The 144,179-nt window shown below is 37.6% G+C and overlaps 1 protein-coding gene across 1 annotated transcript; it reads right to left on the bottom strand.

Annotated features, from left to right (window-relative positions):
- Positions 1-19,263: 19,263 nt before the first annotated feature.
- Positions 19,264-20,255, bottom strand: LOC113191636 (high mobility group protein B1). Its single transcript, XM_026401434.2, has one exon. The coding sequence runs from the start codon at positions 20,253-20,255 to the stop codon at positions 19,617-19,619; it is 639 nt and encodes a 212-aa protein (XP_026257219.2). The 3' UTR covers positions 19,264-19,616.
- Positions 20,256-144,179: the final 123,924 nt, after the last annotated feature.

Genomic DNA, 144,179 nt, shown 5'->3' with positions numbered 1-144,179 from the left:
CACTCTGTGTGTGTGTGTGTGTGTGTGTGTGTGTGTGTGTGCATGTGTGTGTCTTATAATAAATCACCTGGGAACCTCTGATAGTCCCAAATAAATCCACCTGCTGACTTAGGCACATCTATCTCCTCCATGGCCCTATTTCTCCTTTATCTCTGTGTTTACCACCGTATGTTTTAGTGGTTTGTCTCCATTTCATTTCCCCGTAATAAGAGAAGTTTCCTGAGGAAATAAATTATACCTTTTACTATATTTTCCAAGAACTAAAGTTATTTTTGGTTCCGAGTGGGTAAGACATGGTCCTAGGGACAGGAGATGGGAAGTTATGGTTTTACTTAGCAAGGTAGCCTTAGATACCTAACATTCTGCAGGGAACTCAGGAGAGAAAAATATAAATGGTGCAATGGTCTGCAATTCATACTCTAACTGAGAGGTGACTTGGGGACAATAAGGAGTCAAAAGAGATTTGGTTGTAAGAACAAAAGAATGAGAGAGAGGGTCAAAGAAGTTGCTTGCCTTATAATCACTGAGCACCAGACTTTTCCCATTGCCACTAGATACAGCATCACTAGGAGGAGAAATGCTGAATTAGAGGTCGGTTTCCTTCCTCCAAGGAGCTGATGATGACTCAGAAGTCCACACAGGTCCAACATGAAAAAAAATTTTTTAAATTGAACAACAGGAAATAAATAGCTCAACTTCCTCCAGCATGCACCCACGGGCCTCACACTCCAAGCAGAGAGAAGAAGAATGTTGAGTCTACCTCCAGCCTCGTCCACACCATCTCTCCTCTTGGTCTGTGAATGCTTCCCCACTCTGGTGATTTCCCACACATCTGTGATACATTAAAGATAGCCGCAAGCCTTTGCTACTACTCTTATTGAGAAATGGGCATCTGTGTCCCTTCACTTTGAAACAGGCTGAGCTTTGTGACTGCTCAAGCAGTAGAATATGACTTAGCCAGACAGACCTCAGACTTGTGACTTCCCCTTTCTGCCTCTTGGAATGCATGTGGAGGACGAAGCCAGCAGCCATGCAATAGGTCTGGCTACCCGGAGACTGCCTTGCTTGTGGGAAACCCAAGGCACATGGAGAAGCCATGGAGTAGGAGCTGCTGTGAGGGGCAGAGTCCAAGGAACACTGGTACTAGAGGAATGGGTGAGGGGTGCTCTTGGAAGTGGGTCCTTTAGCCTAGGCTGCCTCAGCGGACACCACATGGATCGGAGATGAATCATACATCTGAGCCTATTATGATCCTGAGCATTACAATCAGGAGCAAAATTAGATGGCTATTTTAAGGCAGTGGGTCTTAGTGAAGTCTGCTGCATAGAAATGCATACCTGAAGTGATAGTCTTCAAGAGCCAGTTGGTGTATAATTTCCCCCAGATAGTACATACCCTGCTTTGAGGAAGAGTTCACCTTTCCCTAGTCTTCTACAGAGTCCTGTGTCAAAAGCAGCAGAAGTAGTCACCTTTTAGTGAATATCTCCTACATGTCAGGCATAGTACTTGCTGTCACACATTCATTTTCTTCACTCATCTCTGAAAACACATAAAGAACATAGTATCCTTATTTTGTACAGGAAATTGGGGCTCAATTATTGAAGATTATCAATGGTCACACAGGGGTTCTGAATCTATTCCTGCCTGGCTCTTTCCATAGTGGAGCACTGTCATCCTATAGATTATGATTATTGCTTATGAATCTTTCTTCCACACCACACAGCAAGGCATAGTTTCTGTTCACTGTGATGCTCCCCAGTGTCTGGCAGAGTGTCTCATGCTCAATAAATGTTCACTGAATGAGTGAACAGCCTGCAGAATAGCTCCTAGAAAAATCAATTACAAGACCCCATTCATTTGAAAACAGAAAACTGCTTTCCAGTGAAAAGGTGTAAGTCTTAGCAGTTCATTGAAAACCAGCATTTGCTCTTCCTACCTACACTGAGAATGTTAGGAGCATGCTAGCCATGGTAACATCTGGGTGTTTGGCCAAGGGCCTGGACTATCTTGCCTGAATCTTGAATAGACAATACCTCAGCAGGTTTACAGGGAGCTAATGTTGTTATCTGCAGTTGCTATGAGGCAACACCTCTCTAATAAAAGAGCTGACTCGTAAACAATAGGGAGCTCAGTCACCTCTGTAGAGGGTATCCCTCCATCTCTTACTGTGAAAGCTATGGGAATCAAGAATGCAGGGCCAGTCCCTACTTCACAGGAGAGAGGCAATAAGCAGTGTCAGATAATGCAGCACAGGCTAGATAGAGATAAGATGTTCCAGAGGGCTGGACTTTCCAATTTGCTGGTGCTCTCATCCTTGTTGACTATGGGCAAGAATTTCCCCTGGATCCTCTCAATCTTTGCTATTGCTGACACTATGCTCCTTCTGACATTTTATTGGCCAGACTCCATCAAATTTGCCTACCAAGATTCAGTATAAAATAGTTCAGAAAAAAAATAGCACAGCCTGAGTCCTTTGTGAAGGCAGAGCTGCTGAGAGGGATTTCCAAGTAGAACAAGACAAGTAAAATGCCAGCTTATAGCTTCAATCCTGCCAGATGATCTAAGATAACTTACAAAGTGTGCCCTGTTCCCCAGAAGATGTGCATGGAGGAATAACTGCAGTATGGAAAGAGAAACTGTGTGGAGGAGAGATTAGACATTGGGGTGTTTATTGTCATATTGTGTGGATACCCCTCAGAGTGCAGTTAGAGACATGTGAATCATGGGATGGTGGAGATTTAGTTAATTGTATCCTGTACTGAAAGACAGAAACGAATTCTCATTACAGGACTTGTACGTTTTTAATGCATTTGATAAAAGAGGAGGATTTGTGATGGATTGATTTTTAATTACCTTTCTTTCTGTTTCATTCTCTGAGTATTCTGAGGTTTAATTAAGAAAAAAAATCCCTCTGTAGAGGATATCTGTCCATCTTTTACTGCTAAGGCTATGGGAATCTCGAATGCAGGGCTGGTCTTGGGGTCCATTGTATGGGTTTTCTTATGTGCAGACACCCTTTTTTGCTGGCCATCTGAGAGTCTGTTCTCTTGTCAGTAACATGTCAGTATTGTCTGCCGTCTGAGGAATGTGTTTGAAACTCAAGGGGAAAATATGGATCATCCACTGCTTGTATTATATTTCTTTCTTTGCATGTCTGTCATTTTCTTTGGAACATTTAGTAAAATTAGGTCAGTTATGGTTTTAGTTAGCAATGCAGCTCTTGTGGTGTACACAAATCCTATGATGTTTTTAATTATCTCTGCTTTTTAACATTGATCTGAAACCAAACCCTTAACTATGCATGGCTTAGAGGTGTTTCTCTCTCCCTTTCTCCTTTTTGTTTTGACTTCTTTCTGGGACTAAAATGAAACTTAATCTTGCGACAGCAAGATATAATATTTTTTTGGCTTCATATAGGCAGTTTGAAAGTCCAGGGTTAGGAGGAAAAGATATGGATAGTTACTGGATATACAGTTGTAAATGGAACTTTTCAGAGTAATTAATGGGGTGACCTATTATTTTCTTGTAGGAGTTAGAATGATGCCTATCAATGAATTTTATAGCTATACAGAAGAGCCTTTTGGAAAATCTCAGTGGTTTGCTGAAGGCCAAGATCTCCAGATTTTCTGATTCTTGAACTGTGTTCAGTTTCCAAGAGTAGGGAGGCAGTTGGACAGGATTTCCTAGTTCCTCAGAATTTGGGCCTCGGCATGGCTGGCAAAGGGCGGAGAGTCTGGGAAGGCAGGACTACATAAAAGGAAGAGATTGGGATTGTTTTTTAAATAATACTAATGGGAATGGTGTTATAAAAATGGGATTTCAGAAGCATGTCTCTCTTGGTCCTTATAGAGGATTGACTGACCTCAGTCTTGTTTATTAGGTCACCTGTCAAAAGCACCTCAAGGCAGGGGCTGGATGACTTCAAAAAGCTTTCAGGTCTGTGATCTGTGAAGAGACAGGAAAACCTTTGGCACCATTCCAGCCCCTGGGGAGTTGCCCTTGGTAGTGTTCTTGTTAAGAGTAGTAGGCATGGAAAATTCTAGGGAGACGGAGGATGGAGGGGAGCTTCATGGTAGGGAGGTAGCCAATTTTTCTTGTAACCTACCTGCTTTTCATTTTCTTCTTTACATATATACTTATCGTTGACTGACTAGGTGTTTGGAGCTGTCATAAACTGAAGAGATTAATTAAGAAAAAAAGTTGTAGATGGATCTTGCCCTCAAGGAGCCCACAGTCTGGTGAAGGAGACATACACGTGATCACATCTTATGACAGTCGGCTGGAGACACATGGCGGATTGAGTTGTGTCCCACAAAAAGATACATCGAAGTCCTAACTCCAGTGCCTGTGAATGTGAACTTCTTTGGAGATGGGATCTTAGCACATGTAATTAAGAATCTCAAGATGAGAGCACCCTGGATTTAGGGTGGGCCCTAAATCATAGATTGTGTCCTTATAAGAGAAAGAAGGGGAAGATTTGAGACACAAAGAAGCCCATGTGACTATGTGGGTAGAGACCGGAGTCCTTCAGCTCCATGCCAAAAGATGCTACAGGTGCCAGCAGTTTGGAATTGGCCAGGAATGATTTCTCCTCAGAACCTACCAAAGGAACCAGCCCTGCTTACCCCTTGATTTTGGATTTCTGACCTCCAGAATAGTGAGATCATAAATTTCTGTTTCTATAAGCCACCTGACGTAACACAGGAGTCCTAGGAAACTGTTATAGGTGTGTACAAAATGTTATACAGGAAGGAACAGGAGGAGACTGTGTCTAAGGATCAGGGAAGCCTTCCCAGAGGAGGCACTGTTCAACTAGAGTCTTAAAAGAAGGAGAAAGTTTGCCAGTTGCACAAGGATGTGAAGGACATTTGGGGCAGAAAGAACATAATGTCAAGTTCAAATTTACTGAACTTGGTGTCTTTGGGAAAACACTGAGTAGCTTTAGTGTCCTTGGAACACAGGGTATAATGTGCAGAATGAGTGACAATAAGAAAACTGCAGCCAAATCGTGAAGGCTTTATGTGATATGCTAAGGAGAATTGGGATTTTTCTCCAGGCTATTTGTTCTTAACTCTTATGCCAAGGTGCTGTGTACCTCTGGGGGTATTTGTAAGTAATTTGTTGTGAATAATAACATGTTGAAGTTTTCTAAAGTGATTAGTCTTATTTTCAGGTAGAGAAGACTTGTGGTTATCCTGGTAAGTAAGTTATCCTACTCACTTGCAGCTTGAAATCTTTCTTCATTGGGAAAGACAGGGGCAAGGCTGTGACAAACACTCAGAGAATTGTGTGGCGCTGTGACCCACTGGAGCATATGAACATCTGTTTTGTGTATGTCAGAAAGGTGGCTGAGAATCATTGCTTTGGGCCATAGGGACCCAGCAGAAACTTTGAAGTTGATCCGTGAAAAGATGATTTTGAATTTTTAGGTTGACAACGTTGAAGGAAACGCTGAGAATGAATAGAAATGGAAACGTCTGTCCCAGGAAGCTGGTTGCAGTAGTTGTGACCAGAATCAGTGGCAATTGTGATCTTAGGCAATGTCTTTGTGAATGAAAAAGTGAGGGTGTTAAGAAACCTGAGATAGAGCTTGCTGGCGTATGTGATAGGATGCTTTCTTCAAAGCATGGAAGAATGGATAGATGATGATGCTCTTGGTTGAGTTAGAGAAAGGGAACCAGGAGCAAGCTTGGGGGAAGATCATGACTGAGTTTGGACATATTTGTTTTGAATTGATTGTATGGCATCCAGGAAGAAGTGTCTGATTTCCTGCAGAAAATAGGGTACTGGATATAACCACCCATGATGGGGTCTGATACCATTGTGAGGAATAGTTCAATTGAGGAAAAGTGTCTTAAGTTGTATAGAAAGGGCTACACACAAAGCCTTGTATGAAGCTTTTTCTCTCATAGTTCTAGAGAATAGAAGTTCTAAATCTAGGTGCCAGCAGGGCCAAACCTCAAGGGAAGAATCTATTCTTGCCTCCTCTAGCCTCTGCTGGCTCTTGGTGTTCCTTGGCTTGTGGTAGCACAGCCCCAATCTCTGCCTCATGACCTTCTCTTTGTACCTCAAATCTTCTCATGACCTTCTCTTTGTATTTTTCCTTGCTCTTTTCCTTACACGGAAACCAGTCGTTGAATTTAGAACCTTCCCTAAATCCAGGTTGACTCAATGGCATCTGTGAAGAACCTATTTTCAAATAAGGTCACGTTCACTGGTACCAGGCATTAGGATTTGGACATATCATTTTATGGGACACACTCAAACCTCCACAGTAGGCCCTGAAAAATACCAGAGAAGTAACTAGGTATACAATTGGGTGTCTCAATCAACAAGGAGAATATGAATGTCTTCCATCAGAAAACTCTTAAGATAGCAGTGTACTGGAAGCCAAGCTAAGGGGCCAGGTGACAAATGGGGAAATCATTACTCTTTCAAGATATTTATTCAGCTCATTACTTGAGAGACCTGAAGGTATTAGTATGGTCTATTGCTCCTGGAAGGAGGCAGCATCAAGAGTGCAGCAAGTAAGATCAACCAGTTTACAAATGACTTGCCAGAGAAAGGTCAAGTAACTTGCTTAAGGTCATGTAGTTGCAGCTTGGCCTATTACAAAAAATTTCCATTTTCCAGAACTCTGTCCAAATTTACATATATATGTATGTATCTAATGAGAGCAATAAAAAAAATCATTCATAATCCCATAGTGCTAGAAATGGCCTGCAGAAGTCTAGAGAGGTTCGTGTTTTGCATTTTGCCTTGAGACTGAAGGAACAAGGGGAGTATAATGACCAATTGTTCCTGTTTGCCTGGGCCTCAGTGTTTTCTGGGACATGAGATTTTAGTGCTAAAACTAAGAAAGTGGTTACTATAATTAGAGGAGGGAGTTATTACTGGGACCCAACAAGTGCTGTGGCCTAGGGACAGTCATGTCAAGGTAGAAGCAGAACTGAGCCATGGATAAACTAGGGTCTGACAGAGAGGGAGCTGGGCGTGGGGGAGGGCAGGGAAGTGGGAGATGGATTTGGGGAATAAATACCCCATCCCCACTCTCCTCCCAACCTTCCATCTGCTGGCTTCACCAGAGGGCTAACGAGCCTGGGTTTGCAGTCCACTGAGCTCATTTTCCAAGGCAGGCAGCCGGGCAGAAAAGGCTGATAGTGGATCTGGAAGAACAAGTAGCAAAATGGCCAGAGGCATCTACTGTGTACTAGAAGTTGTGCTGGGTGCTTTACAGAAATTATCTCCTTTAATCCTCAAAAATCACTTTGCGAGATAGAGATCAGTTATACTATGACTTACAGTCAAGGAACTCTGGGTAAGAGAAGTAACTTCCTATGTTTCTCATTTTGAACTATCACATCTATATGTCTTCAGCTGCCGAGGATACAGAAGTAAAGACCTCAGTTTTTGCATTCAAGGAGCACGCAGTCTAGAAAGCATGCCATCTGCAGTCATTAATTTATCCAATACATTTAAAAGAGTATTTGTTTAGAAACTGTTGTGTGCTGGGAATTCTTCTAGGAACAGGGCATGAGTTAGTGAATAAAGCACAGGAATTCTTGCCTTTGTAGAGTATGTTTTAATGGGGCAAATGAGACATGTGTTAATGTTCTCTCAGGTGCTAAGAGTTTTGAGGAAAATTAGAGCAGGATATTGGGGGTAGGGATGGGGATGGGGATGGGGAGTCAAAAGTTTGGTTGAGCCTCCAGGGCTTCCTGGAAATGTCTCTCACATTCCCAGGTCATATCTCACCTTGGTTAGAATTGCTGAGCTAGAAAGCCTTGTGCCAGACATAATCCAATAGTTTAGAAAACGGCCTGCTTTCTCTGAGCATTATTTCATCTCATCCTCCTGTGAAGTAGATTGTGATTTTATTCTAAGCTGAGGCTTAGAAACACAATAATGTAATCCGAATCATGTAGCTACTTTGTGTGGAATCATCTAGTTTAAATTCTAGAAGCTGTCCTCTCTCTGTTTTTCTTTCTCTGTTTCCCATTTTCCACCACTGTGATTTCTGATCATGATTATTCTCCCTAACTTCCTACTACTGAGTGTCCTTTGTCATGGTTGTTTTTGGCCACACAGGAAGCTGCTATCTACACCACAGGGATAAACACAGAGGCCATCAGATGCTTCCAGCAAAAGTCTTTACCTTCCATCTTCCCAATTACAAATATTCCTTCCCGAGATCATGATGACTCTTTTTCACCTGTGCTACAGACCCCAACTCCTTCTAATTTGGGAGGGATGTCCCTCTAGAAGTTACCCCTCTGTGGGAAGTGAGTAGGGAGAGTTATAGGAAGAGAGGAATTCTCCCAGGAGAGGTGCTCAGCACCTCTATACAATGATGTTCTCAAATGGGGCATAGGTGGATGTTCTCTGGAGGTTCCCTGAGCTCTCCTCACTGAAATCCTCTAAGATCCCTGCAACACACTTTCTGGATGACCTCAGAGACTCTCATGGTACAATTGCTTGAGGAAGTCACCCTTAAATTAACATCCTCCCCCTTTACAGCCAAACATTAAAACAAAACAAACATACCAAAACCTCTACTCTTGAAGTCTTTTCTTTCACCACTGATCTCTCCTAAAATTTTTCGTACCTGACTCTTCTGTACCTTTACTGAAGCTACTCTGGCATATGTCATCAATAATTTTCCTGTTGAAAGAAACTTGGCTGAACCTAGGTTATATTTATTTTACAAAGTAAGAACCTAATAATTATAAGTATTTATGGAGTACAATATGACATTTCAATTTATGTATGCATTATATAACATCTTTGAAATTAAATGTTACATAAGAGGGTTTCGAATATATTCATATAAATAAATGATAAAAGTTGAGGTGATGGATAAGCTAATTGTCCTGATTTAATCATCACCAGATAAATCCTTAAATATTAGAAAGTCTATAATTCAAGGGTGTTTGGGACCAAGTAGTGTTATTAGGAGTGCATTTAGGGCTGTTAATAATTCAATATGCTCATGTCACTGAATAAGATTTTTAATCTTCAGTTTTGAATTCGGGGACCTTCTGCAGAAGTTGTCTTCAGTTGAATGCATTAACTCAAGTTGCTGCCATGTGGCATACATGTTCTTTTTTTTTTTTTAAGAGAGAGAGAGAGAGAATTTTAATATTTATTTTTTAGTTTTTGGCGGACACATCATCTTTGTTTGTATGTGGTGCTGAGGATCAAACCCAGGCTGCACACATGCCAGGGTTGAGCCACATCCCCAGCTCGGCATACATGTTCTTGAGCAAATTGTTTATCTCTGGCTCTATATGATGGGTTAGGGCAATATGCAGAAACTCTTCTCACCAAAGTACTATGAGGATAGTTGATTTAGTGGACACAGGCTACATTTTACTCCTTAAACCATCAAAGCCTGCTGTGATTTCAGCAACATCTGTGACCCTGATGGAGACGATGTTTACTGGTTGGGTGTGCTCACCAGCATTTACAACTTGAACCTGATGTTTTCTGTGATGATGGCAACTTAGTTCTAGTTCTTCTGCAGAGATTCCAGAACCACAACTAAAAGCATAGTTGGAAGGGAGATGGCGAAATAAAGCTAGTGGCATAGGACTGTAAATGACATCTCTTATACTGATTAGGGTACCTACTCATATCCCTAAAACCTTCCCAAATGTTTGGGAAAAGATGTTCGAAATTTTTGTCATCCCAAGCATCTATCCTTCCATTCCATCTAATTCCTTGGCATAGACCTTGTCTACACGGTAACTGCTTTGTATTCATGAAGCATGCCACCCAGTCCTTCCAGAGAATATACCACCTGTCCACTGAGGGAATGGTATCTAACACAGTAATTCTGAAGATTGATGGTTCCTATTTTTTAAAATAGTTCACTGAGGTGACCTTAATATAGGCACTGTATTTCAGGGTTTGTTCTCAGTTTGGCAATTTAAATTGCTCAGGATTTCCCTCCCCCCACCCCCAATTTTCAGTGTCAATCAGAGTTTTAGAAAATGCACTCATGGCAACCAAATTCCCAAGAGAGTGTTATGTAAAATGAGTGCCCCATGGGAAAAATTCATTTTAGTTTCTCTTTTCAAGGAAAACCATTCTTTTTTGATCTATAGCTGTTCTTGTATAATATAGTCATAATATAGTGCCTAGATTTCCTCTTTTACATTATACTCACTTTAGCAACTCGGATTGTCATGGTACTTCCAAATTTAAATATTTGTAGCTAAAATTTATTGATAATTTCTAGGGTTACTTTTACATATTCTTCTCTTTCTTCTTTTACAAAGAATTTAAATCATGTTACCAACGTATTTACAATTTAATAATAAAAGTCAAAATGGGAAAACAATGTAGATTTGAAAAAAGTGAGACTGAAGAAAAAACAAATAGAACATTGATATTTAGGTTATAAAGCATTATCAGTTACTATAGTTGGGCTGGAAATTTGACCTAAGTTTCCTGGTGGTCAAAATGAAAAGGAGAATGTGGACAGTAAGGTAGTTCTTCAATTATTCACAAATAATAAAAACCTATCATGATGAGATAGATACTGTTCTGGTTTTCATATACGTATCTCATATCCCCTTGCCAACTCCAATAATTTTCATTCTGTAGATAAGGAAAAAAAGGCACTGAGAGGTTAAGAAACTTTCCCAGGAACCCATGGCCCTAAGTAGCAGAGCTGAGGTTTGAACCAGGCAATCTGATTCCAGATTAGACCCTGCTTTTACCAGTATAGTCAGCTTTTCTAATTTTTTGTTCCTGAGAGAAAGAAAAGCTTTTCAAGTACCTACAGTACTACCCCCGAAAGCCTCCCGTCAGTGTGAAGTGGGCATGGGCTTCCAATGTGGAACATTATATTGTGAACCCTGAAAGAAGTAGCAGGTCAAGTTCTTCATGATCCTTCTTCACTTCAAGTTAAAGACCTAGCATAAAAATGTGACTCAGTGGACATCATCCTTTAGGAAACCAAGACCATAAGGTCTACATTGGGCTAATCACATCTATGTGTTAATCTTTGTTAGTTTCATGGTTTTTATGCTCATGAAATGCCTTTCTTTATTCTTATGTACAAAATGGAACCCATGTGTATAAGGATGAGCATATGTGTGTGCACATTGTAATACTAGTGAGGCAGAAGAAGGAAAAAGAAAGAAAAGACTGATAATTCATAGAAATGAATATTAATGCCAAGAAATTAAAAGATCGGGGTCTTGATGGGGAATTTGATAACACTGCGTCATAACCTATTTGATGTTATGTTGAAAAGTTTTTGAAGCATAAAAAAATGTTCTATCCTGGAGGAATTTTTGTCCTTAAAAATTTTCAGAATGATAACTAAAATTGCTGAATCCAGAGAAACATATTTTGACTAACATATTTTTCATGTCAGGTGCATAGGATTTAGAGAGGTTTAGAGCTGTTCACACTTGGTTAGTCCACAGGTGGCTTGAAAACATATAAAACAATTTACAGTGGAGTTCACATTATATAGCTTGAATGAGAAAAATCTGGCATGAGAGTTTTTTTTTCTCTGCCTATTTGGGGCCCACTGTACAATCTGTATGACTATACACACAACACGTAGTAGGCTTTCACTTTCAGACATGTTTTCATTCATTGATTTTTGTTGGATCCTTTTAGTTTTGGAGTTTAGTTGTTTTAGTTTTCCCATCTGAAATATACATCTATACCCTCACTCTTAGAAGGTGGAAGACCTAAGGCATGTGAAATCTTTGGCAGAGGGGTGCTGTCACAGACACAGGTTGTTGACTGCGGGGAACATTTAAGCTGAAAATATATGAGGCACAGTCAAGGACATTGCTGTGCTTCATGTTTTAATGCACTGTTTTTTTTGGCTTTGGTTTGTGACTAAATTTAAATGTGGGAGGATCTTGTGGTTGGGTGGATGTTCTCCATGAAAAAAAAATTTTTTTTGATGATGCTATGAAATTTTTATTTCTTCCTTCAGGTACACAGCAATTCACATGGTCTGAAGCCATAAACATTACCTCATAAATGGCACCATGGAAATGTATTCACAAAATTTGACCCACTCAGATCAGGTCTTAGAATAACAGCTGCTGGTGCTCTGGCTCAAGAAGCAGGTGTGAGACCACCTACAGTACCAGCTCAGAAAGCTTCCTGTCAGTGTGAAGTGGGCATAGACTTTCCCCCAAGGTGCCAAATAACGCAGGGGATAGGAAGCAGCATGAAGACAGAATGTTAATTTGGTTTACTTTTTGCAAGCACTTGGGGTAGTGCCACAGAAACAAACAAAAAAAAATTATAAGACAACTGCCCAAATGGAGGCATTCAGCCTGCAGGCAATTCACCAGAGCCTGTTTCTGAACACCATTTGTATTTTTCTGTTTGTGGATTGCAGGGTATGAATATCACTGTGAATGGAGGTGGGGAGGGGAAGGTTGGTTTCAGTCGTTGTAGGACAGCACTTTGCATTTGTTTTTATAAGAAAGAGTATGTAATATAAACTGAATGTGTGTGTGCTCCAGGGACCCACTGCTTAAGAGTGGAAAACTGAGGGGGCCATCAAACTTGGAAGGAGCGCCTCAGTCAGGGAGGTCTAAGTTTTATTGCCTGAGAACAGTGTAACCCATTGCCAAAGGGGAAATGGGCTCCACCCTACCTGCTCAAGTGAAAGCTACAAAAGCAAAGGACCAGTGAGGAAATAATTAGGAAATCTTTGCTCCAAATGTAAAACAGCATGAATGCTCTCAGCTATCTTTCATGGGAGGGCCTATATCCCTTTAAGTTCTGAGAGACAGGCAACATCAAGTCCATGCTGCTGGGAAAGACATTATGCACACCCTGGTAAAATCTTGCAAATTTGGCTTGCAGTTGCTTATACCCAGATCTATTTAGAAGATAATTTTTTTTTATCACTGCATGCAATGGCCATGTATTTTAAGTTCTGATTAATTTTATAGTTTATTAAAATAAGGATTTATGGTGCAAGTGAGCATGGGCCAGGAAAAAGTATTGGGGAAAGGAGCAAACTGGCTGACCGTGTGTTAGGAAACTGGTGGCAGAAGGCTGGAAAGAAACTTACGTGCCTTTATGAATTTTATCTTGATTTGAAGGGCGTCTGGTTTGAGAGGGGCACATATGCTCTAAGTAAGGCTGTGGCAGCTAATAGCTTAGTGTGTGGTGAACTAGGAGGATTTTTATGATGTGGTTCTAGGGCATTTTTCACCCACTGTAATTTATTTTCCGTGAAATTGATATCTGCAAATAAAAATGTAATAGTTCAGTACCAAGGCAACAACAATTATGCTGATTAAAATTGAATCCCATTACATTTATTCTCTTTGGAGATCCAGGTTCCTCTGATGCGGGGGAGGTAGTTAAGCAAGGTATGTGTCTGAACTATTTTGAGTTCAGCTTGTCTTGTATCTAGACTTCTTGGGGCCAGGCATGAAATCTATTATTACATTTAAAAAATAGAAATCTAAAGCTATATTCTAAGGTTCTTCCCCTATCTGGGAAAGCCTAGAATGGTCAATAAGACCAACAAGATATTCCTTTATATTATTACATTTAAAAAATAGAAATCTAAAGACATATTCTAAGGTTCTTCCCGTATCTGAGAAAGCCTAGAATGGGCAATAAGACAAACAAGATATTCCTCTATATGAGCAGCTGGAGAGGGCTCTTCATAAGATATTTGATTTCTTTTTAACTAATAAACTTTATTTTTAAAGCAGTTTCAGGTTCACAGCAAAACTGAGCACAAGGTCCAGAGATTTCACATATACCTCTAATCCCCACATGTGCAGTTATCCCCATTAATAAGATCCTCCACATCCTCCAGCAGAGTGATACATTCATTGCAACTGTTGAGTCTACGCTGACACATAATCAGCCACCTAAGTCCAGACTGTACATTAGGATTCACTCTTGATGTAGATTTCGTGGGTTTTGATAAATGTATGATGACTCGTATTCACAATGATATTATCACACTTCATATTTTCACAGCCCTAGAAATCCTCTGTGCTTCAAGTATTCATTCCTCTCTCTCTCTCCAGCTCTGGCACACACTGACCTTTTAATTGATTTTCTCTGTCTTGCCTGTTTTTCTATAGAGTGGTATGCATTCTTTTTCAGGTTGGTTTCTCTCCCATGCATGTAAATTTCCTTCATGTCTTTTCATGGCTTGATAGTGCATTTCTTTTTAGTGCTGAAGAATTCTCCATTGTCTGAATGCATGTATTTAATTTCGAGTCAAGAATTCTGCTGAAGTGGAAGAAATAAATGTGGCTTATGCAATATCAGACAGATAATAGACTAAATAAACATTTATCTGCACTAGTAAAAACTGAGTGAATCAAGCTGAACCATTTTTCTTGAAAGAGTAGAGTTGAATTTTCCAATACGGAGTATTCCCTCTATTCTGGAAGTTACCTCGTTGCCACAAGGGAATCTCATTTGACTGAATTCTTCAAATATAGGACTGTATTTGTTAGTGGAGACAGGTCTTTCTGTTCAACCACAGAACATGTATTCTTTATATGGTAGGACTGGATATTTTCAGTAGAGAGGAACTTTCCATTCAAAGAAAGTTTCAGCCCCCATGTGTGTGAGAAATTGGCTTGCCATTCATGTGGTAACATACTCAAGAGTGCTGGGTTCTGTCTGGCCAAAAAGATGGTTCCATACTGATGAATTTGAGCTTGTATGCTTTTCTCGGTAAGTTCAAGAAATCTTTATCTTTTTTTAGATTTAGTGGTGACAGAAGGAAAGAAGTTTCACATAAAAGATAAAGAAAGTGCAGAGGAGATGTTTAAAGATGGTATGAGGAAGTGTTAAGACCATTAAAAGAAACAATTAATTACATAACCATGGTGTGCAATAGAGGAGGTTAAGGAACTGATTGATTGCTGCTTTTCAATGCTGTTGGGTTTAGTAGAGTTGCCTTGAAACATTTTCCAGTTTAATACTGACTGTCACGAGGAGACACATGGGCTTTGCAGTTTGTTAATGATGTGTTGTTAGCATTTAGTTGAGTACTGACATGGAAGAGCTGCTGCTGCTGCTGACTCAACTCAATAAACATTTGACTCATCATGACAGAGCCTCTTTTCATGGTGAAGGGCACCACCTGCCAGAGAGAGAGAGAGAGAGAGAGAGAGAGAGAGAGAGAGAGAGAGAGAGAGAGAGTTAAAGACTGATTTATGGTCCCAGAAACATCAACATCAATGATTTCCAAATTCTCTCAAATTGCCAGCTACCTTTTCAATGCCAGAATGGCATGATCTTTTCCTATAGCATCAACTTCAGGACTAGTGAGCTTTCACCCTGATATTCGACTCCATGCCCCCTTTTCAAATCCTTTATCAGTGTGGCCTCTTTTGGTTCAAATTAAAGAAGACACTTTATTTCAAAGTTGATTTCTATTAGGCATTATAACCTAGGCATGCAAAAATTCCCAGAATAGATCCTGAAAAATTATTATCTGTATAAACATGAAGAGAATCAAGAGGCATGAAACAGTCACACCGGATTAAAAGATAGATTGAGCTCTCACCCTATGTTAAACACAGAGTTAGATAATAAGGCAATATTGATGCTTTGTCAATCCATAAACCTGAGAAATTGACAGTTGAGTGTGACAGACAATCACATAAATGGATACTTACAGGGCAGTCTAATATAGGCAATTGTATAAATATCAATACAACAGTAATTAGCCAGGGGGGCAGGGGGCCACGTGGGTGTGTGCCATGGAAGTTCATTGAGTTCCTAGGTGATTAAGAGGAGATGAGGAGATGCATTCCACCAGAAGGAACTGCATGACGAAGGCACAGAAATACAGTGTATTGTAGTAAGTATAAATTAATTATTGCTGAATCATAAAGAGGGTAAAGGCAGCTGAGTGGCTGTAGGTCTAAATAAAAGCCACCTCAGAAGGCAGTTTCTATGCCACTGTGAAAGAGCTTGTGTTTATCTTGTAGATCCTGGGGGAGGCATTAGAGGATTTAATCAGCAGAGCAACTTGGTTGCCCTTATAATTTAGAAAGATGTTCCTGAGCCCCATGGAAGGTGATTTGGAAAGAGACAAGGTGATGAGTTAGGAAGCTAACATCATATTTCAGGGGAGAGATTATTACTTCCAGAAGTAAGGAGATGGAGACATAGTGAAAACAGAACAGAGAAGACAGAGTAGGTGGCAAATGGATGGAATTTGGAGATCTGATGGGGAAGAGGTCCTAGCTCTCTGTTGTGAAGTAGTCACTGCCACAGTGAAGCCACAGTGGAGGTAGGGAAGACATGGAGATCTGTGAGTGTATGTGGTGGGGTAATGATTATAGCAGCATTAAAAAAAAAAAAAAAGAATCAAGGCTGGGCACTCTGTATTTGGAGTGTCCGTAGGTCAATAGGTGGAGGATTCCAGTGGATGATGGTGTTCAGGAGAGGGTGAGATAAGATCATCTGGACTTCAGGCTCAGGCATATTTCACAGGATTTCTCTGGCCTGGGCATTTTGTCCTTTTAAAAAATTTAATTGCCAGGCATGATGGCGCACACCTGTGATCCCAGTGGCCCGTGAGGATGAGGCAGGAGGTTTGCAAGTTCAAAGCCAGCCTCAGCAATGGTAAGGTGCTAAGTAACTCTGTGATATCCTGTCTCTAAATAAAATACAAAATAGGGCTGGGGATGTGGCTCAGTGGTTGATTGCCCTTGAGTTCAATCCCCAGTACTGCACACATCCCACCTCCCAAAATACTTTGAAATTTATATGTTTAACACTACTTGTCAGGATTTAAGCTTGGCAGAATTCTGCTTTCTAAGATACATGTTATTCCAAATAAGACTCAAAATTTCCATTTCAGTTTTAAGTGCTTATGGGTAAGACAACTATCTGTTAATAGTCTTGCTATTTATCGTTCCCTCTTGCAGCAGAGAATTATGAATAACACCTACCTTGAAACAAGAAGAGATATTTCTCCTAATATTCCAACTTCATCTTATGCCTCTCTCTCTTCTCTTTCTCTCTCTCATTGTCTTCTACTCATTGTGATAAATGCAACACCTGTCTTATTCTATTTAACCTTCATGGAAACCTGATGGGAAATGCTTCTCAGCTCCATTGTAAAGAAGAGCCATTAGGTAGAGACAAGCTAAGTGAATTATCTGTTAACATATGGCTGGAACAGGCAGAGCTGGAATTGAACCTGATGATTCCAAAGCATATGTTTTAGATGCTAACTATTATATTGACACTTGTATTTTTCATGATTTATATAATATGTTAAAACAATTTTTTTTCTGTATCCAATAACATTTATTTAACATTCCATGGAGTTAGAAACATGAACAGAAGAATGCAACTCAACATAATCCTATCACTTCTTTTTACTTCATTTACAGTATAAGAATCTACACATGGAAAAATTTCACTGTCTAGACTGGCACAAAATAATGCATCTATTTGTATGAAGAAGACAAATCTTTATTTTGTGGTTTTTCAACTAAACATATCTCCATTTTCCAAACTTACTGTGAGAATTACAGTAAGTTCTGTATGCCTTTAAACAAATAATTTAACCTTTCTGTTAAAAAAAATGGTATATTGAAAGCCACGCAATTGGATATCTTTGATAGCCAATGTCTTTAATATTTACAGATTGGACCTTAGACAAAGTGGTGGTGGTATTTTGTTTCCTAGTAGCTTTATGTATGATTGACATACACCATATTGTATATGTACAATTTTGTCATGTGTATACTCATAACATCTTCATTACAATCAAGATAATGAATGTATCAATACTTCCTTGTGACCCTCCCTGCCTTCTGTTGGATTGCCAGGCAGCCACTGGCCTGATTTTACCACCATAGATTAATTTGTATTTTATAGAGCTTCATATAAATGGAATAATATAGTATTTACTCGTTTTTTTGGAGGGGGTTTGGCACTTTTCACTCAGCATAATTATTTTGAATTTCATCCATGCTGTAGTGTTCATCAGTGTATTTGTTTTCCTTTTAATTGGCAAGTGGCACAACATTGTATGGATATACCACAGTTTTCTTGCTGGTGGACATTTTGGATGCTTCCAGTTTTAATCTAGTAAAGTATAGCTGCTAAAACCTCATATACAAGTCTTTTTATGGGCATATGCTTTCTTTTCTCTTGGGTAAATACATAGGAGTAGAATGTCTGCGTCATACTATTGGCATATATTTAACTTTCTACGAAATTGCCAAATTATTTCCCAAAGTGATTGCACAATTATACATTTCTGCAATTTGTGAGAATTACAGTTTTTATATATCCCTTCTATTACTTGCTATTATCAGATCTTGTTACCTTTCGTCATTCTGATGTGTGGTACTAGTAGGACCTTACATTTTTAAAATGATGAATGATATAGAGCACATTTTCATGAGCTTATTTACCATCCCTGCAATGTAGCTGTTCAAATAGTGACTATTTCTAAAAATTGATTGGCTCTCTTATTATCATTTTAAGAGTTATTTATTTTTGGTAAAAGTTATTTGTCAGATATATCATTAGTAAATATTTTCTCAGGGTCTGTGTCTTGCTTGTCTTTTCATTCTCTTAATAGTGTCTTTCCAAGAGCAGACGTTTTTAATTTTGATGATGTTGAATTTGCAGATATTTTCTTTTGTGGAGATGCTTTGATGTTATATAAAATGTGTGCATTTACTATTATAGATTTCCTTGTAAATATTGCTTCTGTGGCTTCCCACAAATATTAATGTCATACCACCATCTTCACTCTTCTTAATATACTCTTTGTTTTCATCTGTTACCAATGGATTATTTAGAAGTGTGTTACTTAATTCCCTAAAACATAGGTGAGTGTTTTCCACATAATTTTCTGCTACTAATTTTTCATTTACTTCCACTATGGTCAGAGAATATATTTCATATAAATTGAAACCTTTATTTAAAGTTATTGACACTTGTTTTATGGCTCAGAATGTGGTCTATTTTGAACAATGTTCCTGTGCAGTCAAAAGGAATGTGTATTCTGCTGGTGGTGGAATGTACATATCAACTAGGTCAAGCTTGCTGATGGCATTATTAAGTCTTCAATAAGATTAATGATTTTCTGTCTATTTTTTGTCCATTATCAAAAGACATGTATTGAAATATCTCCAATCATACATCTATTTTTTTCTAATAAAAAATTGTATTTACTTAGAAGCATTCAGAATGTCAACAAAACAGCTGCTTTTTTTTTTTGCAATTACAGAGTGATATTCAGTTAATAGAACAACAATTATTTCGTATAAGCTGCATCAGAGACAACTGAAGATGAAAAACTACCGTCCCCATATATAACTAATTTGTGCTGTGCACCAACAAGAACCTGCTTTAAATTTCCATGCCAATTTACAACCCCCATACTGTACCAGGCAAGGTTAGTGACTATTGAAAATACCACCAGGACAGGGCTATCTAAAGACACATTCGGTAGTGTGTTAACTATACAAAAAAAGACACTGTACAGTTTAAAAACAAATCTTACACAGCCTTACATTTCAATTTTTTTCTTTAAAAGGAGTGAGTTGTGTACAGGGGGGTTAAATGCTTTATAGACAATAAAAAAAAACTGCACTAGAACCAACTTATTCATCATCATCATCTTCTTCTTCATCTTCATCTTCTTCATCTTCCTCCTCTTCCTCATCTTCCTCATCTTCCTCCTCTTCCTTCTTTTTCTTGCTTTTTTCAGCCTTGACAACTCCCTTTTTTGCTGCATCAGGTTTTCCTTTATCTCGGTAGGCAGCAATATCCTTTTTGTATTTTTCCTTCAGCTTGGCAGCTTTCTTTTCATAAGGCTGCTTATCATCTGCAGCAGTGTTATTCCACATCTTTCCCAGTTTCTTTGCAACATCACCAATGGATAGGCCAGGATGTTCTCCCTTAATTTTGGGGCGATACTCAGAACAGAACAAGAAGAAGGCCGACGGAGGCCTCTTGGGTGCATTGGGATCCTTGAACTTCTTTTTTGTTTCCCCTTTAGGAGGGATATAGGTTTTCATTTCTCTTTCATAACGGGCCTTGTCTGCCTTTGCCATGTCTTCAAATTTTCCTTTCTCTTTAGCAGACATGGTCTTCCACCTCTCTGAGCACTTCTTAGAAAACTCTGAGAAGTTGACTGAAGCATCTGGGTGCTTCTTCTTGTGTTCCTCCCTGCAAGTTTGCACAAAGAATGCATATGATGACATTTTGCCTCTCGGCTTCTTAGGATCTCCTTTGCCCATGTTTAGTGATTTTTCCTCAGCGAGGCACAGAGTTGCCCAGTGCCGGTCCGGCTCTCACTTGCCCTGGCGCTGTCTCTATGGAGCTCAATGTACTGCAGTGGCTGTGAGAGCGGGAGCCAGACACAGCCTCCTCACTCTCTCTGCTCTGTAACATTGATACATCTATTTTTACTTGTAGTTCCATCAGTTTTTGTTTCATGCTGAAGCTCTGTTTTATTGGTATATAATGTTTATTCACCTCTTGGTGAATTTCCCCATTGATTATTATGAAACACCAGTTTATTTTTATCCTTACCACCATACTTTGCTCTGAAATCTGCTTTATCTGATATTAATACAGCCATGCCAACATTTTTTTGATTTGTGTTAGAATTTTCTACTTCTTTGTGCATAATCTGTATCTTTATATTTAACGTGAATTTATTGTTGGGTCATAAAATCAGGCTTCTTAAATCTAATCTGACAGCCTCTGATCTTTAATTGGGGTATTTATACCACTTACATTTAATGTAATTGTTGATATGATAGGTTTAAATCTGTCTTCTTTTAACATTTGTCTCATGTATTCTTTGCTCCCTATGTCTTCTTTCCTGCCTTCTATTGAATAAATTAAGTATTTTTAAAGATTTAACTTAATCTAATTTACTGGCTTATTAGCTCTAACCCTTAGTTTTATTATTTCAGTGATTTTTTTTGATTTATGACTGTCACCCTAAATAAAAAATGTGGAGTGATTCATCAAAGATAAATAAATTTATTTAGGAACAGCAGAGCATTGCAATGGGGCTGCACATGACACAGTAAACTATGAGCATATTCAAAGATGTTGAAGCAGGAACAAGTTTTTAAAGGCAAAACGAGGACTTTGTAAGTCATTTTGAATCAATCAATTATCTTTGGCTACAGGTGTCATTAACAAGGTGGCATCAGTCCACGCTTAAACAGGTAGTTGTCAGAGACAGCCTTACAGAAGTACTTTCTGTGTAAGGCTGCTTCTGGCTTTTTTCCCCCACCTTTTCTTTTTTAATTAATTAATTTATTTATTCTAACTAGGTATGTATGACAGAAGAATGGATTTTGATTCATTGTACACAATTGCAGCACAACTTTTCATTTCTCTGGTTGTACACGATGTAGAGTATTGTACCATATGTGCGGTCATACATGTACCTAGGGCAATGATGTCCATCTCATTCCACCATCTTTCCTGCCCCCACACCCTATTTCCTCCCTACCCTACCCTCTGCCCAATCACAGTTCCTCCATTTTTCCCATGCCCCACCCCCTGCATTATGGATTGGCATCCACTTATCAGAGAGAACATTTGGCCTTTGGTTTTGGGGGACCTGCTTACTTCACTTAGCGTGATATTCTCCAACTCTATCCATTTACTAGAAAATGTCATAATTTTATTCTTTTTTAATGCTGAGTAATATCCCATTGTATGTTTATACTACAGTTTCTTTATCCATTCATCTATTGAAGGGCATCTAGGTTGGTTCCACAGTTTAGCTATTGTTAATTGAGCTGTTGTAAACATTGATGTGGCTGCATTACTATAGTCTGCTGTTTTTAAGTCTTTTGGGTATAGATCAAGGAGTTGGATAGCTGGGTCAAGTTTTCTAAGAAATCTCCATACTGCTTTCCAGATTGGTTGCACAAATTTGCAGTCCCACCAGCAATGTAGGAGTTTGCCTTTTCCCCCACATTCTCGCCAACACTTATTGTTGCTTGTATTCTTGACAACTGCCATTCTGATTGGTGTGAGATGTCATCTTAGAGTAGTTTTGATTTGCATTTCTCAAATTACTAGAGATATTGAACATATTTTCATATATTTGTTGATCAATTGTATAACTTCTTCTGAGAAGTGTCTGTTCAGATCCTTAGCCCATTTATTGATTGGGTTGTTTGTTTGTTTGTTTTTGGTGTTAAGTTTTTTGAGTTCTTTATATATCCTGGAGATTAGTGCTCTATGGTGCATGTGGCAACCTGCCGACCCATGCCAGAACCCAGGCCCAGGCCTAGGACCTTTGTTTTTGGAAAGATATTTTCAGAGAATCTCAAGTTGATAGTTTTATAGTTTTATTTTTTTAGTATTTTGAAGATGTTGCCATATTCTTTTCTTACATGATTTCTGATGAGAATTGTGTTGTCATTCTTAAGTTTGTTCCTCCTTACAGAACTTGCCTTTTGTGCGCTTGTGCAGGTGTGTATGTATGTGTTTAATTATTTTGGCTTCTTTAAGATTTTCTCTTTATTACTTAGGCTCAGCTACCAAGCATGCTGAATCCATAATGTGCTTCCACTTCTGGTAAAGAAATCTTGGAATAGGCCTATATATTGGGGTGTAGGTGGTAGAATTCTGTCTTTACTGGAAAGTGGCTGGTTAGGATGGCCGAGGAGGACAGGGGCCTCAAGTCAGGAGTCTTGTGGTATAGGGTGGGTCACATGACCAAGTGTAGGGGAAACACTGAACAAAGACATCCTCATGTTTTTGGCCTGTTACTCATTCCAAAAACTGTGATACAGGGTAATAAGCTCTGGGACATAGGGTAGGAAGTGAGGATGCCCAAACCATGAAGAGTGGGTATTTCTTATAAGGAGGCATAAGAAAACTTTCTAGAAGGGGTAGTGGATGGCAGACTTTAAAATGACCTAAAGTAGGATTAGTGAAAAATGATGGATGTGAAAGAGAGGAATTGAACATCTAATTCTGAGCCTATGACTATTCAATGAAAACATTTAGATGCACCTCTCTTCTCTCTCTGCATGTGTGTATGTGGTTTTGCCTGGTAGAAATCTGATACATTTTCAAAGTAGCCTTTTCCGAACTGACAAAAAAGTAAGAATAATTTTGTACAAAATAGCTAACTTATAAAATGTATTTGGAAAATATTCTTTAATTTTGCAAACTATTAATAGTATTAAGAAGCAGTTTAGTTTTAGAGTTTTTGGAATAGTATCAGGAAAAAAAGTCTAAAAACACTTTTACTGTTCCCATGTGCTCAATTAAAAATTTTCAAAAATTTGCATTTGATGTACTTTTGTTTTTAAATTCCATTATTTGCCTCTTATTCTATAAGGACAAGTACCTATTGCCTTTTGCAATCTTTGCAAACAGGGCAGACCTCTAAAACTTTTTATTTATTCTGGTTAAATAAAAATATTAATTGTCTTTAAGCAGGGGCATGTCCAAAGTCACCACATGCAGGATAATTCATAATGATTTTTTAGGCAACAACTTTCTTTTTTTCTTGCCAAGCCAGTCAGCAGTCTGGCAGTTTGGTTTTTGCAATGAATCAGAATATATGTGCCAGGCCATTTGCACCATCTGTTACAGGAGTGTCGAGAGAGAGGACTGTGGACACCTGGTGGGTTGATGTTGAAATGTCAGCTCCAGGGTAAACACCAGCTTCAGGGATGAAAGATCAAAAGAGTAAGAGTCCTGGGAGGAGAAGATGCTGCTGGTAGAAGCAAAAGAGAGACACCTGTTTCTGAACTTGGAAGAATGTATATTTGTACATATGTCTCTTCAGCATCAGTGAATTTTCAGAATTTTAATGATAATGAGATTAAACTCCTAGGAAAGGTAAAGAACGATTAGGTAATCTTACACATGAAAGTTCTAAAGACAATTGAAGCTATTTGTAGAAAGATTTTTAAAACATGCCTGTATTTATATTGTCTTTAGGTGGCTTGATGTGAGATTCAAAGAATATCCTTTGGGGAATGAAGAGTTAACCATCAACTCAGAAAAAGCTGTTATTATATCCCATCATCTTATATATAGGACACCTACAAAATTGTTCAATGTAAATTTTTTATAAGTGTCCTACTGATGGGATGATGGGACACAATGAGTTAACTCTCCACATCATCCAACAGTTTTGTTTTTGCTTTGTTGTTGTTAGGTGCTATGAGTTAAGAAACTATGCAAGATCTCATACTTTTTAAGGCAATTGAAACATCTACTAGTTGGAACCAACCTGGAGTGCTTATGGATTGTTTTTTCAGTACTGGGAATCAAAACCAGGACCTTGTATTTAGGTCAGCCCTCTACCACTGAGTTAGCATTCTTGAATATTGGTTTTGGGCAACAAAACACCTGGGCATGATGGGCAAGGAGTTTTGAGACCTTTCTCAGTTATAGACTCCTATAGCTAGTTCACTATTATAATAATTCATTATAAAAATAAAAAAGAATTGTTTGTGGTATTGTCAGCTCATGTGTACACACACACACACATACACACACATACATGCTCATCACATACATCCTTTCCTTTTATCTGACGGTGCATAAGGAAGAAAGATCATCATCAGTATAATGTTTATTTCTGACTTTGTTTGAGTTCAAAGTCATATAGCAAATATTGGAGGCTTGTTCTCCATTCAAGATTTTCCCAGCCCTGGGGATCATGCCTATGTTACTCTACCAAGTTTGGTATTATAAGATCTTTATTCATTAATTCCAACCTGCCCATCATGGACAGCAGGGCCAAGGGAGATCCTATAGTAGGATGCAGTTGACTTCATTTTAATCAATTTCAAAAGTTCAGACCTGATCCCAGGCATTTCTAACTTCATATAAGTGTAAAGTTATTGTAGTCAGCATACATGCATCTAAGAGAGGTGCATCTAAATGTATACATATTTGGTATACATCTAAAATGTTCTTTTCTGATTTCTCCATTCCTTCTCTCTCTCAAGTCTGCATCCATTTTCTCTGTTCCTGTCTTGGGCTCTGACAGTTTTTCCCAGGGAATTCTGCAACTCCCCAACAGGATTTTCTCATTTTGCTCCTAACTGCGACACACAGGACAGTTTTTGATGAACTTTAAAACCTTGCTTTCTTCTGGGCATGGTGACCCATCTGCTATTCCCTGAATGTAAAGTGCACAAGACTGCGTTGTGCTCCTGGATGCTTCTCTCGTCTCTGCTCCACTTCTCTTCCTGCTGAGGGACCTATTCCTCAGACTCAGCCCAAAGGTCTCCACTTCTTCTTCCTTGAGGTCTTCCCTGATTGTTTGAGGCTTTCTCCTCATTGCTCTCTTGTTTATTGTAATTACATTGCTCTAATTACTTGCTAATTGCCTTTGGACCCTGTTGCACTGTGAGCACTTTGAAGGCAGGACCTGAGTCATGTTCATCTCTGCAGCCCAGAACCAAGCACAGCCCTTGGCAGATAAGAGGTGCTTAATGAGCATTTGTGCTCGTTCATTGTTCCTGAATGCCTTCTCAAGTCTTTCAGAGACACTGTTGGTGTATTGGAGAAGTATTTTACTGAATATCTGTGGTGTGTCTACAGGGGGATATCTGAACACAACTGGGAGCTACTGAAAGAAATTTGACAAATTGTCTACTTTGTAAACATATCTAAATGCCTTGGAATTGGCATAGTTCCTCACTTCTGATCCTCAGTAGGCCAGAGACTTATGCTGCCAAGTATATATGCAGATGGTTCTAGTCTTAAACTACTGCTCAGAAAGTTCTGCAAATGGAGCACTGCTCAGAATCCAGAGTGCCTTTTCAACATGCCAGCCTGCATTCCTCCCAGACCCCTAAATCCCTCCCTTCACTCCCTTGATAAAGATGAGTGGTACCCAGATGCCAACCAGCTGGGAATCATTCTGGAGTACCTGTCCTCCCTCCTTTTCCCCTACACAGCAGTCACCAAGGTCAGCCAATTCTCCCTCCTTAACCATGCTGCACTTCTGTTCTCTTTCCTCAAGTTTCATAGCTATCCCTTCTCCGAATGGGGCTCTCTGGGGAACTCAGAAAGGCTCTGGTTTGTGCCATCTTCCCTCATCATTTGTTCTTCACAAAGAAGTTAAGTGACTTTTCTGAAAGGCAAATCGGATCCTGCCGTGGTCCTGCACCAAGATGGCTGCGGCTCTCCACCAGCTCCAGTGTGGGTCGGATTTCCCAGGAGCTTCAGGTGTGGCATTTGCTTCCTTCTTGGTAGAGCTTTGACTCCCTGCCTTCCTCTCAATTACTTCTCTGAAGTCTTTTTTTTGTTTGTTTGTTTGTTTGTTTCCCCTTCAGGTTTTTGAACACAGTGTTCCCCTTTTCTAGAACTTCCTTCCCACCTCCACATTTCCCCCTCCACATTCCCACCTTCTTCCTCCTACTCATCTTTTTGTCCTTTACTTAAACATTCTCGCTTTTGGAAAAAAATTCTGAATTCTCTAAACTGGGTTAACTGCTCATCCTCAGTGCCCTATGAATACATCTTTTATGATTCTAATGACAAGCATTGTGGTGATGAATTCCATGTTTATCTCCCTCTCTAGACTGAATTCCACAGGGACAAGACTGGGTCATATTAATTATTATAGTCACAGTTTCTAACACAATGTCTGGAAACAGAAATTGCTCAAGAAGTATCTGTTGACTAAACAACAACAAAAAAAAATGGACACTACCTAGCCACGTAAATATATTGGGCAATTTGCTTTGGAGATCTGCTCAAGCAAAACTTGCTATAACCAATACAGTCTTGACATTTGTTTTGACCCAGGTACTTAGAGTATTTAAAATATACTCACTGCCCATTCAGATCTTTATCTATTTGTTTATGAAGCTGTGAGAGAGTCAGTCCAGTCTAATTAGGAGTGGAAAGGGTCTGGGGTGTGTAGCCCAGCCCTAAAATACTCATGAAGGGTGAGTATTGTTCTGGCCTCTGCCAATTAAAATAATAGTGATGGAGAAGTGAAACTAGGAAAGCATTCATTTGTCTTCTTAAGGCAGAGAAAAGTATAAGTTTAAGACAAGATATATTACTTAAGTAGAAAATATTTTGTCCTTGTATAATAAAAAGAGAGAAGTTTGTGTAAACAGAGAAATAATGCTCATTTTTTGCACTTGGTAAGTGTTGAGGGCAAAATTTACATATGATTCTAATCCATAATGGATGACCTCATTTAAAAGGTGTTGAAAGTCAGACATCATTATATATACTTGAGGTCCTTTGCCAGTTTCAGGTCTAGGAGTAATGGTATAATTCATGAAACTTTCCTGGGAATATCAGTAAGACAAGTTAAAAAAGGAACAACCTTCTCAATCCACACCCATAAAGACATACACTAATAGCAACTATTGGTCTGTTGTTGCATGTATAATTTTTTTACGCTTGAGGGGAAAAAAAACTATTTGAGATACACACACACAAAATCATATCCGCAGTAGATGCAGAGAGAAAAGTCAAACTCTAAAACTTAAGGAAAATATTTAGAATTCCAGAATTTGTTGAAATTTTGATAGCTGATAAAAGAGACAGTGAAGGTAGAAAAGATCACTATTCTGTGTGAGCTTGATGATTTGTTGATATTTCCTGCGTGTTTCTCTTTTTGCTTTATCTATGTTGTGACTTCCTGGTCTGTTCATTCAATACTCAGGACTCAAATTCCATTGTGTGCTACAGTTTCGGTGTGAAAATAGCCCATGGTGGGGATGTGACTGTGAGGAGGGGACACAAACACACATGCAGAATTACAATTCAACAGGAAGGATAAAGTGACTAGGATGGGGAGCAGAGGGATTGAGATGGGATTTGTTGAGAACATTCCAGCCAGAGGGAATGGAATGGGCAGAGCAGAGCAAAGTAAAGGTGCACTGGATTTTAGGGGAAAAGGCATTTTATAAGGGGCAGGTAGTAAGACGCATGGATGCATGGATAAGGAGTGACTATAGAGATGCTGCTACCAAGGTTGGCTGTTTTTGGATTGTGAAAAGCATGGCATAAACAGACTGGTAGACCAATGATACAGAATAGAGGACACAGAGACTAACCCACAAGAGTATAATTATCTTATATTAGAAAAAGGTGCCAAAAACATGCACTGGAGAAAAGATAGCATCTTCAACAAATGGTGCTGGGAAAACTGGAAATCTATATGCAACAAAATGAAATTAAACCCCTATCTCTCACCATGCACAAAACTTAACTCAAAATGGATCAAGGACTTAGGAATTAAACCAGAGACTCTGTGTCTAATAGAAGAAGGCCCTGATAGAAGTAGGCCCTAATCTTCATCATGGGGGATTTGGCCCTAACTTCCTTAATAAGACTCCTATAGCTTAAGAAGTAAAACCAAGAATCAATAAATGGGATGGACTCAAACTAAAAAGTTTCTTCTCGGCAAAAGAAACAATCTGTAAGGTGAATGGAGAGCCCCCATCCTGGGAACAAATTTTTACTCCTCACACAACAGATAGAGCACTAATCTCTAGAGTATCTAAAGAATTCAAAAAGCTAAGCACTGAAAAAACAAATAGCCCAGTCAATAAATGGGCCAAGGACCTGAACAGAGACTTCTCAGAAGAGGATATACAATCAATCATCAAATATATGAAAAAATGCTCATCATCTCTAGCAGTCAGAGAAATTCAAGTCAAAACTACTCTAAGATTTCATCTCACTCCAGTCAGAATGGCAGCTATCATGAAGACAAACAAAAATAAGTGTTGGAGAGGATGTGGGGAAAAAGGTACACTCATACATTGCTGGTGGGACTGCAAATTGGTATAGCCAATATGGAAAGCAGTATGGATATTCCTTGGAAATCTGGGAATGGAACCACCATTTGACCCAGGTATCTCACTCCTCGAACTATACCCAAAGGACTTAAAAACAGCATACTACAGGGACACAGCAACATCAATGTTTATAGCAGCACAATTCACAATAGGTAAACTGTGGAACCAACCTAGATGCCCTTCAGTGGATGAATGGATTAAAAAAACATGTGGCATATATACACAATGGAATTTTACTCAGCATTAAAAGAGAATAAAATCATGGCATTTTCAGGTAAATGGATGGCATTGGAGAAAATAATGCTAAGTGAAGTTAGCCAATCCCCCCAAACCAAATGCTGAATGTGTTCTTTGATATAAGGAGGCTGATTCATAGTGGGATAGGGAAGGGGAGCATGAGAGGAATAGATGAACTCTAGATAGGGCAGAGGGGTTGGAGGGGAAAGGATGGGGCATGGGGTTATTAATGATGGTGGAATGTGATGATTATTATTATTATCCAAAGTACAGGTATGAAGACACAAATTAGTGTGAATATACTTTGTATACAACCAGAGATATGAAAAATTGTGCTCTATATGTGTAATAAGAATTGTAATGCATTCTGCTGTCTTATATAAATAATAAAAAAAAAGAAGGCAAGGAAAAGATTAGAAAAGCCATTCTCAGCTGTGTTCCTAAAACTTTTTGAGGGAATGTTACTACTGTTATATGAAAGAGAAATTGTCCTCTTCCTATCCTTAGGTTTTCCAGCTTGGGTCATGACAAAAATAGGCAACCAGCCTTGAGCAAGGAGCCCATGAGATTCATGTTTGTAGAAGTCCTATTTGCAATAACTCCCCCCTTTGACCAGCTTATCCTCATCTTTTATAACAAGGAAAGAGAGCTAATCCAAGAAGATCCTCCTCTGAAGCTGCTGAGAAAGAAGACTAACCCGGAAATAAGTATATGAGAAGCAGATGAGTTTATAAGTGGTGCAAACTGACTGGCCAAGGGCTGTCTACTTTCTCCCCTGAGGAGTTTCAACATCACCTTCTTCATCACTGAGGCAAGTCTCAGGGGTGGCGTACACAGGGATAATTTGTCAAAAATACAGAGGCTTTACATGTCAGAGGTCATGGTCTGTGAAAACAGTTTCTTATTTCATTAATTAAGCTGTTTATTTATTTTTATTTTAAAAAATCCAGGCTCTAGAATCTATTGCGGGGGCACCTCTAGAAGGATAGAGATATGGGAGGTTAGGGGATGGAGGTGAAGGTGAGGGATAAATGGTCAAACTTTCCTAATTATAGTGGCTTGGGACTTTTACATGCTATCACCTCTTTGAGTTTATTATAAAATGTGCTACCACCAGAAAACAATATAAAAGAAGAAGAAAAAAAATTAAAATTAAAAGGAACAGCTGATTCAGTGGAAACTAAAGTCTAAAAAAGAGGGAATAAGGTAAGCTAAAAGGGAATGAAGTAGAAGCTAAAATAAGAGATTTTAAATGTCTATGAAGGTAAAAGGTTAAGAGTTTAAAAATACAAAACAGATGAGATTTAAAAATAAAAGATAAAATTCTATAAGCCCATGAGATGAAAGGTTAAAACATGAGTAAAAGCTATAATGGTTTAGGCTAAAAGGCTAAAGCTTATGAGATGAAAAGCTAAAAACAGACCATGCCTTGGTATTAAGGAGTTAATACTTAATTAATTAAGATAAAATTGTAAGAATAAAGTAGATTAGGAAAGATATTATTATTATTATTGTTGTTGTTGTTATTTAAAAATATGTAACAGAAAAGCAAAAAAAGAACTTAGAGGAGATAGTATGTGGCAGTTCTTAGGGCAGCGGGGCATCCCTGGGGACCAGTGGGGTGGAGGCCATGTTGATTGTGCCCCCTGCATATGGAGCCCATGGGCAGAGGTCAGGGACTGTCTTCCAGGAAGCTGCAGGAGCTGCCTTGCTCTGGAGTCATCAAAGGGAAACACTTCCTGCCTCTACTTAAAATATATATTAACAAGCAAACAAAAAAAAATCCAAACATTTCTTGCTGGCTCTCCCATTTTTCATCGCCACTCAGTCTTCAAGATCTCTCTGATCTCTGAGGTGGCTGCAGCTCCATGCCTGCCTCCTTCCAGTCTCTCCCCACACTGCAACCAGATGAATCTTCTGAAAACACTATTTTGGTTGTGCAATTATGTTGTGTAAAAATCTTCTGTGCTTATCATTCTCAAAACCAAACTCCTAAAAGGTCTAGCAAAATATGGCTTCAATATGCTTTTTCAGATAAGTTAGAGATTGTCTAGGTTCACTCCTAAACTGAGACTTCTCTGCTGCATTGCATACACTAACGCCAAGATACCTGGGGATTAAGTATTCCAAAACTGGAAATTTGATCATGAGATTTGGAATTATTTCAGAAAAAAAGGAATTCTTAATTCCATTTTGGAAAAGTCAAAGTAAATTGATATTGATTTTGTTTCAGTCTTTGGTTCTTAGAGAAAATTAGATAGTAAGAGGGCAAGCAAACCAGAATTCATGTTCATGTGCTTCTGGGAAAATCAGAATTTTTTGTTTATTTTTTTTAAGGAATTAATGCTAGAGCTCCTTTCTCAGCCATTCCTCAAAATAACTTTCTTTCCCAAGTTTAAGAATATACTGTCTTTTAAAAAAAATTATCCTTGAACATTTTTCTGTTCTCAAAAAATGAAAATTCAGCTTCTCTCAGTGTTTGAAGGTGGAAAAAATTGGGAAAGAAAGTAACCACGTATGAGATTATCTCAAAGAGGTCTTTTTTTTTTTTCCTCCAAAATACCAGATGCTACTGGAAAAAAAAATATATCTGCTGCCACAATTTTCTGCCTGGGAACTGTGCCTGACTCTTTAACAGGGATAAGGAAAGCACTGTAGAATGAGGTAAATGGCAAACCATTTACCATTAGTAAATAATAAATAGTGCTTTTATGTAAAAAATGTTCTAGTTAAGAGTATTATGATTATAGAATTACTTCACTCTAAAAGTTCTATTATTTATCAGAAAATGCAAGAGCAGTTTAGAGCAAATGCAGTGTGAATACCGTCACTTTCAGTCATCCCACTTTTTCAGATGTTTGTAACAAACTTTCTGGCAATATTGTCAGTTTCAGCCTGGGAGTTATCTCCAGTCAGAAGTAAGGTTTATATTTCTATTTTCCTCATGTTGGTTGTTTTCTTTTTAATTTTTACATGCATTTAGATATGTCCAAAGCCTTCTATAAGCTAAATCTATGTAGCATTTGCCGTATCCAGATTTAAGCCCTTTTCTTTCCCTCCTGGTGAATAAAAGTGGCTTTAGGAATAGAAATGAATTTTTAAGAAATGGAATACGCATGTAACTTAAAGGGAGGCAATTAAAGCAATCTAATCAGAAGGCAGTTCCAATGTAATATTATTTTTGAGCATAAAAATGCTCAGGTGACTTATATCCTTTCATTTTTATCTAATTCTGTGCTATCTGGGCCCAGCCTAGCAGGAGCAGAAGTTCCCATAAATTGTGTGAAAGGCAGACTTTGCTATAACAAAGTCTCAACACATTAGGGTACATAAGACACCCAGAAGGAAGATGTTGTCTAAATTTCCTGCCTTACGCTTTTCAAGTTACCCAAGTCTTATTCAGACAGGGCTTTAGATTATTCAATAGTTCATTAGCAGCAACAGCAACATTACATTATTTGTTTTGGACTGAATGTCCATATCTCCTCCAAATTCATACATTGAAGCACATCACTCCATGTGGCTATATTTAGACTAACAAAATAAATGAGGTTATAAGGCTAGGTCTCTGATTTGAGAAGATTGGTATTTTTGCAAGAAGAGACACTGGAGAGCTCACTCTTTGAGTGGACCCAAGGAAGGGCCATGTCAGAACTCAGTGAGAGGTTAGTGGTGAGAGGGTAGTAGTGAGAGGGTACTGGTGAGAGGGTTGTCTGGAAGCAAGGCTTCACCAAAAATTGAATTGGCTGAAACTTTGATTTTTGGAATTCCTCACTCCAGAACTGAGAAATAAATTTCTGGTTTATATCCACTCAGTCTAAGGCAATTTGTTATAGTAGTTGAAGTGGAGTAGGCAACAATGAAACTTTGCACATTCTGAGTGGACATAGAGATCTCTGTTTCACATCCCTAAATTCATTGAAGAAACCTTCTCTTTTTCCTTTATGCTATCAGATGTAAGATTATGTGAGTATCTTTGTGTGTGCTCTTATGCACAATGAATATTATCAGTACAGCCAAATCTTTTTGTCTAAAGAAACGTAGTAAAATGTGCTAGTTAAATTAATAAAAAAAAAAGTTCCTCTAAGTTTCTTGGTTCATTTCTGAGACCCACATAGAAACTCTTATGGCATAGAGTTCAACATAGCCTTCCCAGCATTAGCACATTAAGCACCTTATAAAATGTAATTTATTTAATGTCCCACCAGTCATACCACCCTCAGTGTGATGTCATCAACACGTTAATTGAGGACATTTGGGACCTTCAAGAAAACAAGAAGTGAGTTTTGGCAAGTAACCCAGAAGGTAGTACGGAAGTAGTAGTGTGGCCTTCTTCAGTTCTACCTGAACAATGTGCTCATGAGTGATGAGCTGTGTGCTTATGGGCAAAAATAAAGGGACTTGAAACTGAGTCAGAGCCCTTGATTATGACGAGATTGAGGTGTTTCTCTCTGCCTGACTTTCTGTGGGAATATTTTTATTGGAACTTATCCAAAGTTGAGTCAACTCAGGGTGAGTAAAGCAGCCTCTGGGGAAAAGAGTGTTCGTCCAGGAGAGGTGATTATCTTGGCCAGAGTGTTCACCTGAATGAACACTTTACTCCCAACAAGGTCTTCAACCGGCTCAGCCTTACTTGTGAGTTGGGCCCATTGTGCCTCCTTAAACTCTTGAAATTGTATTGGTTGTTCATATTTTACCTTCTGTCCTGGGATATAACTTAATGTAAGTCACAAACAAGAAATGCCTATGATTCAGAAAGAGAGAGATACCTCTGGATAGATAGTAAAGGAAAGTTCTGGACTGAAGATGAATGTTGACTCAAACTACGAACTCATATAGAGGATTTTTAGTGGTTTTTTTTTCCTAGTTCAGGATCCCTGTTTGAATACCTATTATACACAAATCAGTGTATTAGATCTAAAAGGGTGCAAAGAAAAATAAGCAATGGCCCTCCCTTCATATAATATATTGCTAGACAAAAATCAAATGCACTATTAATAAAATTCAGAATAGTAGATATACTAGAATGAAATACAGCAATAGAGGTTGTGATTCTATCTGCACTGTTAAGATACAAAGAGAAACGTAAATTGGATGAACATTTCACTTTGTTAAGAGCTGAAGGTGTGTCTGGGCAAAGTGCCTTGTATTTGATCACCTGTAAGTATTTTTTAATCTCACAGGTGAAACTTCATAACCCTTGCCCTTAGGGTTTTGTTATGGGGCTATTATCTCAACAAACTAGAAGTCAACTTAAGAGCTCTCATCTGTATACCTTGGCAGTCCCAAATACTGCACCCACATTCCTTGGCAGAAAGAGGCTCCCAAGAATTCTGAGTTCTTAGCCTCTAAGTTTTCTTGGTGGTATGTCATCTACCACACCCGTAGTCACCCTCTTCATTCCTTTAGCACTCTGCTAGGCTTATATGATCACTTAATCTACCTGACACATACTCTTAATTTTCAAAGTGTTAGGTGATGCAATAAATTGGAAGGCTTGCAAATAAAAATACATGTGAAATCATTCTAATGACTTTCATATTTATTAATTCCGACCTGATTTGAGTGATCTGAGGATTTTCTGAATAGGTCAGCTTTGGAAGGCACTGCCCAGCAATCATGATCCCACTTCTGTTTTGGGGAATGGAATTTTGTCCTGAGGTATTCAGGGCTTTCTTTGTTTCCTCACTTTTGAGTGTGGGAAAGTTTGGAGCTTGGAAATGTTCCTTATTATTGTGTATTCTCAGCAATGGGTTTAAAGTAATTTTTTAAGTTTATTCAGCATTTAGACTTCTAGGGTTGAAGAACTTTTTGAAATGTTTGATTCATTGTACTCCTCAAAGTGGAAGTTTTCTCTAGAAACTCAAAGGGGTAAATGAGCTTGATTTGATTTCTGTCTTTTTAGCTCTATCTCCTGCTCTATACATAAAACATTTGTTGCAAAGAATAAATGAGGTTCAGCAGCCAGGTACACTGATTACTAGAAAATACATAGACTTCTGTCAGGTTCTTTGAACAACTAAGATCTTTTAGTAATTTTTGTGGAAATGGGAGATGTGCCCTGGTCATCCTCTGAAAAAGCAGTAGAATGTCAGAGTTTTACTCTTTCTCCAGGCAAGTTTTTCTGGTAGACTTGGCCTTATGCAAGAATTTGAAAGAGTTTCATGGTGGAGCATGAGTTGGTATACCAGTACTAGGGCTCAAAATAAAATAGGGGTATCATCTGAATAGCTAAAAGGATCATTTAAGATTCAGTAGTACAGTGTCCCTCCATATCTGGGGTTTTCTCTCTATAGTATCAGTTACCTGCTGTCAACTGTTGTCTGAAAACATTAATAAATGGAAAGTTCCAGAAGTTGACATTCACAAGTTTAAATATATTTTGTTGCAGTATATTGGTGTAATTGTTCTATTTTACTATTAGTTACTGCTATTAATCTCTTACTATGCCTAATTTATAAATTAAAATTTATCATAGATACATATGTGTAGGAAAAACCCATATATACAGGGTTTGGCACTATCTGTTGTTTCAGACATCCACGAGGAATCTTGGGACATATTCCCTGCAGATAAGTGGGAGGGTGGACTACTACTACCAGCCAGGCATTAAACATGCTGTATATTTAAACTGTGTAATGCTCACAACATCCCCATGAAGTAGAAACTATGATCGTCTTCATTTTATATTGTACATATAATTTGATCAAGGTCATCCGGACAGCAAGTGGAAGATCCAGGCCCCAAGTCCATGTTCTCTGTCTCCATCTCACTGAGTCACAGGATGTGGCTAATGATACGATTGCACCTCCTTAGATATGTGGAAAGAGATACATTTCAGTTGTGCTTTATATTAGCAATAGGTAATTAATTACATCTAGGCATTTTTGCATATTTACTTAATAAATTTGTACTTTTTGCTTCTGAGGTAGATGCTAAGGTCTGATTAGGATGAGTTATTTTTTGTGTTTAGGACACAAGCCTGAACAATATACCAGACATAAGCTTAACTGAATTCAATTAAGCTGAATTCCTTAGGGTCCTTTCCATCATCTGTTTCCAACTGGTGTCTGTCACTTGGTAGATGAGCAAAAAAGAAAATTGAGTTTACTTCTCTGCTTTAATGGATAGCCATGTTCAACTACAATGTCCAACAAATATCTCTTTTTCAGTGTCCTCTACAGGCCAGTTGTTTCATTAGGATCTGGAATGACAATGCTGAAAGGGCAAGCCAGGTCACTGGGCCATGGAGGTTTAGAATCTGGTGAAGTTATTTATTTTTTTTTATAGTTATTTTTTTTTATTGTTGGTCGTTCAAAACATTACATAGTTCTTAATACATCATATTTCACAGTTTGATTCAAGTGGGTTATGAACTCCCAATTTTACCCCGTATACAGATTGCTGTATCACATCAGTTATCCTTCCATTGATTGACAAATTGCCTTTCTAGTGTCTGATGTATTCTGCTGTCTGTCCTATTCTCTACTATCCCCCCTCCCCTCTGGTGAAGTTATTGACAAGTAAGTACGAAATTAGAACCCATCTGGACAAAATGGAAGAGATAGCTCAGCCTCTTCTACCGCGGACACAGTTATTTAGAGATTTTGCTATTAAAGTCAGAATGTTAAACAAAAAATTCCACTAACATGGATGTAAGGAAAACACGATAGCGGCTGTTGGTTTATGAAATTCTGTATTGATGATTCCTCAGTATAGTGAAATTTTACACAATAAAAAGCATGACTGTTGGGGGGGGGGTCTGTAGTTTTAACCTGCACAAGTATATAATTTAAGTAGATGGAAACACAATGAAATTCAGAAAAAAAAATTAAGTGGATAAATCAAAAAAAGCAAAGCTAACTGGAGAACTCTTCCTCCCATCCCTCAGTTGAGGATGGCTGGACCCACTCTATGTCTGAATCTCGCTTAATTTCATTCCTCATGTTAATGATTGCCTTGCTAAGTCTCAATTATTTTTTCAGGTTTTATTTTCCTTCGCAAAGAACTCAGCAATTCTCCTCTTTGCTTTGCTTTGGGAACATCTGTTACAAATCTAGTGTTGAGTTTATTTGAAAGTAACAGCTGCCCAGTAGCCCATTTAGAGAAAAAGCCTAGGTAAAATAGTCCTGTAGATTCCTTTCTAAAAGGGCTAATTTCTAAAAACGATACCTTTAGTTACAGTTAAGTGATGTGATATGGGAGATAGAGGAAGGGCTACAATATTCCCTGTTTAGCATGCTAGATCAGTGTTTTGTGCTTATCATAATCCCAATGTATTTAAATCAACGTGAAGACATTTCAAGGCTACATAAGAGAACTGGAGGCCAACTGGCTGATTTGGCGCTTGGCTAATAATGCTTTCCAAGTGAAGTGCTGCTGCTCAGAATCTGTAAGTTTCTTTGACAAATCCCCAACTTATGTCTTCTTATAAATCCCATTAAAATAAAAGTGAGTGCTATAACAGTCTGAGTCTTTGAATGGAGTCAGTTACTTTTCAGAACTAAGCAAACAACAAGCTACTACTAAAACAACCATTAAAAAGAAAACCACAAGACTACTACCAGACTAGACTCTACAAATCTTGGAGCCTCTGACGCCCTGCTCAGAAGTTTAGCTAATTCACCAAGGGCATTTATGAAATGTTAGCAAAGACTCCTGCGACTGCATAAAATATGATAGCAATAATATACTCTTTTAACCTTCAATGTGTAAGAATTACTCAATACCCAAACAAGACTTATGCTTATATAGGTCACATTTTGTATAGCATCTACTGTGGGTCCCAAACTATCTTGAGCTTCTACACATACCATCTCTTAACCCAGACAACAGTCGTAGAGGTGAGAACTATTGCTAACCACAAGTGGCAAATGAGGAACTGAAGGTGAATAACTCATTTAAAGTCATGTAGCAAACAGATGGGTAAAGTCTAAGGTCACTGAGCTAGCAAATGTCAGGGCTGGATCTGAGACACGGTCCTTTCTGATTCAAAACTCCATCTACCTTACTGCACTTGAGGACCCATCTTTTGGCATCTGCCTTGGGGGATTGCAAAAGTAATAAAGGAGACTTTAGGAATATAACTGAAGACACAGAAACACTGAGTAATATTTGGAAAGATGCTGATTCTTTTTTTTTTTTTTTTACCCAATTTCCTGAAAGAAAAACCTTTTTTGCCTTCCCTTTCTCCTTTTCTTCTCTTGATTCTCTATGCCTTATTTTCTTTGGTCTCCATCCTGCTTATTTCTGAACTAATATGGACGATTACTTATAGATGTCCATTAGATATTCAAAGCTGTGTACATATCACAAGATAAAGAGAGGGTGTAGAGACCAAAATGTATCATTTGAACCTCAGAGTTGGGTGATATTTTTCTCAACTATTCCAGTAAACTGGCCATAGAGAATCATTAATTGATGACATTTTAGAGGTGGAAGAACTGTAGCTGTAATGAAGTCAGTCTCTTCACAGTTTAAGACAAGAGAAACATGTCCTAGGAGCTGAGAAGAGTTGTCTAAAGTAGCAAAGCAAGCAAGTGGCAGATCTGGGACTGCCACAGGTATGCTCACACTTAACTCATGCTTATTCCCCTGACTCTGTGTGACAAGAGTGTCTTCCTTGGCACACAGAGTTACTTCTTGGCTTCTCCTCACTGGATTCTGTGCCATGCTGGGTAAGGCAGTGGATCCTGCCTTGAGTTCTGGAATCAGGGAGCTGGATTCAAATCTCAACTCTGCTACTTATTAACAGCAAGATTCAAAGTATGTTACTTACCCTCTTTAAGATTGTTTCAAATGTAACATGAGAATGATACTCTATGCTTTCAGTGAAGATTGAGGAAATAAAAGAAAATAGCAGTAAATGCTTATAGACTGCTTGCTCTGTGTTGTATTCTGTGTTAAATGTTTTATATTTTTTTTCTAGAAATACTTATAATGAACGCGAAGTGCTTAGACCATATAATAATAAATACGTGTGTATGTAAACAGAAACATACTCATACACATATTGGTTAGTAATATCATACACATGTCAGGTATTTTGTTTAAGCCTTGACTACATTGGCTTAATAACTGGCTGTAGTCCTATGGTAGACAGTTTGGGGCCCTTGTGTTTGCCTCATGACATTATCAAGGCTCTGCCAAAACTTTAGAAGAAGACTTATACTCTCCAGGTCACAGGATGGCTACACAGTCATACCATCTGTGCTTCCTGTGAAGAAATAGCAGGAACAAGGCAGAGGAGCAAAGCCCGCTCTCCAGAAGGGCTGCCTGGTGATAAACACTCTTCTTGCCTTTGTATCACTAACACCTCTACTTATAGGAGAGGCTGTCACACATAGATAGTTTTTATTGGTGCGTATTCAACCCCCAAGAATAAGAAATGAGATAGCTGGTAGTTTCTGCCATATCCTTGTAGAGGTCAGGTGAAGATGTCCAACTCCAGTTTACTGAGGAAGTTACTGTGTGTGTGTGTGTGTGTGTGTGTGTGTGTGATTGTAAAGAAAACATGGCTACTTGTCACATGTAGAGCTCTAAAAAACAGATATGCTTTCCATATCATACTAGTGAATTGGTGGCTGGAATTTGGGACAGTGAGTCAGCAAAAGAACATTAGCAAACAAAAGGATCTGGGTGTTGTAGTTTCTAAAGCAAGATGTAGAGCAGAGGCAAATGGGCTAGAAAGGAGAGAGAACAAAGGAATGGGTATGGAAGGAAACCAGGTTGGGTAGAGAGCAACTGTCTAGGAAAGGCAGCTGTATCAACAGAGAGGAGAGCTGAAGGCTCTGAAAGCTGGGGAGCTGGGTTAGGGCCAGTGTGGCCTAACCTTGAGGTCAACTCAGGGGGAATCTGGCGACTAGTCTGTCCTCATTGACTGAAGAAGGGTGGGTGGAGGACGGGTGGCAGGGAGAGAGATGACAAACTATCTCCATTTCATTTTGGGGGACATGAGGGAGTTTGGAACAAAAGGAAAATATAATACTTTGTGATAAATTGCTCTAATTTTGCTTGATATACTGAATTTATAATTAATGACATGTAATAAATTTTTCTACCCTCACTGCCTCCTTAGGCTTGGGATTTTTTCAATACCCCTTACTGAACAGGGTCATAGGGGAGAACAAACAGGAAGGAGCCTCAGAGCCGAATTTGTACCCCTAGGACAGAATCTCCTAAGACACTGGCTGAGGACCAGAGAAAGCTAACTTGTGGCAGAATCTTTCTGGAACATTTTCCATCCCAGGATACTCTGAGTCCATTTATTTAATTGGTCATCATGCCTTGATAAATAAATGTCATGTTGACTGTCCCTGTAGCTTAATATAATTCTTTGCTCAAAGAAAGCATGAAATCTTATGGCTACATTAACCTCTTCTTAGCTGTGATTGAGGCTTAGTGCCTTGCACATAGTAAGCACTCAATAAAAAAGTAATTAATTAAATGAATGAATAACCATTTAGAGAGTGGTTAGTGTGGTTCCAAGAAAGACCAATTTGCTGATGATGTTTCATTATTCAGCTGTTGATAGTTTTGGCAAAAAGTAGCCTGTATAAAGCAGCTTTTGAGTTTTTCTTTTATAGCATTTGTTTGACACCATCATGGTTGGATTACTTCCAAGGGGTGAAAAATTACCTTGAAGGAATAATAGTCACAATTTCTTTAAAACATGTAGGTTTTCTATTAAAATGCCTTGAAATCATATCACTTTTCCCAAATCTACTATTTATGAGGATTAGAAAATCATTCCTTGTGCCCCTGCCCAAGCAAAGAACAGATTAAATTATATCTAATGTTTTATTGCTATTCATAACAGATTGGGAAAAATCCTAACTTTAGGCTGTCCTCTTCAGCTAAACATTCTTTTCTGAAAGATAAATTTTAGATACACAGACTTGACTTGCTCAAACTCTTTTCAACTTTGTACATCTGAATGTTCATTCCTTTAATAAGAGTATGGTCCTACCACATTCCAGTCAGTGAGTCAAATGAGATCTGATTCTTGCCCTCTCTTCTGATAGATTTCAGTGTGTTAGAAGATAGAGATGAATAAATAATAAATATTCAGTTATAAAATATATTTATAAAATATATTTATTTATGAAATATAAAATATAGTGCCGTCAAATGATATAAGTGCTCAAATACAGTGATGTTGGTGTCGTAATGGTGATCTATACAGGGCCTGCTGGCAGTACAGGATGCCGTTTAGTGTCATTTTTTTCAAAGAACTCAATTTGGGTTTTGCAGTCTGTTTTCTAATACTGCCTATGCTCCTCATCGGTTATGCGATGTGGGGCAAATGACTTTGCCTCTCAGAACCTCAGTTTGCTTATTCATAAAATGAAGATAATGGTAGTGCTCATCTCAAAAGGTGACTTGAGGATTTATCATGAAATCATGTAGAATAAAATAAAACCCCCTTGGCACTATGCTAGATTCTAGCCTCTACCTCGCCCATCAATCTCATCTTTCCCTTCTTGCTTTAAAAAAAAAAAAAAAAAAACACATCTCACTTCCTCCAAGTTCTGCAGTGCACCAAGCTTTCCCTGCTTCAGGGTCTTGGCCCATGCTGATTTAATGTCCTCATTCACCCCATTAATGACTCATTTCAGAAGTTCCACCCAAATATCTTTTAGCAGTCCCAGCTCAGATATCTTTTTTCTGACCCCAAAGTATAAACCAGTTCCCTTCACTTTGCTGTATTCCGTCCTACATTCCTATTGTTGTCTGACACAGGCTCATCACAATTCGTAATCTTATATCTTGCTGTGTTGAAAGGATATTTACCTTCCTCACTAGACAGCAGTTCAAGGAGGGTGAGGATTATATCTTTGGGGTTCATCACCATAAACTCATTTCAGCACAGAGCCTAGTGCCAGGATGCACTTTAAATATTTGATATTCAACAAGGAAACAAATGAATGGAAACATGGCTTTGCTTATAAAAAATTAACAGTGTGTCCATCTTATCACATGTGTTCTACAAATGCCACTTATCCTTCCAAAGAGCAGGTATCAAATTTAAATGGTTGTGGGTGTCAGAAAACTTTCCTAAATGAGTTGACCTTGGAATTGAACTTTGAAGTTTTTATATCACTCATGTTTTTCAGCCTTATAGAACAGAGGTTTTAAAACTGTATCAGTATAGTTTATAGCAATCTATAAGGCTTTTAGGGAAAAAAACTATTAAACACTTCACTTTTGAAATTATTTGTATGGTTTCTTCCAAAGTGCATAAAGCATTGTCTCACATTTTCTCTTCAAAGTAGGTCACAGGAAGGGTGCTTATTTTCTGTTTCAGGTAGAGAATGAATGAACAAAGAATAAAAAAAACTATATCAGGTTATGTAGTGGCACTTCTGCAACAGATGAAAAAAATAATAATAAAAGGCAAAGGGCAGCAAAGCAAACCTTATAGCTAACAGGTTAAGAAAAGAATTACTGGATTCTCAGCAATGTACATGTTCAGCAGCACCAGCTATATGCTAAAGTTCATCTGCCTAACAAGGGCATGCAGCCCAAGGGAGCATCCCACTTCCTAGCAGTCAGAACTTCTAAGTGCAGCTCAGTTTAGCCATCACCAGGCATCAGCACGGCTCAGTTGTAGTAGGCCGTGGCCACCAGTGCCTGGACTGAAATGACACCCTGTAGGCTAAAATTAGGTCTGACAAAGTCTGAGGAATTGCAAGGTGCTCAGAGTCTTGATTTAGGAACATTTTCTAGAAAATACCAAAGATTTCAGATTAGAATGCCTATTTATGGGTTTTATAGGAAACCATCATTCTACCACACACTCTATGATTTCAACTTTGCCAATCTAGGCTCACTTACAGAGCTTTAAAAAACCAAAGATGCTCCAGTATTTAACATCTGTTTTCCTTAAAATAAGAGGACGGCAGAAGGATTAGATCTTCCTTTTGGGCAATGCATCAGTCTGCAATAGGAAGAAAATAGTTCTGATTTTTGTGCAAGGACAACTTTTTTTCTCTTCTCCTTTGTTCTCTGGCCCTTGAAGTTCCAACTCTCAGAAAAGATGACAACAGAGACTATTTATCCAGTATAACTCCTCAGCTTCCTCTATTTTGGTGTAGGAAGATGTTTCCCAGACCATCTGAATCACTGAACTTTGTCATTCTTAAAATGAACATGGATAAACTTTCTTGTGCCTGACCAGCCAGTCTCATAGGTGGAAGCTCTGACTCTTTTGAATCAATGTTTAATTATTATTTTTTTTTAGTGTTTGTTTTAGACTAAGCTCTAAACTAAGGTCTAATAATGCAAAGAAACTAAAACACAATCACTACCTATAAGAAATGATCTACTGATTAAGGAGAAACCAAAAATATTTTTGTAGTGTGATAAGTGTACTCCCTGGTAGACTTTTTTTCTTTTTTTCTTCTTTCTTTCTTTTCTCTTTCTCTTTCTCTTTCTCCTCCTCCTCCTCCTCCTCTTCCTCCTCCTCCTCCTCCTCCTCCTCCTCCTCCTCCTTCTCCTCTTCTTCTTCTTCTTCTTCTTCTTCTTCTTCTTCTTCTTCTTCTTCTTCAATTCTTCCTCCTCCTCCTCCTCCTCCTCCTCCTCCTCCTCCTCCTCCTCCTCCTCCTCTTCTTCTTCTTCTTCTTCTTCTTCTTCTTCTTCTTCTTCTTCTTCTTCTTCTTCTTCTTCAATTCTTCCTCCTCCTCCTCCTCCTCCTCCTCCTCCTCCTCCTCCTCCTCTTCTTCTTCTTCTTCTTCTTCTTCTTCTTCTTCTTCTTCTTCTTCTTCTTCTTCTTCTTCAATTCTTCCTCTTCTTCTCCTCCTCCTCCTCCTCTTCCTCCTCCTCCTCCTCCTCCTCTTCTTCTCCTCCTCCTCCTCCTCCTCCTCCTCCTTCTTCTTCTTCTTCTTCTTCAATTCTTCCTCTTCTTCTCCTCCTCCTCCTCTTCCTCCTCCTCCTCCTCCTCTTCTTCTCCTTCTTCTTCTTCTTCTTCTTCTTCTTCTTCTTCTTCTTCTTCTTCTTCTTCTTCTTCTTCAATTCTTCCTCCTCCTCCTCCTCCTCCTCCTCCTCCTCCTCCTCCTCTTCTTCTTCTTCTTCTTCTTCTTCTTCTTCTTCTTCTTCTTCTTCTTCAATTCTTCCTCTTCTTCTCCTCCTCCTCCTCCTCTTCCTCCTCCTCCTCCTCCTCTTCTTCTCCTCCTCCTCCTCCTTCTTCTTCTTCTTCTTCTTCTTCAATTCTTCCTCCTCCTCCTCCTCCTCCTCCTCCTCCTCCTCCTCCTCCTCCTCCTCCTCTTCTTCTTCTTCTTCTTCTTCTTCTTCTTCTTCTTCTTCTTCTTCTTCCTATTCTTCTTCTTCTTCCTATTCTTCTTCTTCCTTTTCCTCTTCTTTTTTAGGAAGCCCAAGGGACAGAATAAAGCAATGAAATCATTGATTTCTAGAGTGCCCACTTAAGGTGAAACCTTGTTTTATAGCCAAGGGAGATTAACTCTAAAAAAGAAAGTTACCTTTCCTCTAGGAAGTCAACATGTTCTTATGAGAGGTAAGCACAGAGGCATAGAACATAAATAATATGCAATCAAATCTGTCATGGTCTCCTTAAAATAACTATGAAAATGTACATTTGCTGGGAGGACTACCATTTCAAAAGCATTATGGCAGACTAGAAATTCTAAAACCTTCCCATACAAAGAACAAATTCATAGAGATAAGCCAATGGACCAGCTGTTTCCCTAAAATTGTCTGCCAGTTCCCCATGACTTACAACGTTGGTTTAGTGGCTAAATTCAGGTTCAGAAGAAAACCTGAGATCACAATAAAAGGATAGTAGACTAGAGATTAAAAACTTCCAATATACTCCTGGCCAAATGGTGAACTAGAAATATTCTTGCCTTGACTATGACTCTGGGTAGAAGGGAAAAATCACGGAACTGCACATTGCAGGATTTTGTGGTCAAAATTCATACTGCTCTTGTATTTGAGATATACTTAAGCTGAGAATTTATTATAGAGGGACCCCAGTTTGGTAGTGTCTAAAGATGATTTGCAGAAACAAATATAATTCCTTCTGAAGGAATACACCTTTAACCTAGGCAGGCCTCAAAACTTCCTATAGATGAATGTGGTTATGATAACAAAATCATAAAATGCAAGGAAAGGAGAAACCTTGAGCATGCATCAGCAAAACAAAACTAAAGAAGCAGAAAATAGCTAAATAAATTTAAAAAAAGAATTTCAGCTTCATATTCAAAAAGTTATCAAATATTATAATTATTGAATTAACATATTACTGTATTTAAAGAAATAAAAAAGAATATTTTAAGGATGAATATAAAAGAAGAAGTCCTTGAGAAGCAAACATTTGTTTTTAAAAATTCAAATGGAAATTGTGGAAGCATACATAATAATTGAAATAATAAACAATGAATAGGTTGAACAGATTAGACAAAGCTAAAGGGAGAATTAGTGAATAGGAAGATATCCAAAGAAATCCAGAATGTAGCAAGAGAAACAAAGTGACAAAACATTATAAAAGAGGAATAAAGAAACATGAAAGCTAGAAAGAGACAATGTAACATATGCCAATTGGACCTCCAGATGAAAAGCAGAGATAAGTCAGAGAGCCAATATTTGAAGTGATGAAGTCTGAAAAACATTAAAAAGTTGTATAACAACACGAATCTCTTAGAATTCTAGAAATAAGATATTCATAAAATTTCCCAAGCAAGTTAAATTAAAAGCAATTTACATCAAGACATTTTGTAGTGAAACTTCTTAATATCAAATATTCCTCTTCCTTATCCCTTTCTTAAATAGTGAGAGAGAAAAAAAAAAACAACAACAGGTGTCTCTTTGTAGGAGAGGAATAATTAAGTTGACATATAACTTCTCAGAAAGAGCATTGTAAAACAATAACAACAAAAACTATCTTCAGCCTGAAGAAAATACCTGTTAATTTACTTTTGTGTACCCGGAATACTTATCTTTCAAGTTTGAGAATAACATAAATTTTTTTTCAGATAAGTAACATTGATGAGTTTGATCAATAACACACCTTAAGTAAGAAGATCAGATGAACAAGAACAATTTGTATAAACAATAACAACAATGTCTAATGTTGTGGTCACAATAGTGATATAACCAAAATATTGTGGTAAATGTGTTTCACTAGCTTTATTTAGACTTTGTTAAATTAAATACACATGTTAAAATTTCTAGGTTAATGATTAAAATAATAAAGAAGGAATTTATATTTCCAAACTATATATATGACCAGCTTTAGACTTTGTTAGATTAAATACATATGTTTGTTAGATTAAAGACACGTGTTGAATAGAAAAGGCAGAAATTTAGAAAAGCACAAAATAAGAAAGTAGAAATGAGTTGAAATATGTCAATTGTAATAACAAGTAAGTATGAGCTAAGTTTTTTTTTTAATCAAAAGACAAAACTACCAGATTGGTTAGGAAACAAAATTCAGCTGTATGTTGAATTCAAGTGGCATACCTAAAAATAAAAAGGATGGTATATGAGGCATAGAAAAAGGTACTCAAACTCTAATACAAATAGTGACAACACTAACATACATTCCAGTTACCAAAGATTTTAAATTTCATGGACGGGGAGGATGGGGACCAATAAGAATTTTTATCTTATGTTGGCAGTAATATAAGTTGGGACTATCATTTTGAAAAAGTGCTTTGACATTATCTAGTAGAGAAATACACACATGGGATGTGGGATGCATATATAAGAATATGTGTAGCAGCACTGTTTGGAATAACCCAGACTAGAAACCAAATGTCCATCATCAAAATAATGACTCCCTGTGGAATGTGGTGCTAAAGACTAGGAAAAGGAATGAAAACCAAGAATAAGCATGGAGGGCTGTTGATCCCTGACTGGGAACTGTTAACCTTGTGTAACTGTGAGGTAGAAATGCTGAGAGGGTATTGCTAATGCTGGACTCCAGCAAAATCAGGTGTGAGTGTCAACATCTGTGTTGGTAGTGGATGTTCAGCAGCTTCTGAAAGGAATTTTTTCAGTGTAGAAGATCCTACCCCACAAGGCAAAGTGAGAGGAGAGAAGGATGAGGAATTGTGGAGGCCTGGCGTCTGCTCCTCTTTAAGAGGTTGAGTAGGAAAGAGAAAAAGAGGAGCAAATGGTAGACTGAAGGAAAAGGGGGTCAAACCTGTAACAGTTGCTGGCATTTATTATTTATTTAGAGCCTTATATAGTTAAACTAAATCATTCAACTCACTACAATGGTACTTTTACAATTTGGGAAACTAAGGCCCAGAGAATTTAAGACTTCACAGAGAGTGATAAAAGCAGGATTTATACCTAGGCCATCTGACTGAAATACACTTTTTAAACATGATATTAAAGCAAAGCAGGTTCTCAGCAATAGGTGAGATTTCAGCATGCCTGTGGCATGAAAGGAGTGGAATTAGGAGAGGGCAACTAATAGCCAGGAACAGGGTAGGTGGGAAAGGAGATAATGTTTCCCTTTGGGACTAAAGAGAAGGAAGGAGTCATGAAATTAATTTAAGGTGTGTGTGGCAGGAAGTTTGGGGGTTCTGTGTCTCAATTTGGTCATGAGAGCTCATCTGTGGAGGAAAAGGGAGACCAGACTGACTTCATGGCATGGATGACAATTAGGGTTTGAAACAGCTGCAACTGAGGAAGCTGAATTAGAAGTCAGAACAGGAAATGGTGCTAAACCAGATTTGTGGGACCCCAGTAGACATCCAAGAGCCAAATTCGATGCAATCACAGAAGAGTCTTTATTGCAAACTTGAGCCTGGACCACAGCTGTTTCCAACACAGTGGTCCTGGCCCTTAGTTCAGTAAGGATTTATAGGTTTTGGGGGATATTTTTTTGTGTCACAACATCACACAGCAAATCATTTCACACCGAGGGGAAATCAAACAACAACTCTTAACATTGGTTAGCACATTCATTGGCGGGAACAAGTCGGGTAAGGGTGATTGGTTAGTCCAAGTGGTGGATACATTTGAACTGATTGGTTTAGGCCATGAGGGGTTGCAAGAGTGTATATGCTAAACTGCAGGATTTCCTAATCATGTTATCAATCACCGAGACTACTGGGAGGGCCCCCTGGCATTCCAGATGTCTTCCTTGTCTCACACTGATTGGTTGTTGCTGCGGGTCATTATGGTCAGAACTTAGGCCTCAAAGATTCTTTGTCTTTCCCGGAACTTGCATTGCTGAGTTAAGGACATCTGGTACCGCAGTCAGGGAGATCTGGCTTCTCAGGCCTTTCCTGTTAATTCAGGGACAAATGACTCAGCAGGGTAACTTTGTGCCTAGGAATACTCTGTGGGTTTTCCAAGAACAAGAGTCACCTCAGTTTCTCAATGGCACAGACTCGATGCAAATTGCTAGTAGAAAATAAGAAAATCTAAAACCAAACTGTATTTCCAGCTACTGTGGATAAATCCAAGAAGGATGAATCAGGGACCTGGCCTAGGTCAGGAAGCCTGAAGCAGTTATTCATTATTTGTCCAAGATGGTCACAATACAGAGCCTAAAGTAAGGAAGCATGGGTTTGAGTTTACCCAGAATTGAGGAGCCACATTGATACAGTGTACAGGCAGCGTAAAGTCAAAAGCAATTGCACAAGGGTTCCAGGGAGGACAAGTGTTGAAAATAATGGTATTAGGAGGTTACTCTGGGTGTCCACAGAGGTAGGAGGAGATAATATGCCAAGAGAAAAGGGAGAATGGAGGAACTCAGACTTTACACTGGGAGGGATGAACAAGATCACTTGGGATTAAAGAAAAAAGGAGGAAAAGCCAGGGAGGTAATGGTAGTGGGGAGGCAAGACTTTTCCTTCACCCTCTCAGGTTCCATGACTGGGACCAATAAATTAAGCTGACCAAAGATGGATTAACGGGAGAAAAAGGCATACAAGTTTTATTGGATATTTATATTTCTATGTGGTTGAATGGCTTTAAAGAGGAAGTGAAACCCTGAGGGAACAGTAAGACCCAGGATCTTAGATACCATTTTAATAAAGAATAAGAAATTAAGGAGACATGATAAGACAAAGAAAAAGGGGATTTGGTGAGGAAGCAGTAATTGTGGGAAGTGACTAGGAAATATGTGGGGTAACGAATGGGATATAAGGATTGTTTCAGTAAGGTTAATTTGCATAGATTCTTCGTGGCATCTACTCCCATCTCTGGTGATAAGAATGTTCTTGTCAGGTGTGATGGTGCACGCTTATAATCCCAGGGGTTTGGGAGGCTGAGGCAGAAGGATCATGAGTTCAAAGCCAGCCTCAGCATTTTAGCAAGGCTCTAAGCAACTTCATCGAGACCCTGTCTCTAAATAAAAATATAAAAAATGGCTGCGATGTGGCTCAGTGATTAAGGCTCCTCGATTCAATCCCTGATACCAAAAGAAGAAGGAGGAGGAGGAGGAGGAGGAGGAAGAGGAGGAGGAAGAGGAGGAGGAGGAGAAGATTCTTGTCTTTCTAAAATGAGGAGGCCCCCTTTCTCATGGGAAAGTAATGTCTTGATTTTAGATAGAAAGTCACAAATCCCTCTCTGCATCTGCTGTTTCTCAACTGCCTTTGGTTCAACATAATCAAGAGGCCAAAAGGGTGTATTGTGGGGTAGTATGTTCTGATCTCCTTGAGTGGGGTTCAGAGGAAGTCTGTAGAGATCATCCTTGGTGATTTTGGACCTCTTCCTTCCACAGTGAAGCTTCTCATGGACTCGGGATAATCAGACCCAAAACACTTCTAAGCTCAGATTTGAATAGTGTGTCACAGCATATTTCTTTAAGCAATTATTGGAACCTAGTTATTTTTAAGGATGACAGCACTATATGCTATTAGGATCATGGGGACCCTTGCTAAATTCCAGTGTTGGCTTTTCCTTTGGCTGGTGCATGACCTCAAGCTATGGGACTCACTTCTCTGTCTCTCAGTTTTTCTACATATAAAAACAGAGGAAATGTGATTGTCAAGAGGTTTAAATGAATAATTTACTTGGAACTGTAATGAACCCATAGGAAGTACATGACAGGAGAGCAGTTACTGATATGAAAACGGAAAAAAGAAACTCATTTGCCGATAGGTGCTTTGCTTTTTCTGAACTGGTTGTAATTTCATTGTCTAGTTTTCTTTTAATCAGTGGCGGGTACTCTGGAGTTTCCTGGTGGGATTAAAAGGGCTATCTGTCTTGGTCCTCTCAAGCAATGACAGAGCCACTTCCACATTGCCCTTCTTTAGCCACCACAGGGACAGATCTGTATCCTCACTTTTTTATCTAGGGATGTTTTCATCTTTAACAGGATGTCTGTCTAGCCCCAGCTCCTGGGCTACCCTTACAGGGAGTCTTGTACAATTACACTTATTGTTTTTTTTTTTTCAGCCATATTTTAAACTTTTTTTTTTGTCTGTGTAGTTTACAACCTAATGACTGTAACATCCATCACTCTGACAGAGATAATAACACCCAAGTAGAATCAGGAATGAATAATTTAACAGGAAAAATTAGATTCTCAGTATAATCTTCTTCAAAGAGATTTTCTGAATTAAAGGTGAGGTAATCTGTTTGGTATAAAATAAGTTAACCCTTCCTTTTATCCTCAAAGTTCCTGGGAAGATTGTTCATATCTTACAGGAATGAAGCTGAAACAATTAGATAATGATCTAGACCTCTGAACACATCTGTGTAAGATATTTTCCTCTTATTATATAAAAAGTCTTTTGAGTGGCTATTGCGACAACCTGTGTAGCCTACATGTCTAATGTAGGTCCCTGTTGTAGCCTTTAAAAACGTCTTTCACAGCACAGGACCTGATGCGGCAGGGCTCTCTGAAGCCATGTTGCCTGTGAGTCTTATTGATTGGAAAACCAAACTGCTTTGATTCCTTCCACAAGGCTTAGAAACTGACTCTGATGAGACCTCAGCACTGTATGCTCTTAACATTAGGATGGGACTGAAGCCAGTTTTGTGATGCATTTTTCTTATACACTGACAGTGTTTGCAATGCTTGCTAACAGAAAAGCACAGGAGAAGCCATTAAATGACACTGGTATTGCCAAGCACCATAGGGGTTAAGGAAGACATAGGGGCCTCAGTGAAATGCAAGTTTAAACAAAGAGGAAAGATGATTTATAGTTTAATAATCCATTATAATTTTTTTTACTTTAGAATTTCTTCTTGAACTAAAGACCTGGTGAGCAGTAGCCAGGTAATAGTAGGAAAGAATTTAAAGAAGAAAATATATTTGGAGCTTCACTAATGCTTTTAAATCATGCCTTGAAATGGGTAATGGATGTTTAAGTCTGCAGCTGGGAGGTCAAAAGGCCAAGGGAGAAGAGGTTCTCTTTTATTGTAAACATATGAATTAATCATGACCCAAAAATGGAATCAGGAGAATATCTTCAGCTGGAAGGAGGAGTGAAAGAAGGAAAGATGTTTTCATTTAATTATTTGTATATATACACATACATGGTACAACTTTGTCACTTTGCCATTCACTTATTTGTATGCACCCTCATGGTATAAATATGCACTCATATTCACCATCCAGGTCCTGAACATCATGGCCACCAGTGTGGAAGTGATACCAACCTACACTTGGGAAGAAAAGCAGCATATGTACTTTGATCTTGGGCTCCATGTTATCTAGAATTTGTGCTTAAGCAAGAATCTTTTTTCAAAACAAGACTTACAGGTACATTATAATTATATGTAATAGTGGCATTCATTGTGACATATTCATACATACATATAACAATTTGATCTGTTTCATTCTCCAGTACCTACCTTTCACTCCCCCACATCCCATTCCTCTATTCTACTAGCATCTCTTCTCTTTTCAGTTTTTGAGATCCTTTTTTTTCCTTTTTATTCTTTCTAGCTTCTACCTATGACAGAAAACATATGGACTCTCAGACTTTTCTGAGGCTGGCTTATTGCTTGACATGATACTCTCCAGTGCCATCCATTTTTCTTTAAAATCATATAATTTTGTTCTTTATGGCTGAATAAACTCTATTGTGTTTATACATCATATTTCTTGTATCCATTCATCTGCTGATAGACATCTAGACTGGCTCTGCAACTTCGGTATTGTTAATTGCACCGCTATGCAAATGGGTAAACTGTGTATTGCTATGATATACTGATTTTAGTTTTTTTTTGATCAATATCAAGGAATGGTATAGCTGGGCCACATTGTGGTTCCATGCCTAGTCTTTTGAGGACCCTCCTTACTGTTTTTATAGTGGTTGTACTAATTTATAATCCCAACAGTGAATAAGAGTTCCCTTTAGTCCCCACATCTTCACCAGCATTGATTATTATTGTTTGTATTCTTGATGTTTAAATAAAAATCTTAATAGTCTCATACAATAGGCTCTCCTTAGTTCTATTTGCACCCCAAATCTGAGATATTTTTAAAAAGCAGCAATTAAATGTCATGTGAGCTCTTATATGATAGAGCTTTAGAACTATAAAGTGACCAAGCAGTCACAGACAGACAGAGAAACCAGTGGGAGGTCAACCTTGCAGTAAACTAGGTTCTTCCTGACTCTTTTAAAGATTTTATTTTTCCTATTTAAAATTTTATTTACCTATCATCTATCTACCTACTTACTTATTTACCTACCCACCTACCTATGTATCTTTACCACAGTATAATGTACAAAGACCTGGGACCTTCATTTCTATATACTTTGCTCTTTTTCTTTCTTTTTTTCTTCCCAACTAGACTTTCAGAATTTATAGCCCAGAATCCTGACTCTAGTCAATGTGGTCTTGGGTTAGCTCTCCCTCACAATTACTGGCTACTCCAGAGGGCTGGGGTCAGAGGCTTGATTAAATAAATTACAGCTTCAGGTCCCCTCCAATAAACCATGTCAGGCTTTAGGCAATCCAAAACAATGCTCCCTGTTTTAACCCATAATGGGCAGTTGAGTTCAGTAAATGGCCTAATCACTGCAGCATAAATATTTATGGGAGAATTTTTCCAATTAAGGTAGAGGCTTGTTTAGATGCTATCAGTTTAGAGAGGGCTTTTCCAACAAGAAAATTACTGTTAAAAGACATCAGGAAATGGTTAAACTCCAGAAGGCTAAAAGGTCAGCGAGTCTGCAATGTGCAAAGCCTGCATTCATAGCCATGCTGTCTATATGCATTAAATCCTCCCCCTACCCTTTATAAAGGGGGGATTAAAAAATAGCCCTTTGTACCTAGGGGAAAAACGTTGGTTCATTCATATAAAAAATATTTATGTTGAGAAATAAAAATGTGGGGCAATGGCTCAACCAGATTTGGTGTTATCCAACTTTTACAACAGGCTGTACATAGGTCTTACTTGTTTGCTGGGCCCAGTGTAGGGAGGGTGGCGCCCATGATGGTACTGAATGATTTTCATCGTAGGTGGTGTCAGCAGGGCCCAAGAATTCCTGCTGCATACACCCTGCAAAGAGATGTAAATATGTGATTTGTAAGTCATGTTACCAAGAAGGAGCTGTATAAAATCCCAAATGTGACATACAGGCAGAAAAACTCCCAGAGGAGAAGACTATGTGATCTCAGTGGGAATTCATTAATCTCCCAAACAGTGTACATGTGCGTCTGCCATATGGCATTTTACTCTAAAGGCAAACATAAAAAAGAAAAAGAGAAGGTGGGAAAAAAACAATCCCCTCGAATGTGAACATGAGGCACCTTTGCCTAAAAAAATCAGCTTACTAAGTTTATAGCAGAAGAAGCACAGCCGGGTCTCCTAGACCATGCCATTGGAGCCGAGAAGGTTTTGGAAGCATTACCACGTGATTTTGATTCTCCTAGGAAAATAAAATAAAGTATTAAAGATTAAGGCTAGTTAGCAACCATTTCAGCAGTTAGCCGTGATGTAAAATACAGCTTAAACCACACAAGGGGGGAGGTTTGGTCTATGTCAGGATAGCTTTGGTTTGTTTAAGCCAAAAGTACTAACAACTCTTTCCAAGGCACAGCTGTGGCCAAACCAGAAGGCAGTGAGACACCTGAAAAAATAGGAGACTATGAAGAGAGGCATTTGCCATCTGATGTAATTAAACTGCAAGACAATCGACTTTGAGCTCCTATCCAATTTCACCTCCACCCCCCTCCTCAACACAAAATTCTTAAGGATCTAAAAAGAGGAAGGGAGTTGGGGGTGGGTGGGGGAGAAGTCTCAGAGCTCAACACCCCAACAATGACACTTGGCTTTGGCTTAGCACCCTTTTCCTCCCAGGACTATGGATTAACCAAACCAATTCCTGGATCCGCATGGGAGTGGAGCCTGAGGGGTCCCCAGAGCATCCCCTCCACCAGAAACCATGTTTACCTGCAGATGGAAAGTGTGTATTTGAGGGCAGGTCACTGCAACCATAGCAACAGTCAATGTGGACTGGGGTTCTGCACAGAGAGCCTCGGGTTTGGGAGAATGTAGGGCGAGTTATCTGGTTTGGAGGCCAGAGAATTGAAATTTTAAAAAAAATTTCCTAAGTTGTTTTTCTCACTCTTCTTATGCACTTCTTTTAAAATAGCATGAACCCTTTCATTTCCACTTTTATTGTACATCTTCTATTTCCTATTATTAGTTGCTTCAGAATTGAATGCTCCCAGCGAGGGAAGCTGAAGCACCTTTTGGTCTGAGGAACTCCTAGACCCAATTAGACCCTGTGGATGGGAAGGCAGTCAGTTTCACAAATGTAAACAGATTCTTCTTCTACTCATACTCCTATCCTATTACTAAAAGTATGTTTGTTGTTAGGGAACTTGAGTTTTCACTTAGAAGAGGCAATGTTGTACAGTATGGAAGATAGGAGTTGGCTCAGATCCCTGTCACTACCCTTTTCAGAGGCTGATGGGCCTAGGTTTAGGGGAGGACACACTTTTTTTTCAGCCTGTATCTGGCTCAGGATCCAGCAGCAGGGAAACAATGGTAATCAGAAGCATCCTTCTACATTACATTGCTAATACTCGTGGAGACTTGAGATTTAGGTAAATTTGATATGATTTGCTGATTTCCCATCTAGAAGTGCTTTAGAGATTAACAAAATGATGTTGATGACTGTTTTAGGGAAATGCTGTATAAGTATAATAGGTTGGAGATTCATTGCTAATTAAGAAAAGGAAGTTAATCTTCCTTCAACACTGTCCCAGTCTGTTTAAAGAAACCACTGCAGACAATTTTAAGAGGTTTGGCAGGAGTGCTGGATGATCGTGATTATCACACTGGGGCTTTGGTGGAGGGGCGATTTCCTCCTGCCTCTAGCTAATGCATATTGCAGCCTTGACCATCTGTAACTCGCTGTAATACTTCCTTTTCCTGACATAAAGTCTTCAGCATGAGTACTTATTCAGGAACTTTTCAAAATGGGTATTTTTCATTATTAAAACTCTAATCCGTTGTTTAAAACCAAGCCCTCGAATTAAAAAGACAGAATGTTCTTTAGGTTTAGCAGATAGCTCATAGCAACACTTCTCCATTCAGATAGCTGCTTTTCACCTACTGAAGAGAAGGAATGACAAAGGCGACATGCTGAATTTAACTCTGATTTGTCCTCTGACCCCAAACGCTGAAAAGAGAGTTATTCTTGGTAATACCACCATGATTTGAATTGGACGGTTTGTCTTGAGTTTCATAATGCAGTGGCTGTGTCTAGCCCAAACTCAATAACTAAACCCCCAAATCATAAACAAAATCACAAAACCGGAACATGCAGTAGTCATTACAGGAAGTCTGGTATTTATGTGTAAATAAGTGAGCCTGTCTGAGACTAACGGTGAGCCAAAGCATTGCATCCATTTCGACACAATAAGCTTTAGTATCTAGCTGGCAAAAATGGCTTTGAACAAACTGTTTATTCCCAGCATCCAAATTTATTATTATTATTATTATTATTATTATTATTATCATTATTGATGGTGCTGGGGATTGAAACCTTGCCCTTTGCATGTAAGGCAAGCACTCTACAAACTGAGCTATATCTCCAGCCCCAAATTCATTCTTTTCTAAAGCTTTGCAGCATCATTTAGTGCAGTTACAAAAAAAAAAACAAAAAAAAAACAAAAAAAAACAAAACAGAATTGTTGGGCCTGGTGGTGCATGCCTGTAATCCCAGCAGCTTGGGAGGTGGATGACAGGAGAATCACAAGTTTGAGGCCAGTCTGAGCAACTTAGTCAGACTCTTAGCAACTTAGACCTTACCTCAAAATAAAAAATAAAAAGGACTGGTGATGTCACTCAGTGGTTAAGCATACTTGGATTCAATCTCCAGTACCCCGCACCCCCCTCAAAATAAAAAAGTTTAAAAAGAAAGAAAAAAGCAGTGTTCTGCACACACAGAAAAATGACGACCAGGCTATAGAAACTTTTTGAGATAGTAATTTGATATATTCATTCTCATTTTGCCTTTTTCCTTTTGTTTTGTTCTCATGGAAACCACCATTTATGAGAAAAGTCTGAATTTGTTTGCTGTTAACATGAGTTTGTGCTATATTACTTACGTTATACAAAAGAAAGAATAGTTTCCATACAGTCAATTGTATTGAATGGAAAATTTTAATTTTGAACTGCTTGGTGAATAAGTTCAGCATCTTTCAAAACTTAACATCTTATTCTTCAGTAATTTCTTATTTTACTGCATGGGTGTAATTTTTTAATATTTATTTTTTAGTTGTAGTTGGACACAATACCTTTATTTTGTTTATTTTTATGTGGTGCTGAGGGTTGAACCCAGGGCTTTGTACATGCTAGATGAGTGCTCTACTGCTGAGCCACAACCCTAACCTGCATGGGTGTATTTATTATATTCTTTTCTTACATTCCATATTTTTTAAACCAAATTTAATTATAGGCACCATTAAAATATGGGTACAATACAAACCATACAAAAATACATACAATGTAAGAGAGCACTGTAGTAAAAAAAAAAAACATAATTTTAATAATATGTTGTATGACTAAAATGAGCTTCAGGTGTGCCAGCTTTTGTTTGTAGCATATTACTTTAAAAAATAAGCCCATAATACACAAGACTAATTGCTATAGTTTGGAACTTGAATATTTCCCAAGGACTCATATGTTAAAGGCTTGGTCTCCAGAGTGGCACTACTGGGAGGTGGTGAAACCTTTAAGATGTGGGATCCACTGGGAGAACTTTATATCCTTGGAGAACATGCCATCAAAGGGAATTGTGGGACTCCAGCACCCTCCCCATGCTCTTTTTGCCACCTGGTCACCAGGTGAGTGAGTTTGCCTTGCCAAGCCTTCCAGCCAGGATGTGCTGCTTTGCCACTGGCCCAAAGTAGGAGGGTCAACTGATTATAGACTGGAGCCTCCAAAACTGAGATCCAAAATAAACTTTTTATTCTTATAAGTTGATTGTCTCAGGTATTTGTTCTAGCACTGGAACGTTGACTAACACACTTTGACTATTACGGTTTTATAGTACTTCAGAAGTTTTTAGCTGGAGCTCTAGCTCAGTTGTAGAGTACTTGCCTTGCATGCACAAGGCCCAGGGTTTGATTCCCAGCACACACACACACACACACACAAAGTTTTAAAATTATTTTGTATCTGCTACTCTAAAGCAGCTTTCAAAATCAATATAGAAAAGTGAATTATATTAATAATGTTTGGGGAGTAATATATACCTGGTTTTCTTCACCAGTGTCCCTAATGGCTAATGATTGAGATTTCTTTTTAACCAGATCACTTAGCAACTTGGCCAGAAGTCGTTTTTGTTTGTTTGTTTGTTTTTGCTGTATTAAAGATTAACAATATGTCTATGAATAAAAGGCATACCTATTCCATTTTCCCTAAGTAAATGGCATATGAATGACATATGTGAAGTTTGAAACTCCAGACAATCTGTTGATTTTTAAGATGGACAACATGATGATCTAAAGAAAAGAAATTTTCAAGATTTAGACTCAGTAAATGATGTCAAGCCATGGGCTTTAATTATTTTCAGAAAGTGGAGGCCTCAGCTTAGAGTTTCTGACACAAGTTTATAATCCCAAAGTTGGCACTTGGGTCATTGTGGCATAGACGACATTGTTATAACTCAAATACTTCACAACTAAGGAATGCATGTCTGGAAATTTCCTTCTGGAGGTAATTGTTCCTCATGCTGATAAATGCAGTGCTGAGAGTGACACTCTACCCCACAATTTCCCGTCCAGGGCTAGTCCAACTCCGTGTGTGTGAGAAGTCATGTGTTCAGACAGCTGGGGCCTCCTTGCCTAAGACCCCTCAGAAGCCTCCATCTTTCACTTCGTTGTACACCTGCTGACAGTTTCTTAAATGGATCAACGGTTTCGTTACCACTCAACAGAACTGATGACAGTTTTCAAGGGCGTATGAAAAATATCCCAGCCTTGAAGTTGTTTACACCAATATTCACAGTTGATAAATTGGGTTGTCATTCTGATCCTACCATAGAGGGCAAAGAGAGGATTTAGTAGTGGTGTTGATCTCAGCGATACATGGCACAAACTGATCCTACACCCGTTACCCAGTTTCTGTCTGCCACCATCTGTTGTTCTCCATCTCCACTGATGGTGGGGGAAAAAAGCCCAAACCGGCCACAGGAAGGATGCAGGCTGCCTTCTAGAGGGACATATATCTGGGAAGCAAAGGCTGTTAGATCCTGAACTTGACACCTGAGACAGTTTATGGACCCACCTTACGCTAAAGGCTTTTAAATAAAAACTAGAAGCTCTACCATCTGGGGAGTAGTTACAAAAAAAAAATCCTTGTTGGAAGACAGATGAGAAACAAAAATGGCCTCTTGGGGTGGTTTCATGACCTTGGTTGTTCTTTGTTCTCACTTCCAAATGACTGAAATGTGTGGATAGGCAGGCTAGGTTACAGAATTTAGAACATACACTGCTAAATTTAGGAAATAACAATTTCCAGTGAAATCTCTACAGCTCTGATTCCCAAGTGGTAGTACAGGTTAAAATTCTCTGGATAATTTTTGCAAATCCAAGAAGCCTGGCCCTCAAAACTTCAGTGCTGCTAAACCAGACTCTTGGGGCTGTGGTGGGTGGCCGTGGGGTTAGGGAGGTCTGGGCATGGGATTAGCCCTGTCCTGCTGGTCAGAATCACTGTTTTGATTAGGCCAGTCTTTCCTGATATTGCAGCCCACCAGGGGTGGGCTTCACTGAAATGTCAATATCCAGGTCCTAAACAACAGTCTTGAGGGGTTGTAGTGGAATAGCACCTAACTATTTTGAAAAATGACCCCAAGTGATTTGGAACCTTCCTCCGGCAGCATTGGGGATCATTCCCTGGATGATAGAAGAAATTAGTGGAATGAGTCCATTCTCAGTGATGAAAAGGTCACCTAGCACTGAGGAAGAGATTCATGGGACTGGGAAGGGGTGGGGTTCAAAACAGATCATGAGAAGGCTATTTTCATTCCATCAGGGTGCCACTTACAAAATCAGTATATCTAAGTTGTCTCTTCCCTCCCTGCCTCCCTTCCTTCCTTCCTTTCCAGTTGGAAGTATTTATATAATGATAGTCAAAGCACACAAATGTTTCTGAATCCTAGTGTAGCAAAGTTCAGGAATGGCCTTTATTTCAGAAATTAGTCTAAGGTCTAAGGCTCCTGGAACAAAAATACAATCGATGCAGTCTGGCCTAACTCCCGGGCTGTTGTGCAAATTAACAGGGGAGGAAATACGGATCCAGTGGCTGAACTCTTCTCAGCCTTCTTGCACTGTGCTCTTCGTGGTGACTTTGCCTTGAGAAAGATTGAAACAGAGTACTGACTATTTAAATATATAGGCAGTCACTTCAGTCACCTGAGATTGGCAGAGTGCTACATGAGGGTGGGTTGTGGTGCTGGGAGCGGGGGAGGTGTAGGAAGAAGCTGAAAGGCTTGAAAGAAAACAGAAATCACTATGTGGTCTGATCAGGGTTGAGAAATAGACAAGGTGTCCTATTGCAGCCCAGTCTTGTCAGCTTGTAGGAATGACAGTGCAGCCTCTTTCTCAGTGCTAGCTTTCTAAGAATGGAATCTGTAAAGCAAATTAACAATCGGATGTAAAAATTTCACTTGAGATTGTATAGGAATACAAATATGAATTCCCTGGTTACCAAAAAAAAAAAAAAAAAACAACCCATTTATGAAGTGAAAACTGGCAGAAAAAGAGTCTGGATTTATGAAGTTAAGTCGTTTCTGTCAGAAGTGGCCCCATTAACCTCAAAACTGGAGTTACAAGAATGGTTACATCTTTTGTAGAAATTGGATAGGAAGTAACTGAAGCTGGTTTCTAAAAGGCAAGTATCAAATCATTTGGAAGCTATAGATAGCAGGAACAGAAGGGTCTGGAGCCCTGCTCTGTGAGCCTCACTCTAAGTCCCTTTAAAGTTAAGCCTCTGACTGAGGAGATAAGTAGTGATAAGAGACAGATAGCAGCAGGGTCTGAACTGTTCTCTTTCTGGCAAACTGCCTCAATTTGAGCTCCTCCACTCCCACCCCTACCCCTATTCTCCAAATTATAACTTTTTGCTTTTCAAAACCACCAGAGTTCAAATAGAAGATCCTAAAGGGATAAGGACTATTTCATTTGAATGTTTTACTGTGTGTTTCTCAATATAGAGGGAGTTTTTAATAAATATTAAGTAATTGTAAAGTTCATATTTACCTTCCTGATGTGTACTTGAAGAAACATTCTATGATATCAGATGTCTTAGAAGAGAATGTAGCAGATTTCACAGAAACTTCTTAGCACTTTAAGACCAGAATGGAAATAAAGACTTTTGCAAAACAAGCCAGGCATCCTTGTAATAGGCATCCATGCAGAGTTAATATGTAATATGATCAATGACCAATATCATGTTAATAAAGCCAATCTAACATCATTTAAATTCTCCCACAGAAAATGCCTATGGGTTTATGGTTTAGGGCATGAATCTAGATCACATGGATTTTTGTTCATTACCAGAATGGTATTTAAATCAGTTAACAAGTATTTGAGGGAATGCTGAAAAACTGTTTTGAAGTCCCTTACAACCTTCTTGGAAGATCTCATTTTTTTGAACAGTTCTATCATCCCTGACCTGAGGGAAAGCTTTGGCTCCTAGGACCTGGGCTGCATTGATACCCTACAGCACAATAACCTGAAGAATAATAGGATCTGATGAAAATAAATGTCAGACACAACTTAACAATCACAACTTGCAAGCAATAATCTGATTTAGAAAAATATTAAATTAGGACCTAAATGGCAAGTGGTGTTTAAATAGTTCCATTTGGGGGACCCCAAATGTGCTCTGCTAAGTGGTATTGGTGGGCAAAGGGTGCTCATTTCTGTTGTGGCAGTGGCATGATTGATGCAGCTGCTCGGGCAAACCTAGTAACCAACTTATTATTACAGCAGCTCTGAGGTTTGTCGCTGGTCTGTGCAAACAAATGATCGACATCATGTGGGAATGGCCATAAGTGGAAGGGTCTCGGTGGAAAACCCTGTTTGTGAAATAAGCTTTTCAGCCCTGAATTTAGCTACTGAGAGTGTAAAAACAAAGGTCTTTGCAAGAGAGACAGTGAGCAAAGCATGATGGATAATCTCGACCATGCACATAATTGCTTCCAGGTGTCTGGCCACTTTATTACTCTGGGGGTTTTGCTACCACCCTGACAATGTTTTCTTTCTCAAACACGATAACTCCTCAGAAGGCCGGTGCCAGCAGTTACTGTTACCTACATGACTCTAGGTCGACTCAGTTACGGCCCAGTCTCCAGACAACTGCCACATTAGAAAGATTTAATAAGGTGTGCATGTAAGATGGAGTTCAGGGAAACCCCAGGAAAAGTCAGCTGAGTGCTGGAAGTTTGTTTTCTCCATCTGGGTGAAGTTGTCAACTGGTAGAGCTATTGATGATTTTTTTCAAAGTCAGTTTTTTCCTCCTCTGTGTGACATTTTCAGATAAAGTACATAACTTTCTTTTTTTATTTAACTGATTGGATTTCTAATACCATTTTTTTCAAAGACTTTTGGTATCCATGATTTAGTGTTTAATGATTTAATTATGGTGCAGAGTAAATATATAGTATGTTCTTGCCTGAATGTCAACACCTAGAATTAAGAAAGCTGAAGCAGTTTTCTTAACCACCTGCTTTTCTAGGCTAGAGAAAATAACCCCAAAAGCTTAAAAATAATATATCATGTTTCATTTCTGAAAAGTTTGCCCCAAGAATAATCAATACAAACTCTTATGTTCTTTAAATTCTTTCATACAGACAGATTTAAGAGTTGTTGACAATTCAAGATCTGGCTTTAAAAATTGCTCTTAAAAAAGCCCAAAACCTTATAAATGAAAATAAGTACTATGGATATTTTGTAGCTAGTCAATTGTTTTCCTCCAGGTGATCCCTAGAATCAATAGGGAATAAAGATATCATTTTTTAAGTTGAAAATAAGTGATATGATTTGATTAAAATGTTATAGTGTATAGGATAAATAAATATAATAACACCTGTTTTACATTTAGATAGCACTTTACTTAAAATATTCTGAACATATAACTATATAAGTACGTATTTCATAGTATCTTATACTCCTAAAATAATATTGTTACATTAATTTAAATTCACCAGAAAAAAGTCATCAAATTTGAGAATAATTACAACTTTATTCAATTTTTCCCCCATTGTTTTAAACAAATGGCTTATTCTCATCTTCAGGAAAGTCCTTCTATCCTGAATGCTATTTGCTGGGTGGCTTCTATGAGTTGAGGTCCTGCCTTGGGGCTCTGGAGGACATTCTGTTTCAGAACCCTCAGTCATCCATGTGTATCTGGGTACTTATTTTCTTTTTGACCTTATTAAATTTATTTGCAATTTAAGAATGTGTTCAAAGGTTGGATATTACATGGAAAGATTCAAATGTATTTTTACTTACATGGCTCAATCAAACTTTATACTAAAAATGAATTGTGTTAGAGCCTAGACTTAATCTCCAGGGATGCACTGAGGCATCACTTTTGACCTGGGTGAGGCCTAGATGCATCTGTATACTAACAGGGGATGCAGCAGAAGCAAAATGGTTATTAAAAAAAATATAATAGCATGAGAATTGCAATGAATTTTAATAAACTCATCTTCCTATAATTCAAGTCCATTTCTTCTACAAGAATACAAATATGTTATGTATGTATGTATCTATAAAATGGTCTTCCGTCTTATTAAAAAAGATAATGACCTTTCATTGTTAAACATGCGAAGCAAAAGGCTTTTTTTTAATAAAGCAATTTATTCAGAGACCTTGAGTAAACCATTTTTACATATTTGCAACTGCAACAATTTTAATGCTTTGTCTAGATTTAGCTTTCATTCTCTGTGACTGAAGTGGTAGGTCTAGAATATGTAAAAGCCTGAACATGAGTATTTCATAGATATCTGGTCTGGGTCTACTCTTGCTCTGTTGGTCTGCTTTTGCGAATTTTGCCTTCCTGTAATGGCCCCTTCTTGCTGTGAAAGTCTCTCTTGCTACTGAGCCAGTTAATGCTTTCATTCTGTTTCTCTTGGACACCCTGTTTCTTGCCTGCCTCTCTCTATTTCCCGTGGTGATTTAAAGGGAAATCTCCTAACAAGACCTGCTCCTTCCCATGATGCCCCCGGGGCCTCCTTGACAAGCTTGCATTTGTAGAGAGACTCAGCTGAACCCCGCTCTCAGAATCTTGCCTGAAAAATTAAAGGTGAAAAAGGAACAATAGTGACTCTGAAGGGAGACAACCAAGGTCAAAGAGTCCTCCTCAGCTAGGGTCCTGGAAAGGTTTTCAGCAAAGAAACCTGTCCTGATGGTCATTTTTCGCCCCCCCCCCAAAGGTGTTGGATATTGGAGAATATCAGAAAACAGGAGATGAAAGAGAGAGTTGTATTGATTGTTCACAACAGGGGATCAGTCTGAGAGCAGTTAGCAGAGGTTTTATAGTTTAAGTAGGCATCTAGGTTAGTCACCAGCAAAGGGACACAAGAAACAGGAATGTAAAGAGGGGGCCGAGGCAGGAATAACTTAGTTCCATTTTCAGAAACATGGCCAAAGTCGAGCAGCCCAGAGACATAAAACTCTGTGGACATTGTTTCATCCAGAAAATGGCAATTTGAGTTTGAGTCTTTGGATTCTTTTTGCCTACTGGGTCTAAGATCTGCAGCTGTCACCATGACCCTGATTTCTATCCTATGTACACCAAACCCAAGTTTCCTCTCTGGCATGGAGCACTCTCCCTCATCAGTCCTATCTCTGAGGCTTGGCTCTTGCCTTTTCCCCAGATGGAATGTCTTCCCTCAGCCATATCTACCCAAACTTTGACCATTCTGTGTGGTTTATTTTACATACCGTTTCCTGAAGTTTTCTCTGATCATCTTGTCAAGGACCAATGTCTTCCACATGAATTAATCGTAATGTACTTTGTCACAGTGACAGAAAACTAACACACTATCATTTTAATAACATAAAATTTTAATATGATTAATTTAAAAAATTTGGGGGAGCAATTAGCTTATTTAAAATACAAATTAAAAATAAGAGATGGTCTTCTGATTTCCTTGATCATTTTCCAATGGATAAGCAGATGTTGAACTCCAAGTTATCCTGAGAGCAGAGAAAGTCTATACACCTGGTCTAGAGTCAAATTTTCTAGAAAAGGGATAGTTTTGAGTATGGTTTAATGCAATGGTCCTGGAATTACCCAGTGGCCCAATTCAGGGGAAACTTGAGTCAAGTTAAAATAAAAAGCCACAGCAAAAAATTACCTGAAGGTCTTCTGTCTGCTGGCCAAGTGAGAGAACACAGTACAAGGGAGGCAGTAGGAGTGTGTGTGTGTGTGTGTGTGTGTGTGTGTGTTTCCTCACTAGCTACAGAGAGGTTGGGAGTGACATAGAGGATCCATGTGGCCTTGGCAAATAGGGAGAGAGGGTAGAAATAAGGTCAGGACTCCAAACTCAGGGGCAGATAGGAAGTCTCTCTTACTCATTCTTTAATCCCTAGTATTCAGAACTTGACCTGCAAGTAATACCCAAAAAACAGTTGCTGAATGAAGGATCATTAGAAGCTGCTATGAAACCAAGCATTTGCCAAAATATAATTGTTATGTAATATGTTAATTAATGTTAATTATGTGAGAGCAAGAGAGAAATTCTTCAAGAACACTTGTGAGACATTCAGAATTACCCTGAATTAGGTAGGAAGGATTTGGAGGCTGATGGACAGATTTTTCCAGAGTAGTAACTGGGATGGGGATTAAGATTCCTTTTTTTCTCAGGTCCCATTACTTCCTAGGTTGTTATTGCTGTGAGAACATAATATGCTTCTGTATTTATGCTGAGATTTATGCCATGGGAAATGGCTCCCAGGACAACAAGACAAGTACTCTTGGACACTGCATTATTATTTTCAGATTAAGCTAGGGACTATTTAGTAAATTATTCTTTTTCAATTATTAAATAGGTCCCAATATAGCCAGAAAGAGTTAATGTAATTTCCAAAAGTCCTTGACACCATCCTAAGGGCTGAGAAAGTCCTAGGAGAAACTATTTCCAAATTTAGTTTACAAACAAAATATAATATATGTGGTGGAAGGGTTTGAAGATATCAAAGTATTTAATTTGGTTCTGCCTTTAGCTCCAGTTTAACTCACCATGTACAGCCTGGTAGAGTACTTCTAAGACTGCTGACTTTGAGTTTCATTTTGAGCTTTCAGGCTTTTTTTTTTTTTTAAGTCACTTCCTTAAAAGGAACAAGAAGCCCTGTTTTGGTCCCTCACAGAGGAATTTGTGCAGGAAACAAGAAGGTAACAGGGTTAGTTATTTAGGCAAATTCCTGCTGTATGCAGCATCCTTGAATAAATTGCATCTGAGACTCCAAAGACAGTTTACTCAAAATAGATATAAGAGCTTTCTGTTGATCCTAGAAAATAAATGAAATCAAGGACACACTGTATATCTTCTGCATTTCAGAATTCTTAGAAAATGTTTTTTTTTTCTTTTCTTTCTTACTGGGACGCCATGCAAAAATTCATGGCAAAAGGCAGATGTTCTTAATTAGCACCTTGAAATATTGCTGATAACATAGAAGTCTATACGTTTGGTAGTAAGTCCCTAAATGAACTTGGAAAGCAAGGAGTGTTTTAAGGGAAGAGAAATGGAGAGCCTGAGAAAAATGGAACTCTGTTAGACTGAACTGGGGAATGACCCCAATTCTCAGTTGATGAATAAGGTTTTTGTTTCCAAGGAAGTGACATTTATTCAGAGGATGAAACAAAGAGAACAAACCTCAAACTGGGGACATGATTTCCTTGGCTTATAAGGTTTAAGGCAGCAGCCAGACCCCAGCACATGGTGATGTCCTGTGGGTTTTTAGAGAATGTCATCATGCTGCACTCAGAAATAGGTTTTTTTTTTTTTGTTTTTGAAAAACATTGTTGCTTAAGTCAGAATGATAATGTGCATCCAAGGTCTCTAACCAGATGGCTGCAGAGTTGTCCTTTACATGACTTGGGTTCACTCAGGTCATCCATTTATCTGTTATTATAAACAAAATATAATCAAAATGGTGAGGACTACTATCAAGTCCAGACAAGTAGCCTAAGTGAAGAGGGAAGAAGGTCAAGGCCATGGGAACAAAGTGGGGCCTCTGTGTAATGTCAGGTTAGGTGTAGCAAGAAGCAGAGCAAGAGCAAGATCAACAACAGAAAAGTCAAGGTCAGAGTGGAGAGAGGCAGGAAAGAGGATCATGGGCTGCCACTAGAGGAGCTGCATTGAAGCCTTTCTTCTCTGTTTTTTGAGGAGAAAGCTGGCTTGTACCTTCTATGATAGAATAATAATGCTTTGGGTTTACATAAAACCTTTATACTAAAGAACCCCAGTTTTATTAACTATTGACAATTAAGAGCACTAAATATTTTCTTTAAATATTTTATTCTTAAGAATTTTTGGTTTTCCATGCAAGAAACATCTCTTAAATCTTAAATGTAACCACCACAAAAGAAAGAGCTGTGTTTCATTCCCCTCTGAGTTCCCAGTGCATAGGACAGAGCCCACAGACTGTTTATTAAGTGACTAAAACAGAAATGAAGCTCTCCTGTTCCAGGCACTGTGCTGGATCCTGCAGAGACACATTGCTCTGGCCTTCCAGGGCTTACTGAGGATTTTGGACATGTCTGTAAATAACCATACACAAGGTAGAGAGAGGGATCAGCCAGGATGGAGTCTTGCTGGTGGATGGGCTGTGGGGGTAGATAAGAAAAGACTCTGTGTGGTCAGTTACAGATATACAATTATAGGATGAGGCAGGGTTATAAATGGCAAAGATGGATGAAAAGGTGTTCTAGGCCAAAGAAAATACATAAATGAAGGGATCGGAGACAGTAGAGGGAATTTTGAGTAATTATACCCATGAAAGTGAGAATGGCTTAAATCACTATCATGGGAAGTTAGGTGGCCAATGTGAATCTGGATCAATTGACGGAAGCTCTTGAATGCCACAGAGAGGATTTTAGGCTACTCTGTAGGAACAGTGGGGAGGTCCTAGAAGTTTTGGGAAAGGGGAAACATGGTCAGCGTTGTACTCCTGGAAAGTGCCTCTGGCAGCAGGGCAGCCGAAGGATGAGAGGAGCATGGGGACAGAGGCAGTTAGGGAGCCACTTGTAGGTCTCCAGGCAAAAGGCCATAAACATTTGAACCAAGGTGTTGATGACAAAGGTGAAACATGGAAGTGACTGTGAGGTGTATCATCTCCAGGTGGGGGCTCAGTGCTTGTATCAATTCATTTTATATTATTATGAAGACCCGAGGTCGTGTGACCTTATAAAGAAAAAGAGGTTTATTCAGTTCACTGTTCTGGAGATTCAAACGTCTGCATCAGCTGATGGCCTTCTTGCCAGCAGTGCCCCAAGGTGGTGTAGGGTGTTACATGTCAGGAGTCAGGGAGTGTGTGTGTGTGTGTGTGTGTGTGTGTGTGTGTATGTGTGTGTCGGTCTGTCTGTCTATATGCTCTGGTCTTTTTCTCTCCTTGTATATCCAACAGTACTCAATCAGGGACCCCCACCCTGATCACTTCTAATCCTAGTCACTTCCCAAAGGCCCCACCTCTAAACACCTAGTGGGATTTTGTTTGTATACCCTCTTAATACCTTGCAATGGGAATTAAATCTCAACACATGGACCGTGGGGGACACACTCAAGCCATATCCAGGCCATAGCAGTGCTGATAGAATACCCAGGTGTCATTGTCTGATGTAGAGTTGGAGACATGGACCAGAAGCTTGGCAGGAAAATCAGGGGCAGAAAAAGAATGGGGAGTGTTTGAAGAGAGCTGTGAGTTGAAGCTGTAAAATTGAACAGGGCACCAAGTAAGCAAAAGAAGAATGAATGGAGAATTTTGCTAAGGCAGGATCCTTTAGGAATACCCGAATTTATGAGATAATTATAGGAAATCTACAGAGAAATGTAGAAAAAGAATTGTCAGAATCAGGAGAGAGTGAGGAGAGTACATTACAGAAATCGCAGGAGAGGATTTCAAGAGGTCTAGTAGTTTCCAGTGTGGCAAAAAGAGGAGAAGAGAATGTAAGCTGAAGAAGAAGCTCTGTCAACAACAAGTTCACTAAGACACACAGCAGGCGGTGGGGAATGGGGTGGAGGGAAGTTTGTGTTTCATCACAGTGAACAACATGAGGCAGGGATACATTCACTATTTCAGGAAGTTTGGAGGTCAAGAGCAAAAGTAGCATCCTGGTGGGCAAAACTAAAAAATGGGAGAGGCTCATGTTGCTTGTGAGATGGATGATTGGAGAGGGCTGGGAGGAAAAAGAGAGGGAGAGAGAGACAGGGGAGGGGTGGAGATTTTATAGTGTAAGTTGCCAGGAAGAAAAATGCTCTTTAGATTGAGAATCCTTTTTACAAGTTATAAACTATTCTGAAAGCATGGCGTGTTAACAGTGCAACTACTAGGATGAAAGTTGGAGACGAAAAGCATTTCATTGCTTCAGTTGGTTAATGTATTTGTGTGTGTGTGTGTGTGTGTGTGAGAGAGAGAGAGAGAGAGAGAGAGAGAGAGAGAGAGAGAGAGAGAGAAGAGAGGGAGAGAGAGAGAGAGAGAGAGAGAGAGAGAGAGGGAGGGAGAGGGAGGAGAGAGAGAAGGTGGGGGAGAGAGAGAGAGGTGAAAAAGCATTTTGGAGCATTTGGGAATATCCTGGAATTACGAGGCATTTTTTTTTCTCCGATTCTTTCCAGTGGTGCTTGGAGAAGGTGTCCCATGAATACAGATCTGTCTCACCAACTGCTCAGCACAGAATGATGATGACCTGAGCAATTTTTTTGATTTTTCCCTCCAACATCCAAATTATGATTTTTTTTTCTTATTTTCTTATCATTTGTTGGCTGAAGTTTCCCCTGAGGGATCCTACTCTGCCAGTTTGGAAACAGATTTAGATTTTGGGTTCCAAAGTATAAAAAACTTAATTTTGAAACTATAGCCATGATCTAGTTATTCATGTGAACGACCAGAGATTGGACAGACTCCATCCAGTCAATTTGTACCTTTTAAGGGCTATTTCTGTTAGTTTCTGGGCATGGTTTTAGGCTGCTGTTGAAAATGGAAGCCAAGGCCAAAATTACACGCATATTCATAAACTATAAACAAACACACAATTATCCATGCACAATCCGACACACCCCCTATAATAATAAAACTGAAACCAAAGGCACCACACGAAATCCTTTCTTGCTTCACTGGCAGAGGTTGTGGACAACGTTTTGTAACATGGGGCTCAATTTTCATAGTTTGTTACAAGTCCACAATTAAAGATAGTCCACACGAAAGAATTACTCTCAGATGTACCACTGCAGTACTGTTTGCAACTCAAATATGCATATCTGGGGCCCTGTTCGAGCCTCACAATATAAGGCATCCAATTGTATCTAGCCCTGATCCAGTTTTCAATATATTCTTAGAAAAGTTCTTTTATTTGCTTTTTAGCCTCCATAGACCTTCTCAATTTGTTCTCTCATGTGAACTATATAAACAGCATCAAGATGCTTTTTTCTTTTTATTTAAATAAACAATGACTTTGTAGCTAAGATGAAAATTAGTAACAGGTGAAAGTTTATTTTTAATGATGTTGAGATCAAATTGCTGTTTAACTTACAGAACAAACTCCCCTCATGTCTCTTTTAATGTTTCAAAATTATTTATAAATTATACTTACACAACCTCTAAACATGCTCCGAGGACAAAAACAGCATATTTATTCTGTGCTACTCACAGAATACAAAAGATATTGCTTTGTTTGGACTTTTCTTTTTGCGATTTTGTTTTTAAAATGTCTTGAATTATAAAAATTACATAGAACTCTCTTGGAGATTATTTTAATTGGTAAGTAAATCAAAGTTCCGTGCTCAGAATTATGTTTCTTCAAAATAGGTACTGTTTGCTTTTATTTGGTAGGTTGTATATTGTATATGTAATTGTTGTGTTCTATTTCATTATATTAACATGATTGTGTCTTTTGGGGACTTTTGGGTAATTATCCTCTTTCATTATCTCAATTTATAGAGCTTATAATAATCAATACAACAGGAATATCTATAAGGGCTCAATCTTCCCTACCTCCTTCATCTTTCTTTAAAGTCAGAGCGTCTAGCACCTTTAGAACAACATAGACAGTATAAATTTAGATCTGTTTTTACACAGCATTTCTCTACTTCTATTATTTATTTCTTTTAAATTCAACTTTGAATGATTTTATTAACAAACGCTTTATAAAATATTTGAACCAGAGGAAGATAGATTTTTAGCTCAGCACAAAAAACGTTTTAACAGTCAAGAGCTCTTTGAAGAAGAGCAGTAGCCTTGGAAAGTGGATAGTTCCCTAACTTGGTTGATGAGTCCTGAGTGGAGAACACTCCTTCTTAGGTGAGGTCCTGGGGGAAATCACCAGTGCCTGTTTGGACTTTTGTGTAGGTAAACTATCTACCAGACTATAAGAATCAAAAATTTGAGTGCAGCCAATCTGGAAAGCAGTATGGAGATTTCTCGGAAAGCTGGGAATGGAACCACCATTTGACCCAGCTATTCCCCTTCTCGGTCTATTCCCTAAAGCCCTAACAAGAGCATGCTACAGGGACACTGCTACATCGATGTTCATAGCAGCTCAATTCACGATAGCAAGACTGTGGAACCAGCCTAGATGCCCTTCAATAGATGAATGGATAAAAAAAATGTGGCATTTATATACTATGGAGTATTATTCTGCATTAAAAAATGACAAAATCATAGAATTTGGAGGGAAATGGATGGCATTAGAGCAGATTATGCTAAGTGAAGCTAGTCAATATTTAAAAAACAAATACCAAATGACTCCTTTGATATAAGGGGAGTAAACAAGGACAGGGTAGGGACAAAGAGCTTGAGAAGAAGATTTACATTAAACAGGGATGAGAGGTGAGAGGGAAAGGGAGTGAGAAGGGAAATTGCATGGAAATGGAAGGCGATCCTCAGGGTTATACAAAATGTCATATAAGAGGAAAGGAGGGGTAAGACAAGTTAATACAAATGGAAGAAATGATTTACAGTAGAAGGGGTAGAGAGAGAAAAGGGGAGGGGAGGGGAGGGGAGGGGAGGGGGGATAGTAGAGAATAGGACAGACAGCAGGATACATCAGACACTAGAAAGGCAATACGTCAATCAATGGAAGGGTAACTGATGTGATACAGCAATCTGTATACGGGGTAAAAGCGGGAGTTCATAAACCACTTGAATCAAACCGTGTAATATGATGTATTAAGAACTATGTAATGTTATGAACGACCAATAAAAAATAATAATAAAAAAAATTTTAAAAAAAATTTGAGAAAAATTCCACAATGGAATTGTTATCAATGCCAGTTTTGAATATCAAGATTTGATGTGAGTGAACAATTTTGAGGAAGGGGAAGAATGCTTATATGACATTGAAGATGAGTTCAGTGACAAATTAGAATTTTAGTTTCTTTTTCTCCAAATATTTTCTTTTCTTTTGCTCTAAGAGATCCCCCCCACCCTGCTTTTTTGTGGTGTTGGGGATCAAACCCAGGTCCTTGTGCATGGTAGGCAAGTCCTCTTCCACTGAGCTACATCCCCAGCTCCTATCTCTATTTTGAATGGTTTTACTGGTAATGCTGTAAGATACATGTGAATAGCTCCAAACTAAATTCTTTTAATACTCTCACCTTTCCCAAGTATAGAAAAAAGTTACTTAGTACAAATCTTTGTGGGCTGAGAGCACAACATCTTCACTGAGTCCTTATCAGTCTTGTGCTGTATTTTTAAAATTCTTGTGAACGGTAGGTTTGGCAAATACTACATGAATTTATTTAATTCAGTTAAACTTAGTAAGCAACATATTAGATATGAGTCATATATAGTTAATTATTTAAGCTTAACACTCATTGTATAATTAAGAGTTTTGTATCTAGAGGGAATTAGAAAGTAGGTCTGGACAGCTAGATGGGTTACATATGCTCTTTTCTTCTCTTCTATGTTCTCCTTTGCATTCCCTTTCCTTCTTTCCCCACTGGGGAACTGAATGAGTATATCCAGACCTGGGAGCCTAGTGTGACCTGAGAGCACTTTAGCTTTGCAAACACATTCAGGTAACAAACATTCAAAGCAGAATTCTGATAATGGATAATGACTTAGAGATGAAACTTGCAAAATTCCTTTAAGCCAGAAAATGATTTTAATTCATTCCCCTGTTGCCAATGTCCAGCAATGCCCAGCGCACCCATGGTGCTCATCCATGTGGATCCAGCCAATGAGTGGGCAGGGAAAGTTCCATTGTCTCTCTCTCACAGACTCTTCTTGGAATCCACCCCCCCCTTCTTTCATATAACCTCTGTTCTTATGTTTCTTAGGGAGCCTGTGTCTTCTGATGGCCTCTTGCTACCCCAGGGTCCTCTCAGACCTAGGCCTGGGCTCAGAAATGCTCTTCTTCCTCCTATTCTCCTATTCTAAGTACATTATTCTGGTTATTCCTGCTCTTGGCTGAGTGAGTCCCAGGTTCCTAGGATGTGTTCACACTTGAAAGACAGACATGGATCAAATCAAGTTATTATCTAACTAGGACACAGTGTTGGTGACAATAGTGGAGACATAATTCCAAGCTGGGTGTTCCTGCACCTCTGTTCTGCCTTTTCTTCTCCAAGGACTAAAATGAATGAAATCAGTATGTACAGCAGGAACAGATCATGAACTGTTACTTCCTGCCACTTTTGCAGAGCTGCTGTCCCAGAGTCTCAGAAGAAGATAGTGTTGTTGCTAAGTAGAAGAGTGCATATTGACAATATCACACATATTTGAAATCTGGGCTCCCCAATGTAAAAGCCTCTTAGTTCTCTTGTAGCACAGTCCAAAGCACATATCAGCATTGTTCCAGTTCCCTATTTCCTATATAAAAACCCATCCAAACATAGAGGTGTGAAATGGCAACATTTGGACCATGCTTATGATTCACATGGAGCATAGGACCTCAGTTGGACAGATGTAAATGACTGGGGGTGACTCAGAGGACAGGGGCTGGCATCACCTGGAGGTGTGTTCAGTCCCATGTTGCCATCTGGGCTGGCGTGACTCCAAGGCTGGGCTCAGTTGGCATCGCTTCTCCCAATACCTCTGTGTCTCCTCTCTCTGTGGCCTGGGCTTCTCAAAATGCAGGGGCTGTGTTCCCAGAAGGAGTATCAGGAGCGTGCAGCCTCCTAGGGAGCCAGGAGAAGTCACATGAGTCTCTCACCTTGCCTCAGAAGTCATGAAACATCACTCCTACTACATAGTCTTGGTGATAAGGAGGGCAGATTCAAGGGCAGAGAAGGTCAGCTCCACCTCTAGACAAGGAGGTGTTCTTCTGTGGAGGATTGTGTGGGGTGGGAGTTGACGAAGTGGTTGTGTTCAGAAAATAGAGTATACTACAGCACTTCACAGTGTTGTCCCTTATTCGTGTAACTCATGCTTCCGTGCATGGTCTCTGATCCCCTTGATGACCCTGCAATGTACACAGTCCTCATTTTTGAGTGAAAGCAAATAAGGCCCAAGAAGCCTTGGAACTTGCTTGGGTTGCACAGCTACTGAGAGCTGGGATTGTACCCTAGGCCTACTCTGCCCATACTCTTCTGCCGTTATGTGATATTTTTATATTAGATTATATGGTAGAAGGGAAAATTGTACTTTAGGAAACTAGTTTTAATTTTCTATCTTAATTAGCATATTATAAGGGATTATTTAAATGAAAATAAATGTATTTTTCACTTTTGAGAAATGAGGAAGTCCACATATAATACAAGTTATTTTTTCCTTCTTACTGATTTTTTTCCTTCTTTGTGCTGAAATGGGTTAAAAATATGAAGTAAACATTAATGTAGACTTTTACAATTTTCTGTGCTGTTTCAGCATTATTGGGGAAGTCAAGATGCTTTGGGGAGAAAAGAACAACTTTTTTTGCAGTCATTGAACAATAGATTATCTGAAAATGTTAACAATGTGGGACAGACACATTGTGAGAGGGAAAAACCAAGATTGTTTTAAAACTACATTCCTTTTTTTTTTTTTTCAAAAATTTCCAGAGCATCTCTCTGTAGACTCTCTGACATTAATTAAAAACAACTTGTTGAAGCATTTGTGATGTACCGAATAGAATTTTAAGAGATTTTGTTTTCAAAGGAAGTGGAAGTCGACAAAAGATTGTATCGGTATCTGAAAGTATTTGAGTACATTGCTATGGCCTGGAAGTAGCTGAAAGGATAGGAGATAAATTTTACAAAATATACACAAATGTTAAATTTCTGGTTCTAGATTCCTGGTGCTTGTGTGTATGTGTATGTGGGAGGGGGGTAGGTGGTAAAAGGGCAAAGTTGCTGGGAGAAGCATATTGTTTTTTCTATGAGGAAAAATATTACTTTTAAACTAGGTTTGATTTATGTAACTTGCATATATTTACATTAGAGAACAAAGAGCAAATTATCAGGCCTCGGAATGGCTGGTGAATTCCACGAACACAGATTCCTTAGAATAGTGTGCTGTTATGCTTTCTAGATAAATGTGTTAATAATTTATAATTCCCAGGCAGTTAGAGGGGTGATCAAGAAGAGTTTTCAGGGAAGGACTCCTGGCCCTGATAGATGTCATTATTGCTAATTGAGCATCTGTGTCATTATTTACAGATTGGTTTTTAAAAGTTCTCTCTGGAGTTCCCACGGAGTACAAGCAACTGGTGTGTAGGGTGGTCTGTTATACTCCCAGTATCTAGGAGAGTGGTGTTTTCCTAGGGAGGAAGGCTCAGAAACTAAGACAGAGCAAGAGCTGTGCCTCCTCCTTTGTACTGTTGCTCCTCCAGGGCTGTTGTAACAAAGCCCAGCAGATTGTGCGGCAGAGCCTTTACTGTCTGTGGCTCTGGAGACCCAAAGCCTGAGATCCAGGTCTCAGTAGGTGGGATCCTGTGAGGGAAGTATCTGTTAGGAGCCTCTCTCCATATCTTGTGCAAGCCATGTTCTCCTTGTGCCTAGCCACATCATCTTCCCTTAATGCTTGTCTCTGACATTCCCCTTTTCACAAGAATGCTGGTCATGTTGTATTAGAGATTGCCCTAACAACCCTGTTTTAATTTGATAACTTCTGTAAAGACCCTGTTTCCAAATAAGATACATTCTGCGGTAGTGTGGGGGGGTAGGATTCAGCATATGAATTTGGGAGGGAATGTAATTCCACTCCAAGGTTTGGTGCTGAGATAGTATCTCCTCAGAATCTCAGACATGGACCTGGAAAGGGGCATGAAACTCTCCATATGTTTCAGAATCTGGCCACTACAAAGTTAGCCCAGGAAAGAAGACACTAAATTTCCAGTGTGAGGGTGATGGTATGATTTATCATCCAAACAGGTACCTGGTGAGCAAAAGGTATACTAGCCAGATGACATGTTGGGCCACAGGTATATCATGGGACTGTCCCTTTTCTCTAAACAGAAGTATGCCATTTCAAGAATCCCCAGCTGAGAACAAATCCATCCCCAGGATTGGTGCTGCTGCCTCTAAATGCCTGTCAGTCATGGCATATAACAAGAGCTGGTTTCTGAGCAATGGATGTATGCTCCTCCCTTTCCAAATGTTGTCTCATTTAATAATTTTTCGCAAGGTAAGTCTTATTTCCATTTCATAGATGAGGAAAATGAGGCACCGAGAGAGTTAATGATTCAACAGCAGTCAAAGAGCTACTAGAATGAAAGGCCTGGATTCCCACCCAGGTTTTCCAATACTCAGACTGTTTCTCTCTCCTCTCCTCTCCTCTCCTCTCCTCTCCTCTCCTCTCCTCTCCTCTCCTCTCCTCTCCTCTCCTCTCCTCTCCTCTCCTCTCCTCTCCTCTCCTCTCCTCTCCTCTCCTCTCCTCTCCTCTCCTCTCCTCTCCTCTCCTCTCCCCTCCCCTCCCCTCCCCTCCCCTCCCCTCCCCTCCCCTCCCCTCTCCTCCTCCTCCTCCTCCTCCTCCTCCTCCTCCTCCTCCTCCTCCTCCTTCTTCTTCTTCTTCTTCTTCTTCTTCTTCTTCTCTCTCTCTCTCTCTCTCTCTCTCTCTCTCTCTCTCTCTCTCCTTCTCTGGAGATTCGTTTTGCTTTCTTTTTTTGCAAGCCTTACAGACAGGCCACTCTGGAATGCAGCAAGCTGACCACAGGGGGAACTTTTATGAGTCTGAATTTGCATCTGCTGCAAACAAAGGATAGGCCTGATAAACACGGTGCTGCGAAAGGCTTGTTGGTCTTGTGCTAGTTCTATAACTGCATGTGCCCAGAGCATCCTCAGTGAGGAAAAATATTGTCCTCATACATTTTGTTAAGTTCACTGATATGCTTTCACAGAAAATTCTTACCAAAAAACTGGATAGATTGTGCACGCATGTTGGGTAAACTAACACGGGTTTGGTGAGCTTGTACCCCCCCACCTGAGTCTTTGCCTCTGTTGTCTGCTTGCCACTCTTTTCTCACAATGCATCATTTAAAGCTACTTTTAAGTCTAAGTTCTGGTACAGGATTGCACAGATAGCACTTAGCAGGAGAGATAATTATGCCCTTTGACCCAAGAAACAGGATTAAGTGATTCAATTCACATTTAATCATTTTTATTTCGTTCTGATGCAGAAATCATTTCCTTCAGAATGAAATAAATGATCCAATCTTCCTCCAGGGAAGAGTTAAGGTAAATGCAGTTGCCACATAAAAGCCAAATGGCTCAAGGTAATATTACATATTTTTAAAAGTAGGCAGTTGAAGATGGAAATGAAACTTAATAATAATATTGCAAGCATGCAGTGGGATTTTATTATAAGTTTATTGCAATCATAAATATGGAATTTACATGCTATATATATATATATATATATATATGTTTCAATATTATATTTTATTAAATTAGTTCAGCATTTAGTCATTAATTTGTTGGTGGTATGTTGCTTATATTCCCTTTGCATTACATACTCGACTTCTGAGACCTACAAAATGAATTAAAAATCAATTCTTTACCTTCACAATATGTTCTAAAGCTGAGTTTGTGCATATTCTCAGAGTTTTAACCACTTAGGAGGTTTTTGGCTAAAGCACCTGTGAAAAATTAAATCTGTTCTATAATTTGTGTTCTTGGTGGGAGTGTGTATGTGTGTAAAACTGAGGGTTTGACATGGAAATTAAGCCATAAATGACTTAATAACCCACCTAATGATCCACTAAGAAACCAAACGACTTCCTTTTCTAAATTCCTAAATGAAACTTCTACGACATTCTATCATATTCATTCACCAAGCAAGCCCACATGTTGTCTGTATCTGAACTGCCACTTTCCAAACACAGGCCTGAGCATATCTCGGCTCAGGGAGGCTGCCACCGCACTGCACAGTGGGGAAGCGATCCTGCCCATTTGCCTTTCCCTTGGACCCATCCCTTTTTCCCACTTTTGTCTCTGTGTCTCATCTCCCTCCACATTTCTCCCATATGCACCCTTCCCCCCATATCGTTAAGCATTTAAAAACAGAGTGGCCCCTTATTTTCCTAATTTCCTATTTCCAAAGTCAAGTCAACTTGGTTAGGACAGGGTGTTTCCCCTTGTTTTGGACTGCCCTGGGTCTTCCCGAGTTCACATGAATTTCAGAGTGAGTGTCAGAGACTTATTTTCAGTCGATTCTGATTCTGTTGACTCCATTGATTCTTAAAGTGAATCCTGTTTATGTTAAGTTCCATTTAGTGTAAGCTTATCACATGTGCTTTTAGAAAATGAAAAAAAAAGTTTTGAAAGTATTCAATTTGCAGTATTTATTAAAACACATAATGTTCTTGAAACCACATTATAATATCATTTTATAGTCCAAGACACACAATTGCAGAAACAAAAAGTGTTCCAGTACTTTTTGTAACTAAATTTACTTGGATAATATTCAACATAGATCAAGTTCATAGACAAGAATTGGATCATTATATCCATGAATTAAGCTATGTCTGCACCCATGCTGCATGCTGGGTAATGTTTATTGATAGTCAGTAGTGACTAGAGAATCTTTCTACAAGAGGGTGGGTGGTGGGGGGAGGTATTTTTGTGATGAATATATATATATATAATTTAGAATATATGTTACAAATCAATTAAAGTAGCAGCTTCTATTTCCAGATGCTTTTGTTCACACCTTATTAACCTTGAGAAATGTTGAGGGTCTATATGGAAAAATATTACTCATTTTACTCAGGGAGGTTAGGGATTGATAGAGAACATTTGTGTGTGGGATTCAAGTTCCCTCCCTATATTTAAGCCACCTCTTGGTGTCTGACTAGTGAGAATTAAAGCAATTTAAGAAAACAAAAACCAAACATAAGCATCACATTTTTTACTGGGTCAACTGGTTGGTTCATTCATTACTGATTTTTCTCATCCACACCTCCTGTGGCCTGACAAATATCTTGGAGGTGACGCATTGTAAGCAAAATGTAAGTAGGGGAAGAGGAAGACAATTTAAAACTTGGAAGGGGAAAAAATCATAAAGATGCATGTGAAAGATCATAGGAGTAACATGAATGTAGAAATTCTTCCAGATATTCAGGGGAGACTCTTGACGTGACTGTTTTCTCCTATTCCGCTCATGTCACCATACACAAGGGTGCAATAGGTTTCTTCCTTGCTCCTTGTGGCCACCTCCAGCTCACTGGATCCCCTTCTTCCCTACCTGCCCTAGACTTGCTGTTCAGACCTTCCAACTGTAACGCCCCACCTCCTCCTTGTGACAACTGACCACAGAGCTTTCCTTACTTTCTCTCATGCCTTCAAAATTAAAACTTTTGTTTACTGTCTTTCCACTCAGTTCCTGAATATGTCAGTAGCCATGTGGATATCCTGATGGCCAGCCCTTAAAATCTTCTGATTTTCTTGTTGTCCACCCAACTGTCATCAAGGACCCCATGACCAAATTACCCTTTCTGACACCTGCACCTCTTTCCCAACAGCACCAAGCATGGACTCTGCGTACCTCCTCTCTTTCCAACTTGCTCCTCCGTCTAGAGTTTGGCTCAAAAAATTCTGATCCCTAGGATAAACAATCCATTGATTTTATTACCCTTCCACTGTTTTTCCTTCCTTTATTGTGACTGTTTCTTTCTGTACCCATCTTAGATTCTATGATCTTCTATCATAATCATCACCATCATCACAATGATTAGCTCCACAGTGGGCCTTTTCCTCCTCCTTCTGTTCTTGTACATACCGAGAAAATCCTAACTGCACAAATTCAACCCTGGATCCATGCAGCAGACTGTGGCTGGAAGTAAAAACTAAAAACTGAAACCTACCATTGCTGCCTGGTCTCTCTTTTAAATTCATGGCTGCTGTCCTCACATGGGCTCTCAGCATTGCCAAGCAATCTTGTCCCATGTCCCCTGTCAGTTCACTCCATCACCAGCCTACTGATTATTTTATTCTTTCTTATCTTCCTTAAAACTCTAAAACCTCTTCACTCACCTTCACTCTCATTGATAACCTTATTTTCTGTATCACTGGAAATCGGATCTTCAATTCCTCCACCACATGTACCAATTCACTGGCTCCTACCTGCCTAAACCTTCTGACTGTGCACCCAGTGCCTTAAGTGCCTGTCCTTCACAAGGCCTCCACTGAAGCAGATTTCCCTTCTTTTTCCCTAGACCCTAAATTTTTCCTTTTATGAAAACAGAATCCCATAAAGATATCCATGTTTGTTAAAGTCCTCAACTAAAAAAACAAAAAACAACTCTTTGAATCTACTTTCTTCTCTATTTACTGCTTCTTTTCTTTACTGACAAATTCCTTCAGATAGAGTGACATTAAAGTTTAGTATACCCCCACCCCTGCACACACCAAATATATGTTAGTGGCTAAGGAATCCCAACCAAACTGTAAATCAAAGAGCATATGCCAGGGTCAAGAGGGAAAGGCAGGTAGAAAGCAGGTGCTTCTCAGTCTTTGTCACCCAGGCTCATGAAACTTACTGTCCCTCTCACTTTTCTTCATACATCACAATAATTAATTTTCTTATCCATAAAGATCAAACTTAAAAGGAACTTAAAATTTGGAATCTGGTTTCAGCTTTGCCAGAGCTATTTTGTGAGATATGTACTTTCTTCTTGAACATTGAAACTGTTGGTCACCTTAGTTGGTACTTTACGTGGTGTTAAGTCTTTCAGGGAATTTAATGGAAAAGGATAGGAACATGAGGGACCAGCAGGAAGAGGTGTCAGAATAGAGCTCATTCTGCATTTATTCGAGTCTTCTGTTGGAAAAATTTTCAAACTTTTTAGATCAGACTGAATGTATTCCTTTAAGTAGAGCCTGGATGACCATAAGTCACATGAAGAATATTTATTTGCTTTGCTTACAGCTTTCTTTAAGCTTGGCAGCTAAAATGAAATCCTGCTTTCATACCATGTTTTATGATGTTTCTTGAAAGAATATTTTAAAACTGAATGCCACCCACCTTGATGTAACAAGGGGCCCAAACAGAAGGGGGAAAAAAGTCAAAGTCAAATTCCATAAATAAATGAAATAAATTGGAAAGTCAAAGATAACTCACTAACCAAAGAACAAACAAACAAACAAACAAAAACCCTTGCACAGTTGAATTTTCTAGAGCAACAGGTAATGAATTAACAACTCTGAAGAAGGATATGCCACAGAATTGATTCAGACTTTGTTTCTATTCTCACCAGAAAAGCTCACATTAAAAGAGCTTTATGTCTCTTAGATATTTTGTCTCTATGGTTATAATGTTTCACAATGTAACAGAACACCTGATTGATTCAGGAGTCCAGAAATTTACATACTTCAGTAGTCAAGAGACACAGAATGCTGTTGAAATAGAATCTTTCTTAGAACAACTATTGGGGACAAAGTTTTCTTGAAAAACGCTTGCAAGTCCCACTGATTTTGTATTTTATGTGTATATGACTTCTGTATTTAGTTATTCATTTTTTTCCCATAAAAATTCAGCATCAAAGTCATTCCTTGAGGCCATGTATAAAAATGTGAAAACCAAGTCATACAAGAATAAACAAAAGCCATGTGTTATGTGAGTGAGCTGTTTGAGGCATGATTAGGAGATGCTGCCTTAGAAGTCTTCCTAAAGACAGAGCTAAAAAGTGACCCAAATATCATCATTTCCGAAAACTCCAATTGTTTTGATTTATTGGGAAAAAAAAAAAACCCAACCCTGATGCTCTAAATGTTCTTAAGCTCACCTTTTCCTGATCTCTCTTCCTGAAGAATACTTCGCTGGTAAGAAGGAACAATAGTTATTTTGATTTCTTTCTTTGTGTTTTTCTTCAGTCAGTGCCAGTCCCTTCCTCCTTCTTTTTGGCACTTCTTGAGTCAGCAAAAGCCTTTCAAAGCCCTCCCTGAGCTGGAGCCTTACAGCTAGCAGAGGCCAGAGTTCTGGCAAGAATTCAGTTCTTATCATTCAAAGTCACCCTTGTTTCTTCTCTGTAGGGGACAGGAAAGGGAAGATGATTTCATGCATTGCTTGCAGCCAAGTCATTTTGTATCTGTTCAAATAAGATATTTTCCATAAGTCTCTATCTATAAAACTTTATGTAAATCTTGAAAAAAGCATTTCTGCAGAAACTGGGTTTCCTGAACATTGCTTTGTATAATTCATTGACTGGCTGGGTAGAAACCTTTCATCCAACATAAAAATATCTTTTATTAACATATTTGAGCCAAAGGTAAAATGGAGAAAAATGTATTTGTAAATTTCCATCCTAAATCTGTTCAAGCCATCTTATTTTGATGAAATGTTTTATATGTACAAAATGGTGTAAGGTAATATAACCACCATGTTTCCAATGCTCTGTTAAGAAATAACACACACTAAACCAAAGAAATCTCCTATTTACCCTCCTCAGATCAATGTCACTTTGTACCTAACCCAGAAGTAACTATTGTCCAAACTTCTGCTGATCCTCCCTACTGTGACTATTCAAATACTGAATCTTCAAACCAAATTTCATGATCAAAGCTAAAGAACACATAGCCACAGAACAAGAATTTATAGAAACTATGTGTATACAGTTGTAAAGTAGCCTCTCTTACCACTCTAAAATTCCACAGCTCTGTAACATGGAAAATGCAATGAATCAGCTAATTTGTTTTCATAAAAAATCCCATGACAAGTTTAAAATCCAATTCGATTTTTTCTGATTTCTTTGTTTTAATTATTGACATTCATTCCCATCCTTCATATTCTTATATTGATTGAATACATTATTCCTGGGAAGTTTCAGAAGTTATAAAATTACCATATTCTTCTGGAGATAACTTTTGATTTCTTCTGATCTTTTATTGATACATATTTATATGACACAGTTCTCACAGTAAAACAAAGAGCAAAACACATTGAACATTAGAGACCTGTGAGCTTGTGAATCCCATTAGCACCGTAAGTCACCTGCAGAATTAGTCTTTGACTTTGGTTTTTCCATCTGAGGCTTCAGAGAGTGACAGTGCAGAGATGGCAGCTGTCCTTGGACTTTTCCAACAGTTCCCCTTTGTTGTCTCAGCCAAGCAGCTGGACTTGCCTGGAACCCCAGATTCACTTGAAGGTCTGACTTGTCCACCCGCAGAAGTGCTTTGAGAAACCCGATTAGTGACTTTTTCTCTGATGCACCAACGCCCCTCTTTTGAAAAGCATAGTTGTTAGCTTAACCAACCTGACATAGACCTAAAGTTTTCTAGTCCTTCACTCAGACTTGGAGTTGGCAGTGTAAAGACTTGCATTGATTTTCTTTCTCCACAAAACCCCCAACTTAATGTAGCCTCCCTTTTCATTAAAATGTCATAGTGGCAGCAACTCCTTGTTCATTCAAAACCTCGTATTCTCTCAGTGTTTGATTATAATTGATGAAAGATGATGACTTAAGTATAACTATTTTGCAGTATCATACCATAGACAGTGAGTGTCTTCATCTACTGGGCGTGGAGTCACAAATGCCTTTAAATCTAATTTAATCAGATTAACATTTCCAGATTCCCATCCTGATAGTTCTGTTCCCTGGAGCCAGTTCTGGAAGCCATAACTATTTGTCAGGATTGAATTGAGGAAACAGAAGCACCATGAATATTTTGGAGTAAGGAATTTATATAAAATTTTGGCCTACACAATTGTAGGACAAGCTGGAGACATTAGGGTCCAAAGGAAGGAATTGGAGGATCAAAGAAAATTCACTAAGCAATCCTCCTAAAGCCACCACAGCCAGAGGCCAGATGTGAGCACAAAGCAGAGCCAGCAAAAAATAGGAAGGACAGTGTCCGCATCTGTGGCTGAGCCTGCAGTCACCACTGGCCATGAGGCCAGCTGACAAAGAGCTGGGTTATAGAATGGGGGAGAGGAAGCTGGAACCCCCAGCATCTCAGCATCTGTGTCCTGCTGCAGGGAACCACAGTGACTCTCAAACAGTGATGGCTGGTTCCTCACATCTGCCATCTGAAACTTGTGCCAATTTCTCTTTTGGTCATTTTCAACCTTGAACCACATAGGAAAGAGGACGTTAGGAAATAAGAGTTCTAGCTTGTCTGAGTTGATAACAAAACACCACACTACATTGTCTTATCTTCATTTCCTGACTTCAATTGCTGACTTAGAATCTATCCCGAGGATTCTGACCTTCTCATTCATCTTTGTTTTGAGCTTTACTACTATTTTTTTTCCTTCGTATACTGTCCCCATATATCTGAGTTAGGTCTATTGTTTGTTTTTATACCAGAGTTAGGTTTGTTTTTATTTATTACTTCGTTCAAAAAATACCAGTCTTTCCTATTTTAATGTATATTCTTCCCAGTATTTAAAATTAGCCTTTATGGGGTTTTTATAAGGTTTGTGGCTGCCAGATTTTTTAAAAGCACATTTTCTACATTATGAATTCTTTCCTCTCAAAATATAAGCTACAACTCACCTTCCCAGCCTCCAGTGGTCTAAGTATTTCAAATCAGACTTACCCTAGTATTAAAATTTTGGAAGCAGCAATAGCATAAGGCCCAGCAGATATGTTCTGTACCAGGCATGCGCAGGGAGAGAAGTAGTACCTGTTCCTCATCCCAGGCTTAGAGATGTTGGGGGCATACCCATAAGCTCCTGATACTTTATGGGTAATTCCCAGATGCAGAGTCTCCAAGATGATTCCAGGGATCTCCTGAAGCTTCAGTGAGCTATGTACTATTCTTTGGTACAGCACTTCTCAAACTTCACTGTATATATGAAGTAGGTCTAGAATGGGACCTGGGAGTCTGTATTTCTAACAAGCCCCCGGGTAACGGGAAAACCTCTGGACTAATTGATACAGGCCTTCTTCTGTTTTCAGCTTTGCTACTTTCTTGCCATCAGTGTTGAGGCCAGAGTAGTGAATGATACATCAGAACCCCAACTGGTCAAGTCTGGTGCTGGTGGTAGGAGTTCCTCTTGGAGGTCTGGGTGCCCGAATGTGTCCATAGCTTTAACTTCAGTGAATTTCTTTTATTTGTTTGTTTATTTATTTATTTTAGTTTTCCGTGGACATAACATCTTTATTTTATTTGTATGTGGTGCTGAGGATCAAACCCAGCGCCCGCCCATGCCCGGGGAAGGCATTACCGCTTGGGCCACATCCCCAGCCCACTTCTGTGAATTTCTAACTGCAAAGAGGTCAAGTGTGACTATTTTTTCCTCTCTTCTTTGGGGGAAGGGGAATTTCTTGCACAATTTTGCTTATTTCATAACCATCTAATTATGATAGGCGAAGTCAGATTATTTTATAGCTTCTAGCCCCATCTGTGCATCATTGTTCTTACATTTTTATGTCTATCTTGAAACTTACCTTGGAACTCCAGATTTGTAGATTCAGTTTTCAATTTAACATCTCTTACTTGGGCATCTCATTATTTTAGATGTCACACAAACCAAGCTGATCTTATTTTCTCCAAATGCTTCAGTCATGATTGTTCACATCTCGGGTAATGAAAAATTCATCATTTGGTCTGCTCATGGCCAAACCTCAGAGTCTTTCAGACGCCTTCCTTTGCAATGCACGTCTAGTTCCTACCCGACTTGTCTGTTCTCACTGTGGCCTAAACCAGTGTTATCATCTTCTGTCTGTACTGTAAGCCTTCTCAAGCTTCCATCCTTTTCTCGTTGGTTTTTCTGTGGCACATCAGCCAAAGTTTTGTGGATAAAGCACATTGTTCAAGCCATTCCTTTCTGCAAAATATCTCAGTGACCCTTGCAAGACCCGCCCCCCCACCGCCACAGTTTAGTCCTTTGTCAACATTTGGCTTTATCTTCTACTGCGTTGACCCTTTCTGCATTTAGCTCTTTCTCAAACACACTGGTTATAGGCTAACCTCAGGATCTTTGCATTGCTTATTTCCTCTATCTGAATTGTCCCCCTAGTTAGTCACACAGTTTGCTACCACACTACCTTTGAGTTTTACACAAATGTCAGTCTTCTCAGGAGGTCTTTCCTGGCTATCCTCTCTAAAATCCCATTCCTTTACTGATCTTTGCTGTCCCCTTTCTCTGCTCTAGTTGTTTTCCTTATACTTAATACCATCCACCACATTATATATTTTATTTGCTTTGTATATTATGTATTTTTCTCACAAGTTGGTAAGCTCCACAAGGGAGACATTTGACTGTTTTCTTTACTATTCTATCCACAGTGTTTAGAAACATGACTGGCACATAGTAGGTGCTTGCTGAATATTCCTTTCTTTATTCTTCCTTCATTCCCTCATTTTCTCCTTCCTTCCTCCCTCCCTCCCTCCCTCTCCCCCCTTTCTTTCTTCCTTTCCTAGTTCTGGGAATTAAAACCAGGCCTTGCACATGTTAGACAAGCACTCCACCTCTGAGCCACGTCCTCAGCCCTGAGTGCTTGTTGAATGTGTGAACCAACAGGAGAGAAGATGGATGGTTTAGCCCCACCAGCCAAGAAATGAGTTTCAGGCCTGCCAGGAAGATACAGTCATGAAGTAGTAGCCTTCAGTTCTTTGGGTAAGATGATGTTGTACAGAGTATTTCTTTACAGTAACAATTACTCAGAATTAGGAAATATTGGGTATAAGATATATAGAACATATTTTTGCTCCTAAAAATCTATAAGTTAAATAAAGAAGGAGAACATCTCTATAAATACATGTAATACAAAGTGAGAATTATTGGACAGGGTCTTTCAAGAATGAACTTTAAGGAAGTGATTAGTTTTAACATACACATGAACATACCAAGGTGCAGGAGTCACTTTTAAAGTCTTTAAGTGAGATGATGAGCCTAAATGTGGCCTGATTTAGTAAGTGATAGCCATTGTAAGTAATAGCATGTCTTTCTAAGGCCACCATCAGAAATAGAAGAGAAACTGAGTGAAAAAAGATGCCTATCTCAGAATTAGCATGAAACTACTATCATTTTTTGATTAATTAATATGGGTTATTATGTAAAATTGGGAAGCTGAGAAATGTAAAAAGTATCAAATCAATAAACTGACACTCACTGATAATTCTACTCTCCAAGTTCACTAATTTTGATGCATATAGAATCAACTGTGTAGTATATCCTATCTTCTCCTTTTTGTAATTATTTTGTCCAAAACATTTCCTTTTATTAGTAAACATTTTAAACATAATTACAAGTACCAGAAAAATGCTTCACTTCAATATATTTAATCATTCTTTAATTGTTAAATATTTTCACCATTTTCTTTATTTAAAATCATAAATAACTCCAGCCACTTTCTTATTATTTCTTTAAAATGGATTCCACAAAAATTACTTTATCAGTCAAAAGTATCGTCATGTGTAAATTCAAAAACACACTTTTGTGTATATATAATCTAGAAAGGCTTTACAAATTAACTTAGTAAGTGAATACAAAAATAAATAGAAGTGGACATTTTTTTTAACCAGCTGAATAATTAGAAAAAAGCACATTTACCATGTTAGAGTGTACACACTCTCAATTCTGTATTTCACGTTGACTGGATTGGTATCCAGCATTCTTGGCTTCAAGCAACAATTTTGCACTATTAGGAAGGACTCGGAGGTGGTACATTGTATACTTGGGAGTATGGTTAGGATTGTCCACCTGGTTTATGCTTGTCTCTGGGAGGATTTCTCTTAGATGATGTAATGAATTAAAAATGTTTTCTCTGATTCAATGCTCTGGTCTACTGCAAACCACTTATAGTATAATGAGAGAGCATTGCACCCCCTGCTGCCTCTGGGTGCAAGCAAGCTTGGGAAGCCTCATAATACCAGGGAAAGCCAGCTCCTACATCATGGGATTAAGTTCTTCCCATCTTCAAAAACATTTGCCAGCAGTAACCTTTTGGCCTTCATGCCATCACTGTGAGGCAACACAGTAGTTAGGAAAAACTAATGATCTTAAGATCCTTTTAAAATAAAAATGCTATTTAAATGCTGCACATCAAATCATAAAAAGCAGATAAATATCGTTGTCTTCATTTTATAGACTGGGGAAGTAGGTCACAGGTATGAAGTTATTACTCACTGGGGACAATATAACCAAGGGTACAGATTTCATAATTAGAACTTGGGCATCCTCCAGTCTAAGAGGCTGTGCTGAGATTTGAATCAAGCTTTTCTGGCAATAGTATCAGGCATTGAGAACCATTGGGAATTGAAAACTACTAGAAAAGATCTTTGGCTTAAAAGCAAAATATTCACAGTTCATTCTGAAATAATCTTTATACTTTCAGAAATAAAACAGTAAATTGCAGTTGAATCCATCGTGTGTTCTTACCATGGTAGAGTTCTCTCCTCTGAGCTCCTTTTGCACATTATTTATATACTTACTTTATAGTGCCTCTTGTCTGTATTGTTATTTTTTTCCATTTGTGTCCTTCACTAAAAACATCCTTCAGATCATGTGTTGTGTGTTATTTTTTGCATCTTTAGTGCCTGTTATATTTTTTAGTACATTGTAGGTGTTAAGTAAAGTCTCACTGATTGTACAATAAAAGAATAAATAGAAATATGGTAGAGTTATTAAACTAACTGATTTCAAAATATATTACAAAGTTATAATAATCAAAACATTATGGTACTGGCATAAAAGCAGATTCATTGATCAACTGAATAGAATATAGTACAGAAATAACCAATGTATTCACAGTCAGTTGATTTTCAATAATCCTGCCAAGACATTTGCAGGGAAATGGATGGCATTAGAGAAGATTATGCTAAGTGAAGTTAGCCAATCCCCCCAAAACAAATGCCAAATGTCTTCTCTGATATAAGGGGGGTGACTCAAAATGGGGTTGGAAGGGAGAGCAAGGGAGGAAGATTACCTCTAGATAGGGAATAGGGGTAGAAGGGAAAGGGAGGGAGAAGGGGAATAGCAAGGATGGTGAAAGGAGACCCTCATCACTATACAAAATACATGTATGAAGATGTGAATTTGGTGTCAACATACCTTATATATAATCAGAGATATGATAAATTATTGTATAATGGTGTATTAAGAATTGTAATGCAAAAATAAATAAATAAAAAATAAATAGAGTAAAATAAAATAATCCTGCCAAGAACACACAATGGAGAAATGACAGTTTCTATAATAAATAGTATTAGGAAAAATGAATATCCATGTGAAAAATAAAATTGAACCCATATTTCACATCATATGCAAAGTTCAACTCAAAATGATTGAACACTTATGCATAAGACCTGAAAATATAAAACTACTTGAATAAAACATAAGAGAAAACTTCTACAACTTTGGTCTGGGCAATGGTTTTTTGGATATGATCTTGAAAGCACAAGCAACAAAAGCAAACATAGACAAATGGAATTGTGTCAAACTGAAAAGCTTCTGTATAGCCAAGGGAGTAGTTAAGAAGGTGAAGAGACAACCCATATACTGGGAGATGATATTTTTAAACCATAAATCTGATAAGAGGTCATTACCCAAAATACATGAGGAACTCAAACAACTCAATAGCAAGATGACAACCCAATTTTAAAAACTAGGCAAAGAACTTGAATAGATATTTCTCAAAAGAAAGCATAGAAATGCACAACAGATATATATGATTCAACATCACTAATCACCAGAAAAAAATGCAAATTAAATCCACAATGTTATGTTACCTTATACTTGTTTGAATGGTTATTATTAAAGAGACAAATGGAAACATGTATTGGTGACCAAATGAAGATGACGACACTTTTATATTCTTACTCTATATAAATTAGCCCGGCCATTATGGAAAACAGTAAGGATGTTCCTTTAAAAATTAAAAATGGAACCACTATATGATCCAGAAATCCTACTTCTAAGTACATTTCCAAAGAAATTGCAATTAGATTGTTGAAGAGATACCTGCACTCCCATGTTTATTGCAGCACTATTCACAACTGCCAAGAAATGGAAACAGCCTAAGTAGTCCTTAGCAGATGAATGAATAAAGAAACTATGGTAAATATACACAACAGAATATTATTTAACCTTTAAAAAAGAAGCACATTTTCATACAACAAATAGATGACTAAAGAAAAAATATTCCAGAGGTTTTCAATAGAAAGTTCAAATCAGAATCAATTGTAAAGCTTTTAAAAATACAGTGTCTAACCAATCTGGCCTTCCAGTTTATAAGTCACAGGTATCTTTTCATAGGGTTCCACAATGGATCCCAATATTCATTACTGATGGAGAATGTTCAGTCTATTTCTAAAAGCTTTCTTCTGCTATCTTATGAAGGTTCTTAAATCCCTATTGTCACTCCATGGAAAGACAGAGATAACAGGAATCCTTTGGCATTGTATATTTAATTGTATATTGACAAAAGGGTGAGAAAGTCACCATGTGCCACACACTGTCCTAGCTGCTCACACAGATCATCCTGTCAGTCTTCACAATGATCCTGTAAAATAGATGCTGTTATAATATTCTTTTTTAAATTTAAAGATGGTAATGTTGGGTCTTCATATTTCAAGTTAAATGTTAAATCTATTATTACTCTATTATAGATTTCATCTTGCACCCAAGAAAATTGTATACAAATATATCTCATCTTTACTTCTGCTATCTTATGAAGGTTCTTAAATTCTTACCACATTGTTGTCCTTTTTTTCCAGTAAATACTCAGCTTATTTTTATTATATTTCATTTTTTTGCCATGTCCTATCCTTCCTGTCTGGCAGAAGGCAGAACTCATCTTGCTCTTTCCCTTTCTTTGGTTTCTTTCTCTCTCTCTGTTTCTCCCTTTCTCTTTCCAACTCTTCTTTTCCTTCTTGCTTCTCTCCTCTCTTTCTCTTAAATGAAGGTTTAAGAAATGGTAAGAAGAGCATGTAAGAAGACAGCTATCTTTTCAGTTGGTTGTTACTCATACTTCCCAAGGAAAGGATTCATGTCATGTCACTGAAGGCCACATGGGGAAACACCCAGGGTCAGTCAGGAGGCAGAGGTAGCAGTGGGAAAGCATGGGCTACAGCCTTTGTTGAGGTTTCCACAGGAAGGAAGAGGATGAGAAGGGTAAGGAGGCTTAGGATGGTCTAGTTTGAGTAATTCTAGTAGGTTCTGGGATATGGGAGTGATCTCTAGTTAACTGGTTCCTGGTCCAAAGGTGACTTAGGGTAGGAGGATAGTATTCTGGACTGCAGAGAACTTATGAAAGGAGGGGAATGTGGATCTTGTTTTGTTGTTTTGGATGAACTTGTTGTTTTGTCAATCAAAGTCTTGTTCCAGTCAAGGTTTTTGTTATATCTAAGAAATAGCTCACCTTGGGAAGGGGCAGTCCCTCCTTAGGTCCTCAAGGTCCTATGATATCAAAAAATCATAAAATATTGAAAACTTTAAAAATATGACAATACTCACTTCCTTGTTTTTCTTCATATTCATCTATCAAAATTATAGTCACTGTAGAATGCATTTCAATATATTGCTTATTTAGGATCTATAACAACAAAAGACAAAGCTATAAGAATATATTCTAGAACATGCATAGCATATTTGAAACTTAATGTCTTTGTAAAACTGCTTTTTATTTCACATTTTTAAATTGGTTCATTATAGTTGTATATAATGATGGGATTTGTTGTTACATATTCTTACATGCACATAATATAACAATATAAATCTGACCAATAGCATTCTTTAAAACTATATTTTTTTAAAATGAAATTTTTTTTTTTAAATATTTATTTATTTATTTAGTTCTCGGCGGACACAACATCTTTGTTGGTATGTGGTGCTGAGAATCGAACCCGGGCCGCACGCATGCCAGGCGAGCGCGCTACCACTTGAGCCACATCCCCAGCCCTCTTAAAATGAAATTTTTCAAGTTGGAAATTAATGATTAACTTGAAAAAGAGTTAAATTTGTATTTCACTATTGTAAGAAATGTGAAAAGAAAGAAAACCCATAACTGAGTCAATGGAAGCAAAAAGGCACAGACGCAGAGCCTGGACCTTTGTCCTTAAATACAAAGGAGATGTCCAGTTTGTTCTTTTGAGTTCAGAAAGACTTTTTTTTTTTTTTTTAATGAGAACAGGCACGTGGATTCAAGTGCCCAGGAGCAATAACTACAGAGAAGCTTTTTATCTTAATGTGCCTGCCTTACCAACAATGACCTCAGGACAATTTATGATTCAGCAACAGATTTTGGGGTGATAACATAGCATGTAATTAAAGGAAGAGGTCTAGGTTTCAATCTGTTGAAAAACCCTCGAATAATGTTCATCCAGTATGAGGCAAATATATCTAAGTGTCAACTTTCTGTTCACTGAAAATGAATAATGAGTAACAAGAAGTTGAATCCACTGAGAAAATAAAAATTATTCCATGCTTTTCCTGAGTAAATCATAAATATGATATACTGACTGGATTTTTTTTCTCCTTACTATGTATTTTTATTCCAGGTCAAAAAGAATTCAGGAGGAAATATCCATGATTGAAATAACAGATGCTTTTAAAAGAGGATTAAAGATAAGAAACATACTCTATATGAAATGAAGGATTACTGAAGAACAGGGTGACTAATTTTAGAAAAGCTTCATGTAGTCCTACCTCTGAGATCCTTAGGAAATAACCCTTGCTCATTTAAGCAAGCTGCACCTTCCCAATAACATTGATATTGTTCTTGAAGGACTGAAAAGATATTTTAAGTAAAACCGTAGTAAATGACATTCCTACGACCTTCGGCACACTTGTCACTTCATTTAATGCTTGGAACAATTGTGTAATCAGGTTATTGTTTTTATTTTACAGATGATGGAAGGGAGGGTCAAAGGTTTACATGACAACTCAAGGATAGTATAAATAGCTTAATTATAATTGGCTAAACTAGGGTTCAAGTTCATGTCTTGTTGATTATGTATTATGCTCTTTCAATTACAACATCCTGCCTCCTTGCCCACTGGAGGTACAGGGATAGATGGGTGTTGAAATATACTGAGTTGAAATTCAAATTTTGAAGGCATTCCCAGAGTATACAGAGGTTTATTTTCTTTAGCAATCTTTTCCTTTTGAACTTTAAATAGGCATGGCATATGAAGAAAAAGTGGACTTGGCCCCTCAAACATCGGTAATTTATATATATATATATATATATATATATATATATATATATATATATATATATATATAATAGAACTAAGATGAAGGGATTCTACTTTCCTTAGTTCATTAAAAGACATACACACACACACACACACACAAAACCACACACACACACACAAAAAAAAAAAAAAAAGGCAAAATAAAACAACAACAAAAAAACCCAACCCTGCATTCTTTACCTTCGGGTGTCTAGCCTGCCTGCAGCTATTTTGGGGAATACATCAGAGCCACTGTTTTCTCTTTCCCTTTCTACCACTTCTGCCCCAATAAAAGTCTCACCATCAAAAGTACATGGAAAGGAAGAAAGGGAAGGAAAAGAAAGGACAAGACCCAGGTTACCTGTCTTTGAGGACAGAGATCACTTTCGCTGCCATGGGATTGGAAGATATGCTCAGTGGGGTAGCCAGCCTCACAGATCTCCTGGGACACTTCCCAAGTGGTTCAAACTCTGACTATGGTTCCAGTGATCTCCCTCAGGTGGGACAAACCCAACTCCCAGTCTTACAGCTGCCATTATCCAATGGCAGCTTCTCTTTACCCATTATTTCCTCTCCTTAGAAGTGATCCTTGTGGAGGACATAGATGAGGGAGTATCAGAGAGTTCTTGAGACTGAAATACCAGAGAAGTTCGTTTGTCCTAGAAAATATCTCCTGTGCACAAATTATTTCCTTGGTTAGATCATTGCCTTTGACAGAAACATATGTGGCACAGAGAAGAACAGTTTATACATTTTTCTCTCATCATCAAAATCATCAGGGTATTTCTCACAAGCCATGTTTATGATTGCTGAACCTGACATTGCTGACTTTTCTGGTGTAGATTAGTGACTTGAGGTTATAACTGCAAGTCAAGGAGGCTATCTTGTTTCTGGAGTGTTCAAACTGCAGCTCATGTGAACATTTTCCTTATGATCTGTTGCAAATTGCTATGCATAGCTGTGAAATTCTTTGGTCTCCTCTTTGGAGAGAGCCTGGAGAAAGATACAGTAGGAGGTGGCAAATTAGAAGACCAATCCTTCTTGTCTCCTAGCCATAATAAACCTTACATTTTCTCCTGCATAGAGATTCATTCAAAGAGGAGCAGATCCTCACTATGCTCGCTTCTTAAATTTGATGATTCGGTGACTGCAGTATTATTCTTCTGTCAAAATCACAGTTGGATAGCTGGGCTAAATGAACCTACTCTTGATTGTGTATGAACTTCAATCCTTCTTGAATTTAGAAAAAAAATGCTATTCTAACATGCTTCAAAGATACTCTAATAAAGCTAATGGCAGATGAACTCCCCAAAGGTCAAGGGCAGCAGCTTAATGCAGAGGGTGAACACCATTGGGATTTAACTGAAGCAAATGCATCTCAGGCTGTTTTTGGCTAAACATCCCTATGAAGCACTAAAATGAATGGCCTCTGGGTTTTATGCCCCGAGGATGAGATGCAGCTTACTATCTAAAAAAAGAAAAAAAGAATTGAGTAGTTTTTTTTTTTTTTTTTTTTCTCAATTTGGCCAAAGGGGAGAGAAGTACTCATAGGAACCTAAATTGAAAACTAATTTGTTTTGCTGATATCTGTGGCAGGGAGGAGAGTAAGTTCAGGGTAAAAGAGGAATTTCATTAAACATTTGTCTCCCTGAATAGTAAAGTCCAGTGGTTAAAAGAGCTCTTTACATCTAGTTTGCCATTGGACTACACCAAGTAGTTTCCCAAGACAGGCTACTTACACAGGAGTCACTGTAAGGGAATTGCCATGTTTGGATTCGTGGCCTACATGGCATTCATTATTTCACACCTGATATCACTTCCAGCATTGGCTGTGTTTCATACTGCACCTGGCACATATAATTTGAAAGTTTTCCCTTTAATTATACTAATTGCATAACTTCAGTTTTAAGACAAGTACATTAAATACACTAGTTTGTCAACTAGAAGTTTTAATGGTTAGATGTATATGGAACTTTATAGCAAAAAGATTGAGAACAAGCAAGTCAGAGTAGTGGTAGGATATGTGGGAGTGATAAAACCAATATAGTCACCTCTGATTAAACACGAAGAAACAATTCTCTTCAATAGTGCTGAGTAGATAGTCCACTGGAGTGAGGCCTGCTTGCTTAGAACACCAAATTATGAGTGCAACTTCTTAGGTGAAACAAAGTTGGTTAAGATGGTATTCTCATCAAGCTTGTTCAAACTTGTTCAAATCACCAAAGGAAATTAATAAAGTCACATTGCATTTCCAATCTGTCCTCAACATGTCAACAAATTGTAAGAGTTAAAAATTGGCAATTTCTTAAACATTACATAACTTAAGTATATATATATATATATATATATATATATATATATATATATATATATATGTATTGAAACATCACATGGCACTTCATTTGTGTTAGTGAGCTTTTCATCACTGTGACCAAAATACCCAACAAGAGCAACTTCGAGGAAAGGAAGTTTATTTTGGCTCATGGTTCCAGAGGTTCAGTCTATGGATGGTTGAGTTTACTATTTAGAGTCTGAGATGAAGTGGAGCATAATGATTGAAGGGCCCCATGGGGAAAAGCTGCTCCTCTCATGGCAGCCAGAAAGCAGAGAGAGGAGGGAGAAGAGGGGAAGGGGGCAAGAGAAAATGAAGCCTTCCAGGATACGCCCCCAGTGAACCACCTTCTCCAGCCACACAGACTGATTAGGCTACAGCTCTCACTACCCAATCACTTTACCTCCAAACATTCCTGCATTAACACAAGAGCTTTGGGGGCCACCTCATATTCAAATTATAACACCATTAGTATGTTTAAATAGTTACCTTTTTATCAGTTAAAATAAATTTATTTGGTAATAAAAATTGGAACTTACCATATGACAGTTAAGAATGAGATTATGATCAAAAGTTTGCAAGACCAATAGAGAACAGTACATGCAACTGGATATCAATTGTTGCAATTAGCCATCAGGTTGGATAAATAAACAAGTTATATATAAAATACATATGGAAATTTGTATTTAAATTAATTATGTTTAAATACAAATGTTATTACTCAGAAGAATGAGATTCTTTATCTCATTCGGAGCTTGATACATTTTGCTGAATGGTGTCTTTCGGTAGGAGAGTGTGGGTTTTCTAGGAACCCACTGCTCAGAGCCATCCCTTTTGTTTCCCAAAATAGTGTTGATCAGGTTTAAGTCACATAAGCTAAAAGTGGGGACACTAAATTTCTTCATACTCTTAGCTCTTGGACTAAATATTCATATTTCCTTAAATTAGTAACCCAAGATGAAAGATGGTGGGCAAGAGCTTTGGTAAGCAAATATTCTTGCTACACAACAGAGGCTATGGTTAACTAGAAAGGTGGAGTGCAGAATGTTTCCTAAAACCATAACTTTCTCAATGATTATAGCTCTTTATGGCAAAATATTCAGGGTTGAAATTACTAAAACCCACAGTAACAGGTGTTCTGAATGATGATCTATGGTATAATTAGAGATTCTGAAGAACACTATGAGTTAATTGAAAGAGACTATATGGTTAATCATGGGATGATTTATTAAAAATTAAAAATAGACTGACAAGCTATAAAAAGCCCTATTTCTCAAATCTCTATTTTGACTAAACATAAAGCAGAAATATGTGACTACTTTGATTAAAAAATGTAAACAATTTAGTTATGTCTTTAAAATGCTATGTAATTATCTCACTTTTTATGATATTATACCTCATTATTTACATAATATGCAGGTTGTTTCTAAGGTTCCTAAACCCATGCTGAGCAGACAGATTATAGGGATAAGTAGTAGGACAGTGCTTTAAATTCCATTTGGATTAAAGGATTCAGAATGTACAATGAAATAGAGTCAGCCATCTCCTCTTGATAATTGTAACCACTTTGGATATTCACATTTAAACTACTATAATCTTTGTGTTTCTATCAATAACTTTGTAGTTACCTCTTTGATTTCTTCAATTTCTGCAAACAACTGACCTAAAACTCTATAATTATGAAAATTATTTTAGTAGGTACTGGAGTGACAAGTTAAAACAAGAATCACTTAGGAGTAAGATCTCATTTGAATACTGGTATGTGTGGTCAAGGATCCCATACTATTGATAATGGTGGAATTGAAAGAGTGAGGCTGGAAAGAATTTTAGAGATAGCATATTGTACCTCTTTATTTTACAAATAATAAAATTGAGACCCATTGAGGTTAAGTGACTGCTATGATCTGAATGTGTCCCCCCAAATTCATGTCCTGAAACATAGTGTTCCGTGTAATAATATTAAAAAGTGGGGGGGGGGGCTTTGGAAGATGATTAAGCCCTGAAGGTTAAAGAGTGAGGAAAGATTTGAGGGAGTGGGTCCTCTGTTCTGCTCCTCTGTCATGTAAAGACACAGTTCAAAGCAGAAAGCAATCTTCCCCCAACACTGAATGGGTCTGTGCCTTGACCTTGACTTCCAGTTTCTAGAACTACAAACATTTATGTCATTTACAAATTATCCAGTCTCAGGTATTTTGGTATAATTTGCATCACAAATGGACTAAGACTGAACCTACAGGAGAGACACAGACAAAATAATGTGGGTTTCAAGAAGTAGGACACATCCTATTCAGTAGCAGCAATGATAATGACTTTGTGAAAAAAAGTGACCTCTATTTGTGGAAACAAGCTTTTGGGGTTGTGAGGATTAGGAACAATGAGTACCATGTGTGCAGTATTTGAAAAAGCACATACAAAATGCGCCTGTCTCTTATGCATTTTCTATGACATGAACATCTCTCTGGTCATCTCTTGTCATGTAACCACTGTGTGTGTGTGTGTTTGTGTGTGTGTGTGTGTGTGTGTGTGTGTGTAAGGAGGGGTGGACTTATAGCAGGATATAATAGGAAAGAAAGCATTACTCTTTAGTATCTTGCATCCAAAATAAAATTTTGTGGTAGTATTGTAAATTTTGTAGATTTAAAAGACAGATTTAGAGATGAAGATTAAATATTACTTTATCTCTCATTTTAGCATATCAAAAAGTAGAAGTGGCTGAATTGGGATATTATATAAAGGAAGTCCTGTCCAACCAGGAAGAGCCCCTGCTTTGATTCTAGGGGCTATGGGAGGAGGAAGAAGATGAGGGAAAAAGGAGAACAAGGAATAGAGATGTTTTTATTTTAATTTTTAATTTATTCTTTTTAGTCACACATGACAGTAGAATGTATTTTGGTATATTATATAGACAAAGAGGAAGATGGGCGTGGATGCTATTAACTACATGCCATTCTTGTGGTTGAACAGGATATGCAGTTACACTGGTCGTGTATATGAGCATAGGAAAGTTCTGTCCAATTCATTCTACTGTCTTTCCTATTCCCATTCCCTCACCCTTCCCTTCATTCCCTTTTGTCTAATCTAAAGTACTTCTAGGAATAGAAATTCTTGAGGTGACAGCCTCCTCCCTGGATACAGGAGACTCTAGGTCTCTCTTGGAGGCAGTCTAAGGGGGTAGGGCAGGTAGTGTTCTCCCAAAGCAGTTCCATCTTTGTAGCTTATTTAGGTAGATGAGAGACAGAGTGCACAATTTCTGAGCTGTGCTTTAATTCCTGTATACTGTGGAATCAAACCAGAATATTTCAGAGGCCCACAAAGGTATCACAGAAAACAGCTCAGTGGAGAGCCAGTGTGGCCCTGCCACTGCATAGTCACAGTAAAGGGCATGGTGACTCTACAGCAGGAACTGCAAATGGACATGTCAAGCCAATGGTCAGTGAGGAATTGGAAGTACCAGAGAGAGAATGAAGCAGCAGAGGAGAGGAGTGGGCCAGAGAGAGAAGTAAGAGTTCAGCAGCAGCCATACAATCAGATTCCCAGAGATGAGATCACATGGCCCTTGTCATAGATGCAGCAGGCAGCCCAGTGAGCAGTGAGGACACACAATGCTGTCTAAGAGTGCCACCTACCTTGGCTGCCATGCAAAGGTGTCATCAAGATGCCATCAGGGACAGGAGAACAGGAAGAAAGTTAGGTCTACAAAAAATGGAACATTTTTACTCCGAGAGATTAAAAATTACCTAAGGGAACTATTTGACTTGTTCCATTTACCAGATTGGACTAATATTTAGTTTTAGATTTTAGAACTAATATTTAGGTTTTAGGTGTTTATTTTTTTTCTTTTCTGCTACTCTCCTAAGTAGGACTTATGAGTAAAAGTCAGAGCCAAATGAAAGAGAAAAAAAAAGCTTATGTTTTCTTTGCAAAACCAGAATGCAGTGTGAGTAAATGTGACTCCAAGTTATAAGTCACAGCTCGACACAAGAGTAGGCATTCAAAACTGTTTGCTATTACTATTAGAGCACTTGATAACTGATTTGATTTGGGAGACTCAGAGAGGGAAGAATTGCAGAATATGCCAAGAATTTGACCTGAATAATATGGGAAAATGAGGGCACATTTATCAAAAATATGGACATCAGCAGGATGAGTTCATTTGGGGTAGAGACCTGTGCTGCGGAGACAAGAGAGTCGATGAGTTCTGGAATGTAGAATAGTTAAAGAGGAATGAGTACATAAATATAAAGTGCTGCATATTTATAATGTTAAGCAGCAGGGGTTTCTGAGGATCAGGGAAAAGATTATTTATAGGAACTGGATCCTTGTGGTTGAACAAAGACTAATGAAAGTCTTGGTGGTGAGTCATGGATTTAATTTTTTCAATATAATCATTGGCTTCTAAAGTGGCCGACCCATGAACTGATGTTGGCATTTTTGTAAGTGACCAAATACAATATGTTATGTAGCCCTAGTTTGTGATTGAAAAATAGTAAGTGTTTAGAATAAATAATAAATTTTATTATTATTTTTAATTGTAGAAGCAAGCTAGTTTTTTTCATCCCCATTTGTTTCTTCTGCTTCAATGAGGAGCAGCTGGAGAGGGGTAGGAAGATGGGCGTGGATGCCATGTTCTCTCTGGTTTCTCTCCTCTATGGCTCAGTCTCCACCGTTAATATTTCTAAATAGTCCTGGTGGAGGAAATTCATCTTCTGGAAGTTCCTTTTCTCTACTGAGAGAAGCTCACAAAGTTTAAAAGTCATAAAGGTCTGGGTTGTTGGAACTTAATTCCTCTGTTGACACTTAACGCGAGTATTTTGGTTGGATAGGTGACTGTTCAAGTTGGATTTTATAAAAGTGTTAAAAGGTGTAAAGTAGAAAACTTTTGACAGAATGTGAGAGGAAATGATCAAATGTTGCCTATTATTTGCAAATGGATTGGTTTATCTGGAAGTATGAATGTGTGGGACAAAATGTAGATTTTTAGGGGTTGGGGTTATAACTCAGAGATACAATGTTTGCCTTGCACATGTGAGGTTCAATCCTCAGCACCACATAAAAATAAATAAATGAAGTAAAGATATTGTGTCTATCTTAAAAAAAATCTTTTTAAAAATGTAGATTTTAAAAGTGTGAATATATATTTGGTTCTAAATAATTTGCTATAGTAATGTGCAATGTATATAAACAAGTAAAATTATCCCAAAAGACTTTTTACTAGGTGACTGTAAGTTTAGTGTGCTTATTAATATGATAAAGCAAAAAAAATTAAGGAAGGCAAGCCTATCTCTTAACTATAAGAGGTATTTCCTTCCTTTCTTTCCCTTTATTTTCTGCTTCTCTCTCTCTCCCTCCCTCTTTCTTTTCTTCCTCCCTCCCTTCCTCCCTCTCTCTTTTCTTCCTCTGTCCCCCTTCCTTCCTCCCTCCCTCCCTCCCTCCCTCCTTCCTTCCTTCCTTCCTTCCTTCCTTCCTTCCTTCCTTCCTTCCTTCCTTCCTTCCTTCTTTCTTTCTCCATACTGAAGTAAGAGACCTTAAAACACAACATTTGACTGGTCATAAATTGTTTTCCTAGACAGAATTTATATCTAATAAATTCAGTGAAATAGTTTACATTACCAGTGCTCCAGGTGAGAACTTGTCCCCAAATCTTAAGCACAAGGTAATTCTAGTACCTTTAGATCACTTGCCAGCATCTTTGTAGTTTATCACATTTTGCCCTTGGGTTGAATAATTAATTTAATGTCAGTTTCTCTCTCTCTCTCTCTCTCTCTCTCTCTCTCTCTCTCTCCCTTCTCTTCTTTCATCCTTCCTTTCTTTTTTGATTAACAAGCCTACATTATAACCAGTCAATTGGACATTATTAATAACTGTGAGGTCCCGCTAAATGATAACACATACATATGAAAGGCTCAAAAAATGACAAAGTTTTGTTGAACAACAAAATTCCTATACATTCCTCACCCCCTTCAATCCAGCCTCCACCCCCACCATTCCTGAAATGGCTACTGCTAAGGTCACCAATCATACTTACGGCTGCAAATTTAAAGGATACCCTTCAGCTTTCATTTTAGTTGACTTCTCAGCAGATTTTGCAACAGCTGAGCATTCTGTCCCTAAAACAATCTTTTCCTTTGTCTTTTAGGACAAAGCCATTCTTCTGAGTTTTCTTCCATCCCCCTTTTGAGATGCCTTTTGCTGGCTCATTTTACTCTACCTATTTCTGTTTTCATCTTCCCTCTCCCATTGCTATAATTATCAACTCCATGTCAGTGGTTCTCAACGTTTCATGCCCTTTTTTTTTAACCTAATGCCTCTGTGTATATGTATCCTTCTGCATGTCACTGAATTAATTTCTACTCATCTATCAGATTTCATACCTACTGTCGGGGTCTCACAGAAACCTCCACATTGCCCACAATGTTACAGGCTCTCACAAATCCCCATTTTTCACAGAGTTTACAACTCTCTATGGCATCATTTGCTTATCATATGTCTTCCTCATGACACACTGAGCTCTATGATCAAGCTCTTAGAGACTATTTCTGTTCTGCCAATTACTATACCCCTAGTGTTAACGGCAGTTCTTAGCACATAATTGGAAACCAATATTAACTTGCTCTTTCCCACTCATACAAAAGAAAAAAAAAGTTGATTTTATTATACTGCAAGTTTTTATAAACATACAAAATTGCAAAACCTGAGCTTGTGTGGAATGAGCTACAATAACTTTACCCTATGAATAAAGAAGACACTAAATTTAGTTAGTATTGAGCCTGGAATTTTTTTCTCTGAGATAGAAGGAATCCATGACCATTTTATTATTATTTATTTACTGCTTTGGGATCCAAAAAGTGATGGGGAAGGACAATGGTTGTAGTGTGGGTGGTGAGGAGCTAAGCAAGCCATGTTCAGCCCCCTGCTCCTCCCACTATCACAGGAGCAGCATGCTATTCTCCATGTGTCAGTGTGAGACACACTCAGGCAGGGCCTGCGGTGCTGGGCTTAGGATAGGAATGTGCTGGTGCACACAGCCGGTGGGAGTTGGAGGTTTGCCACTAGGGGAAAGGAGCAGGTGGTTATTTAAAAGTTCACAATCATTCCTTCATCCAATCTGAAATGAAAGAGTGTCCAAATTCTAGTTTGTGGATCACATTGCTAGGAAAGTCAAGTCAGACTTTAAGTTGGAATCTGCAGGTGTTTCCTTTCAGGTTTTTTTTTTTTTTTTTTTTTTTGCCTGCAGGAAGAAACTAAAAGTAAATAAAAATTATGGTTATTCCACTGGCACCAGAATAACATGCATGTATTTTTAGATTGCTGCATTTAAGTTAAAGCTCTACAGGATGAGCATGAAAATAAAAAAATATTATATAAGAAAGCTGTCCTTTCTGTATTTCCTTCTTATTATAATAGTTATCTCCAGCATGGGTTAAATATTCAGAATTCTAATTCTTGTAACAGAATCTCAGTGGAGAGAAAATGGACCCTAGTCTTTCAAACTGCCTTGGTGTAATTGATCTTGAAATTTTGTCTGTTTTCTTTTTCAAGGTAAGGGATCTGTTTTTGTTCTGTTTATTTTGTTTTTGTTAGGCCACGAGGAAATGGGTATATAAGTTAATTATTTTAATCCAAATAAAATGACAACAAAATACATGATACCTGCCCCAACTTGTCAATTTATTGAAACATTATATAAGCTAAATTTTTTTTGCAAGTTGTACACTGAAGGTCAAAATTGTTCCTCATAGAAACGGATTGTTCTAAAATCACCCCATCCTAGGGAAAATCTGAAATTCAATAAGATACAAAATCCTATATTAGTATCTCCCAGAAAACTTGTCCACATCAGTATAATTTCAAAAAGATTTAAAGTAGTTTTTGAGATCCATAAAAGAACTATATTAAGTTATTAAGGCATTACCTGTTTTTAGCTCTCAGGGTTAATTTTCTTCATGGGCTTCCTATTTGGTGTAAAATCTCATAAAATTTTGGAACAGCCATTTATGAAATAATTTTTGTCTCTAGGGAACATGGGTTCTCAAATTAGTATCATACATGTATCACAAAGGACATTTATTTTTTCACATGTAAAATTACTAAATCAAACAAGACAGCAAATAAATGAAAATCACTTCCCTTATATATTCCTGTATTGGATTGAGAAATGTTATCCCCAAATTCCTATTTACCAGAACCTCAGAATGTGACCTTATTTGGAAAAAAAAAAAAAGAAAAAAAGGATCTTTCTTTGCAGATGTAATTATGTTAAGATGAGGTCAGAATAGATTAGGGCAGGCTCTAAATTCAATGATTGATGTGTTGATAAGAGAAAAGGTGATTCAGACAGAGATGCTGACATAGGGCAACGAAGAGACCATGTGAAGTGGAAGGCAGGACTTGGAGTGAGTCAGCTATAAACCAGGTGCTATGGTTTGGAGGTAGTTTGCTTTCTAAAGGTTTATGTGTTGGAGATTGGTTCCCCACTGCGGTGATAGAACCTTTAAGAGGTGGGGCTTAGTGGGAGGCTCCTATGTCATGAGGGGTGTGTCTTGGGAAGGGATTCTGACTTCCCCTTTAGAGATGTGATCTCTTACATCTGCTCCCATTGTCTCCAAATCCTATGAAGTAATACAATTGGCAGTGGGGCTGGCGAACTTGCACCATGTTGTTTGAATTTTTAGCCTCTGAAACTGTAGCTAAGTAAGCCTCTTTCTTTACAAATTTAGCCTACATTTAGGTATTTTGGTAGGAGACACCAGAAAGAGAAAGAGGCGAGGAAGGATTCTTTCCTGTAAACTTCAGAAGGGCATTTGCCTTGTCAACATCTTGATGTTTAGACGTCTAGCCTCTAGAACTCAGAGTATAAAAGTCTTGTTTTGAGCGACCTAGTTACTGGTTATTTGTTATGCAGTTCCAGAATCTAGTACAATTTTCCAAGATCTTTCACACTTCACAGTTGTACTGGTTTTGAGAATTGCCTCCATTGCAGGTTTCTTCTTTATCAGGTGACATCCACTCCTCTACCACTGCAGTCTGGGCTCTACCTTTGTCATCCAGTAGACATTGCTTTGGCCTAGTTTGCCGATAATCCCTCCTGGCTGACTCCAGTGGAGGATTTTCAGCCTTAGCAATATTTTATCATCTGAAGCGTTGGGTTCTCTTCACCACTTCCTCCCTGAATTCTGTGACTCGACTCTACACAAATCTACTTCCTACCTTTTAGGGCCTCTCCATTTCAGTAAATGAATTCCTTGTGTAGTTGTCATTTCAATGTTGGTATTTGTTAGGATCCTGCCAAGAATCTTCTTTTCCCTGTGGGTACCCTCTCTGGATGGATTCACTTACACACATCGATTTCTCAATGTTTTGTAAATCTGTCGTAAGATCACATCTTCCTTCTGAGCTTCAGACTTGTTATTAGCTCCACAAGCTAATTGGTACATTGCATATTAAGTGTGTCATGGTGTCTTAAAATTAGTGTGTTCCAAATGAAATCAACATTTTCTCTCGAATCTGCTCCTCCTTTAGAACCACAGGCCTGTCTGCCATCATCTCTCCCCCAACTTTTTGCAAGAGCATGCAAGCTGCTCTTACCCCCACCTATTCCTTCCTCATACACCCTGGAGTGATCTTTGTGAACCATAAATTTGTTCATGCGACCCTCTTGTTGAAACACCTGCACCATCTCCCCAAGCCTTGTGGAATAAATCCAGAATGTTTGATGAGCCTCAGCATGATAAGTCTCTCTGTGTCAAGCCAAATTGAAAATCACCTTTTCAACCTTCAAATATCCAGTTCATGCTCTCTGGACTTGGATGAGATGTCACTCCTGGGAACCTCTCTGACCCCAACTGCTCCATCAACCCACCTGGCACTCATTCCACTGCCTTGAAGCTCTCTGCTGTCCCGAGTGGTTCTCTGAAGGGCAGGAACCTCCTCCATCTATTGACCTTGAATTTTCCATGCTGAAGTACAGTGCATGGATTAGAGAGGCGCAATAAATATTGGCCAAATGAATCACCTAAAACCTTGAAATGATGAAACAAGGACATTTGGCCAAGAAAATGCAAGCCAGGGTCAGACTCCCCTCCCCACCCTCCCCTCTCCCCACACCCCCCCACTCCCCCTCCCCCCACCCCCCCACCCCCACCCTCCAGGGCTTTTTCCATTCTTGTGTTTCCTTAAACAAACAAAAAATTGCATTATGCAAAATTAAATCATAAAGGTTAGTGAACATCACTTCTAAATTACAACATATAAAATTTAGAGTAAATAATAAAAACCAAGAAAGGATTATTTATGAATGTATTCCTCCTTATCACTTTAAAACCAGCTCTTTCTTTTAACTACCACCCTGTTTCCTTTGTCTCTCCATGGACTAAGTCACTTTTACAGTATTTTAACTTCTCCTTCAATTTGTACTCAGCTGTTGGTTAGTCCACAGGTGTCAAAAGCCACATTTTCTCTTTACTCACTCTGAGCATGTGTGGTGCCCTCAAGATGCCTTCTGCTCCTTTTGAGCTTAATCCACTCATTTGTAAGCTCCAAGTTAGTTCTGAACTCTGGCTCACCTTGCCTGCCTCTGAGCTGCTTTTGATGGGGGATGCATGTCATGGCTCTGAATCTGCCCCAGCTGTTCCTAATTCTTTCATTCCTAAACCACTCTTGCCTCAGAGCTGTGCTTGCTTCTCATGGGAGGGGTGATGCTGGGGAGAAGGGACGCTGTGCCTGAGCTCCACTCTACCCAGCACCTACCCTCCTCCAGGCCTCCCCAAACTGCTGACCCAGTAGGTGATGCAAATTGATTGTCTTTGTTTAACCTTAGATTTTTTTCCATCAAAATAGAAATTATTTATTAAAGAAGTTGACCATAGAGAACAGATAAAATTCCAAGGCTTATGTAGTTTCATCAGCCAATCACCACTGTCATTAAAATTGATAGAGTCCCTTTTAGTCTTTGTATTCATGTATAAAACTTTAATTTTGGAAATTGTTCTATTATGCATATAATTTATAGTTTTAATTTCTACTTAACACTGCTACTATTTTGTGTAAGGTTTCATTCAGTGGATCAGACAGAAAAAATAATTACTCTTCATAAGATACACTTTTGAATTGTTTTCATTGTCATTGTGAAAAATGGCAGAATGAATCTAATTTAGGCATATAGAGGGAAAAAACAGCCCCCAAATTCAACAACTAATAAACTTGAGGAAAAAACTCTTTGTGCCTAACACTTTACCTCTATTTATAATATCCCGTTTAGATTTATATCCAGAAATGAAATTATTGAATAAATGGGAATGAGTATTTTCTCAAATTGCTTTCCAAACATGCACTAATTTATACTGCAACAGGCTCTGTATGAGAGTATGCATTCACCCACCCTTGTCAGGTGACAGTATACACTAATTTTTCTCTCCAATTTCATGGATCAATCATTTCTGTGATTTCTAGAGAAGCTAAACATTTCCATATATTTTAGTTCATTAATTATGTTTCTTCTGTAAACTGATTTCTTTTTTAATATTTATTTTTTAGTTGTAGTTGTACACAATACCTTTATTTCTTTTTTTTTTACCTATTTTTTTTTTATTGGTTGTTCAAAACCTTACACGGCTCTTGACATATCATATTTCAGACATTAGTTATTTCATTTATTTATTTTTATGTGGTGCTGAGGATCAAACTCAGGGTCTCGCACCTGTGAGGCAAGCGTTCTGCTGCTGAGCCAGTAGAACTGTAAACTGATTTATATGTGCTTTGATTATTAATGTATTTTGGACTTTTTACTTTTCTTTTTTAAAATTTTTTTTCTAGATGTTGGTGAACATTTATTTTATTTATTTATTTTTATATGTGTTGCTGGGAATTGAACCCAGTGCCTCATACATTCTAGGCATGAGTTCTACCACTGAGCTAAAACCCCAGCCCTAGTTTTCTTATATTTTTATACCTCTTTGTTTAATAAGGAAGTTAACTTTCATATTTGTTGTATGTGTTTCAACTTTGGTTATTATTCTTGGAATGTTTTACCTAAATATTTTTTAAAGTTTTATGTAATTAAATTCATTTTTCCTTTTTATTTATAGTTTTATTAAGTTTTGGTTTAACAATTATTTCTCCCTGTATGCCTTCCCACCATGGCTCTACACAAACATTTAATAATATGCACTTACATATTATCTGTTAAGATTTTATTTTAATTTTTAAAATATATAACTCATATGTTTGATTTTGTTATATATTATACTCAATAGGTATAGTTTTATTTTCTGATGTATGGAGTAAGGTGAGGATCTATATTTTTCCAAATTTTTGATCACATGAACTCAAATTAATTTCTAAAACATTCTTTTTCTTGTCCATTGGTTTGTGAGTCTTTGTTAACCATATTTTCAATTCTAAAATATACTGAGATTTATTGTTGGCTAATCTATTATATTCCATTGGTCTGTGACCATTTTTGTTTAAGTACTCAGTATTTAAGACTTTCAAACTTTCCACGGTAATATGGTTAACATTTCTGATAAAATTTGCACTTATTTTACAAATTTTTCCCAAAACTCTACTTGTTTGAAATTGAATCAAATCTATGTATTTATGGAGGGTACGGGGATTGTGATGCTTATGATATTTTGCCTTTCCATCAAGTGTATGAAAAACCTTATGGATGCATTTCTGAATTTTTACTATTTATTTTTTGTAAATATTATTAGTGTAATCTCTTTTTCTATCACATTTAAAATGGTTATTTTAGTTCTATGAAAAACCTATAAAATTTTATTTTTAATTGATTACACATTACAAAAATTATTATTTTTAAAATGCTCTTATTAGGGCTCTATAGCTATACATAATACTAGGGTTCATTTTGGCATCATCATACATGAATGGAATTTAATTTGTTCCATTTCAGTTCACAGTGCTTCCTTTAGTCCTTCCTTTATCTCCCAATTCTTCCTCTATTTTAGTGGTTTTTCTTCTATTTATTTATTTATTTTTTAAATATTGGTGCTTTATAGATATACATAAAGACAGAATTAACTGTGGAATATTCATATGGGTACATAGCATCATTTTGTCAAATTCATTCCACTTTTATTTTCTTTCATCATCCCTCACTCAGTGCTATAGACTTTCCACTTAGTACTGTCTTCATATTCCCAGGATATTTTATATATTGTATCTCTGTTCTCATTTATTTCTAATAACTTCTTGATTTCTTCTCTCATTTCTTCTATGATCCATTCCTCATTCAAACAAGTATTGTTCAGTCTTCATGTGTTTATTTGGTTTCTATATTTTTTCTTGCTGTTGAATTCTAATTTCATTCCATTGTGAGTTGATAAGATTCATGAGATTATATCTCTTTTTTTGTTATTTGTTAAAACTTACATTGTGACATAGAATATGATCTATTTTAGAAAAGGTTCCATGAGCTCTTGAGAAGAAATTGAATTCAGATATTTTTTGGGCCAAATATTCTGAAGGTATCTGATGGATTCATTTGATTTATAGTATTATGTAGTTTGGAAATATATTGCTTTTATGCCTGGATTACTTATCTATTGATGAAAGGGATGTACTAAAATCACCCAATATTATTGTAGTGGAGATTTAATGTCAAGAAGTTTATGTTTTAATGTAATTGGTTGTGCTGATATTTGAGGCATAAATATTTACTATTGTTATACTTCTTGTTGGATTATTCCCTTACTAGTATGTATGACTTTCTTCACACCTTTTGATTAATTTTTGCTTGAAATATGTTAGGGCAAATAGGAGAATAGCTACTCTTGCTTATTTTTGGATTCCATTAGCATGGAATATTTTTTTCCATTTGTTTAACTTTCAACCTGTGGATTTCATTGCCTATGAGATGATTCTCTTGCAAATAGCACATAAAGACAATAACATTGTCTTTAAACCATTCTGCCAATATATGCCTTTTAATTGGAGATTGGAGACCATTTACATTCAGTGTTGTTATGGATAGATGCTTAGTATCTTTTGCCATTTTTGTTTGTTTGTTTTTTTTTATATTTACTTCAGTCTTTGTTTTCTTTTAGTTAGTTCTTCTAGAAGGCATCATTCGTTTGAAAACTTTGTGTTTTATATCTTTAAAAATTCTTTGTGAAGTTGGTTTGCTGGTTATGAATTCTTTTACTTTATTCTTACCATGGAAAGTTCTTTTTTTTTCCCTTTCATTCTCAATGGTAGCTTTTCTAGATATAGCAATCTTGTCTGGCAATTGTTTTTACTTCAGAACTTGGTATATCTCATTCCAAGACCTCCTTGATTACAGATTCTGAACTGAGAAGTCAGAAGTAAGCATTATTGGTTTTATCACCAAATGTGACTTGACATTTTCTCTTGCAACTTTTAATATTCTTCTCTTATTTTCTATCTTAGGCTTTTTGATTATGATAACTTGCAGAGTTTCTTTTTTGTTATTGTCTTTTTGGGCCCCTATATGCATCCTGTCTGTAAAAATTCATTTCATTGTGAAGTTTGCTTACTGGTTATGAATTCTTTACTTTATTCTTACCATGGAAATTTCTTTTTTTTCTTTGATTCTCAATGATAGTTTTGCTAGATATAGCAATCTTGGGAGGCTATTGTTTTACTTTAGAACTTGGAATATCTCATTCCAAGCCATCTTTGATTATAGATTCTAAGGTTAGGAAAATTTTCTGCAATTATTTCACTGAAAAGTTTATTAATGTCTTTAGTCTGTATCTTTATCTTCTCTTCTCAAATGATTCTCAAATTTGGTTTCTTGATCCAGAGTTTGTATATTCTGATCACGGTCTTTTATTTATTTTTTCCTTTATTGAATAGTGAGTGTTCAAGTTCATAAGCCAATCTTCAAGCCTGAAGTTCTTTCTTTGAGGCATGAAGTTCTATTTTCTATGTAATCTAATCTGTTGATGATATTTTCAAGTACATTTTAAAATTTGATACATTGTGTCATTTCTAGGAGTTCTAATTGTTTTTTTTTCCTGTTTTTCCATTTCTTTACTGAAATGGTCTTTCATCTCCTGTATTTGCTCTCTTAGTTTGTTCTTATATCTTCTTTTAGTTCATTGAATATTTTAATAATCAGTTGTTTATAGGTTTTTCTTTGGAATTTCATCCACCTCCATATCTGTGTGTTCCTTTGTGGGGGGATTGTAAGTTTTCTTGGGGAGAACTTGTCTGCCCATTTCCTCATGTTTTCAGAGGACTTGGACTTACACATACGTGGAGATGGATTCTTCTTCCTCTTTTATGCATGTGCCTTTTTGTATATGTAGTTCACTTTTCTGTTCTAGGGACTTCTCTCTTTTTTTGCTAGTTGAGTTGATATCTAGGACTGCAGTGTGAGGTCCCCTCTAGCTGTTTCTACTTGAGGTCTGGTTTAGGGTTTGAGGTTTGTGTCTTACCTAGTCTGTATTGAAGTATTTTTTAAGATGGAGTGGGACTAGTTCATGTGTGGAGTGGGGTTTGTTGTTATTTGGATGGGTTGTGAGTGTAGCTCAGTGGCAGGATCCCTACCCTGTGAACTTGTGAACTTATAGTGTCCTGAACACTTTACAGCCCCTCTTAGAGAAGGGGGCAGCAAGGGATAGCAAAAATTGCAGCAACCAAGGTACAGCCTTAAAGTAAATGTCTGATGTGTACTATGACATCTAAAGACATCTGTAACACTAATTACCACCTGAAGAAGAATGGTGGGGTCAACATTTAGCTTCACTACCAACAACAAATAACCATGAACGAGATCAGACATTAAACAACAGGTGTTGACTATGTCATTCATTCACCGTATTAATAATCATAAAAAATTGAATGGAGTAGTAATTATATAAACTAATCAGTTCTATCAGATAGTGTTATTACAATTCCTTAAGTGATGAGAAAAATAAAGTAGGAGGGCAAGAGAAAGCTTGGAATATTTAAAAAGTAAACAGAAGGAAATCAAGAAAGAGGTAGAAGGTGATGGCTATAAAAAAGGTACAGTAAAAAAAATAACTAAAATAATACAAGAAGTAGGGAAAGGAAGTAGAAATTAGAAAAATTGGCTATTAGAGGAAAAGAAAGTGAATAAGGAATAATAAGAGGATCAAACTCAAAGTATGAACACACACAAAATTAAACAAAATCACACTCACATAAAATTGTACCTCACCAAAGTCAAGAAAGGCTAAATAACAAATGGATGAAGAAAAACAATTAAAATGAAAAAAAATTGTATGGAAAAAATACTTTTTTATGAACCTACTAGCACAGTGAGAACAGGCACACACACACACACACACACACACATACATAATCACATGGAATGGATAAAAGTAAAATAAAATTGAATTAGAAATTTTAAATTTAAAAAAAGGAAAATAGGATTAAATTCTTTTTAAAATTTATTCTTTTTAGGTATACATGACTGTAGAGTGTATTTTGACAGATTATACATACACTGAGTATAACTTATTCTAATTAGGATTCCAATCTTGTGATTCTACACGATGTGGAGTTTCGCTGGTTGTGTATTCATATATGAACATGGAAAGTTACGTCTGATTCACTCTACTGTCTTTCCTATTCCCATTCCACCTCCCTTCCCTTCATTCCCCTTTGTCTCCTTCACTGAAATTTTATTATTCCCTCTCCTCCTATTGTGTGTTGGCATTCACAGATCAGAGAGAACTCAGCCTTTGTTTTCCTGGGACTGGCTTATTTCACTTAGCATGATAGTCTTTAGATCCATACGTTTACTGGCAAAAGTCATAAAGTCATTCTTTTTTAAAAATTTTTTAAAATTTATATATGACAGTGGAATGCATCACAATTCTTATTACACACATAGAGCACAATTTTTCATATCTCTGGTTGTATATAAAGTCATTCTTTTTATGGCTGAGTAATATACCATATTTTCTTTATCCATTCATCTGTTGAAGGGCACCTAGTTTGGATCCATAGCTTAGCTCTTGTGAATTGAGTTTCTATTAACATCCATGTGGCTGTGTCACTGTTGTATGCTGATGGATAAAAATTCTTAATGAGAAATATAGGACTTGTTTCCACTGAGGTAGTCAAAATGTTGGCAAGGGTGAACATTCCTTGCTTATGATGTTGTGCCATTATTTGTATTTCTTTCTGAGTTCTGTAACTCTTGAATCAAGGATTGGGAATTGTGAAATCTGACTTCTTTGTATTTCTCACCAAGCTGCCAGTTATTGTTGCTTGGAGCTAAAGCTAGTTTTAGTAGCCTTCAGTTTCTCAACTCACAGTCTAGGAGAGGATAGACCAGGAAGTACTAACAATTGATGAACTTCCAGAGCTGGCTGATGGAGAATTCTAAAAGGAAAATTCCAGTACCTGGGGTTTAGTTAGTTCTGGCTGTATTTGGAACTTTGTCAGAGGTATTTGAGATTAGAGCCACACCCCTACCCCCTCTTTGCTGAGAAGAAGCTGATCTCTGCTGGACATCTAGTCTCCAAGACCTCCCCCAGATTCCACTCTTAGAGTGAGGATCTAACTCTAATCCTCTCTGTACCTGTTTAAGTCACCCTGGTCCAGACCCATTTTTTTTTTTTGGTGTTAACAAAGATCAATTTTATTCACTTTATATATTTGAAATGTCAAAAAATATTTGGAACAAAAGGTCTAGTTTATAAGATTTTATAGAAATTGGGTTTATTATTTTGGTTTTGGTGGAAGTTAAGGGTGGTATTATAAATATATATACACACACATCACACTTTTAAATTTTTGATTGGTTCTTCCTCATTTTATATGACCATAGAATCCATTTTGTTAAAATTATACAAGCATGGAATATATCTTATTCTAATTAGGATCCCATTTTTGTGGGTGGGTATGATGGTGGGATTCACTTAGGTATTTTCATTTTTGTACATAGGAAAATTATGTTAGACTTATTCTACTGTCTTTCCTATTCCTATTTCCCCTTCCTTCCTTTTATTCCCTTGTCTAATCTACTGAATTTTTTCCCCAGCCCCCTATCCCTTTATCCCTCCACCCCCACCCCCACTCCACTTATTGTGGTTTAGCTTCCACACATCAGCAAAAATATTTGACCTTTGCTTTTGAGGGACTTGCTTTTTTTCCACTTATCATTATGGTCTCCTGATCCATCCATCTACTGGCAAATGCCATAAAATCATTCTTGCTTATGCCTGAGTAATATTCCATCACGTATATAAACCACAATTTCTTTATCCATTCATCTGTTGATGGGCATCTAGATTGGCTCCATAGCTTCGCTATTGTGAATTGTGCTAATATAAACATTGATGTGGCTGTGTCACTGTAGCATACTGATTTTAAATTCTTTGGATATATGTCAAGGAGTGGAATAACTAGGTCAAATAGTGGTTCCTTTCCTAGTTTTTGGAGGAATCTCCATACTGCTTTCCAGAGGGATTGCACCAATTTGCACATTTGACCTCAGAATTGGTGATTGCTGGGTCAGGCTGGCAACACCCTTTATGAGCTCCCAATCTCTTGCCTCTTCTCTCTACTGCACAATTATTTGCAGATAGTTCCCACCAGAAAATTCCTCTCATGGGCTGATTAAATTCTGATTACATTCAATCATTAACTTGTCCCACCACAGTTAAGAGCAGCCTCCCTCTCTATCCCACAGGTTCCCCCAAGGCAATTTTATTCACCACTGTTCTTCCTAGCTCTCTGCCTGTCCTTCCCCTCAGCTCTGCAGCAGCTGGTAGCACTGTGCTCCTCCTGCACAGCCAAGCTGGAGCATCTCTAACATTATCTAATGTTATGTTCCAAGCTACTGACGGTCTGCATTTCTATGACTATTTTACTGTCCAGTGTTGAATTTCAGTGAATTCCCTCAGTCACCCACCTCAGTGACAAGCAGGACTCCTGCTTCTTGACATATGAACTGGGAGCAGTTGGGGAGTAGGCCCCTTCGCTAGCCCGCCATCTTGCCAACCATGACATTATTTTAAAAAGTTGTTTCAATAAAGTTATTTTCCATATGATGGTACTACATAAAAGTAATAGTAATTTTGTCTCATATTTTTCTTTTTTATCTAATAACATTTTTCAGAACTTTCAGATTAAAAACAATAATAATGGCATTAGTTCTGGATTTTAGTAAAATTATTAAATTTTTGCGGTCAACATTTAATTGATAATTGATTTGCATTAAATATTACTTATCATTTTGAGATAATGTCCCTCTATTCTAATTTTTTTTAAAGAATTTTTGATTTAGGGACAGGTTTAGAGTTTCTCAAATATTTTAAATAAATCTTTTGGTGTGAACTTACTTAATAAAATTCAACATTTATGCTGGTTTTCAACCTCTTGAATTCAAAATAAATATTTTTTGATCATGGTAGATTCTATTTTTAATGTTATTACTAAAAATTTTGTTGAGTATTTTTGCATATATTAATAAGTGCAATTGGTTTAAAATATTATTTGGTGTTTATTTTTATTAGATTTAATTTCAGAATATTTGCTTGGTAAAATAAAGTGGGAAATATTTCATGGTTTTATTTTTCTAGAAAATATTGATGTAGCATTGAACTTGTTTTTTTTTTTCTGATAATTTAAAAAATTTTGTAATTAAAACCACCTAAAAATGGAGCTCTGTTGGCAAGTATTTCTTTGTTGATGTTCTCAATTTCTATCTTGGCTATTGGTCTATATGTGCTGTTTTATCTTTTTTATTTTCATTTTTATTTTCTCAAAAATCACATTTTGATTTTTGAAATTTATTAAATAAAATTATTGATTTTTAAATGCTTCAGTTGCTATGTGATTTAGTATTATATATATCATATATATATACACATTATATATATGTATATATGTTTAAATATTTTTTGCTTTTTCCCTTATTCTCATTAGATTTACTAATAGTCTAGTTGAAAAAACATTCATTTATTTTTGTTTACTTATTTTATATCTCACTATAGTCATTTGTATTTCATACTCTGTTATTTATTTTATCTGCTTTCTTTAAAATAGTTAATTCCAATAGTGTGAGTTAAATGCTTATTTTATTTCTGCTTTATCTCCTTTGAGATAAATGACTGTATTTGTATTTTAATTGCTGTCTAAATCATATGCTATTCTACTTTTATTTTTTACTTGAATCAGTAATTATTTTCCATTGTTGTAACTAGCATTTTTGTTATCATTAGCTTGAATTTTTATTTATAATTGATATTTATTTTTCTGTGAGAATCAGAAAATATAGAGAGGAAAATTTCTTCCTTTTTGGAATTATTTTATGGTTGTTCATAACTATAATCTTGATTGTGACTGTCAATACAATATTGGAGAAGGTAGTGCCTTTTCTTTTTCAATGTATGTCTAACATATTTTATGTTAATTTTGGATTAAATGAGTTTAAACATTTTCTATTTCTTTGTTTCATTTTTATCTTGTCTCTTGTTTGACCATGAACTATTAAAATTGAGTTGAACTTTCTACAATTATGTTTATCAATTTCTTACTGCCTTTCAAAAGTTTTTGATCTGTTATTTATACTTTAAAGTTCTCCACTGCTGTGCTTTTCTTGTTCATTTTCACCATAAAATGATCCTATCTCTCCTATTTAATATTTCCCCCTGTACATTCTTCCTGGCCTAGTAGCAGTCCTTCAATCAAGTTTGCTTTTTTATATACAGTGTACATTTCTTCTTGTGTTAATCTTTTAGCTTGTTACTTTTATATTTTTTTAAATTTCTTTTATTTTTAAATTGTTCCTTTAATAAAGACGTGTCTTGTTGACTTTTCAATTAATAACTTGAAAAACAGCATTAATTTAAAACTATTTTAGTGAAATTATGGTTCTTAAAACTATGAAAATTGAATTAGGAGAATAGAAAAACTAATATTCTATTCAGAAAATTCAGTATTCAATTGCAAGATCACATGCACATAAGATAAAACTTCCTGAAGAATGGAGCACTTTACATTAGACCACTTTTTACCCCAAATTCACCTTTCTGAGCTTTTACACCAGTCTCTTTTGCAGTTCCTCCTCTCCCTCTGGCCATTACATCTTACTTTCCTTTGCCAGTTTCTTCTCCTCTACAGAACCCATTAAAGGGGTGGGGAAACAAAGGGAACAGTACCCTGAATCTATAAGAAGTGACAGATGAGCTAAAGCCTAAAGGGTAAGCAAGCATCAGTTCTCATGGAGTGGATGACCATGATGTCCTGCAGCGCTGGGACACCACATACCACCCTGTTTTCCTTTGCTCTGCAAATGCAGTCCCTCAGCAAATGCTGTGGATTCTTGTGCCACCGTGCAGCTGAGTCAAGAGCCCATCTCCACCGAGTCTACTCCCTGCCACTTCAGCCCCTTGCTGCCTGAACTAGAATGGCCTCCTCACTGCTGTGCCTGCCGTCACTGTTTCCATCTTTCACCTAACACAGTGTCATCTTTCCAAATCAGACCTCAGACTGTGCCACTCCTTGGCTTGGAAAGTTGGTGGTGCATGCCTATGATCCCAGTGGCTCGGGAGGATTGTGAGTTCAAAACCAGCCTCAGCAACTTAGTGAGGCACTTAGCAACTCAGAAAGATCTTTATTCTTTCCCATAGCAACAGCTTATAAATGTATATTTAATTGTGTTTATATGTTTAACAGTAGGCAGACTTTAAGATGGCCATCAGTGATTCACTGCACCCTGGTTTCATGTCTGAGTGTGATGCCTTGCCTCAGAATGGGCTGGACTAGTCACCTGCTTCTAATAGGTACAATGTGGCAAAAACACTGCCTTTGATTTCTGGGCTCTGGCTGGTTTGCTCTGAGTGAAGGTAGCTACCGTGTTACCAGCTTTCCTTTGGGAAGGACTAAATGGCAGGAAATTGAAGGAGACTCAGGTCAACAGCCAATGAGGAACTGAATCCTGCCAATAGCCACTTGAGGGACCTTGTTGTCCCCTGGCCAGTTCAGTCTTGAGAGCAGGCCCCAGGGGAGGGAACATGTTCAGTGGAAGCTGGCTAGTCTCTGCCTCCATAGGACTGGTTCTGTTTTTCCATTCACATTTTTTACTTCTACTCCTTTTTTTTTTTTTTTTTTGGAGTAGGGGTACTACGGATTGAATTCAGGGGCACTCGACCACTGAGCCACACCCCCAGCCCTATTTTGTATTTTATTTAGGGACAGGATCTTGCTGAGTTGCTAAGTGCCTCGCTAAGTTGCTGAAATTCATTTTAAATTCACAATCCTCCTGCCAGACTCCCTAGCCATTGGAATCATAGGCATGACCGCCTACGGCTATTTCCACTCCTTCACACAGAAACTATTCTCTAGTAAGTACACCAAGAAATCTTTCATTGATTAATTAATTCAATAAATACCTATGCAGTGCTTTCTAAGTGCCAGTGATTGTGTTAGGCACTCTAATAAAACAATGTATGTGCAAAATGTACAAAGCCCTCATCTTCGTAGAGTTCATGATATGGAGAAGTGGAGACAAATATTGCAGCTATGTTATATCAAAATTTGGTGAGTGTAATGGAGAAAAATAAATTAGCTTAATGGGAGTGAAGGGTGCCAGGATTGGGATGGGTCACTATTTTATTGGGGTATGATTAGGGAATCTTCCCTGAGAATGTGAATTTTATTTATTTTATCAAAATATATATGTTTTAACTGATACATAGCATAAAAATTATAGTTATTTATGGAGTAAAATGTATTATTTAATATACATATAAATTTTATAAATTTAGATCAGGTTAAACATATATACTTACTCTAATATATATAACTTCTTTATTGTGAAAACATTCAAAATATTTTCTTTTAGCTTTTTGAAATACGTAGTACAATATCATCATCTGTAATCACCCTGCTGTGCAATAGAACACCAGAACATTTTACTTCTATCCAACTATAACTTAGTACATGTAACTTTTCCCCATCCATTCTTCCCTCAACTCTCCACCGTACTTCCCCATACTCTCTGATAACTACCATTCTATTTTCAATTTCTATGCCATAAGCTTCCCCCACTCCCTTATATGAATGAGATCATGTGGTACTGGTCTTTCTGTGCCTGGATTATTTCACTTGATGATCTCCAATTCCATCCACATTGTTACAAATGATATGATTTCATTCTTGTTATGGCTGAACAGTATTCCATTGTATATACGTACTGCATTTTATGTTCATATCAATTGATAGGCATTTAGTTCATTGTCATTTCCAGGATTTTGTGAATAATGCTGCAATGAACATGGGAGTAGAGATCTCTCTTCAACATACTGATTTCATTTTCCTTGGATATATACCAGTAGTGGGCTTGCTGGTTCATATGGTAGTAAATAATTTTTGATTGTTTTGAGGATTATAATAATGGCTGTACTAATTTACATTACCACCAACAGTATGTGAGGGGGTCCCTTCTCGCCACATCTTTACCAGCACTTGTTATTTTTAGTCTTTTTGATGGTAGCTATTCCTACAACAGTGAGATGATATTTCACTGTGGCTTTGATTTCCTTTTCCTCATGATTAATGATGTTGAGCATTTTTTCATATAGCTGATGGCAATTTGTCATCTTTTGACAAATGTCCATTTAGGTCCATTGCCCATTTTTTTTTAGTTGTTGTTGTTGTTGTTATTGAGTTTTTTTTCTCATATATTCTTGTGACATTTGAACAAAGACTCCAGAGAAAAGAGTCACTCAGCTATCAGGGAAAATATTCTGGGTCAGGAGAAAGCACATATAAAGGCCCTGGTACAGGTCTGTTTGAACCAGCAAAGAATGTCCTGAATTCTAGACATTTACCAAAGTAGAGCCGATAAAATATGCTGTGGATTAGATGTGGGATGTGAGAGAAAAAGGGACTTGAAGATGTTGTCAAGGTTCCTCCTCAGCAGCAGATGAAACTTTTACAGAGGTTTTACAGGGGAAATTTCGGGATCCTCAAAGTGTTGGTATGGGGTAGATTAGGAGTAGGTTTTACACATATTTTCTTGCAATACACTGAAGGATTTTCCTAGAGTGTTCTTTCAGCACCCCTTGCCAGAGTCCCTCCTGTTTCCCAGTCCTTAGTGTCAGCCTCATTTTTCTCCAGCACACCTCTCTCCAACATCCCATCCTTACTTCAGTTTAACCCAAGGAACCTGTTTTCTTACATTCCTTCCTGATTAGAACACGGGCTTCTAAAAGACAGAAACCGTGTCCTATTTATCTTTGCGAATCTAGTGTCTAGCACACTACCAGTTCTCAATAACAATAAAATGCTGAATGATTAAATAAATAGATTAAAGAAATTGAACAATAAGCCATGCAAAGAGTAAAGCATTTTCCAGATGTGAAGACTGAATCATATAATGCATTTGGTGAAACTCAAATGGTTAAAAATTGTTGATACATGGAGTGTGCTGCTGGGCTGGGGTGGGGAAGAATGGGGGAAACCAAGATAGTTGAGGTGCGGGTGAGATGGCAGGGCTGCATTCCATGCTGCCGTACTTGGCAAATGTGTCAACTCACTCACTGATAGGCCGTGAGCCAAGGGCTTCTCATGTGTGAGATGGCGTGTCTTCTGGTTTCACACCTCATCGGTAGGCAATTGCTACTGTGTCTTCACATGGCAGAAGGCAGAAGGACAAAGGAATAACTTCCTCCATCAAGCCCTTTTTATCAGAGCATCTGATTCCCTTAACAAGAAGAGAAGCCATGTGACCTAATCACGTCTCAATACCATCAAAATGGTTACTAAGTTTCCACTTGGAGTTTGGAGGGGACACATTCAAACCATGGCAGTTATCAATTTCCCACATGTATAGGTGGCAGCTACCACACAGCTTCGTGCCAGATGGAACATGTGAATCCCTGCAAGTATTAAATTCAGTCAATTGTGAAGTTTACTCACTACTGTCACTGTTCTAAAATTTAATTTATAGTGATACATTTAAAACATGTACAAAAATATAAGCACTTCAAAATACGAGTTATATAAATCTAAGGCATAACTGTTCCCCAAGCATCTTGTTTTCCAGGAGAGAATGAGAAATGAGATTTTTATGCTATGGATTAGGTCCAAAGTTCCTTTCTGACTCCCTCTCAAAAGTGTGGGGCAGGGGATGACTTGAGCTTGTTTGGCAGGTCAGCTTTTCTTTTGTATCCTGTCCTACTCCTAACCAAATAAAGTCTGATGAGTGAAGGAAGAAATACAAGCAGTACATACTTGAAAAATTATATTCTGACCACCTCACAAATCCATCACAGGTAAAACCAAATTCTTGGATATAAGAAAGTCCCTGGTTGCTTAGATCAGGCTGGAGTGTTTGGCAAGATCTTGCCATGACTATAAATTAACTTTTTCAACTTGGGTAAGTGAGAAGATACAAGCAGATAATTTGTCATGCTGAGTTAGCCTTTCCTATAGCTCATGCCAAAACCTTAGCTCTAAAATACCTTGTATAAGCTCACTGTTAATGGGGACACATAAGGAAAACCAGCAAACGTAGGGATCACAGCTGAAAGAAGAAACCCAGATGTCGTAGGTGTGGCAGGGCTGGGTTCAGATGTAGATGGGCAGGTGACAGCAACTCTGATGTTTGTAATAATTAAGAATATTCTGATTAATAATTAATTGGCACTGTATATTCTCATTGATAAAAATGATTTTCTCTGTATTTCACCCTGGCCTGGAATATAATTATTTTTCTGGAAACATATACAAAACAAACAACTGTGTGAAAAAGATAGGAATTTCCCAAGAAATAATTAGGTTATTTTAAAATAAAATAGTGAATCTATCAAATTAAAACATCATTAAGAAAATTTTTCTTGGTTATTGTTTGTTTTGTAATTTAAGGATAAATGTGCCAACTCAAGAAATAGGTCTGATATGGGCACTATGGTACATGCCTATAATCCCAGCGGCGGCCAGGAGGCTGAGGCAGAAGAATCAATAATTCAGAGCCAGTTTCAGCAACTTAGTGAGATCCTTTCTCAAAATAAAACATAAAAAGGGCTAGGGATGTGGCTCAGTGCATAAGCACCCTGGGCTCAGTCCCTCGTACAAAACAACAATAACAAAAAAAGTAGATCTGCCTATTGGTGTGAGACCTAGTGCTAACCCACAGGAAATATCAATGTGGATGTTGAAGCTTCTTACCTTGTAAGGCACTAGCAGCTAACTAATATTTATTATTATTTATTACTCATTACTATTATAATATTTATTACTCATTGTAATGTTTTCAACCATCCTGGGAAGTATGCCCTATAGGTATCAATATCACCCTTTCTGAACACAGAGGAAGAAACAGGACCAGGGAGGACTGTTGCCCAGCTCAAGGTCCAACAGCTAGGGAGGAATGGGGCTCTGGTTTCCACTGCCACTGCATGGTGCTTCCCACCTCTGGGCCTCAAGGGACTTACCATTCATGAAGAAAAGTGAGGTTTGGAAAACCTATGCCAAGGGGCAGAGTGTCGCCAGTGATTTATAATATCATAAAGTGATTCTCTGAAGGCCCCAAAGAAAGGGTAGTTCCAGCTGGGAAAAATGGAGAGACTTACGGTGGATCTTAAAAATGGTTTAAATTTCAAAGATCTGGCATTTCATATAGAAAATGGCATGAAATAAGAGCATGGGTTTGTGCAATTTGAAGAGCTGGTTGATGGAAGGTCTTGATAAAAATGTTGGAACAAGATTTATGAGAGAATGAGGTGCCACTGGATTTTTTTTTACAAGCCTACCATTTTTATTATTTGATTCAGCAGACATAAAAGTATTCAGCTAAAATGCCATACAAGTTTGCAAATACCCTCAATTTCCTTTTTATTATATATATATATATATATTGAAAGTTTCTACCATGACACTTTGATATACATAATGAAAGAGCCACTGTATTTTTGAAACAACTTCCTGCTTTTGCAGTAATATTCAGCCTGCTGAGGTCCAAATCTAAGTTCTACACATTATCTGCTCTTGGATATAACCTATACCTCAGTTCTAGCAATAGCAAAATCAATAAAGTAAGAGTCACTATTTCAAAGAGTCGAGAGGATTTAAATGAGTAAAGGGCACATACCTGGAGTATAGCACCTAAAGTCCTGGAGATGACATGATCAGAGAAAGGTTTTTAGGAGCAACTCTGGTGTAGATGACAACTGTGGGTGGGTGGGGAAACCTGGTGGTGGGGAGCAAAATTGGAGTCCACAGAGCAAGTTTGAAGCCTGCTGCAAGTTTGTGAGCTGCTGTCAGGGACCATCCTGCGTTACCCACAGTGGGAATGTCAGGTGTCAAATATTGTAAAATCTTCCGGAGGTGAGAAGAAAATGTGCTTTTTAACTGCTTCAAAATTCAAGCTTTTCCCTCTTTATTAGCTAGATTTAAAGAGTTTGATGACCAAATTTGTAACGCTTTGTTCCCGTCTAAAAATCCTATAAATATACCAGATAATATTGGCCTTTGCACCTGTTCAAACAGCAACAAAGATAAAAGGAACTAGAGGAGAGACCAACTCCTTCCTTTACTTAATGAGACTTCATTGATTTTTTGCAAACAAATGAAAGACAATAAATTGCCCAAATGACTCTTTATTTTCAAAGCCAGGCTACATTACTGACCAGGGTATTCCCTGCAGACTCAAGGTGATAAGACCCCACAGCTGGACCATAAAATGCATTTGCAGCTCTGAGAATATTCTCAAAATCCCTTTGTTCCCACCAGAACTTTGGGAGTTTGGCCATATATCCTATTGCTTTCAAGACTATTTTTGTTTATTTGTGTTACAGGTCAATGACCAAAACCTCTAAAATTCACTAAGAAGGTCCTGAGCAGGTCGGAAACTGCCCAAATGGCTTTTGGTCTCAGGACTTTGGGGGAGACCTAGGGTTTAAGTGGGATCTGGGCAGGAGCAACTCTCAGCAACCTGTTGTTTTGTCCAGAACAGTGGGTTGGTTCCTTCCAATGGCATCTGTTTTGTTTATTGATCACTGCCCAGAAGACTGACATCTATGTTCCGTTCAATGTGGGAGCCACAGCACCAAAGGGCTGCTGAATACCTGAAATGTAGCTAAAACTGAGAAGTGCTATAGATGTGAAATATACCACAGGTTTCAAAAACATAGCATGAAGAAAAGAGAGAAAAACATCTCAATAATTATATTGATGGCAATTTAAAATTATGATATTTGAATACATTGGGTTTAAATTTCATTATTAAATTTAATTTTACTGGTTTCTTTTTTACTTTTTCAAATGTGGCTACTGAACAACTTAAAATTACATATGAGGTGAAGCTATCATCATATATCTATTGGAAAGTCACTTTAGCAAAAGGATACACTTTGTTTCTCAGATTCTCCTGATGAATTCAAAGCATTTGTTTACATTTTGTTCATAAGACCTGAATGAATTGTCTCTACTTACATTGTCCTACAATTTATAATTGTGCTATAAATTTGATGCTATTACAAGATGACTTACACTTTGTCTTAATAAAAGCTGAAACTGCTGAGTTAGGTAAAGGATAGACAAATAAAGGCAGATTTTAAAAAAAAGGAAAGAAAGAGAAACATAGTATATTCGGAAATTTCTACTCAAAACACATCTCCAGGCTTCATGTTATTTTTTTCTATTTTTATATAGAAGAAGCAGGGGATCACCACAGAGGTTAAAGAACTTTCTTAGAGCAATATAGCTCATGCCTGTCAGAGGATTCTAAGTCTTTCAAAGCACAAGCTCTTTCTCAATATCTCAATGCCTCTGCACCACTAGCAAAATTGAGAAGTTAAATTGTCATGATTATTTTTGTAGATATTTCTTTTAAAAATGTATACTTTATTAGGCAAAAAGTATACAAGCAATTCAGTAAGATTGTGGAAAAACCAACAAAAATATAAATTAGGAAAATGCAGTGTTCCAATCTAAAAAGTATCTATATTTTCCATGTCATTATTTTACAGAATATTATTAATTAAAGTTGTTTAATGTACAAATGTTTGCCATTTTTAAAGTCTTTTAGTGTAAAGATAATTCTCTTGTCTGATGACAAATAGAAGCCCCACAGCCAGGGATTACTCTGGACCTCCACGTTGGATAAATCCAATTTCTTCTTGAGACACAAGTTTCCTTCGGAGTATCTAAGGCAGGTTTTTATTATTTCTATAGTGTCTGCTAGACTGTGAGGCTTTAACAAATCTGGTGGTTTACTTCCCTTAGAATTCTGTGAAATTGCAGACCAGTGAGAAATAGTCCTGTTGATTTCAAGGCTGTGGGCACGTGGGGCTTGGGACTGTCTCTTCTGTCAGGAACCTTGGGAATGGAGTTTATGGCTTGACTACCTGAATGACCAGCTGGCAGATGCATCCTGCTGCCACCAGGATATCTGAGAAGATGCAAAGGTTTCTTTTGTCAATCATAAATGTCCTTGTTTAAGCTTTAGGCTTGTACTGTTGTTCATTTGTCAGATTATGTTGATACTGATTAAAAAGTATGGAATATAGTTCATTCATAAGAGCTTTTATTAATAGAAATGACAAGAGGTTTTATTATTGAGCTATCAATACTTGTTCTCTGAGCCCTATTCTTTCTCTTTTGGTTATGTGACTTGAATAGACACTCATGGAACGTGGAGTTAATGATTCTTACCTTGTAGTGCTTTGAGGGGTGGAGAGAGAGGGCTACTTGGGAGAAAGTGCCTTGCAAAACATTCAGGAGCCAGAGATCTTCCTCCCGGCACCCTCCCACCTCCTCCAGCATGAGCACAAGATAATGATTTCACTTCATTCTGCTACATGTTCATATTGTATTTCTAGATACTCTGGACAACATTTCCTTTCCATAAATGAGAAACAACATGAAAAAAAATCTAGAAATCATAAGGACTCTTTGAATCTCCTGGTTCATCTCTCTCTCTGAACACAGGACTGCTCCTTAGGAAACACAGACAGGTTTCATCAAGCCTCTCTTTCATCTTGGATCTTTTTATTTAGAAAATGTTTTCCTCTAATTAGCTAAACTTTTCTCATTGTTGATTGGATTAAAATGTGAAGGAGATTAGATTATTGTGCTATGACTATTGCTCTCTTAGTTCCTTCATATTTACTGATGTCCCCTGAAGCCCATTTATATGAATTTTCAGGCAAGGGTTTCTTATTAATTCATATTAAGTATGTAAAGATTATGATTATAGAGTGATGTAGGGCTACTGTTGTTTTAGGGAATTTTCTCTAAAGCTAGTGCTAGGCTGTAGGAATTTGGGGATCTAATTAATGGTTTGCTTGCTGTTATTTTACTGTATTAATTTCACATTTTAACATTTAAAACTAAAAGAAAGAGAAAGGATGGTGGAGCAAGAGAGCCAATAGAAAATACACCCTTTACTGTCCAGGACATGACATACCGTCAGTGAGGTGTAATATAGGAGGGAGGTAAGCTGAATCAAGCAAGTGCTGCTTCAGGTCCCTTAGACTGTGAGGCCCCTTTATGCAAATTGATTTTCAATTTAAGGCTTGTAGGAATTGCCAAAGTGAATCGTTAATAACCAAATAGGACTAAATGGAGAGGATAGCAAGAACACCTCTAGCTATTTGTTCTATCGACCCACCCCCAAATCTATTTCTGGTTCTTACATTACCACTTGCTTAGAAATGTTAGTTCATAAGGGGATGGGGTTGTAGAGCACTCACCTAGTATGTGCAAAGCCCTGGGTTCAATCTTTAGCACCACATAAAAATAAATAAGTAAAATAAAGGTAATGTGTCCAACTACAACTAAAATTTTTTTTTAAAAAAATGTTAGTTCATAAAAGGAGAAATTCTTCTATCAGGGGACACAATAATGGTATCACTGAACTTGATGTTGAGACTGCTACCTGGTTACTCAGGGATCCTTGTGCCACTGAAACAACATGAAAATAGTCGTATTGTGGTTGGGATGATCAATCCTGATTATCAAAGGGAAACTGTCCTGACCAGCAAAGAAAATGTCTGGAACTCCTGCTTCTCAGATTCCCATATTCTGTGGTACAACAGTCCAGACAGAACTGTTGGTGACGTAAATCCTTCAGGGACAAAGATATGGACTGTCATATCAGACAAAGAATCAGGACTAAATGAGGAAGTCAAGGATCGAACCTGGGCCACACGCATGCCAGGCGAGCGCGCTACCGCTTGAGCCACATCCCCAGCCCTGCCTAAATGTTCTTTAGCTTGCAAAACTGCAATGGAAAGTAATTCACATTTAATTACATTTCAACTAGTCATTCTCTTGCCATAGGAATCCATGAAATTGGCATTAAACCAAAGTGATTTGATATGAATCTAGAAATACAAAAAGAACATTTTATGAAATTACCAGAATTATGGAATTAGCATTTAGTTCTGGAATCCAATACTTAAAACAATTGAATTAGATAACTTTTGCCATAGTATTGGAATTTAAAAAATAATAATGTAGACTTTTCCTATTCTACTATAAGACCACCATAAAACATCTGAACAAAAAATTAAAAGTTTAGCAAATCACTTTTGCATTTTACCTGTGAAATGTAAAAGCTCTAAAATATTAAAAGCATCAATATTTTCTAAGCTGTGGGATCAAATACTCAGTTGATCCTCTTCAATATTTATCTAGATGGTTTGGTGTCCCCAACAGCAGGATTACCACCTTACCTAGAAGCTAAGTCTATAGCATAAAATATTGGTATGTGATCCATTCCCATTTCTGAACACAAGGAAATTGTAACTCATTTTGAGTCATAAGAATTAAATGTTAACATCATTTTAACAAATCAGTTTCAAAATATTCCTAGGTCAATATTCTGGCAACCTAAACCTGTACATATCTGCCTTTAAAAAAAAAAAACATCACATCAATAAGTGGTTAAGGATAATGATATAAGAACATATTAGGCTCCAAGATTTATAGCAATTAGAATAGAAGAAATAAAATGAGGAAATAACAATCATGTGATCACTCTCTACCATTGACCAGGTTAATTTAGGATAACAGAACATTATGTATGCTGGGAATAAAATGATAAACTAGTGCATGAATTGATGATACTGTGAATTTGCAAAAAAAAAAAAAACTGAGGAACAAAACTCTGAAAGGCTGCAGCCAGAACATCAGGGAGGTAATTACTTGTGACTTTATCCTGTAGCACTTGAGGGGATGAGCAAGGCAGAGTCACTGAGAAGGATAAGAAGTCTTCACATCTGGCTTCCATGACTGCTAAGAATAGTAAGACTGGTAAGATGGAGAAATTCTAGATATCTTCTGAACAACATTGTGCCTATAATTAAAAATGTTTTTTCCAAATCTTTAAAAATTTGTTCAAGGGTAGATCTCATGTTATAAATTCTTTCCACAAGAGGGAAGGAAAATAGAGTGAAGAATGAACTGCATAGAAGGGAAAATAAAAAACCTGAGATAGGCAGAATGATTGGGAGGTTGTATGCTCATCTACTTTAGCTCAGTACCACTCAGAAACATGGGCTTGAAACTGTGGCCAACCAAAAACTATCTGTTATTACTTTTCATAAAGATCAGTACAGAAATTGAGAATAGGTATTTAGATACTTTTATAGCAATTAAAATGATTTTATGTCTGTTGAAGCAAATAATAAAAGAGTAATATGACTGCACATATGGTGCAACACTAGATCACTAGATCGTGTACACCAGAGAAATGAAAAGTTGTGCTGCAACTGTATACAATGAAAAAAATAAATAAAAGAGTGAGATATATTTTGTTTAAGAAATGATCCTAAATTCTTTAATCATTTAATTCAATCATTTGCATGCATCATAATTGATTTAAAATTTCATGTAGCTGGAAAATTACTTTGTTTACATTTTTTGTTACTGTAAATAATTCTTTGATGAAAATCCATGCACATAATTTTGAGAGCATAACATTTCTATAGATTCATTTCTTAGATGAAGCTTTATGAAGTCAAATAGTTTGAACATTTTAAAGATATTTGATGTGTATTTCCTAGTTGTCTTTATTCAAATTCCCAGATACGAGTATCTTTAATCTCCAGTATTATAAGACTGTGTTGTGTGGCTCATTCTCAGCCTCATGATCATTTTTCCAAGCTCAGCCTCCGGTCTGTTTCAGATAGGATTTACAGGCACTCTAGATTGATACCCTGAGGCTAGCTTCTGGTCACGGACTCTGTTTCTGCATCTTCCTCAGTTTTGAGTCCTTCTTTTAAAAATCTGTTCTACAACATATTCTTTGTTTCAGACTATTGTTTTATTTGCCTCTGATAGACCCTACAACTCTATATGTCCACTTGACAAAAGAGTAGAGTCCAGCTTTTGGATTCCAAACCAAGAGTTTAGAGTATATTACTGATGACTTGCCAGAAGTGAACAGTTTTAAGAGTGACCACCAGGACATTCTTCTAACTTGTTATACAAATAGGCATGTATTTAGAGTAGACCAGGCATCACTTATAATTTTGCTGGGACAATAGGCAGAATAAGAGAGGCCTGCCCCAGGTAATCCAGGATTCAGATCACCCTAGCCATGCCAACTCCTGGATTCCCCATCTCTGCTGCCCAACATCAAAGATGTTTTTGGCAACATCTCCATGACTGACCGGCTGCCAGCATTCCTGGCTGCACTCAAGAGTACTTCCATAAAATATCACCTTAAATTCTCTGGTGTATATTCCTTATTGTAAAGAAGTTGTTAGCTGAACAAAATGAAATGTAATAATATTTATGAAGGAATACTTGCAGAACAGGCAGCTTTTCTGTTCCTCTAAGATATTTTAAATTAGGCCTTCTGTCAAACCAGATGTTAGAGTTCTGAATTCCTGGAACAAAAGTTCCTTGCCCCTGGGTATCATTTCCTTTTAGGATAGGTTAGGGCACATTTTCAGGAGCAGCTGTCTGGAATTTGTCCCTTTTTCAGTTGTTGACTATTGTCAGGATGGCATTGTTTCCCCTCCCTGTTTCACCTTCATGAGACAATGGGAGAAATTCCTCTCTGTCTTGGTTTAGGTAGAGGAAGCCTTGTGATGTTCTGTGTTTCTGTCTTTGGATGCTAGTCAGGACAGAGTCAAAATTTAAACGTTCATCTCACCTGGCTTTATTCTCCTTTCGCCTTTATTCTGCTTAACCAAACCCCCACATCTAATTCACAGTTTTGTAATAATAGTTGTAGTTTTTGTTATTGTTTTGCTGTTAATGACCTCACATCTCTCTGTGGAAGGAAATCTGATTTGTGTGTATAAGTCATTTAGTAATTGACCAGAAAGTGACAGCTTCATGGAGATATTGCAATGCCCAATTTGGTGGAAAGCCTGTTATTTGTTTATGACCAACTCACGTTATGGTTGAAAGCATCTCTTTATGTTTGGTCAGTGACATTGTGCTCTTTCATGCTTTATTTCAAACCTCTTCTCTTCTACACATTCCTTGCCAGGAGTGGCTAAACCGTTGCCAGTGACACCCTTAACACAAAACTAGTCTTTTAAACCCTAGTCTTTCCTATAGGGTTTAAAAAGAGGGAACTCCAGACCCCCTCCTTCTCTGTCATCTCTTCTGCTCCGTGTTCCTTCCAGGAGGCTGCTCTGTATTGGAAGAAGCATCTGCAATCACTGAGGCCTTTACTTTCTGTTTACTTCCTAATCCACTGACACTAGCCTCCCCAAAGCCTGATTTCTTAATGTTATACCTACAGTGGATATTTCTTCAATCCCTGACTCACTTGGCTCTCAATTCTTCTTTCTTAGAATATGAGTATCTATGGTAACTGTGACTCTATATGCTTCTGGAGTTTTTCTTACTCTTTCTTTCTGGCCATTTATTCTCAACTGCTTCTTCAGGTTCCTCTCACTCCATCTTTCCCTTCAATGTTAGCACTTCACAGGTTTTTTTTTTTCTTCTCCTTCCTATACATCCTGCACAGTCTTGTTCACCTCCTAAATAGTATCTCTCGTCTAGTAACTTACCTGATCTCAATTGCCTATTAGATATGGATGTTCTGATACATGGCAGGTACCTCAAGCTCAGCTTGCTCCTTCTTCCCTGTATCTGTTCCTCTCTGTTTTCTTACCTTTGAGAATGGGACCAGATTCCTTCTTGTCAACTCTCAAAACCCGGGGGAGGGTCCTTGACTTCTCTCTCTCCCTACCCAAAAGTCAACAAGTCCTGGTAACCTATTTCCTAAACATATCTCAGATCACCACCAGGGTCCTCTGACCTACCAAGGTACAAAATTCTCTTGCTCACCTTAATGTCTCCTGTGCTTGGCACAATGCCAGGGACATAAGTGATCAAAAATATTTCTTGGATGAATAAATTAATTTTGGAAATCTAAGAAATATTGAAAGGTAATAGAAGTGGAACATTGATGCTTTTAAAATTCTTCATGTTATTAGTTCACATTTTGTTTTCATAAGCCAAATGAGCCCAATATTTTTCACAATGAATTGTTTTTTTGGAGCATCTATATCAGAAACATACACTGAGAAATGTACTTTTAATAACTTCCAGGAGGCTGTTTCTCCATAACTTTCTGAGAAAATGATAAAGAGTGAGTAATTGAGTCGGAGCCTGCGGCTGAGATTTGACCTTCATAAACATTTAACAACAACAACAACAAAAAGACACCCAAGTAAAGTAGCAGTATATAAATGGAAGGTTTTATAATGAAATTCCATGTATTATTTGCTATCAGGGAAGCAAGAACCAGATTTCTGAGTATCTTTGAAACCTACTTATAAAATTCATGGTGAGAGAAGCTCTTTAATATATTGCAATTATAATAGTAAGTCCAGCTTTAATTTAGTGATAAAATTATAATTATTCAACATATATGAGCTCATAATGGGGCAGCAAAGAATGTGGGTAATTGGGTAGCTCTTTTGAAAATTGAATCCTGATAATTTCTTTATCTGGTAATTAGTAACTGTACGCTTCAATTTCCCAAGGCATGACTTTTATAAATTTTGCTGAAGGCTTTGCAAAGCAGGGATCATACCTGATATTTGTTCTTCTGGACATTGAACACCGTAAGCCTTAAGGAGTGAGAAAAGTAAAAGATTACTTATGAGGGGGCCATGCAGAGAAGACAGAAATTATTTCTTGAGATTGTAGTCTTTATAAAAATCTGTGTAGGTTTTACCTGGCTGGCACGAGAATCTTAGAGGTTGTATTTTGCCTTTGCCACTCTGGAAAGGTATCATTATGTTAAGATCTATTATCAGGAATGGTGGGCTGTGTAGGGAGGTGAATTAGTGTCTCTTTAGTTTGGATGCGGTCATAGTTTTGATCTGAAATGTCCCCTAAAGGCTTGGTTAAAGGTTTGGTCCTGGAGGTGGTAGAATCTAACAAGGGGAGCCTAGCTGGGAAATGTTGAGTCATTGAGGGTTTGCTTTTGAAGGAGTTCCGGACCCCCACCTCTTTCTCTATTTCATTTTCATGTCCTAGCCATGAGGTAAGTGGTTTTTCTCCACCCCATTCTCTGGCTATGATGTGTTGCCTCACCAAGAAAGACCTAAAAGTTTTGAGTTCCCAGATCATGGACTGCAATCTCCAAAATAATGAACCAAAATAACCCTTTTTGCTTTATAAGCTGACCATTTCTGGTCTTTATCATGGTGACTCAAGGCTGACTAACACAGATGTTGTTGAGAGATCGAAGTTTAGAAACTGATCACCCCCTTGAATAACCTCTGGAGCCAGAACAAAAGAAGACATGTCAGCTGAGGTCATCCCACTTAGCATCTTTAATAAAACATGCTATTGCTATTGACTGTTTGGATTTTGATGTTGACTTGGAAGTGTACGGAATGAACTCATTAACTTTAGACTTAGACTGTTTAGACACTGGGTGGGCAGGTTTCCAGGACTCCACTGGACGTTTGCATATTTTGTTTGCTGGAGATTCCTTTGACCTTGGTGAAATCCAAAAGAAAGGAAATAGCATTCAAAGAGGCAGAGCTTAAAATTAAAACCACATGAAATAGAAACTCTTTGTGGAATTAAACAGGGAACACTGGGTAGGAATGTGGTGGTGTTTGCCCTTGCACAATTTAACCTGATTGCTCACAGGAACTTCTGATGATCAATGTCCATATCTGAAGTGTCCTGTGAATTTGCTAATGGCAGTTCAGCTCACATGTGTCTTTTATTTTGTCCACTTCAAGACATCAAATCAAAAGGCCATTGGTTTATATGATCCTCTCATATTGTATAAGGAAAGTTTGCATAATTAAAAAAAGCATTTATTTACAATTTTGATACAGAGGATTTGCTATAGGTGCTCCTGACTGCCTTGTAGCAGATGGTACTTTGTATCCAAATTATTTATATTGTAAACTAAGCTTTATTGTCTACATAATGACAACAAGGGCATTTTAAAAGGAAAACAAATCACTTACCTATGTAAAAATTAACTTGCAGAAAATAGATTTTAAAAATAAATTCAAAACCAATATTTTGCCCCTCTACAGGTGAAATCTGAATTGCTGTGCACTCCCCAAATTTAAAAACAATTCATTATGTAACTATTTTTTTAAAATTTTAGCACAAGTATCTTATGACCTCTTCTGTTAATATTTCTACCTTGAGATTTTTGATCAAAGAATAATTTTTATAATAAATCTAATAATCTAGACACATTGCTCATTATAAATGTATATTACTAAACAAATGAGCCACTGGGTTCTTACTAAAGGAGAAGTCAGTTCTGCCTATAAAAGTAAATACTAGTTCTTTCATCTTTGCCTCCTTCTCCAGTCCAGAATGATGAGAACATTTTAAACCTGTGTTTCACATGCCCTTTGCTCATCCAGGTTGCAATATCAATTGCTCTTTCCCTGGGTTCTGTTGGGAGAAACTCTAGCCATCCTTCATAGGCTGGTACAAATGTCATCTCCCCCAGAAAGACTCTTTATGAGAGGTGTCAACTTTCCTACCCTGTGTGCTCCCCTTGCCATGGGCCACAGGTCCTGGTGGTACCCGTGACAATGATACATTGACTGCTGTGGTTTGTAATGCAGGTGGGCATCGCACATCACCATGCCTGTGGCCCACTGTGTGGTATCATACCTGTAACAGACTAATGTTTATTGACTTAGATAATGTTGCATAATATAGGTTGATGGTCTTTGGATATGTTTCAAATAAAAGTACCATTATTTTCTTTCTAACTCAAGAAAATAAAAATTTTATTTGAAAGAAATAAATATTTATTATCTTCATGTTGCAAGTGATAGGATCCAGGCATAAAAGCTTGTGCTTTATGTTGTTTCCCTTGCTGTAGTGACTTTGAGAATAGATTAAAAGAATAAAAGTCTAAATATCAACAACATTTATTTTAAAATGCCTATTTAATGTGCCTAAAATGTCTATATTGTCTCCAATTCTGGTTAAGAATGATCTCTTATTACATGGCTTTAGATACATTACTTCTCAAAATAAATCTAAAAGTCAACACTGAAATATCTGTTACTTATAGCAAGATATAATATGGCTTTTAAGATAAACTTTATAAAAGTTTGTGAAGGCTTTACAGTCTTGTGAAGTTTGTCCTTATTCTTGCTTTTCGATACAAAGGATGATGATGCAAAACATGAAGAAAATTTTGAAAAGTTTAAAAATCTCATAATAACAAAGCTAATACAAAAATTTTTGTTTGAATCCGTGACTTTCCTTTCCATGTACATATATATTATATATATGTGATTATTTAAAAACTATCATTTTGCATTGTTTTATTATTTTTATTAACTTATTTTAACTGACAAACAATAATTATATATATTTATTTGAGTACAGGTGATCATTTGATCTATGTATATGTAAGTTACAGAGAGATTTAATCAAGCTAATTAAATACATCATCTCACCAACTTATTATTTTTGGTGATGACAATATTAAAATCTATTTTTGAAATATACACCATGCAGCATAACAGGTCACTAAAACTTATTACTCTAGTCTAACAGACTAGTAATAAGTACCTTGTGATCAATATCTCCTCAATCCCCAGTCCTCTTCCTTCCCCCACTCCCCAACCTCTGGTAACCACTATTATGTTCTGTTTCAGTGAGAATGACTACTTTTGATTCCACATGTAAGTGAGATAATACAGTAGTTGTCTTTCTGTGCCTGGTTTATTTCACTTACCCTAATGTCTTCCAGTTCCATCCGTGTTGTCACAAATGACAGAATTTCCTTCTTTTTAAAGACTCCCTAGCATTTTATTGCATATATATGTGCCACATATTTTTAATCCAGTCATTCGTTGATGGACACTTAAGCTGCTTCCATGAACTGGGTATTTTTAAAATATTTTGTCAATATGCCATTATATATATTTGAATTTATTTTTATATTATTTAAACTTAAATATCTATTATCTATTCAAAATAAAAAAATAAATCTTCCATCCTTTTAAATATGATACAAAATATTCTGTTTGTTCTTCCAATAATTTTGTTCAATTTTCCTGGAGAATTGAGACAAAATTCACAATGTATTTGTCAGAGAAAAGGGCTGTTGGTCTAGTGATATGGGGGATAGTAGGTCAAGAGCTGGCACTGGGAAGTTTTTTTTCTTTTTAAAGAAATCAATGGACTATTTTATTTCCCTTAAATCTTATTTATTAAATGCTAATTAGGTTTCAGGAGTTGATATTTCATGGTAGTCATAAAAATGAACATGATAGACATAATCATCAACCATCAGATCTTATATTTCAATGGAAGAAACAAAAATCAGTTAAGCAGACAAATAAATAAAATACTTCAAAATGTTGTAATGCTCTAAGAAGTGAATTTTTTTGGAAAAAGCATCTCACATAAAAAGTCCAATTGATCTGGCGTGGTAGTGCATACCTGTAATCCCAGCTATGTGGGAGGCTGAAGCAAGAGGATCACAAGCTGGAGGCCAGTCTCAGCTACTTAGCTTGAAATCCAAGCTTGGAATTTTGAACATTTAAAGTCTGGGTAGATTTGGAGAACCTGGCAAAGGAGATTTGACAACAGGTGAAATGTTAGCTATATCCGTAGTATCTTATTTCTAAAAAATGTTGAGCAAAAATTGGAAAGTGGATTGTTACATCTGGATGAGAGGTTAATAAATATTTATTTTATTATGTTTCCTAGCTTTCAACATGTGTGTTTAAAATACTTTAATACATTTTAAATTAAATTGTGGAAAGATTTCCAAAAGTCTTTCAAATAACATTAGATAATACTTACCTTGCAAATTTATTCATTTATTTCTTTATTTGTCAATGATTCTGATAAATCACCATTAGAAATGTTGAAATTGATTAGGACAAGAAAGTTTTAGCAATTCCAAATGATGTGTATGACAAAGCATATTATATAGGATTATCTTCCAGCAACATTTTAACATGATCTTAAATAGCAAGTCTCTGGAATAAAACTGGCAAGTCTCTGGAATGAAATCATCTTCAACTAATTTTTCCATCTCATATGAATCACAGATCCCAAAGTAATAAGGAACTGCACAGCCATCTAATCCAATGCACCATTTTCTGATGAAGAGACTGATTCAGAGATGCTGAAAGGCTTTTTCACAGTCTCAGTCCAATCTTTGAAATCCATGTAAAGGCACAATTATATGACAGTCATCCAGGGGTGACTATATGCTAAATTAGAAATTCACCTTTTAGACTACAGATTTAGCTCACACAAAATTTAGAAAAGCTCATATAAGTCATTTTTATAATATAAGCTTTAATGTTAACACATTCTCTGTGCTTTTTGTTATTTTTGGTATACTGTGTGAAAGTTTTCTGCAGTACACATATTGTGAGAAGTCAGAGTCTTCAGAAACAGTAGAACATGAACACACTCTCTCTCTCTCTCTCTCTCTCTCTCTCTCACACACACACACACACACACACACACACACTTACTTCAGACTTGCCAGCCCCTGCAATCACATGACCAAAAAGAGCCAATTTCTTAAAGTGAATATCTTTATTTATATATCGTATGCCTGTGTGTATTTATTAAATAAAGACAGAATAAGGAGAGAATTTTAAAAGCTGCAAGAGAAAGAAAGCAGATTACATTTAGGGGTAAACCAATCAGGATAACAGCTGATCTCTCAACACAGACTCTGAAAGCTAGAAGATCCTGGAATAACATATTTCAAACTCTGAAAGAAAATGGGTTCCAACCAAGAATCGTGTATCCGGCGAAATTAAGCTTCAGGATAGAAGATGAAATTAAAACCTTCCACGATAAACAAAAGTTAAAAGAATTCACAGCTAGAAAACCATCTCTTCAAAAAATCCTTGGCAAAACATTACAGGAAGAGGAAATGGAAAATAACATTGAAAACCAACAATGGGAGGTAGGACAGTAAAGGGGGGAAAGTAGTCAAAGTGGATAATAAATCAGGTTTAGTAACATCAATAAACAAATATGGCTAGAAGAACAAACCAGATCTCAATAATTACCCTAAATGTTAATGGCTTAAATTCACCAATCAAGAGACACAGGCTAGTAGAATGGATCACAAAACAAGACCCAACAATATGCTGCCTACAGGAGACGCATCTGATAGGAAAAGATATTCATAGACTGAAGGTGAAAGGTTGGGAAAAATCATACCACTCATATGGACTGCGGAAACAAGCAGGAGTGGCCATACTCATATCTAATAAAATAGATTTCAAGACAAAGTTAATCAAAAGGGATAAAGAAGGACACTTCATACTGCTCAAGGGAACCATACACCAACAAGACATAACAATCATAAATATTTATGCCCCAAATAATGGTGCAGCTTTGTTCATCAAGCAAACTCTTCTCAAGTTCAAGAGTCTAATAGACCACCATACAATAATCATGGGAGACTTCAACACACCGCTCTCACCACTGGACAGATCTTCCAAACAAAAGTTAAATAAGGAAACTATAGAACTCAATAACACAATTAACAACCTAGACCTAATTGACATATATAGACTATACCACCCAACATCAAGTAGTTACACTTTTTTCTCAGCAGCTCATGGAACCTTCTCAAAAATAGACCATATATTATGTCACAGGACAACTCTTAGACAATATAAAGGGGTAGAGATAATACCATGCATCTTATCTGACCACAATGGAATGAAACTGAAAATCAATGATAAAGGAAGGAAGGAAAAATCAAGCATCACTTGGAGAATGAACAATAGGTTGCTGAATGATCAATGGGTTTTAGAAGACATCAAGGAGGAAATTAAAAACTTCCTAGAGTTATTAAATAAAGAGAATCATTTAAAGAAATTGTCTCATGCAATTGTAGAGAATGGAAAGTCAGATATCTGTAAGGTAGGATAGCAGGCTGGGCATTTAGATGAGAGTTGATGTTGTAGTCTTGAGCCCAAGATCTGCAGAGCAGGCCTGCTCAGCCTAGCCTGTGGGAAACTGAGGCAATTTCTATATTGTGTCTTGATAATTGCTTCTTATAGAAACCCAAGTCTTTGCTCTTGAGGCCTTTGTCTGATTGGATGATGCCGTATCATGAAGGACAATCTGTTTTATTCAAAGTGTACTGATGATAAATGTTAGTCCCATGTAAACAATATCTTCAATGTGAAACCTTGATTGTTGTTTGAGCAAACAACTGGGCAGGTAGCCTAGCCAAGTTGACTCTTCAATTATTCATCACCCTGGGAAAAGAAATCCTCATGATCATCTCGTATTGCAATGATGCCTACAGGGTGTCGGGAGGGATATGTGGCATAATTTCTGCCATGTGTTTGCCATCCTTATCCTGGTGGAATGTAAATGTTCCTTTTGTGTAAGAAAATCCCTTTTATTGGCAAAACTTCAAGAATATTATTGTATAGAGAACATAACTTATGTCCAGAAGATTTTTTGATAGGAAGATAAAGACCTTTTATCTCAGGAAGAGAGTTGTCAATAAATGCACACTTTACTTCATTGCATTATTTTCTAAAGAAGGTATTTAAAATCTGTCCCATCTCATCCCTTATAGAATCCAGCTCCTGCCCATATTCACTCTGCACCTCACTCACCTCCTGTGCTATGGGGAGGTCTTCCATGGAGATGCTGTCAAACTTTCTCTTATAGAAATTAGCATCTGGATTTTTCAGAAATCAACTGCCACTTTATAGTTACACAACTAAAATTCCAAACTGTTAAAAAATATTTAATCATAAGTTTATGGATATCCTTCAGTCTATTCTGTTAGTATTAAGCTTTTAAATGATATGACACACTACAAATTTCTGTTGACTTTATTGGTATTTCATCTTATCCAATTGAATGTAGAGCCGTTCAAACAATTGTACTATTATATCAAAGAATGCTTACAGTTTTTTAAAAACAGTGGGAGAAAGACTCAGTTGAGGAGCCAGTTAGGCCTATATTTTAGTTAGAGAAGATTTGAAATAAACTTGAAACAATAACCTTTGTAATAAAAACATCTTAAGAGCGTTGGAAAAAAAAATCTCAGAAAAAACAAATCCGTAGAAGTAAAACAATGTTACCAAAGGAATGATACTTGGAGAATATTTGATAAAGCCCCAAATCCAACTAGTATTTTCATTAGCGTGTTCCTTTTGTTCCCCTAGAAAATATTTTTTATTATTGAATATCACATGTCTTTCTAAATTTCTGTTTTCAGACACGTTTCCTGCTAGGAACATATGGAAAGGGTAAATGTCTGGAGTAAAATTTGAATGATGTTATAAACTCTGAGAGAGGATCTTGAAGTACCAATGCAGTTGGAAGGCTAAAACTATGCCTACAGTTAGATGTAGTCAACCGTTTTGCTTATGTTAGACTTTTTATAGAATATGAAAAAGAAAATGTAAAAAGCAGATCTTGTAAAATCCTGTTACATTATGTGTTTACGTTTTGATGTTGGTATCAATTTACTCTCCTACAGATGCTTAGTATTATTATGTTTTGAACACAGAGAAATTTCATGTGTGTAAAACTGTGGAGTCCTAGTGGCAGACGTTTATGAATCAGGAAATGATTTCCATGGAGAACTTTCACTCGGAACGCTAGTGTAGATTTGTGAAATCCCTAAGCCTGGACTTGTGTCTATGGAACAAACTCAAGTACTGTGACTCTTAGACATAGAGGTCAATAGAAGGATCATGCCCACAGTAAGGTAAATGTGAACTATCACTTGGTAAATTGGGCATCAAATACGATCTTAGTGTTTGGCTCATTTAGTCTTCAGTTCTTTACTCTGCTATGATTACAAAGACCTGGCCTTTCTTTCCTTTCAATATTTTAAATTTAGAGCTCCAGAAAACTCAGCACACCAGGGCACTGCCTTCCTGTGGGCAGCACCTATCAGAACTATCACACCAACAGGGTCCATGCAGGACTTGGAGGACTTGCCAGGGCATGTTGCACACACACTATTGTTGTTCAAGCTGGGGACATATTGATATTGGTTGCACAATTTAGCACAGTTCTATGACAGGACGCACCTATAACCATCAGCCTCCCCTCAAATCCAGAAGGTAGGCTTGTGATTTCTGCTTTACAAATAAGTTACTTCACCCAAGACCTCATAACTCCAGGCTTCAGACTGCAATCTGCTTTGATTCCAAACTCTGCTTTGTTGCTATGTTATTGTATTTTCATTGCTACACCCAGTCTTGTTCATTTGGAGCTTACTTAAGGCATTTGTTGGTGACTTACTCCATTTGAAAAGAAGTTAAATTATACTGATCAGTGCTAGGAGATGTTTAATATTTCACCAGATTTCAAAAGCAGCTCATCAAAGCATTTGAATTCTTGCCATAGCATCAACTCACAAAGCTGAAATAAACAGGGTACACTGAGAGTCAGATGAAAAGTCCTGTAAGTAAGAAACTGGAATACTCTGAATTGATTTAGTGGTGGTGCAGGCTTGAAATCAGTAGTCATCCCAAATGCAGGGCAGATGGTCTTTAGTGCTCTCATGTACTCCTGGGTATTTATCAATTAGGATTCAGCAGCATTTGCCTGTTCTCATTAGGTAATTACATTAAAATATTTCTTATCACAGGAAAGAGAAACCTAATTACTAGATCTTGATTAAACCTTGTGCTAGAGGCTAACCTCTTGACCAGTGACATATGACCACGATAAAAGAAAAGCCAGCCAGATCATTCATTTTGGGAATGACAATAATGAGCAAGCACTAAGGATCTGGCACAGGAAGTGTTTGCTCTTTCATTGCATTGCTGTTTCCTAGTCTCAATATCACAAATAATATCGGCGGCATGGAAACAGAATGGATTTGGGGGGACCACAACATGCCTTTGCTATATGTATGTCTTGATTTTTCTATTAATCCTAAACTCCTAAAAATATGCTCTTTAGGAAAAGTTCTGATGATCAACAGGCAGGTCCTTTATTCTAGGTCCTCTTCACCGGGAGAGCACACAAGCTTGCATTGAATGCAATTACAGCATCTCTTATGTTTCTATCCTTATTGAATGATATGTAACAATAAACTAAAAACTTTTGAGACTCTTTTAAGTCTTTGATACTTTTATATATCAGTCTGTTACCATCACCAGGCTAGTTATTTCTCACAACATACTTTAGAACTTTATTATTAAATATTTGTAAAAGGGTGTCCTGGAGACACAATTAAAACTCTAGGACTTAACATGATAGATATTTCTATGATTTCTTACACTTTTAGAAGAAGATCCAGAAAGGTAAAAAGAATTTTCCAGATTTTTAGCAAACTGATATTTAAAACTTTGTCTCTTTTAATGATTTAAAATGTAAACTTCTGGGAAAACAAGTTTGCTAAGTCATATCCTTTTCATAATAGTTTCTGTTATTAGTGTTTTAGTAAACTGTAAGTTTATGTTATTTGCATATTCGAATAAATTCAAAGACACACGTTGATTACAAGAAACAGTGATCCTCAAGTTCCTGAACCATTTTTCTTCTTGAAAATGCTAGTGCCCATCCTGAGGTGGATTCGAGTTGAAAGACTTTTCTAGGTTTCGGCTCTTCGGACAGCATGTAGTTAATTAAGACTCCTCCTAAGAGAGTCTTTCCTTGACCCTCTTATGAAAATTCTCCCTATCGTTCCTACTTTGGCAATTATTTTATTTATGTATTTTGGCTTGTGATTTACCCCATGCAATCAATAACTCTACAAGGGCAGGAGTCACACTGCCTGGTTACCATGATTTGCTCAGCGATCATGATTCAATGTTTGGTATACCATGGGTGCTTTAGAAATAGCCAGAGAACAGAATGAATGCATGAATGGGTGAATGTATAAATGAAGTAATGACTGAGGAAGAAGTAGTAGAACAATTTGAACAATAGTAAACTTCACCCAGGTTACTTGTGATGAGATCACAGCATACAGAATGTAGAATCCTGCACCCATAGGCAGCCACTTGTTTAGTGACAAACAACCTATAGTAACAATAAAAACCCAGCAAGCATATTTGCTACTGTTACTGTGGCCACTTCCATTTATTAAACTCATTCTGTGTGCCAGGCATTGTGCTACATGGTTCATTTTTCCTATTTAGCTTGGTCTATAGTGGGCAAAAAGATCAAGCCTCACAGTGTCTGGAGAGAAGGCAGACAGGGAATAGGAGAGGAGCAAAATATTTGAGCTGTTAGGCAGGTAATTCAGGCATAAATTACATTATCAGCATTTGGCAGATTTAGATTTTTATTGTCTGTGTTTCTCAGACTGTGGAGAAACAGTTTTCTTTATCTCTTTTCTATTTTCAAATTGGCCCCTTAGAGAATAAAAGTCACAAACTCATTGTCTTACAGTGAATGACGCTGCACAGAGCTGTGCTGGTTCCACTGCACGTCAGTGGTGTCTGGTGATGAAACCTGAGCTCACAGTCTAGGTGGCAGAGGGAAGAGGCAGGTCACTGGGTTCCAGGCAAGTCTACCAGGTGATCCACATACATTATAATGTGTGCTGGTCAGCTGGCCGCCCTGCTGACTGCCTGGTATCTATTAGTCAATGTGTTAAGAATCAGACTTCAGTAAGGTCATTGAATAGGGTGAAATGTATGCAACTTACAGTCGAGTCATTACGAATGGTCCCATCAGAAAAAAACTTTACTATCTTCCTTCTCTCTTTCTCCCAGATACTACAATGTCTGAGGAGAGAAAAAAATTTAGAGGCAAATTGCTTCTAATGAAAGGTGACTATACATAGATGAGCTCTGAAATGCCAAATAAGGTGATTCTAGCCTTTTGACGGTATAAAGACCCTTAAGAACCAGTCAGGTCTTAAGTGCAATTCTGACACTTGAAGCACGTGAAATACATTCTGGAAAAAAAATCAAAACAATAAAGACTAGAGACATATGTAGATTGCGCTCAGTTTCTTGGCTAGTCACTTTCGTTTGGAAGCAGCAGATTAACAGGCACTTTGTACATCCTGAGCTAATTTACTTGTAATTCTCTGCACCTGTTAGTTCGAAGAAAGGTGGTTAATGAGATCAAGGCTAAGAGATGTGTAATATTTCATCCTGCCGTCAAAGCCTATTATTTAAATAATTTGAAACTTCCAAAACATTGAAATAAAAGAAGTTTCTCAAGTGAATAGAAAGGTAAAAAAGAGTAAGGAGAAAGAGAGAAAAAGAAAAGGAAAAGGAAAGGATAATAAGATGAAATTTGTTTTGACTGACACCTTGGATGCCAAGCCCTGATGCTCCCATAAGCTATGGGATTTGAACATTGATCATCTGTTATCTTTCGCCTTTTAAAGCGTTGATTAGCAAATATATGTCCTTTTTTTTTTACCAAGAAAATCTATTCCTGGGAATTTAACTTAAAGCAACTGAGAGTACAAAAAAAAAAAAAAATAAAAGTATGTACAAGGTTGTACAACCAGAATTCATCGGCGGTTTTGAACACTTGAAATAACCCATTGTCATGGATTTCTCAGCAACCCTGCACATGGTTCTGACCTTGCACAGCTTCATTATTTCCTTTATTTTCTGTGACCTGACTGGATCTCCATGTTCTAGCCAGCTTGTTGCTCTTTTCCTGTCTCCTTCGCTGGTCCAGCCATACAATATTTCCCCCAACGCCTCTCCTGATCCATGTTATGTTCCTTCCTTGTGGCAACTAATCTACCTCATCCTGTCAATTGTCTTTCCTAACATCTCTTCACACCTCCAGCTCTGAGTTTCATGACCAATTATTCAATTGTCTTCTTGACATCCCATCTTGGAGGTCTCAGAAGCACTTTAAATTTAATACATCCAGAAGTAAACTTCTGTTCTCTCCAACACTGTGTTCTTCCCTCTGTTATAGAATGGTACCAACAATATCAAGTTGGGCAAGCCAGAAATATAGAAGTCACCCTTGATACCTTCTTCTGTCTTGCCCTAATATATCCAATTATTCACAAATTCCTTTCAACTTTGCCTCCTCTTCATTCTCAAATCTGTCCACACGCTTCTATCTCCAACACCTCTCACAAGCCGGGACCATTGCAGTAACTTACTAAATTAGTCACTGGCGTCAGATACAGCTTCACTCCACACTGTTCCACACATTACATCTAGATAGAGCTTTTCAGATGCAAATGTGATTTTATATAAAATATTTCAGTGTCTTCTTAATGTGCATAGGGTTCAAACTTCAGGGTTAGATGATTCCTGCCAGTGGTTTAGATTTCAAGACCTTGAAATCTAAAAGGTTTCACAGCATATATAAAAAAAGAAAATGTTGCACTTGATATATGCTTGATTTTAAAAG

This window comes from Urocitellus parryii, chromosome 5 (genome assembly GCF_045843805.1).
Source record: "Urocitellus parryii isolate mUroPar1 chromosome 5, mUroPar1.hap1, whole genome shotgun sequence".
Classification (NCBI taxonomy): Eukaryota; Metazoa; Chordata; class Mammalia; order Rodentia; family Sciuridae; genus Urocitellus; species Urocitellus parryii.
The sequence above is the reverse complement of the archived record's forward strand: the minus strand, read 5'-3'. Positions and strand labels throughout refer to the sequence as shown.

Bases quoted from the DNA above. Each gene is read 5' to 3' on its own strand.
- LOC113191636 (XM_026401434.2), bottom strand. From the start codon at position 20,255: ATGGGCAAAGGAGATCCTAAGAAGCCGAGAGGCAAAATGTCATCATAT.